Source organism: Andrographis paniculata, unplaced genomic scaffold, assembly GCF_009805555.1.
Source record: "Andrographis paniculata isolate CXL003 unplaced genomic scaffold, ASM980555v1 Contig77END, whole genome shotgun sequence".
Taxonomy (NCBI): Eukaryota; Viridiplantae; Streptophyta; class Magnoliopsida; order Lamiales; family Acanthaceae; genus Andrographis; species Andrographis paniculata.
In genome coordinates, this window is record NW_026137614.1 from 4,424,899 (window position 1) to 4,569,077 (window position 144,179).

The following is a 144,179-nucleotide window of genomic DNA, read 5'->3' on the forward strand; positions in this document are numbered from 1 at the left end:
GAATAATATAAAATTTAATTTTTAATTAACAAAAAAAATAAAAATAAAAATAAATTTAGCGGATAAAATATTAAATTAAACAAAAAAAAAAATTGTACTTGAAAACACATAAAGAACAAATCCATACTCTCATATTTGGTATTCATCCAACATCAATTTTTTTGTGTACTTATTATTGCAACAAATTTCTATTATTACAATTTATATCTTCAACAATATATTTGAACCAGCAATTACTTCATGCATTCTTCTACCTGCCAACACATTAAATTTAATTTGTTACAACTCATAGACAAAGATATTTACACAAAATCGAAAAAAAAAAAAAAAACTACAATACCCGTTGAAATTTGAATTTTACTCATAATTAAATCGTATTCTGTTTATGAGATTAGTTCAATAAAGTTCAACAATCGAAGATATAAATTCACAACAGTATTCATCCATACTTACAAAGAATTCTAAACTTCTTCTCCAATTCGAATATTTACTGTTTTGGATAACTTTTGGACCTTTTCTTTATCTCTGCAATGCAGCACTTGATGAAACATAGTTGACTTTTCCTACGCCTCCATATAAACATGCACTTTGCAGCGCATATGTTACCCACATGCATTGATACTTTTAGCTTCAGTAATTGCAAAAGAAAAAAATTTCTTCGTATATTTGGCAAATATATATGTGTATGTTTGATGTTGTTTATGTAGTGTTAATAAACCAAAGTTTAGGAGTTATTTATACTAAAAAATTACAATATAATTAATTTGATTGATTAACAAATTTTGTCAAGTACATATTACTGTTCATTTTTAGTAAGTATACTCAATTAATGATAATAATAATTTTATATACCTAATATTAAAATCTTAAATGTGCTAGATATAGAAAATTATTATTAACATTATTATATTATATTAATATTTATTGTGTGCATTATATATTTTTTTTTATTTTTTATATTTAAAAAATAATAATAATAAATCTACGTGGCGGACACGTGTCAGTCACATGGCGCTGACCTGGTCGACACGTGTCAGTCACATGGCGCTGACCTGGTCGACACGTGTCCATCAATATACCATGCAGATGCCACTTAGATATTGATGACTAAATTGCAAAAAAAAAAAAATTTACTTACTGGACTATTTTACGAGACTAAAATGATAAAAAAATTTAGTTACGAGAATAAAAAATCATTTAAATATATTTATCGAGAATATGATTACACATTAATAATTTCAGTGACACTCATATTCAATCAATCAAATATATAATCTCTAATATATAAATATTGAAAGTTGATTTATATGTAGTGTTTTATTAGTTCAGGCAATCTTTATAGTTAAATTTCTTTTATTTGTGTTTCTATTTTATATTTACACAGTAATTTGATGCTGTATTTGATGAGATAAAATATAGAATAATTCTCAAAGAATGTAGAGATTGCATAGCTACGAAATTTAATAAGTTGTTAAAAGAATAAAAACCTTATATTTACTTTCTATTGCTAACAAAAAAAAAATAAATTACATATTCAAAAATCAATTCCATTATTGTTTTTAAATGTATATTTTTAACAAATCTTGTGCAAAATATAAAAAATACAAAAAAAAAAAAAAAAAAAAGTATATCATCTAATAATAAGCATGGGTAAATATTAACATGGGATTGGTGACTAGTATTTTTTTAGTATAGGAAGAATATTATACTTAAAATATATATATATATATATCATTATAATACCATGTAAATTGAGTCAAAATCTAAAAGTCTCGTTTGAATTGGCTTCTGGCAAGAGCTTTTGGCTTTTGTTTCTAAAAGAAAAACAGTTTGCACCTGTTTGCATTGACTTCTGTCCAAAAGTAGAAGCATCTTAAAAAAAAATGCTTTTTTCATAAGCATATTGGAGTAGTTTTTGAAATAAGCAGAAATATTTTTCAGTTAAAATTACTTTTTTATCCTTAATAATAAATACAATAATATAATATAATATAAAAACAAATAACTTATATATTATATTTTAATACAAATTAAAAAAATATAATTAATTTATTATTTTTAATTTATATACTATATTTGGATTAAAATTTAAAATTTAAATACTGAAAGTAAATAGGAGTATATAAAAATTTTAATTATACTTAAATTACTAAAATATAATTTATAAAATTTTACAATAAATTATAAAATACAAATTATATAATATTATACTGTAATTTTATGTTTAATTAATATATTATCCTTAAATTAAAATTTTAAATTATAAATAATCAAAATTTAAAAGTACATTTTTTATATTTTAATTTAAAATCTTTAAATATAATTTATAAAATTTAAATTAAATTATAAAAGTGTTACAGAAAAATACTAGTATTATATTAACTGCATGTCCTTTTAATAATTTTAACAGTTTAAAAAGCACTTTCAACTATATTACATCCAAACAGTTTTTTTACGAAAAACTGCTTTTATAATGATTTATCCAAACACAAAATCGAACTGCTGCTTCTGCTTTTGGCTTCTACTTTTGCTTTTACTTTTGGCTTCTGCTTATTTTTCAAGTCAATCCAAACGGTCCTATAACTCGTTACAAATATGTAAAGATGAATATTTAAATCAATCAAAGTCTATTTTACTAGAAAGAATTAATTGATTTTTTTCTATGTAAAAATTTACATGTAAAAATTAATTAATTTCTTCTAGCAAATATATAATTAGGAAATATTCAGGATATAATTAAATGAGAAGATTAATACTCTCTCTGGCCCATAATAAACTATCCATTTTACCATTTTAGTCCGTTTCATAACAAAGTATCCATTTTTTTTTAGTAACGGTACTATCTGCGTAACATTACAAATACTCTTACAACTTACAATATATTATACAAATATCGTTACCTTTATATCACACAATACTAATAAGATTATTTTAGTCATTTCTACTTTGTTCCTACTACATCTCAATATAATACTAATATTTTTAAAACTCCGTGCAAAAAGCAAACGTTTGGACGGATACCTAGTTATCAAACGGGGGAACTACATATAGTTTAACCAGTAACACAATTTCTAACGAGTATTATTAAAAAATACAATATGATATATAATTATACACAACATATAAATATATACTATATTCACACACACACACAAAATCAACAATTCAACTTAAAAAACCACACTATATCTCAACGAGTGTATTTGCCTAAAAGAATTTGAAATACAACTATTGATTATATTAGACCCAATTTTAGATTTTAAAATCCATGTAGATCTTTTTTTCTTTTTCTTTTTTTTTTTTTTTTCTAACTTTTGTTGAAACTATTATGTAGATTTGAAAAGCCATTCGATAGAGATTTCAATTTCTTCCTTTGTTTTCTAATCTCTCTTCTTCATCCCTTCATTCTCCCATACACCTTTCACATAAGGCTTCGTATTGTTCGAAATCTCCATCTTCACCGCTGGCATCAGTCGCGATTTTTGTGTGAGTATGTAAGAATTAGCATGGTAGATGTGGTAGATTTGATTATATGTTTTTGAGTTACTAACAAAAAATAATAACCTATTTTCATATTTTCTTGAGCTTTAATTTGTTTAATTTATGTGTTTATATATATATATATATATCTGTTTGTTGTGAGTTCTTGCATGCACATCATATTGTCTCGAACGAACTATATAATTGAGTGCGGTGTACATGTTGTTATCACTCTCAATATATTGTAGATTTAAAGTAAAGAATATGACAATTTTTGGGGTACCAATCTAAGTGAAATTCACCGACCAAATATTTCTATCCATCAACTGAATTTCTCTTTTCAATTCAATCCAAATCTACTTAACGATCACTTGACCCAAGATTCACAAATACCATACAAAACTTGTGTTTCAATGGTTGTTTAGATTCGTTCCTCACAGAATCACCCCTCAATGCCTCAACACATGAATACTTATATTCGATCGACAAGTTTGATCTCCAATCTAGAAGTTTTGTTGAGTCTCCAAACATGTCAAATCCAATTGTCAAGTTCCTTCTCAAGAACAGTAAATAATTTATATAATATCACCTTCTTGATGAACTATATCTCACATCTAATTCTATGATTTGTAAATTTGAATTCTCTTCAACTCTAATTCTTTCAATCTGAATTTCTATCTTTTCATTTTGTCTAAAATATAATTAATCCGTCCACAAATTAACGTTCTATTTTCCTATTTATAATGTCTAAGAATTATTGTTCTCTTTTTATTTTTATATACAGAATATATTCTTTTGTCTTTACTTTATTTACTTTTTTTTTTCTATACATCATAAAAGGACAAATTTATCAATTATCAAAAAAAACTAAGGGTCTAAAAAAGTGATGTAAATATCAATTAGAACATTAAAAAATGGACTGAGGGAGTATATTTTTTAAAAATATTTCTAAAAATAAAATAGTACTCCCTCCGTCCCTTAACAATCTATCTATTTTTCTATTTTGGTCTGTCCCATAACAAAGTATCCGTTTCTTTTTTAGTAATTGTACTATCTACCTAACATTACAAATACGCTTCTAATTTACAATATATTACACAAATGTCATTACCTTTATATCATACAGTATTAATACTAATAGGATTAATTTAGTCTTTTTATCTTTATTTCTACTTTATTCCAATATAATACTAATATTCCTAAAATCCCGTGCATAAACAAAATGGAGAGATAGATTGGGGACGGAGGGAATATATTATTATTAAAAAAATGTGAGTATTGAGAATGATAAAAATTAGGAGCAAGTATAATGTATTTCAAATATATATGTGTACATATATATATATATTTGTAAACCCGTGAGTACCAAAATAGGTGTTTGTGTATTACCCAAATTTATATATATATATAATGTATATTTTAAAGCTATTATTCTTAAATCAACACTCAAATCTAAATAGTTCTATTCAGGCAGCCTAAAGTAATGTACAGGATTATAATAAAATCTGAAATATCATGAAGATAAACCAATAATCAATTTCATACATTCAAAACATTGAATGAAAATACATCCCTCTATATATATATATATATTGATATATAGATAATGATATGATATATGAAAAGGCAGAAACCTTACAGCAACGATTTACCTCAAATAAAAAAATAAATTAGTAGATACTCAAGGATATATATTGACATAAAAATTCAATGCACCTTACAGAATTGGAATACAACAAATATGATGAGGATAACTCAATAATAAAAAAGTTAAATACATCTCTATATGCACACACATTGATTTTTTATAAATTGATGATAGGTAATTACAAAATATTTAAAACAAGATGAATAATATATATATATATATAAGAATGTGAATTTATGAAAAATAATGGTTTGATATAATTATAGTTATTCTTTTTTACACTTGTTTTTGTTATTTGTTCTTGATTTCAATTTCAATTTTGATTTTTTATATTTGTTATTTCTGTTATATTAATTTATCTGTTACCCATATTTGCATTTATGAATTCCTTTTTTCCCTTTTGGTATTTAAGAGATAAGATCAAATCATGTTTTATAAATAAAGTAGTAACTAGCTAGATAGAGTGTTGCAATAGTTGAAACTATTCATATACATTACATGGTAGAGAGTTGTTTATATATCATTGCATTGGTTCCTTTTTTTATTGTTTTTAAATTTTTCTATTCACAGTGCATGCAGAGGTAAAAAAGAGATGGCTGGTGTTGAAATAAACTACGGTGCGGAGGAGGAGATAGAAGAAAACTCACAAGAATGTTTGGAAGAGACGGAGAAAATGTTCGAGAGCCAAGAAAAAGTTTTTCCGTGGCAACGACAACTCACCATTAGGGGAGTTGTCGCGAGCGCGGTCCTAAGTGTATTGTTCACCTTCATAGGAATGAAGTTGCATTTAACGGTGGGGATTGTCCCATCATTAAATGTCTCAGCAGGACTGCTCGGATTTTTCTCAGTGAAAATATGGGCTACATTGCTCGAAAAATGGGGTCTTCTAGAGCAGCCATTTACGCGCCAAGAGAACGCTGTTATTCAAACTTGCATTATTACATCGTCCGGCCTTGTCTTTAGCGGTTTGCATTGAATTTATTCGATTTCTTGATCTAGCTTCATTTTTTTTAATCCATTTTTAATCTATTTTTGAATCAAAATCTAACTTTTTGTTGTGATCATCATCAGGAGGGTTTGGAAGCTACCTTTTTGGCATGAGTAGTGTTGTTGCGAACCAATCGTCGGAGGCGAACAATCCTCTTGATGTTAAGAATCCAGCCTTGCCATGGATGATTCTTTTCCTCTTCATCATTAGCTTTATTGGGCTATTTTCAGCCATTCCCCTTCGCAAGGTTTTGCATCGATTTCGACATGGTTTTCTTACTACAACCTTAAAACATAAATCTTTCATTAATATTGATGTATGTATAACCTTTGGATGACTCAGATAATGATTGTCGATTTCAAATTACCTTATCCGAGTGGGACAGCAACAGCTCATCTTATCAACAGCTTCCACACTCCTCTTGGCGCTGAACTCGCAAAGTAATCCATCATCGATATATACATATATATATATATGTTCTTTCATTATATGAACATTTATGTCAGAATCATAATATTTCTTTTGTCTTAATTCAGGAAACAAGTAAAAACTTTAGGAAAATTCTTCTCCTTCAGCTTACTGTGGAGTTTCTTCCAATGGTTTTACACTGCCGGAAGCCATTGTGGTTTTGTGAATTTTCCTACCTTTGGCCTAAAAGCCTACGAACACAAGTAAGAAATTGGTTGCATTCAAATATTGCAAAAAAATTTCTCCTTTTATGTAATTTCTTTGTAAGATCTGATCAAGTTTACTTCATACAGGTTTTATTTCGATTTCTCGGCTACATACGTTGGTGTTGGTATGATCACTCCATTGATTACTAACGTATCTTTACTCTTCGGCGCGGTTTTGTCGTGGGGCTTAATATGGCCTCTCGTAGCCACCCGAAAGGGCCATTGGTATTCGGCTGAAATCGATGAAAAGAATCTTCGCGGCTTGGAAGGATACAAGGTAATGTTCTAATCGACTATAAAAGATTGATCGATATTGGTTGACTCCTGCTTGTATATTAATAAATAAATGATGCGTATCCTTAATAGCTTAAGCTTTTAGGTGAGACACTCATTTACATAATCTAACAGTCGATAATGTCTTACTTATGTTATGTTCATTTACAAGGTAATGTTCTAATTATCCGACCATAGAAGATTGATAGATGTTGGTTGACTCCCGCTTGTAGATTAATAAATCAATGATGCGTATACTAAATAACTTACGTTTTTAGGTGAAACAGTCATTTACATCATCTAACAGTCGATAATATTTTGATTATGTTTTGTTCATTTTCAAGGTCTTCATCGCTATCTCCATGATTCTCGGCGCTGGGCTCTACAACCTCTTGAAAATCTTATGCAAGATTTCGAGGGGGCTTTACAAAACATTTCGATGCATGAAACCGGTGGCGGCGCTCCCGGATGTGCCATCGATTTCTGAAACATCTTACGATGATGCGAGGCGAACTCAAATGTTCCTCAAGGATCAAATCCCAGCGTGGATTGCCGCTATTGGTTATATTGGCTTCGTCGCCGTGTCTACTATCTCTCTCCCGTATATCTTCAAACCCCTCCGGTGGTACTACATCGTCGTCATATACATGTTCGCGCCGGTCTTAGCCTTTTGCAACTCGTATGGTTGTGGAATTACTGATTTTAATTTGGCGTCGATGTATGCAAAGCTAGCCATATTCGTGATTAGCTCGTGGGCCGGAGCTAGCAACAACGGCGTCCTAGCTGGATTGGCGATGGGAGGAGTCATGATGAACATTGTCGCGGTGACTTCGAGCTTGATGCAAGACTGCAAGACCGGGTACATGACACTCGCATCGCCACGGTCGATGTTCATAAGCCAAATCATTGGGACCGCAATCGGTTGTGTACTATCGCCGTGCATATTTTGGCTTTTTCTCGAGGCGTTCGAGGATTTAGGGAAGCCGGATTCGCAATATGCTGTTCCATATGCTCTTATTTTTCGTAATGTCGCGATCCTCGGCGTCAACGGCTTCTCCTCTCTACCTCACCATTGTCTCACCTTTTGCTACGCCTTCTTTATCGTATCCATTACCATTACCGGCATTCGCGATTTTTTGAAGCCGAAATGGGCTCGTTTTGTTCCGATTCCCATGGCCATGGCGCTTCCGTTCTTCCTTGGCGCGAACTTCGCCGTTGACATGTGTGTCGGGAGCTTAATACTCGTCGTCTGGAAGAAGGTCGACAAGGCGGCCGCAAAGGCTTTCGGAACCGTTGTGGCTTCAGGGCTGATATGTGGAGATGGGATTTGGACATTGCCTAGCTCTATCTTGGCCATGGCTGGTGTGAAACCACCAATATGTATGAAGTTTGTGTCGAGATTGACCTAATTGGGGAAGACTTAGGGTTTGTCTATTTTGCTTGGTATGGTTCTTGGAACAAACTGGAAATTAATTCAGTATGAATTTGTAATCAATTTTTACTATTGAAATGTTTGTTTTCTTACTTATATTTTTGTTCTGCATTATATAATTTTATTTTTTATTTTTATATTATGTCTCAAAATTTAGATGCAAATATGTGCTTATATGATCAATGAGAGTTGAGAAAATATATGAAATATGACTATAATTAACCTTTTATATATATATATATATGCGAGCTAAGAGTATAGGATACTCTTGAAATGCAACTCATTATTGATATGGATAAATCATTGTAAATTTGTTTTGAGATAAAAATAGTTATCGAATATCATAGTTTGTACATAATAATAAAATAACAACTAATTAAATATAAATAGATATTTAATCAAATTATTCTTTTATATTTTAAATTATTACAAACAAAAAAATAAAGTTTATTTTAAATATATATAATAATATATTTTTAAATATGTAAGCATAAAAAGTATTCATTCTATCACCTAAATTTGTACCTTTTTTTTTGCTTTTTTATTTGTTAATCACCTAAAAATTTTCTTTTTTTTTTTTTTTTGTTAAATCAATACTTTACTTTTTTTTACTAATAACCGATGCAAGATAAACTGTAAACGCTAGTATTAATTTTATAATTGATGCAAACTAAACCATAAAAGCTAAACCGTAAACGCTAGTATTTTATAATCAATTCAAGCTAAACCGTAAATACTACTCCCTCCTTCAGATACCATGTCAACGTTGTCGTTTCTGTCCGTCCCATATATGTCACTTTCTTTTTTTGAAAATAATTACATACTTTAATCTCATTTTAAAATTTTTAATTTTTTTTAATTTTAATTAAATTAATTAGTTATTTTAATCTTAATCTTAATTTATAATTATTTATATTATAGGATAATTATTTTCACTAATGCATTCTTAATTATCTACTAATTACACCCTTCCTAAAATACCGTGTCTACAGTGTAGCAGACACGGTATCTGGGACGGAGGGAGTAGTATTTTACTATAATCAATTCAAGCTAAATCGTAAACACTAGTATTTTATAATCGATGCAATAATACATGCAAGCTAAACACCAAGAGCACTAGTATTTTGTAATCGATGCAAGCTAAACACCGTAAACGTTAGTATTTTGTAAACGAAACAAGCTAAACACCGTAAACGCTAATATTTTATAATCAATGCAAGCTAAACCGTAAACATTAGTATTTTGTAATCGATCAAGCTAAACAGCTAGTATTTTGGTATATAAACACACACTCACGTGACACTCTCTCCCTCACTTTCTTTCTCTTCACTCATTTCCCTTTCTCTCTAAATTCCATTACTCTACATTAATTGCTTCCTTCATATATATCTATATATATATATATATATATATACGTACACGACACCTTCTCAGTTTCTCTTTAATTCTCACATTTCCATGCACAAACAATTCACCCAATTAGGGTTCGTATCTATTTGATCTTGTACCGATCAATCCCAGATCAGAACTTACATCTTCATCAAGAGTTTCCTTAATTTTTTGCAAAAAATTAAGAAAATAAATAAATGGGTCCTATTGCAGTTGTAATGGAGTGGGGATTTGGTGACAAAATGGGGTTTTTGTGGGGTGCAATAATTAGGGTTTGGGTGGTGATTCCTATGCTGAGAATTGCTCTATACATTTGCTTCTTGTTTTCGTTCTTGTTGTTCTTGGAATGGATTCATATGATGTTTCTTGTTGTTCTTGGGAAGATCTTTCGAAGAAGGCCACAGCAGAAGTACAAATGGGAAGCATTCAAGAATGATGACGATTTGCAGAATAGTGGAAGCTGTGAGGGTCAGGATTTTCCTATGGTTCTTGTTCAAATCCCTATTTACAATGAGATTGAGGTTTGTGGATTTTGATATATGTTGTTCGAATTCAATAGAGAATTGAATGAATGATTGATTATAATTATAATTTAAATTAAATTAATTTAGGTATACAAGATTGCAATTGGAGCAGCCTGCAACTTGTCGTGGCCTGTGGATAGATTGATTGTTCAAGTATTGGATGATTCCTCTGATCTTCAAATTAAGGTATGCATGTCTTCTACGAATAGATAGTGATGCAATCTTGTAAATATATATATATATATATATATATTATTTTATTTAATTTGATCTCGTAGTAATGCTCAAATATTAAATTTGTTAAGAAAGGATCTGTGACTCGAATTTAAATTAATCTGTAATAAGTGAAGTTAATTTAACTTTATGAGCTAGGAAAATCCTAAATTTTTTTTTTTTTTTTTTGATATGGGATATACTCAACAAAATTAGACAGTTAGTACAGTTCATTTAAATAAATAAATAAACAATCATTAACATAATAAAAATATATATACAAAATTTGTTATTTTATATTTTATATAATTTCAATAAAACATTTTTTTAATAAAAATATTTTTTTCAAGTCTAAAAAAATAAATATAAATATTTTATAATATCTTTATAATTTTAATAATTAATAGCAGAAATTCTCAAAAAAAATTTTAAACCAAAATTAACAAAATTGAATGTTTTTAAATATAACATATAAATGGTTTCATTGTCATTTTACTTTAGCGTTATAAACAGCTAAGATTTTGTTTTACTATACACTTTAATACAAACACCTATTTGAATAAGCTAATCAAACTAATAAAAAAAAATGCATAATTAATTACTTAATATATTTGTTTCTTTAATAAAAATGTTTCAATACATTTTTCCTAAAAAAAAGAAATAATATATTACACATCCTCATTTAATTGAATCCCTAATAAAAAAAAAAAATGCTTAATTAATTACTTAATATATTTGTTTCTTTAATAAAAATGTTTCAATACATTTTTCCTAAAAAAAGAAATAATATATTACATATCCTCGTTATTTTAATATTAACTAGACAAAATATCTATAGCTCATATAAAAAAAAAATTTCATTCGAACCAAAATACAAAACAAACAAGCATAGTCTTCCAAAAAATTCTTATGTTACTTCGTTGCTGAGGTATCAAATTTTGCTTCGAGTTCAACCTTGTTGAGCTCGAACTATTCTTTCATGGTCGTCGCCTTCGATTGTCATTGAGTTGAACAAAAAATATTGCAGGATATGATCGGGAAAGAATGTGTAAGGTGGGCGAGCCAAGGTATCAACATTAAACATCAAACTAGAGAAACTAGGGTCGGCTACAAAGCCGGAGCACTTAAAAATGGCTTGATGTACAAGTATGTTAAAGAATGTGAGTATGTCGCCATCTTCGACACTGATTTTAGTCCGGAACCAGACTTTCTCCGGAAGGCCATCCCATATCTCATACACAATCCGGAAATTGGACTTATACAGGCTCGTTGGAGGTTTGGTAAGATGATCGATCCATCCTTCGCGCGAGTTAAGTGAAAATAGTTGTTGTCTGCAATATTTTAAATGAAAAATAAGTGTTGGATGTGATATGTTTGCTTTAGAGATAATAATAAAATATCTAAATGATATAAGGAATGTCGATTGATTTTTCAATGTGGCGACAATGGCTGAGGAATTATGTTATCCATGCGTATTGTCGAATAGTTTTTTTTTTTTTCAGTTAATGCAGATGAATGCTTCTTGACAAGGATGCAAGAAATTTCGCTCGACTTCCAGTTTATGATCGAGGAAGAAGGCGGATCATACATTCATTCCTTCTTCAATTTTAACGGTAATAGCCATTTCTATGAATTCTCAAAATACATAAACGACACTGTGTAAGTCTCAAATTTCCTTGATTTGTACATCAATTAATCGAAGAGAAACTCTAGGTTGTCATCTTGTTAGATGAAATTTTATAGCTTTGAAAAACTTTGGAAATATTAAAAAGTTACGTATTTGATGTGATACTTTGTGAGTGGAAAAAATATCTGATGGGATATTTTTTTTAAAAGTTAATGTTATAAAGTGTCAAAAGTTCAAAAAGTATACGTAAACAGAGTTTTTGGATGTTTAAATCCAGCGAAACAAATTCTCCGATGTGTTAGGAAGCGCCGGAATATGGAGAATTGCCGCAATCGATGATGCCGGAGGCTGGAATGATAGGACCACCGTCGAAGACATGGATCTCGCCGTTCGAGCTGGACTCATGGGGTGGAAGCTTGTCTACTTGGGAGATCTACAGGTGCCTTGATGCTTTTTGTTGAAAGATTATATAATATTTCATCCGTCTCAATTCAAAGTATTCCTTTTATCATTTTCGTCATGTCTCACTTCAAATATCTCTTTCCTTTTTTAATCAAAGTAATTCTACATTAATACCAAAATACCCCCGACTTTTATTTAAATTACAAATATATCATTACGTTATGTATGACATATACTTACTTTTTAAGGGCAAAAATATCAAAATCTCTTAGACACTTTCACTAACCAATAAAATACTATTATTTCTTGAGCATGTAATTAATTATATAATTTTTTATTCTCTTCAAACTTTTAAGTGAGATGATCGTTTCACATGGTATTAGAATGGGAGATCCTGTATTTGAGTCTAATCTCTCTTTGATGAGGTTTATATTTACAACAGGTGAAAAGCGAACTTCCGAGCACTTTCAAGGCGTACCGTTCGCAGCAACACCGATGGGTGTGTGGTCCTGCAAAATTTATTCCGGAAAATGGTCAAGGAAATCTTGAAGAACAAGGTATGTGCATAGTTTGTCGATGATTTGCCGCGAGAAGTTTAGAGCAATAACTAATCGAAATTTTTTTGTTTCAGGAATTATCGGCATGGAAAAAGTTCTACATGCTATATAACTTCTTCTTCATCCGTAAGATTGTCGGGTGGCCAACCACATTCTTGTCGCACTCCGTCGTGATACCATTGGCAAGTTTATTTCCAGAGGTTGATGTTCCAAAATGGGGACTTGTTGTTGGACCTTTTGTTATCGCCACAATAAACACAATTTTTACGACTCCAAGGTCTAGTTTTCGCGACATGTTACACTTGGCCATCGTTTTAGCGCGAATGCTCACAAATGTTTGATGCTCGAGTGTTTGGAAAATTCAGGTCGATTCATTTGGCGGTGCCGTGGGTAATTTTTGAGAACACAGTGTCATTTCACCGAACGAAAGCTTTACTTATCGGGCTTTTCGAAATGAAGAGGGCTAATGAATGGATTGTCACGGAAAAGCTCGGAGACACCCGCAAGAACAACACGAATTTGGGAGAAATCAAGACAAAGATGACAACTCGAATCGAGCGCTTAAGAGATAGGTGAGAATATGGAAATTTAACTATCTAGTTTATCCTTTTTCGAATTTGCGCTAACAACGAATGCGATTTCTTTATTAGGATACGGTTTCAAGAGCTGGGCTTCGCCGTGTTCCTTTTCGCTTGTGGATGCCACGGGATCTTCTATGGCGCAGACAAATATTATTTCTATCTCTTTCTTCAATCTATTTTCTTTACAATGGCGGGACTTGGATTGTTCGGCACTTTTGTCCCAACATCTGTTTTCTCACACAAACTCGACTAGATAGATCGAAGCCTCCATGGATATAAGCATGTAGCATGTATTACGCCTAAATAAGCACTGTGTTGTATTGTATTATAGTAACGTGCCTTGTATGGCAGGTAAGACTTAAAGACGTCAACTAGATAAAAACCTCCATGGATATATAGGCATGTAGCATGTATTAAGCTTAAATAAGCATTGTGTTGTATTGTACTATAGTAACATGCCTTGTATGGCAAGTAAGACGTAAAGACGTTGGAAATCTTTGCTTATTGGACAAGTTCATTGAAATCTTTGCTTATGGTTAAGGTTGCAAGTTTGTTGATTGTATGCTTGAAATTAAGTCCATTTTGTAGAACTCATTATTTGGTAGAAGCATATTTTGTTTTTAAATTGAAACAAATTGGAATATTAATTAGATATATGCATCTCTCTACATTAGGGATGTTAAAATTAAATCTAATTCCAAAATACAAAAACATTTGACTTGAAAATTTTTAAGTTTGGATTTGAACTATTCAAATTTAAGAAATCAAGTCGATCTAAATCCAAAAATAAAAATAATCAGATTAAATTACTGGATACACGAGAGTGATTTCTTTGGGATATGACTAATAGAAGAAGTACCAAAGGAACAACCATTTGTATCAATGATAGTCTTGTGTAGTAAACTCTCAAAAACAAAAAATCGTGGTTATGTCTATCATCATGTGAAGTTGAATTTATAACATCGAATTTATTATAAAATAATAAAATTATACTAATTTAATCAAAATATATAAATAAAATAATTATGTAAATTTTTTATTATTATATAAAATAATAAATATTTAAATATGGAAGAAATAAAAATTTTAAAAACCTTACCTAAAGTTGTACATAATTATGAGTACAAAAAAAGTAATAATAAATAGGTTCTTGCTAAGATTTAAACTAACATGGCATGAGATAGGGGTGTCAAAATTAAATCCAACCCGAAAAATCGAAACCGTTCGACCTGAGATTTTTTTCAGTTTCGGGTTTGGGCATTTCGGGTTTGCAAAAAATCGGGTCTACCTGAACTTGAAACAAAAAAAAATTCATCTCGGATCGTGTTTCGGGTTGACCTGATAACCCGAAATATAAAAATCAGATCGGGTTTTGGGTTTCGTGTTTCGGTTGACCTGAAATTATTTATTATTAATATTTCAATTTATAATATTTATATTATTTTAAATATAAAATATTATAAAAATTAAAATAAAAATGAATATCTTTTAGGTCAACCTGAACCCGACATAAAAGAATTTATATCGTGTTCGGGTCTAGGATTTCAAGTCAAATTTCGAGTTCGGATTGATATTTTTTTTGTTTACCCCATGGTTCAACCTGACACAAACACGATTGAAAAATACAAATGGACACCCCTACATGAGGCGAAGAGAGAAAATTCGAAGAATGTGAATTTCAATTGTAAGTACATCGGTTTGTTTAATTGAGAGTTTTTTTTTTTTTTTTTTTGTATTCTGAATAATAAAATCTAAAATTATGATATAAATAAGTGTTAGTAATATTTTAAATATAAGATTAATTTTTTATTTAATACAAAATAAAATAAAATATAAATATTTAATTTGTTAGTTTTTTAAAAAAAAAAGGATAAATAGTATAAAAATATTAAATTTTCCAAAACGATCATTGTTTATAATAATTGAAAGAGTTTAATTTAGGAACTATTGATAGGGTCGAGGATTGCCATATCATTATTATGTCGGAATGTTTTTCAACAGAATAAACTGTAATGACCCAACCTATCACGTTCTGCCACGTGGCCGTAATGCAAAATAACAGGCATCCACGTAGATAATTCATTACTCAACAGTCATTTAAGATATATTTCTTAAATCAAATTTTTTCAAATTTTATTATTTAAATTATTACAAAAATATCTTATCAAATATTATTTTAATATCGAATTCAAACCAATTTTTCCTATAACTCAACCAAAAGAAACATACACTTACTTTCGTAAATTCCCAGGATCTCTAGGAAGAATCGAAACCATTCATCTCACCAATTCCCCATTAATTAATTCCTTAATGAAAATCGATAACCCCTCCACATTGTTTTCATTTTAATATATACTGTTCAGTCATCCTCATGCTTTTAGCTGTCAGCTTTCTTACACCATCCTTAGTTTTTTTAAAATCCACAGCCATTATATTATTTATTATCCTGATTCGATCCAGAAATCAATTATAGATCTGAGAGACAAATTAAAAAGACAGACAAAGAAAGGGGGCTGTCGAACTATTGGGCTATCTTCATCAAGAGTTTTTTTTTTTCCTTAAATTTTGCAAAGAATTAAGAAAATTAAATATGGGTTGTATTGAAGTTGCAATGGAATTGGGATTTGGGGAGAAAATGGGGGTTTTGTGGGGTGTAATAATTAGGGTTTGGGTGGTGATTCCTGTGCTGAGAATTGGTCTATACATTTGCTTGTTGTTGTCTTTCTTGTTGTTCTTGGAATGGGTTCATATGATGTTTCTTGCTGTTCTTGGGAAGATCATCTTTCGAAGAAGCCCACAAAAGAGGTACAAATGGGAAGCATTCAAGAATTATGATGATGATGATTTGGAGATTGATGGGAGGTGTGTAGATTTGGATTTTCCTATGGTTCTTGTTCAAATCCCTATTTACAATGAGATTGAGGTTTGTGGATTTTGATGTTGTTCGAATTTAATTAGGTAATTGAATTATTGATTGATTATAATTATAATTTAAATTAAATTGATATAGGTATACAAGATTTCGATTGGAGCAGCCTGCAACCTGTCGTGGCCTGTGGATAGATTGGTTGTTCAAGTTTTGGATGATTCAACTGATCTTCTAATTAAGGTATGCATTTCTTCTACATAAATAGATAATGTAGCAATCTTGCCAATCTTTCTTTAGAGGACTTTTCTTTTTTTCCTTTTTTTTTTTTTTTTTTTTTTTTGAATTTTTTGTGTTGGTGCTTGAAATTAGATGATATTTGTATTGTTTATTCGAAAAGATCTAAAGAATTACAATTATTTTTATTTTGAGTCTATTTATTGATACATAGGATATTTGAAATGGTTTAGGGCCTCGAATTAGTACCTTTTTTTTCTACATTTCGGGTCCTATTTTGAAAAAAAAAACAAAAAAAAAAAATTACGATTATTTTTATTTTAAATCTATTTGTTTGAAACTTCTTTGTTTACACACCAATTTTCAATTATTTAGTACTATTTATTTTTGGAAAAGTATCGTATCAAATATACTTTTTTTCTCTCCCAAAATATCAAATTAAATATTAATTAAGTTTATGTCTAAATAGGAGTAGAATTTTCGATTCTATAAATGTTTAATTTTCATTTTGTACTCAAATTTCGATTCTATAAAATATTTTGATCTTTAATAGTCGATTTATCTCTTATTCGGCTATCTTGATACGTGCATCTCCATTCGATATATATATTTTCTAAATGTCGTATACCCACATTACTTCTTTGTATCGTAATCAATAATTTAAGTGCGATCGGAATTTACCATATAATACTAGTTAGGAAGTGTGAAATGCACACTAGTGTAAAGTCGAAACAATATTAAACCCGAATACCTTGTTAAACTTGAACTATTCTTACATGGCTATCGCCTTCGATTGTCATTGAGTCGAACAAAAAGATTGCAGGATATGATCCAAAAAGAATGTGTGAAGTGGGCAAGCCAAGGCATCAACATTAAGTATCAAATTAGAGAAACGAGGCTCGGCTACAAAGCCGGGGCACTTAAAAATGGCTTGGCGTATAACTATGTCGAAGAATGTGAGTATGTCGCCATCTTCGACGCTGACTTTAGACCCGAACCAGACTTTCTCCGGCAGGCCATTCCGTATCTTGTACACAACCCGGAAATTGGACTTATACAGGCTCGTTGGAGGTTTGGTAAGAAGATCGATTCATCCTTCGCTTGTTTGAGCGCGAGTCAACTGAAAATTGTTGTCTGTAATGTTTTAAATGAAAAATGAGCGTTCGATGCAATAATTTTTTAGAGAGATTGAGAAAATATCGATTGCTTTTGCAATGTGGCGATAGTTGTTGAGGAATAATGTTATCCGAGTGCATTGTCGAATAGTTTTTTTTTTTTTCTTTTTAGTTAATGCAGACGAATGCTTCTTGACGAGGATGCAAGAAATGTCGCTCGACTACCAGTTTATAGTCGAGGAAGAAGGCGGATCATCCATTCATTCTTTCTTCAGTTTTAACGGTAATGCCATTTCTACAAATTCTCGAAATATATAAACACTACAAGAAAATAGCATTTTTGTAACAAAATTTTTTCATTCTTAAACTCATTTTTTCCGTTACTAATGATATTAGAGACGAAATTCATAAATTTTATCCTAAAGTTCTTGTAGCTAATGTCATCGTCTCTAATTTCTGTTATAAATGTGTTATTTTTTTTGTAGTGAAATGACAGCCGCGTAACTCTCAAATTTCCTAATTTCCTTGATTTGTGCATCGAACGATCGAAAAGAAACTCTAGGTTGTCATCTCATTTAGATAGAAGTTTTAAAGTATTAAAAAAAAAATTGAAACACTAAAATGTTAGGATCTTATGTGATATTTTGTAAGAGAAAAAAAAAAATGCGATAATTTTTAAAAAAAAAAAAATTATTGTTGATGAATAGTATCAAAAGTTTCAAAAGTGTTTATGTAAACAGAGTTACGTACGGGAGCTTGAATCCAACGTGACAAACTCCCGATGTGTTAGGTAGCGGAGGAATATGGAGAATTGCGGCAATCAACGAGGCGGGAGGCTGGAACGATAGGACCACCGTCGAAGATATGGATCTCGCCGTTCGAGCTGGACTCAAGGGCTGGAAGTTCGTCTATTTAGGAGATCTCCAGGTGCCTTAATGTTTTCTATCTGAAGACTATATAATATGTAATTAATTATACATTTTCTTACGAATTCAAATTTTTAGGTGAAATAGTCATTTTAACATAGTATCGGAATAAGATTTCCCCTATTCGAATCTAATCCCCTTTGATGGAGTTTGCATTTTTGACAGGTGAAGAGCGAACTTCCGAGCACTTTCAAGGCGTACCTTTCTCAGCAACACCGATGGTCGTGTGGCCCGGCAAATTTATTCCGGAAAATGGCGAGGGAAATCTCGAAGAACAAGGTATGTATGTGCAATTTCTCGATGATTTGTTGCGAGAAGTTGAGAGCGAAGACTTATCAAACTTTTCGTTGTTTTAGGAAGTATCGGCGTGGAAAAAACTCTACATGATATATAACTTTTTCTTCATTCGTAAGATCGTCGGGACGATGTTCACCTTCGTGTTTTACTGCGTTGTGCTTCCATTGGTAAGTTTATTCCCCGAAGTCGATGTTCCCAAATGGGGAGCCATCGTCGCTACTTTCATTATCGCCACCGTAAACACGCTCGTTACGACTCCGAGGTCTAGTTTTCACTTTCGCTACATGTTACAAACTTGACCACAATTTTAGCGCGAAAGCACACAAGGTTTGATGGTCGAATGTTCGGAAAATTTAGGTCAATTCATTTGGCGGTGCCGTGGGTACTTTTCGAGAACGTAATGTCGTTTCATCGAATGAAAGCTTTGCTCATCGGGCTTTTCGAAACGAAGAGGGCTAACGAATGGGTCGTCACTGAAAAGCTCGGCGACACTCGCAAGAATTTGGAAGCGATCAAGACGGGGGCGTCGACACGAATCGACGGCTTAAAGGATAGGTGAGAATACGGAAATCTATCTTGTTTTATTAGTCGAATTTGCGCTAACAACAAATGCGGCTACTTTATTAGGATACGGTTTCAAGAGTTGGGAATCGCCGTGTTCCTTTTCGCTTGTGGATGCCACGGGATCTTCTATGGTGCGGACAGATACTATTTCTATCTCTTTCCTCAATCTGTTTTTTTTACGATGGCGGGATTTGGATTGTTCGGCACTGTTGTCCCGACTTCTTACAACCTTTGCTAGATAGAAGCCTCCATTGATGCAGACATCTTCTTGATTCTTAACGCAGCATTGCGTTGCATTGTATTTTATTACAGTAGCGAATGATATGTGATAGACAAAACCACAAAACCAAAGACAGTCACAAAATTTGAAATCTTTGGTTGGTTGATTGAATGATTGAAATTAAACCCAATTTGTAGAAATCATTATTTGATAGAAGCAAATTTTGTTTTTATATTGAATCAAAACTTGAATATTACCTACAAATTCATTCCTCTTGAAAATTTTCAAATTTGGATTTGAATATTTCAAAAAATCACTTTAATAGAACACCAAAACTCAAAACTACATAATAATTTAAAGCACGAAGAAGGAGAACAAATGCATCAAGTTCTGCAATAATTAAGTATCCTTTTTTCCATCAAAATCGAATCAGATTTATGTACTTTCTGATTCCACCACTTAAAAGCAGCAACAATCTTTAAACTCTTACCGTTTGAAGCTATCTCGAAAGCAGTAAAAATCAACCGTAATAATCGTTCATCTTCATTTGCCCCCGTGCTTCGCCTTGGTGTGAGATTCCAGAGCTTTCTCGGAAGCAAATGTCCTGAAGTAAAAATCCCGATTAGATAATGAAACGAGAATGTAATAATATTTATTTTTCGACAACATGGTCAGGGAAAAAGAAAACATCATGTGACATACTTGCTGCAGGATTTGCAAGACGGGCCTGCAGATTTTGGCGTCTGATCCTTCGGTTTGTTGCTGTTTGGAGTTTTTCCAGTGGCTTTGGAGGGGATAGGAGTCGCCTCATGTTCCTTTTTGTTACCTAGAAAAAAATTTTAAACAAATTGCAACTCAATTTTTATTTTTTTTTGAACGTATTGGCAAATCGCGACAAAATGGATAGTTTTGAAACCTGTCTTATTAGGAGTGGCGGCAGGCTTTGCTTTCTTGGCAGGAACTGGAGTTTCCGCAGCAGGCTCAGCTGATCGTTTCTTGGATTTCTGCACAATCGGGGAAATAAAAATTATCCTATGTGACGGACAATCTTAATTATGTGAGGCCGAAAGAAAGATGCTTATAGATCATGAGCCAAACAAAACCAAATTCGAAGTACTTAATTTTACGATATTTCAAAAACTAGAGTCGTTAATAATAAGTTACCTAGAGATATAGGTAAAAAAAAAAAAAAAATTCATCAAAGAGTTAATAGTTAAGTGCATTTTAACTAATACTCATATCAAGTTTGTTTGATAGTTATATTTGAATTTTAAATAATAAAATTTTATTTTTAAATAATTATTTGATATATTATAGCGAATGCTAAATTGATTTTTAATTTAATATAAAAATAAACAAATAATAAATAATTGATTTGATAATTTAGGAAGACAATTTGGTTTCTTCCCAAAAAAAATAAAAATTAATTATGAGTTATAGATAATAAAATTTTAAATTGTAATAATGATCTTATGTGATATAAATTAGTTATAGATATTTAAATATATGTATATATATTATTATTATATACAAAATTACCACAAAAATATATAAGAAATATATATAAATTAATCCCAAAATTATCATTCAAAACCAATAAAATATAAACAAAAAAATATATGATCATAATTGATAGATAGTTATATAAGCAAAAATAATTAGATCACTATTATTTGATAGATAAATATCGGATAAAGAATTTTCTTCCTCATTTTCTTCATCCTCATAGTTAACTCTTGCCTAAATATTCTTCCTCTTCTCCCTCGTCTTCTTCATTCGTATCCATTTCTTCTATTGCATGTTCGTCACCTTGCACCCTTTTCTAGAGCTACAAGTACCTATAATTTTCTTTCGTATTGATATTTTAGTATATTATAATATAATAGTAAGAAATATATACTTACCAAATAATAAATATAATCTTATCTTATAATTAATATTATTCAAGCCACTAAGAGCACCACTAATGCGGAATTACAGAGCGGCCGGCCGTAGCGTCAATATTGACAACTATGATTCAAACTAGGGGTGTCAAAGTCAGGCTGACCTGATAACCCGAAATGTAAAAATCAGGTTGGGTTTCATGTTTCGTATTGACCTGAAATTATTTATTATTATTAATTTAATTTATAACATTTATATTATTTTAAATATAAAAATTAAATAAAAATTAATTCTTTTTAAGTTAGGTTAATTTTTTTTAAGTTTTTTGTGTTCAAGAATTGACACCCTTAATTCAAACTCATTTAGCAACTCAAAATCCAAATCAAAATTTCCACACTTAAACACCGATCAATATCAATAAGGAAAGAGCAAAGAGCAATAGTACCTTCGACAAATCTATCTCTTCCTCGCTCGAAATATCATCATCCTCAGAATCCTGACATAACAAAATCGAGTCGAAACATGTCAATTACATAAGATACAATCTCAAGAACAAGAACATAATTAATCAGCATTGAATATATATATATACCTCATCAGAATCGTCGCCTTCGCCCATACTGTCATCCGAATCAGATTCGCTGTCATCTTCATCCAATCCAGGCTTAGAAGCGTCGATTTTACCCGGCTTCGCGCCATCGGCCTTAGCAATAACTCCACCTGAGAAATTTCACAAAAAACAAATCAACAATTGCAATTTTCAAACAAATTATCAATGAACAAACAAATGAAAGAAAACATAGAAATTACCATTCTCATGAGCTTCAATAGGCTCATCCTCAGATTCATCCTCGAAACCAGAGAAATCTTCGCCATCTAAACACAACACAACACAAATTTCAAATTTCCATATTTACAATTCTATAAAAACATCAAATCTCGAGCATTGTCGCGTAAATTAAATACCTGAAACAGGATCATCAGCCATGTACCCCATAAAATACACACTCCCGTTTTTCCAATCATGAGAAAGTTCAAAATCCCTTTCGAACACCAAATCGAACATTATCTGTGTTCTATCCTCGGCAGCGAGACTTCCAATGATGAATTTCTTATCATCAATTTTCAATCGAAGAGGCACGTTCTTAGCACCTTTAGCATCCTTCACTTCGCCCATAGCAGCCTGGATAATCCAAATCAGTCAGAAAAATCTGACACCATAAACACAATTGATTAAAAAGAGGTATAAACAACCTGTGAGATATGAATTAGTTTCCCAAGCTCAGGTTGGACCTTCAATGACTGCCCAGGCTTGACTTCAACTCCTGATTAAAAAAAAAAAAAACGAAAACGAAATAAGAACGTGGAAGAAAGCTTTGGGTGCAGAAACTGAAGCCCTAACAACAAAATTGAAACGAAAACGCATACAAACAGAGAGTATAACACAAAATAAGAAAAGAATCTTCGCGATAATAAATGAAACCGTCAAGCCGAACAATCGAATCGTATGAAGACGAAACACAAACAGGAAAGCAAAAGAAGGCTATATCCATATCCATTCAAACAGCAAAACGAGAACATACCCCAAAACTCCATGGCCTTTCCCTGGATTGATTGTTCCGAGCAAGAAAACAGAGACAGGTGGTGTTCGCGATTGTGCTTGGAAGAGGCGCGGGGGAAATAAGGGTTTTGGTAGGGTTTATATAGCCGAAACTAGGGTTTTGGTTGGTTCAAATTTAGGGATATGAGTATTTTGATTTGCAGCCGCGGCCGCTGCCATTAACGTTAATATGGAGACCCATTATTGGTCTCCACTCTCCTCGCCATTACCGTTCTTTTGGGCCTTTCTTGCTTCCTCGTATTGGGCTTAATTATGCAGTACGAATTTATGACTTTTTTTTTTTAATTAATTTTATTTTAACAAATAATAATAATTTTGTTATTATTTTACCTTTAAAAAATACAAAAACAATATTAAAATATTGTCTATTAATCTCTGTAAGTAAAAGTTGAGCATATTTTTCATGCACATATGAATTGACCCCATTTAGCTTGTATACATATAAATCAAACTAAACAAAAATAGCAATTATAAACCATCCTATCAATAATTATTCATGAAAAAAAAGAATTTGTCCATTAGGAAACTGATTATCATATTATGGTGTGTTTGTCTAAATAGTTATTTGATTAATATAAATATAAATTTATACGATATTTTGAATGTATGATAATGGTATTTTATTAATCAGTTTGAAGTATGTTTTGTCTATTGTTAAAAGTATTTTGGTATTAATGTGTGATTATTTTTACTAAAATAGAAAAGAAATACTTTGAAACAGCACGGACAAAAATGATAAAATTAGTACTTTGAGTTACGACGAAGGGAGTAATTATTTGATTTGATATTTTTGAAAAATAAAATAAAATCGCAATAGTAAAAATTTGTGGTAAAAAAAAATAAAAAATAAAAAAACACAATCTTTGAGATTATAATTAAATTTTCTATTGAATTAGTCACATAATTTTAAAAAAATGACAAAAATAATCTACAGACACCAAAGTTGCTGACATGACAATGAAGCCATGTAAGAAACAAGCATATACTTATTCCAAAATGGTTCTTCCAATAGAAAGAAAGAAATCGAAATAGTTATGTGACAACATAAAATTAATCCTCAGCTCATTTGAAACATCAACTTGACTCTCTCCATGTAGAGCAGATCATTCATTAAATCAAGACAAGAAGAAATTTGATGCCTCTCAAAAATTCGACAAAAATCAACAGAGACAAGAAAATGGTTGTGGCGATACCTGAGTATGCAACGACAATACATTGAAATTCCTCTCCAGATTCACGGCATCTGCTTCCACCTGCTTCGAATGCCTTCTCAAGCTCGGCTTGGAGATGTGCAGCGCTCTCGGTTTTTGCCCCACGCATCTGAGTTTCCTCAAGTTTTTGGTACCAGTGTAGGCGAAGCTCACCGTAGATGGATTCTTTTGTGGAAGATGATGGAATGTGTCGCAAAGAACAGGCGCAGGAGCAGTCTCTGAAGCTTGGTTTCGATGTTTTCCCTGTTTCCACCTTGAGAACGAATCCAGCAACTTCATGGGAGCCTATCAATCGATGAAACACAAAAAAAAAACATATGTAAATCCATCTGTAAACATGGAGGTTAAAGCAAAAAAATTTAACCATGGCTTACCAGAGAAATGAGATTAGAGGTAGCAAATGCGAGGGATGTCGATGCGAATGTTGATTTCCCCTGTTTACCGCTATTGTCATCATTTTTAGTCGATTTTGAATCTTCGACAGACCCAAAGCTCGAAGGAGTAACATCATCTTCTTCGTCTGCTTCTTCTTCTTCCTCATCTTCATCTTCGTTTTCCTTTTTGGGTTCAGCTTCAGGTGGAGTTTGCTGCACCTGCTTCGCTGGATCGGACGCTGAAACATCTTCGGTTTCAGTACTCTGTAAAGCTTTCTTTTCCTCTTCTTTCTCCATTAGCTTTAACTCCTCATCCATGTCTTCAATGGCTTCCTTCAGAGACAGCTCAGCTTCCGCCAACTCAAGTTCTGCCTTCAATAGCTCTTTCCTTTCCTCACTAGCTTTCTTCTTCTCATCTGCCCATTTCTGTAGACTGTCGAAAAACGGCTTGGTTTTATTATCAAAATATTTGACAAAGCGAATCATCAAGTTGTCTTTCGGCTCCTCTGTTTCTCGTCCATAGAATTCATCAAATCCCAGAGGCAGAAACTCAACTTTTTCCGGATCTATATCTTCGCCCTCCTTTAATGGAGGCTGCCAAAATAATCGTATTCCATGTTCCTCATCGTCTATATAATTAATGATTCTTCCAGTTGGAGTATGTACAATGAGGGGATCTTCTGTGTATATGAGCTGGTCGGGATTTTCAGGGTCAGGCTCTGGTTCTTTGTTCACAAGTACAAATTCCGGCTGTTTTTCTGATTGAAAGAAAAGCGACAGATCATTATCCTGTCATCGGATCTAAATGTTAATATACAATTATACACGTTCCAGGAGTCGAGTAAATACCATTAGCCCACCAATATTCAAGTTCAGACGGCATAGGCAGTCTTAGTGGAGCTTTATAGAACGAGTTCAACCACATCTCTCTTTCTTGGTCGACTTCATTTACGTACACTTTCCAATAGTCCGGAACCTGCAAAGAAAGAACGATTATTATTCGCATTCTTGCAATTATTTATGGACATAGAATCTTCATACTATAGGCAAGTTACTTCATAAAATTGATTTATAAAGCCTGGAGCCATCCACACATCCTCTTCCTCGTAAAAATACGGATGCTGAGGATCCGAATACGGACCAAAGTATTCTCTGACCACTGCAAGAACAAAAACAGACTTAAGAATCCACATCTTGTCAAGAAACATACAATTCACTGATACAGCATAAGTCTTGCAGATGAATTATTTCAAATTCCTAAAAGAAATGGGAATATTTCTCGATAATGCATAATTGATGCATATAAGTGAACACATACTTCCATCGGGCTTGTTGACAAACATACGTGCCTTTGCAGCTGCAACTTCTGCGATTCCTGCATGCATCTGAAGTGATGTGCTCCTAAGTTAACTCGACTCACAGCAAGTAAAAAAAGTTAAGAGGGAATGGTAAATAGTGTGTGATCAAGAGGGTTAAAAAAAGACACAAGAAATAAATTTTATTTACCCCCGATATGTCAGCATCACAACCGGCTAAGTCGTTCAAAAGTTCACCAAAGTAGAATCGTCCCTGCTCATACAAGTAGAATAATTTCATTGGCTCATGTGTAGCAAAATCGTTATTAGTATATAAATTATACTTTCCAATTCCAATCGGGAAAAACAGTATGCTACTCCTGTTAGTAGTCACTTGTTAAGTCGGACTGATCCTGGACAAAAGGTTATTTGCTTCAAATTGCTCATTTGGGAATGTCAAGTTAATCTGCATAATCTATTCAAGAATTATTTTGACAATTTTGAAACCTTCATTGACAAGAATCGTATTGATACATTTTAAGGAATAAAGATAATGACTAGCAGTGAGCACAACATGAGCCGTACTCAAGAATTCTACAAGGAGAAAAGTTTCAAACAAGAAGATAAGAACAAAAACCAAACTTTACACGAGCAATCAATTGTTAGTGTGATTCATTTTTTGCAAAAAAACAATATATGTGTTGAGAAGTTATGACAATTAGAACCACAGGACAAAAATGGAAAGCACTAGCACTGGTGTATTCTTACATATGTAATTCGCTCATTGACTTCATATACGCCACAACCATGCATTCTCCCATGTTTCCATTGACCAGCATATCGATACCGACCTTTTTCCCTGGCAGCATATTATGACCAGGAGTCACTTGAAAAACAAATATAAGATCTCTAGAGGCAGCATTATAATTAAAGGGTTTGAATAACCAGATTTTATAAATTCACAAGTTCAATATTAAAGTTGAAAACACAAAACAGACATCTAAGTGGATATTCTCGGCAGGCACTCCAATAAGCTCGGCTAGCATTTCTGTGGGTGAATAGATTTTTCACTTGTTTCTATTTTAAAGTTGATACAAGAAGTTGGACACTCATAAAGTTACTAAAATGCCATTGAACATTTCACCAATTCATGACCCAATATATTCTTAGCTTACCATAATTATTTGTAATTTGCACTAGCACTAATAAAAACACAACTATTTCAGATTTGCACATGTGAAGTGAAAAGTAATCAGACTATCAGGAAAATTTTCCATTTAAACTTACCAGCTACAAATTTAAACTAAACCAAGGGATGCTAAAACTGCAATCCAATTCGAGGGACTACCATCCCATACTCTAAAGAAACATTGGGCCCAGATGATCATTGATGCAATCAAAATGGTCAGCATCAAGCATGATAAATAGAAGTAGCGAATAGCAGACAAAGTGCGTGAAAGACGGGTAACCAGAATGATGGCTTGAATGTAAAACTTACGGCTTCTGTCCAAATTGTCTGACCCACTCTTCATTTTCATAATAGGGCACTTCAAACTCTCCATCAGCTAATTTCAAACTATCTTCAATATCCATCTCAAGCCACTCTCTATCTTCTGGCGTCATATAATCTCTAGATATTATATGCCCTTCAGCCCTCATCTTCGCTTCAAGCCTTAAAAAGTCATAAAAAAAAAATATATCAGAATACAAAATCTCTTAAAATGCTTCAGTTCCAAGAGCTGGTTTGTTAAAAGTATGTTGAAGGAAAGTATGAAACGGACTTGGAACCCGGAATAGGTTCCGGTTGGGGAATTTCAACTTCAACAACTCCATGACCTTCCATGTCGTTTTTGAGCCATTCTCCTTCATACCTACAAACAAAAATTAATCCTTAAGGTCGTGTAAATAGAAGCTGCATAAGTAGACTTCCAGAAGTTAAATATAAACCAATAAATTCGTGTAAAGAATCAACCAATAATCCATAGTTAACACACCCTAAATGCTCAACAAAAAAATAAAATGAACTTCAACACACCTCACCAGACCTTCTTCGGCAACAAAAACGCCTCTTCCATGAGCCAGATCATCCCAAACAGTGCCCTCATATCTGAAAAGATCAAAAATTGATCTATCATTAAAACACAATCATGAAGAGATAGCATTCTCACAAGAAATTGAACAAGAATCTAATTATCTACAATCAACATCCTAAACTGCAAAGTCATATTAAAAGACATAAATTTGGTACAATCAACCAAAGAAACACTATCAAGAACAACAAGACTATTCCAAATCTGCAAAACACACTAAATTAAGAACAATGTGACTTCCAAAACCGTTCCAGAAACACCTTCTATACACTTACGTGCTGCCATCGGGGAAGATGTAGCTAACCCAAGTCAGAAACTCCTCAATCCTATCCAGCTCCTCAATCACCTGCTTGGGAGTCGAAATATCATGATGGTTATCCGGAATCACAGGATAAGGCTTCCTGTACGGCACATAGAACGGGGCAATTGGAGGATCACGGCCATTAGCAATTTCATCATTGAGAATATCCACTTCATCATCATCCACATCATTCGGGTCCCAGCCCGGTTTCGTCATTGCCACCGGAGCATCCGCCCATAGCTCCTTCAAATCCTCCTCCCGCCAGTTCTCAGGGTCGGGCGGGAAATCAAAGAGCTCCTCGTAGTCCTCGGCCTCCTCCTCCTCCTCCTCCTCCGCCTTCAACAGGCGCTTCGAATTCAGCACTTTGTTGAACCGGCTAATGTTGGCCTCAGGAGTGTTCTCTTGGTCCGAATCGTAAGGAGAAACCGTACGAACGGAACCGTCAGGTCGGACATAGGAAATGGGCTCGTCGTCGGATTCGGACTCGCTGTCTGATTTTGAGTCGGAATCGGAATCAGAATCGGAAGAGGAAGAGGAGGAGGAGGAAGAAGGCAGCATATTCAACAATTCTGCTTCTGAATCTTCTTCCTTGGGCTTCAATTCAGGTTGTTCTTCAGCGTTAGGGTTCGCCATGGCTGGAGCTGCTTCAGTGTGTGTAGTGAGTGAGAATGCAGAGGGTAAGGCTATTGGGGAGAAGATAAGGCAGGCGAGTGAGAGTTCAGCCGGTTTTTTACGGTTCGGTGGGTTCGGTTCAACGTATTTCGAACCGTAATGCCGGTTCGAACCGGAGGTTCAGTGTCCGTGTGTTATATCAAAAAAAAATTTCAAATTTCTATTATCCAGTAAAAAGAAATTTCCAAAATATAAAATTAAATGTCTATTTTTTTATATATATTAAACTAAAAATTAAGTTTATGTTAAAAATATCAACTTAATTTATTTTATATAATACAAAATTAATTCACATTAAAAATTTATTATTTAAAACTAAGTCTAACTACCAAAAAAGACCCTAAAAAAATATGAATGCTACTAATTATAAAGGCAAAATTGCATAAACCTATGGTAATTTAGCAAAATTGCGTCTTTCTTATAATTTCAAATTGCATTAGACTATTTCATTTTGATAGTCTAACCTTTTACGGTTTTTATTTAACGATATTTGATCTTAAAGCTGTGAATGAGTTTTAAAATCTTTATTTTTAAACTCTAAAATTATAAATATATTTATTTATTTTACATTTGGCTTTAGAGAATATATACAAAAATTAGATAAACTAGAAAAATAGGAGCTGGATTATTTTGCACATATGTTTATCATTTTCCTATATTGTTTGCTCCGTTTAGATATTCATTTATTTGTTTTGTTCCTCGAGTGTCTCGACTTCTCCAATTTTTTTAGGAACAAGTTTCCTTCACTTTTCCTTTATCCAAATTGAATTTTTCTTTATCTAGACTTTTGGGCCGAATTGATATTGGGCTGTCTTATCCAAATTAGAGTGGTCTTGGACATTGGTTGGGCCGAGTTTAGGCTGTTAGGTCCGGCCCGTCCAATTCTCGGATTGGACTGCTAATATGTCCGGAGACCTAAAAAAATGTGTGAGAGTACCAACTATTTAAACCAAACTTGAACTCAAATACTCTATTTTTCAAATTGATTTAAAATAGTGTATTATTTGAATTTTCAGTTAAATATCATTTTGATGTAACGCATAAATAATATATTTTTATTGAAATTTATACGGATTAAATAATGTTGAATTCATTTTGAAAAAAAAAATAACTAATTGTATTAATAATAAAATGAAGGTCTATTTATGAGCATAGTCCGAAGCCCGATAAAAGCAAATAATAAAATAAACAATTATATGGGCAGAGAGATAAAAGTCAATTTTATATTCAAAATATTATGTTAATATTTATTTATATCATATCAAATAATTATTTACAGTCAAATTAAAAAATTTAAATCTAAAAATCTTTATCAGTAGAATTTTTACTATTCATAATATTTTTTAAAATATTAAATTAAATATTAATACAATTTATATATCAAAATTATTTTAATTCAAATTTTTATTACTCATTCAAAAAAAAAAAAAAAAAAAAAAAACTCAATTGTTATAAACACACTCCCATGTCTATCGATTTTTCGAAAAACGACAACAACGGTTACCCATTTTAATCTCCTTGACATGATGTGATGATTGATATGATATCTACAATCCCAAAGCGCCACCATTACCAATTCCTAATCAGTAAAAATTCTTAGACAGGAAAAATGAATCAAGGAGTAGATTTTTACCGGTTCGGTTAATAGAAAAATTACCATACAAGTAAATTAATAATTACCTAGATGTGCGTTTCGCCGCCGCGGTGGTGGCGGAGGATTTGCAGCTTCGGCTATGCCGGAGAAATTCCACCGCCGTGACGAAGACCGAGTCCTTGTACTTGTTCGGCATCGCCACAGCTCTACCTCTCGTCGATCGCACCACCACCTCCCCCGCCGTCTCCCAATCGTAGTTCCACTTTCCGGCGAAGCTATGGCGTTTCGGAGCAACGATTTTGCTCCGAGTCGTTATTCCTTTGTGCATCTCAGTGGCGATTTCTGCTCGGCGATTCGTTCTGCGCTTCCGATTCTGGAGTCGGAGCTGTTCGCTTGAAGAATTCGCCGCAGCAACTTCTAGAAGCGCGTTCCAACGATTGTTGCGCATCTCGTTTTCCTTCCTTCCTTCGATTGAATCGGCGCGGATTCTCAACATTCTGATTCGTTTCGCGTTCTGTTCTTCGTCGGCGGAGAATCCACCGACGGTTTTCCCACTCGACAAATGCGATTCATCTACGTTTCGGTTTTCACTGTAACATCGTTCACCAACAACACCAAAATCTACCTCATAATCACCACCGCAACCTACTTTCACCTCCGAATTATCGTCCACCGCTTCGCGTCGGATTCCTAATCCATTTCCCCCAACCTCACACTCCGAACCGTCTTCTTCAGGCGGAACAACATTCAAATCGATAGCCAGTAAATTCCTCTTCTCTCGCACAAAATTATTACATCTAAATTCCTGACCTAGGCAGAGATTGTGCTGCAGTTCAGATGAACTTCGTGCGGCGGCAGAGTCGGCGTCGGACTCGAGCGACGGCGGCGAGTAAATCTGCTTGAAATTGCTACCTCCAATCGACGCCATTGGCGACAGTCGTTTCAAAAAATCAATCAAACAGCCAGCAATGATCTTACCTCCTCCTCGTGAATCGATTGAACAAACAATCAATCGATTACTCCCTTGATTTTACGCAGATCGCGAGTGAATCGAAGAGATCATTATGAGTAAGAGAGAGAGAAATCTCTTTCAGTAGTATTCTCTATCTATTTTTCTTATTTATTTATTTATTTATATTTTAATTAATTATCGAGTTTGCTCATTTATTTTTAATAAATTAATTCTTTCATTTGGCGTGGCAATCGGGACTGGCGCGAGTGGCACACGTGGCACTATCTAATTGGACGGAGGGACTCCCGTGATACGACAAAAGTAGCCGATTTCGACCTGCTAGTATCTCTTCGCGTAAGCTAACTTTGTAAGTTAGGATAGTATATAAGGTTAGGCCGGACCGGTCCAGAACCGGCCCGTATCGGACCGGTTTAACAGGCTCTGGATCGAGTTTCGTATAATAAATTCAGGTCTGACTTTAATGTGGGCTCCATTTCGATTTTATTCATTAAAAATTAATTTATAAGTGTTCAGTCCAAAACTGTTTCGACCCGTTAATAAATATATTGTTTTTTTTTAAAAAAAATTCTTTTAATAAAATTCTGTAGTTACTAATCTATTCCATAGTCTGAGGTAGGCTAATTTATAAATATTTTGGCCCAATATGGGATCGGCCCAATATCACTTATATTTTATTAAAGCCCATTATGAATTGGGCCTGGATAACTTGAATAATATATATATTTATTGTGCGCAAAATGTGATGCTTACATTTTTATTTTTTATTTTTTTATAATATGTTATTAGTTGTTAGTTTTTTGTTTTAATTTTCAGGTTTTATTTTAAAGTGATTTGAATGTAATAATTTGCATAAGAAAATATTGTTTTTTTAATAAAAAAATCATATAAATTAAACTACAAGTAGTTAGAGCATTCAAGTTCTTCTTTTTACTATGAAATCTCATATTTTTTATAAAAAAATAAATAAATACTAGTATTTCATTAAATATCACGTACATGATACATCCAATATTTAAATGATAAAAATATAAAACAAGATACCAAAAAAAAAGAAAAAATCCTATCTTCTACTTTAGCCGCTTAACAAATTATTTATTTTTTTATTTTGATTTGTCTATAATAAAAATTTATTTTTATTTCTTTCTTTTAATTAAGGATCGGAAATAGTATAAGACTTAAGTGCTCTATTTACTTGTAGTAAAAAAAGGAAGTACTTTTTTACCTGCAAATTACATACATTTGATAGTATTTCTAGCAGCGTAAAGATAAAATGATTTTCGTTTTCGGTTTAACTAGCACCTAAATATAGGAAATTCTAACAAATAAGACTATAGCGAAAAATTAAGCTATGGAAGATTGTGATGCTACTTAAATGCTGCATGAGGAAAGCTGGTATGCTATAGAAGAACATACGAGATATTTTGAAGAAAAGAATTTCTTGTTTCGGTACGTAGAAATGAGAAAATGACATCTATATGTATAATTATATAGGACCCTTCTACTTTTAGAGAACGAGGTTATAAATGTCATATTAAAACTATATCATTGTATTCAAATTTTTATTTTTTTATAATACGAGAACCTGTAGTCGCTATTTTTTGAGTGCGCTCTGAGTAAATTCCTATTAAATCTAATAGCCTGTAAACTGTGCCAACACTAGGCCATCCTTTACGAGGTTGTTGCATTCATCATTTTTTTTTTCTTTTTTGTAATATGAAAATTTGCTGCTGTTATTCTTTAAGTGCGCTATGAGTAAATTCCGACTGAATTTAATAACATACAAACTAGGCTAGCACTAGGCCATCCCTTGCGCGTTATATTCAAAATATTATTTTATGACGTGGGAATCCGCAGTCGTTACTTTTAAGTGCGCTTTGAGTAAATTCTGACTAAGCCTAATAGTCTACAAATTAAGTTAGCACGAGGCGCATCCCTTATGAGGTCGTTGCATTCAACATTTTTTTTATGATATGAATATAAACAACCGTTACTCTTTAAGTGCGCTCTGAACAATTTTCGACCGAATCTAATAGCCTGCAAACTAGGCTAGCACTAAGTCATCCCTTGTGAGGCCGTTGTATTCAATATTTACTTATGACGTGAGAATCCATAGTAGTTACTCTTTAAGTGTACTGTAAGTAAATTTGGATTAAATCTAATAGCCTGCAAACTAAGAACGCTAAGCCACCCATTATGAGGTTGTTGCATTCAACATTTTTTTTGTTATAATGTATCCGCAACCAGCTACTCTTTAAATGCACTCCGAGTAAATTTTGACGGAATTTAATACTATGCAAAGTAGGCCAATACTAAGCCATCCCTTACAATAACATTCAATATTTTTTTTATATAATGTGATAATTCGCAACCGCTACTATTTGAGTACATTATAATTAAATTTCAACTGAACTTAATAGCTTCCAAACTAAACTAGCTCTAGTCACCCCGTATGGGTGTTGCGTTCAACCTTCAAATAAATGAATGAGCTAGCGTTATTCTGCCAAAGGGCGGAAGAGTTTCATTGAGATCGAAAAATATATATATTTTTATCATTATAAGTGGAATTGAGAAATAAAAATATATATTTCCACATATTAAAATAATATGAAAATTCTAACTTAATAAGTATTGATTGAATCCGACCAGACAAACAATCGATATAATTAACTATACAATCGATATAATGACATAGATAATGGCTATATAAGGCCATTTTCAACCCATCATCTCCATTTATTCAGTTTTAACTTTAAATATGCGGTTGCTATATAATTTTACTCCAACCATAACTCCATTTTTTTTACTTTTATTCTTCAAATATTCATTTTTTCATATTATTTTAAACAACTTTTTATTTTTATAATTTAAAATAAAATTTTAAAAAAATAAAAATTAAATTTATAATTTTAAAAAAATTAAATTTTTTTTTTTGAAAAAAAAAATAGCGTTTGCTACCGTGCAACACCAAAATTTGGTGCTGAGAATGGCGTTGGATTAGAGCAGCTCGGCGGCAAAAATGATGTTGGAACGCCAGATATGGAGCATGGTTGAAGATGCTCTAAATAAAACAAAATTCTGTCTCACTAAGTCAAATTCCAAACTTCAAATTTCAAGTTTAATTTAGCTCGACAGTTAATTAAATTCACAGGGTTAATTAAATATGAAGTCTCGAATAATTTATAAGTAATTCAATTAATTATTTTTTAAAAAATACTTCCTCCGTCTCGATGCAAGATTGCCGTTTACTTTTTACATATAAATTTTTTAATATTAATATTATAATGAGTTGTAGTGAAAAAGACAAAAAAAAAAAAAAAAAAAAAAACCCTGTTAGTATTGTGTAATATAAAAGTAATATCATTTGTGTAATATAATGTAAGTTGGAAGGGTATTTATTGCGTTAGGTAGATAGTATAATTACTAAATTAGAAAATGGTAATTTTGTTTTGAGACGGACAAAAATGAAAAATGACAACCTTTCAATGGGACGGAAGGAGTATTTATATTTCTTACGTACTCGCCAATTAATTAATTTTAATATATATATATATATACCTTTAACCATAAATTAAATTTCCAACAATCAATTTAATTACTAACTAATTAATTAAATTATCCTTTTTCTTTTAACTAATGAAATAAATTGGATTAACATAAATGTCTCAACACACACACCACTACTGGCAAATCCATAATTAATTTCATTCACCAAATTATTTATTACATAGAGTAGCGGTTGGCAGTTGGGCACATTAATTAATTTCCAAGAAAATTGAAATAAAAACAACAATAACAATGACAATAATATACTGCCACAGTCAAAGAGTATTCAATGTGTAAAAATAGTTATATTAAATGAAAAAAAAAATATACTCCCTCCGTCCCAGAAATAAGAATTCATTTGCTTTTTGCACTTAGTTTTAAAAATATTAATATTATATTGAGATATAATAAAAATAAAATAGAAATAACCAAAATAATCTTATTAGTACGTGTGATATAAAGGTAATGACATTTGTGTAATACATTGTAAGTTGTAAGTGTATTTGTAATGTTAGGTAGATAGTACAGTTACTAAAAGAGGAAATTGATACTTTGTTATGGAACGGACTAAAATGGAAAAATAGATACTTTGTTATGGGACGGAGGAAGTATATTTTTTTATTTTTCTTAAAAACATATTGAATAAAATACTATTATAAATAATATTCCCTCCATCTCACATATCATGTCCACGTTGCCGTTTCTATCCGTCTCACATACCATATTACTTTTATTTTTTGGAAAATAATTATACATTTTAATCTCATTTTAAACTTTTTAATTTTATTTTTTTAAAATTTTAATTAAACTAATTAGTTATCTTAATATTAATTTATAATTATTTATATTATAGGATAATTATTTTCACTAATACATTCTTAATTATCTACGAATTACACCCCTCTTAAAATACTATGTCTACAGTGCAACAAACACAGTATGTGGGACGGAGGTAGTATTAATTTGGTCATCGAAAATTGCGCCCACTTCCTTTGTACTTATTCGCTTCAGATATTTTATCCGTTTTGCTATAAATACGAGAATTTAAAAGGAATATAATTAGTAAAAATAATTATTATATAATAAAAATAATTATATATTAAAATTAATATAACTGATTAGTATAATTAAAATTTAAAAAATTATAAATTAATTTTTTAAAAATAAGATTAAAGTGTATAATTTTTTTTCAAAAAAAAAAGTGATAAAATAAGTGGGACGAACTAAAATGAAAAGGTGAATATGAGAAGCTGGACAGATGGACTATTTTCTAAAGAAAATGATCATATTTTTTGTTGACAAATAAAGTATTGAATCGAATATTATATACTCTATGAGATATTATTGATCATATTTATGCACAGCTTAATTCAATTGAATTATTTTCAGAAAATATCTATTTCAATTTAAATTATAAATTCTATTAAATACAACTTAATTTCTATTTCTCAAATTTATTTTTTAAAATAAAAAATAACTTTAAATTACTATATTGTATTAACAGAACCTCTCAAAAACTTAAATCAAGCATACAAACCTATACAAAAATATAAAAATTCGAATTCATTTTAAAGTTTAAATCTAATTGAAATCCAATTTTTCCGAACTTACATTATATTAATTGAGTAAAAATTAATTAACATAACCCAATCGAATTTACTTGATACTTAATTAATTGAAAAAATTACTTATAATTCATATGTGATTGTAAAACTACACATTATATTTCTCATAATTTAAAAATTGTACGAGAATTTCTCGTATTTTATAAATCATCAAACACAATCCCTTGTAAAAGAAATTTTGCACGATATTTTTAATTCACAATGATGCCTTATGTAATTTTTAAATGACAGGTTTTTTCAAATTACAAGTAGATTATTTTTCTTTCGTTGCAATTTAAAGCATTATTTTTACCATTTTCGTCTGTCTTACTTCAAAATATTTTTTTCCTATTTTAGAAAAAAGTAATCAATATCTAACTATCTTTAACTTTCACTTAAATTACAAACATATCATTACACATACACTTACTTTATATATAAAAAGACAAAATATCAGAAACTCTTAGGTTGTGTTCTTTTATGGGTTTTACTATTCAATTTTTTTTCCTCTAAGGGTGTGTTCGTTTGATGGATTTTGACAAAATCTCACTATTCATCCAAAAATTTCTCCAAAAAATATCAAATCAAACACCTATTTTTTTATTTTTTATATTATATTAAAAATCAATTTTATATTCAAAATATCACATCACCACCTATTTATATAACATCATACAACTATTCAAATTCAAAATTTTTATTATTCAAATCTCAACTCAAAATCCAAACCCCCAAACAAACACACTCTAGAAATATTAAATTAAACAACTATTTAAATTCAATTTTTTACTATTAAAAAATTCAAACCAAAAAATCCAAATCCACAAATTACGCACTTTCATTAACTAATAAAATATTATTATTATTTTTTTTAAAATTGAGTAAGTAATTTTGCTTAATTATTAATTAATTAGAGTATTGTGGTGATGTGTGTATATGTAGTCAAGGTGAAGGTGATCCATCTCTATCTCTTCTTCATCATCATTTCTTTCACCACGTGAAGATGATGATGATTCCAACTTCACATTGTTATTCTGCTGCTCCCATTTTTGTATTAACTCACTTCCCACAATCAGAAAAAAAAATAAAAATAAAAATAAAAATAAAAATAAAAGTTTACTATATATATATATATATATATAAGAATTATTAATTTAAGGGAAAGAAGTGATTTAAATATTTACATTGAAAGAATGAAGAGTAGTTTTCATTTTGGTAAAAGATTCTTTCTGTTGTATTTCTCCTGCTGGAAGAAAGGCTCAAGTAATAAATTATTGTAAAAAATATTCCCTCCGTCCCAAACAAGGTGCAACATTTATTTTTACATGGGTTTTTAGGTGGATAGTATTAAGTAGGATAATTTAGAAACTAGGTGATTTGATGAAGAGAAAAATATATATTTTATTTTTTTTATTTGGATGATGTGAGGGGATAAAGTGTGGGGCAGAAATTAAGTATAATTAATTATTTCCTATTTTGGAAATGTTGCAGGGTGTTTGAGACATAAAAAAAAAAAATGTTGTAGGGTGTTTGGGACGGAGAGAGTAATAATTAGGTTTAATTCATGTAATGTGTGTATTGTAAGAAGAAAAACAATATCAGAAAATTGGGCTATAGTTGCTATATAAAAAATAAATAAATAAAAAAATTACGATTTTAATACAAATTGATAATTTTTTATTAAAAAGTCACTGAAAAATTTACCTTAGTGATTGAGTGGTGCCATTGCCAAAATTGTTTTTGGAGTTGCAGAGATAACGAGGAAGCAACAGCGGGGATGGGAGAATTAGCAAGGGAATGAAAGCCGTAGCTGTGCTGCTTCAACTTTGAAAGAAAACTAAAGGCTCAATTTTACCGCTAACTGTTGACGAGATGTTTTGAATGTAAAATTATTTTTTATTATAATATAAAAAGTAAAAAATAAATATTTCGTTTAATATTTTTGATGAAAAAAGAAAAAATAAAAATTGATGAATAGTCAAATTTGAGAAAAATCCTCCAAACAAACACACTTTTAGGATGCCTATGATTTTGATTTAAAATTAATTTTACTATTATTCAGTACGAGATTTCGGCTTTAGAATTTAAAGATTCATATTAAGAAGGAATTTTAAACATGATTAATATGTTATACGGGTATAATTTTGATATCATATTAAGAAGGAATTCGAAACTTCAATTTAAAACTATTTCGATAAAATAAATAATTGGTTGAATTATTAACTAATTGGGCTGAATCAAATTGTGTAATTTAAATGAATTATTGGGCCAAGAATTAAGGTAAGATTTAGGATTATGATGGGCTTATAAATTAATTAGATTTTTTATTTGAATTTTAGATTGTCATCATTTTTTCTCACAAAATATCAAATAAAAAATTTAATTTTAATGCATTTTCTAATTTCCTTAGTATTTTTGTTATTCCATTCTTCATTTTTTTTTTCATTTTCAAACATTAAATGCAATATTAAATTCGGATGCTTTCTTAAGTAAGTCGGAAACTCCATCACGATACTATTTTTCTTATTAGTATTATTATTTTTTAAATAAATATATATATATATATTTTTTCATAATTTTGCTCTCGAATATAGTTGAAATGTCTATATATTTTTTAAGTTAAAATAGAGTTGAATTATGTAAAATACTTTTTATATAATATTTTAAATGTTTATGATGAATTACATAAAACAATAATTTACTTCAATAAATTATATCAATTAACAATATATTGTCATTATAAAATATGGATTTTGACTTATAAAATTGATCAGATTCTCTTTGCTAATTACTAATTTATTTAATTAAAATAATTTTATGACAACATCTTGTCTGCTTCCTGCCATGACTTGTCTTTTAATTTCCTATCAATCTTTCATTAGGATATTAAATATTTAGATTATTTATTATAATAAGCAAATTATTTTTTAAAGTTTGGTTACGTTATTTAATTTGATTTTTTTTTTTTCTCTTTTTAGTACTCCTTCCGTTCCATGTAATTTATGTGTGTTATTGTAGACACGAGAATTTATGTAAAATATAATTAGTAAGTAATTAAAAAGTATATTAGTAAAAATAATTATAAATTAATATTAAGATAACTAAATAGTTTAATTAAAATTAAAAAATTATAAAAATTTAAAATATGATTAAAATGTATAATTATATTGAAAAAAAAAATGATAAATTATGTGGAACAGACGAAAATAAAAAATATGAACAAATTAAGTGGGACCAATAGAATAGTAATTTGAAATTTGATTTCAATTTATATATATATATATATAAATTAATTATATTGTCTTACACTATCATATCAAATTACAATTCTGATAATAAATTAAAACAGAATTTTAACCTTTTATTTTTTCTTTTACTTTTTATAATCATTATTTTGAAGCTTATTTAGAAGGTCGAATATTTAGTGATTTGGTTTGATGTATATATATATATTTTTTTATATAAGGTATAAAAAATTATGTAATTAATATAAAAAATAATATTTTATGTTAAATGTTGATATTTTTTAGATGATAAAATAAATATATTATATAAATTGAAAATCGTATCGAGAAAAAATCGTGAAAGAATACACCCTAATTAAAAGATAATTTATATTTCACTTCATTTTATAAGAAAAATATTTATTTTTATATTAGGAATAACCTCATCTAAATTGTTACAAACACATTACATCTAATCAAATGCTTTATTTATTAGCATAATCGATCAACAAATCTTAGTTTACCAAAACTGTTCACAACGTAATTTTTGAAAATTTTGCAATTATATTGTCCAAACAACAATACTCGCTTTGTCGGCTCTAAAAGTCTTATTTATCTTTTGCGTTATTGCACTTAACATTAAAAATATCTTTATATTTGTATAATTTTTTCCACAAATGTCATCATGATATAGTATTATAACACACTAATATAAGTATTTTTTTTGTCACTTTTCCTTAATTTGTACTGCATTTTTATATAATATTCCCTCCGTCATTCAAATCTATACTCACTTTCCTTTTTGGATTGTTATAAAAAACTATTATCGTTTCTCTTTTAAGTAAAAAATTATTACATTTTTGTATTTTTTTACTATAAAAAAAATAACAATTATTACTCACTTTTATTAATTCATGTGTCCGGTCAAATGAACACAGATTTGCGTGACGGAGGGAGTAATTAATATTCAAATATCAACACGCAAAAAGTAAATGAGACCTTTAAAGTCGGACGACGAAATTAGTATTATATATCAGTTAAAATATTTTGCACATTTTAATAATATGTACTCCCTCCGTCCCATTGGAAGGGTGACATTTGTTTTTTGCAAGTAAATTTTTGAATATTAATATTATATTAGATTATAGTTAAAAAGACAAAACTACTTCTATTAGTATGGTGTAATATAAAAGTAATGACATTTGTGTAATATAACGTAAGTTGAAAGGGTATTTATTATGTTAGGTAGATAGTACAATTACTAAATTAGGAAATGATAACCTTGTTTTGGGACAGACGAAAATAGAAAATAGTAGTCTTTTAATGAGACGAAAGAAGTATATATTCACTATGAATATATTCGATTTAGAAAATATAAAAAATAAAAAATCTTTATTTCGATATAGTAAAATATTTTTACGGTGCTGACAATATATCGGATACTAAAAGGCAACATAAAATTTGAGTTAGCAGATCTAATGGGTCTGCCCTTTGAGTTTTTAAAATTATAAAATTATAATTTTTGATATGATAGTAATATACTTCTTCCTCCGTCCCTTAACAATCTATCCATTTTTTTATTTTGGTACTATCTACCTAACATTACAAATATCTTTCTAATTTACAATAAATTACACAAATGTTATTACCTTTATATCATACAATACTAATGGAGTTAATTTAGTTTTTTTACCTTTATTTCTACTTTATCCTAATATAATACTAATATTTCTAAAATTTGGTTTAAAAAGCAATTGAATATATAGATATGAGACAGGAGGGAGTATATTATTTTAAATGAAAATTAGATTTCTTACCATGTATTTCATTTGTTCTGAATATAATATTATATTTTTTATCCGTCTATTCCATACTTTATGTTATTTTTATTTTTTGACAAAATATTATATACTTTAGTTATATTTTAAAATTTTAAATTAATGACTTAGTGATACTAATTAATTATTTTAACTTTGATTCATAATTATTTTTATTATATTGTAATAATTTTTATTAATATATTTTTAATTATTTATTAATTATATTTTTAAAAATTAATTATTTTTATTATATTATAATAATTATTAATCATTGATTAATTATCTCTCTTGTGCGTATCTACAGTAACACCGTATCAGGCAGAAGTTGTATTTAATTAAAGAATATACTACTATATTTAATTTGATATATTTATTTATTATTATTATTATTTTTTAAAAGAAATATTCCAGGCGAGATCCAAATATTAAAGAAAGAAAGATATGACCGAATAAAAATAATAATAATAAAAAGACCGAATATTTTTTGTCGTGACGCCAACTATTGCATATGCCTCAACAGTGTTGCTTGGTTCACACTACACTTATATATATATATATATATATATTCTAATTAAATTAATTAATTAATTAACCCTAAGGAGAGTTCGGTGGGATTAATTTATAGGTGAGGATAAATTTTAAATATATGAATTATTTTAAAATTGAAATTATTGACAATTTAAGTTTATTATTGATTATTTATTTATTTTTAATCGCTACCACTGCTCCTCGAGTGTGCACCAAATAAAATCAACATGAGAGAAAATTATAAAACATATTGTTCATGCATATTTTATTATCACTTTTTTTTTTAATTTTTAAAATATATCATACATATTTGCAAAAGTTGTTTTTATGCCTTTTGACCGCAATAATTTTCACACAATGGTTATCCTTAGGGGTGGACACGGTTCGGATATTTACAAATATGCAGGTATTTGATATCCGAACCAAACTAAACAAATACCCGAAACCGTGAACCGTATTCGAACCAAAAATTTCGGTTAACTCGGTTAACCGAAAATATTTGCAATATTCACAAATAATTCGAACCGAAACCGAATCGAATATAATTATTAATATAAATTTTAAAATATAATAACATAAATATATAAATATATTCGGCTCAGTTAACCGAACCGAAAAAAATATCAAAAACCGAAACGAACCGAACAAATATCAAATATGCAGTATTTGTATTCGAACTGAATTTGCTCGATTAACCGAAAATTCGGTTCGATTCAGTTTGATTCAACGGTTCGACGATTCGGTTCGGTTTTTTTGGCCACCCCTAGTTATCCTATGTGTTTTAATTTTAAAATACTTCATAACATATAGTCTACATAAAAATTTTATTACATAATTCACCAACTATACAATTTAATATATACAAAATTTATTTTTTATGTATTTTTATTAATATATATATATAGATAGATGTAACGTACATATTGTCCCAATATATATATATATATATATATAATTTGGGTAAGGCATATTAAAATAAAAAGTCTTTAAATATTATGTATATTTATTTAATATATAAAGCAACATACTCTAGCCCATGAAGTAACAAAATTATTAATTAGTTTTTATACTTTGTCAAATTCTTGTTATGTTAATTTAATCAAATAATAAAATGGGCTGATAGAACCTTATGAACCAAACCAATGATATAAAATTTAATCAATATTATTGCTTTGAATTTTTATTTAAATATTTTTTTATATAATATATTTGTAAGAAAATAATAATATATTTTTATTAGAAATTGCTTTAAGTGAATAATATCGATTTGAGTTTAAAATGAGAAAAGAACAAACCGAATTGTGTAATTCTATTCTTAGCCAAAGTTTAATACTCTATTTGCCTATTAAATTTAATTTATTTGGGTTCAGCACGAAAATTAAGGAAAATAAATATTTTTATTGAAAAAGTGATAGGTAATTGAAGGTATTTTTGGAAATTTAGTTAAAAAGTAAATGAAATAAAGAAATATAATGTAATAAAATTAGTGGTATTTGTTGTAAATAAGTGTTAAATTGAGGTTAATAATTAAATGTTGATTTGTTGACTTTGTCAAAATTAGTAATAAGATAAATTTAATGGACGGACTAAAAATGAAAGTGAGAATAAATTTTGTGGACGAAATAAGTGTAATGTATGAATATATTTCTGTAAAGAGATCAATAACAATATATATTGTATAGATCATTGTCACTTGTTATAATTAATGCATATACTTTATTTGTATATATTAATATAAATATTGTATTGTTATGTGTTGTTAGTATATATTTTACATGTTGTCAACAACAGTACTGAATAGTACTCCCTCCGTCCCAAAAAGAAGTATCCATTTGTTTTTTTGCAAGTAGTTTTAAAAATATTAGCATTATATTGGGACATAGTAGGAATAAAGTAGAAATGAGTAAAATAACTTTGTTAGTATGTGTGATATAAAGGTAATGACATTTATGTAATATATAGTAAGTTGTAAAGGTATTTGTAATGTTAGGTAGATAGTACGGTTACTAAAAAAGGAAATAGATACTTTGTTATGGGACAGACTAAAATGAAAAAATGGATACTTTGTCATGAGACGGATGAAGTATTATTATTCAAAATCGTAACCGCCATCATATATTAGCATAGTGTGCCTTTATTTGTATTTATTTTCTGGATGTTTATATTATAGGAATGTTTTTTTTCATTTTTTAAGGTTTATGTTTTTATTGAAATAATAATTTGATGAAATATTTTATAAAAAAAAATTATTTATTTTTATTAAAAATTATGAAAACTAAATAGTAAAAAGAAAAATTCTAAAAAAACACACCTTTAATATATATATATATATATTTAATCTTCCGATAAGTAGGTGGCATAAATTGTCTAATAAAGTCTCGTTTGTCGCCCAAATTACTTTTCACAGTACTTTTACGGTAAATTTGAAAAGTTGGGAGTCGAAGAAACACACTTTAGTCTCTATGTTATATATATATAAACGTAGTCGCAATAAGTATGGCTAAATAAATTTATGACCGTGAAATCATCGGTTGATATTTACATTTATTCTTCGTAATAAACGACCAAAAAAATCTATTGTAATTTATTAGACATTAAATGCCCCAACATGGATATGGTTGGCCTCAACCCTTCACATAATATAATCAATCTACTACTCACAACTTTTATTTATTTTATTAATTTATTTATTGTTTTTTTTTAAAAAAAAATTGATAAAGTTTATTTATTTTTGAAATTATGTATTTCCTCTTCATTGAATAACCCCATCTCATCCAATAATAATAATAATAATAATAAAAATAATAATGCTACCCACCTTTTTCATTTATATAATTGAACCAAATATATTTTTATTTGAATTTAAAAATGGATTTTATCCAATAAAAATATATATATATATATATAAACACACATTTACAAAAGGTTATATAAGGTTTTTTATTCAAATAATTATAATTTCGTCAAATACATCTATCTATGTTTTCCTTTCATTTGTTCATAAAAAATAAAAAATAAAATTTATTTACAATAATTTTTTTTTTGTACATTATTTAATTATATCATTCAATTTTATATTTATTTCAAACATGCCACCATTATAATTATATCATTTATTCATTTTATTTATTTAAAAATTTTATCACCCCATTAACTCGTCCATTAACTTTCCTTTCTCACAGTATATTTATTTTACGTTACAATCAATTGATATAATATTATATTTTATTAAATATATGTCCAACTTCTATGAAGTCGAGGACAATATTATATACTCGTTCCGTCATTTAAATTTATATATATATTTTTTATGGGTTGTTATAAAAAATATTTTTGTTTTTCTTAGTAAAAAATTATTACACCTTTGTATTTTTTTTACTGTAGAAAAAAAAGTAACAATTATTATTTATTTTTATTAAAATTCATATCCGATTAACTGAATACACATTTGCATGATGAAGGAAAGTAGTATTTTGTCCGAAAATAATTCATTGGGGTTGTTGGAAGTGAGGATTCTAAATACACATTTTCTACATCTTCACGTTTTTAATTTAAACGGTGTATATTATTTATACATATATATATTCAGTAATTTTAATTTTGATATTTTTTAGAGTTGTTAAAGATCTAGGCTGAGCTGAATTTTAAGTGTTCATTAACGTTTGCGAACAAGGCTCGTGTTCGTTCGATAAGCTTTCGAACTCAGCTTGTTAAGAATTTTTGTTGTTTGAGCTCGTGTTCGTGTTCGACTCGTTAAACCTCATTCGAGCTCGTTTGTCTTATTTATTAAAATTATTTTATTTATATATTTTGAATTAATATTTTATTTATTTATAAATTATAATTTTATATGTATACATAATATTTATAATAAATATATTATTTAAATGAACGTTCGCGAACAAAGCTCAGGCTCGTCGTTAACCAAACGAGTCTGTTTATATTGTTCGGCTCGGCCGGTTAACGTTCGCGAACGAGCTTTAACCGAACCGAGTTCACGAACGGCTCCGTTCGTTTAACAACTTTAATATTTTTAAATTTAAATAATAGTTGAAATTGTTACTAATAATAATAGTAATAATAATAATATTTAATTATAAATCTATATAATTTAATTTAATTCCCATCCTATGGGCAATGGAGGCTGTAAAGAGACGTGAAGGGGGGCTCGGATTGTATGGAGACTTATCATAAGTCAATTATAATAAATAATTTATTTTTTTTTCTTCCCAACTACAACCACCCATAATAATTATTAGAAAATCATTAAAACTTTATATAATAGTTATATATTTTTTAAATTAAAATTATTTTCAATTATATAAATCAAGAAAATTATTTGACGAACAACACACAATTTTGTCCCACTTAAAGATCAATGATAATAGAGAACACTACATAGGTTTACTAAATACTTATCAACATTTTTTATTTAAATATTACGTGAAATTTATCCGTATTCTGACCCTAAAATTGTACTAAAAAATAAAAATAAAAATAAAAACATAATACAAGAGTTTAATTTAATATTTTTAAAGAATTTTTTTTATATATATAAATGATAAAAATTTGTGTAAAAACCAAACTACAAACTACCATAGTCTAGATTGTTTCAAAATTTCTTGCAGTAGAATAAAAATATGTAATAATAATAATAATAATAATAATAATAATAATAATAATACAAGTAAATTAATTAATTAATTAACCAAAGAAGATAAATAATTTGGTTGACGTAGTGTAAATTTGTTTGATTGTTGCTTGAAATTGATTTGAAATAAGATGATTGATTTAAATTTATAATTTAATTATATTTTGAATTAAAAATTGTGCCGAATAAATAATATTAATTTTAATTTAAAATAATCGAGCCGACATTAATATACTAAGTTGCGAGGTTCTTTTGACTACATCCACACCTCTAATTATTGCTACGCCCTTTCATTAAATGAGCATAAATTAAATGAAAAATCGATTAAAGTACGAGTAATATTTATTCATATAGACAAATTTTATTTTATTTTATTTAAAAAAATTGACGCTATTTATTCACAATATATATATTTTTATAAAAAAAAATCATATCAAATAATTAGTTTTATTCATAAAATAGCATATTAAATATTTAATATTTTTTTTTACTATTTTTAAAAAATTTCGAAATCTAATACTCTTTTCGTATCTTAACAAAGTATTAATTTATTTTTTTGCGTAATTGTACTTAATATTAAAAATATCTTTACATTCGAATAATATTTTGTACAAATATCATTACATTTATATCATAAAATATTAATAGAAGTATATTATTTTTTTCTCTTAATTTGTACAAATACATTAGAAGACCTGACACAAACTCAACCCGCTCAAATTCGACTCATGCAGGTATATTGAGAGGTTTGTTTATTTATATTTTTCCTACATATTTTTTTAAGAGAAAATTGCAAAAAATATTCTTTATGGATACTTAATTATCACTCTTATCATTTATTTATCTTACTGACAAAATATATTTTATATATTTTTAAAAGTCGTCATTTTTGTCGTTTAGCCGCGCGTGAGTCAACCATTGTGTGAGCATACGTATGACCAAATGATATTTATGTTAATGATATAATCTTTATCAACTCTCGACAAACTACTTTCACTAAATTTAAATTGCATACGAAGAAGAAGTTCGAAATGACGGATTTGGATTTGTTATGTTCCTTTCTTTACCTTGAAGATTGTCATTTTAATGGTTGAATTTTTATCTTATAGAGAAAGTATATCAAGAAACTTCTCATCATGTTATGAATGTTTATTTGCAAGTCAACGCATCGATGAATTTGAATAAGAAATTGTAATGTCGTGAAAATCAGGAAAACAAGAAAAATATACAAGAATATAAAATTTTGATTTATATTTTCCAGTTCGATCAAAATAATTTACGTTTAGGCGTATTATGTGTTTGTTTTTAAAATGAGTAAGTTCAACATATTTATTTGGTAGCATTGGTTCATATGTTTCAACTTTTTCTTCAACTGAAATCCATTAATTTAAAATTTATTAGCAAATTCAAAGCTATCAAAGCAAACTGGGCATTAACAAAGCTATTAGATAAATAATACTTCATCCGTCCCAATACAGTAAACTTATTTACTATTTTTGTCCGTCTCAAAACAATAGTCTTATATCCATAAATAACTATATCATCATAAAATTACTCATATTTTTTCATTTTCATTGCACAATTCTCTTACTTTTTACACTAATACACTCACAAGGGTAAAAAAGTCTTTTATCCATACTTTTTACCAACTACCAATATAATATGAATATTTCTTAAATCTCGTGACCAACTCAATTAAGACTATATTTCTGGGATGGAGCGAGTATTTTAGAAGAAGCTAGTAAAGAAATGAAGAATGTGAAAGGAATAAAGCAAATACCAAAAAAAAAATATATATATAATATAATATAATTTTTTTTTTTTTTTATAAAATATTATACTCCCTTGGTCCCAAAAGATTTGTCTTGTTCTTTTATTTTCGTCCGTCCCAAAACAATTGTCTTGTTTCCTTATTTAGTAGTCGTGGTTCCCACTTTATAACAAAATTATTCATACTTTTCTATACTACCCCTAATTATCACTCTAACACATTCTTTAAAATCCTTCAAAAAAGCAAGGGCATTTTAGTCATTTATATTCTACTTTATATTCACTCTCAATTAAATACTATTATTCTTTAATTTCTATGCCAACTCTCAATAAGACACTTCTTTTAGGATCGAGGGAGTATCATAGTATACCTATAACCAAAATAAACCAAATACAACTCAACTCAAACGTGTTGCTTTAAACAATTTGAAATCATCAAACTTGTGAAATGGTTAACCATTATATATATATATATACATATATAACTTGTAGGTTGATAAAGCGATTATTTTTTTCTATTGTTGTTGTTTTATATATTGGAAAAAAAATAATATAATTTATATGTATAGTAATTTGATTTTGACTTTATGTATTTAGAAGGGTTTTTTTTTTAAAAAAAAAACTATTTAATTAATGATTTCTTATAAAATATTATATTTAATAGTAATTTTCTTTTATTATATGTAATTAATGATTTCTTATAAAATATTATATCATACACAAAAGGTAAACAATTCATTATATGTTTTCTTTTATTTTTAATATGTGAACTATATTAAATTGTTTATTTAGTTAGATTTTAACTTTAGATGTTTTTTTTTTTTTACTCTATGAAATTTTTACGATTTCTTATAAAAACAAGATATTTCATCCCATAAAATGCATTGCATTTAAACTATTGCAAGAAATCGATCATTCCGATGATTTGCACTAGCTTAGCTCAAGTCGTTCAAATAGTTGGATTTTTAATCTTTATTTATTTATTTATTTTTTATAACTAGTTTATTTTTTATTTTATTTTTTTGATGACACGGAAACCCGAAGTCGCTACCCGAAAGTGCATTGAGTAACTGTTATTTTTTGTCTACACGTTCTTCTAGTAGTTTAGAGTCTCTTTCACCATTAGGCCAACGTGCCCTTGATGGTCTTTTTGTACACGACTTTTCGAATTCGCATTTGATAATTACAAATTCGAGATTCCGTCGAACTAAAATAACAACATTTAAACTACTACTCAAAACTAAATCTCAAGTAAAAAATAATCCCCTCTAAATTTTTATGATTGAAAATACATGTTTTTTTAAATTCATGGATGAATAAATTCTTATTATTATTAGACAAATTAGATTAATAAATTGTATGGATGTATTAAAAAGGAAAAGGGGAAATTAATTGAAGTGACCTTATAATAATTCCTTTGGTTTATAAAGAAATAATGACTATTGAGAAAAATAAAAAATAAAAAAAAGTTGGTAGATTTTAATTTTGTAGGGTTCATCTCAGTTCCCCACCGAAAAGGGCAATCAATTTTATTTACTTTCCTCCGTCTCAATACAATAGTTATATTTATCATTTTTTTTATCTCAAAATAATAGTCTTATTTTCATAAATAATCATATCACCATAAAACTATCTCTACTTTTTTATTTTTATTACACAATTGTCGCTACTTTTTACCCTAATACACTCACAAGGGCAAAAAAGTTTTTTACCTGTACTTTTTATCCACTACCAATATAATATAATATTACTTAAATTCCGTGTCGAACCTAACTCATACTATAGTTCTAGAACAAACTTATTTATTTTCATTATTTTTTTTAATCCGTCCGCTAAATTATCACATTACGAATTTTTTACCTGTACTTTTTATCCACTACCAATATAATATAATATTACTTAAATTCCGTGTCAAACCTAACTCATACTATAGTTCTAGAACAAACTTATTTATTTTCATTATTTTTTTTAATCCGTCCGCTAAATTATCACATTACGAATCAAAATATAATTATTATCCTTAATTCCATATTTATTTAGAACAAATATCATTAACTTTATTACATTTTCTTTCTTCGTTTACTTTAATTTATAACTAAATTTAAAAAAAAAATACCTTCAAGTATCTATATTTTTTTAATAAAATATTTATTTTTCTATGGAATCCTAATGAACTATTTTGAGTGACTAGATGAAGTAATACTTGTGGAGGTGAAAATTAATTATTAAAAATAAAATATTCATTAGAGTCACATGATCCCACCCCCAAATTGTTAAATTAAAATCTAAGAGAATTAATGACGGGGGAGAATCTTCATGTAATTATTAACTCCTCTTTAGTCAACCATAATAATAATAATAATAAAATCAATTAAACAAGAATTTGGCTTTGTTAAATGTATTAAATAGTACACACATGCATTATTATTTATTTTAAATTTCATTCTCTCTACATTTTACTTTCTTATTTTATTACACCAAACAGCTCAGTGTTTTTAATTAATTAATTAATTTATTTTTATTATGATATCTCAGATGAACTGTCAAGAATTAAATTAAGAAACCTCGAAAACTTCCTGTCTGAAAGTTGCCCTTTTTCCTCTCTTTTCTTGTCCGAAGCTTCCCCCAAATTATTTCTAGGGTTTCTGTTCGATTTCAATTTCAATTTCAATTTCTAATTTCAATTTCGATTTGAATTTGAATTTGAATTTGAGAATGAGAGATTTCGCGTCGTGTTTCAGTGATTATGCCGTTCAAGTCTCCGACACGTCGTGCTCGACGCAGTCGTCCAATTCCTGCATCTCGCCGGCGGTGTCGCCGTCGCCGTCGCCGCCGTCCGTACAGAATTCGGTGACGTGTCTGTACAAGACGGTGGTGTCGTCGACGCAGGAGCAGCTGTTAATTACCCTAACCTGGTGCAAGACCGCCGCCTTCCAGGGCCTCAACGTCGCCGTTGGCCGCGGCGGCGCCGCTCCCGTCGCCGCCGTCAAGCTCAGCACGAACTCCCGCCTATTCCGGAAGCTGAAAGGCACCAAATCTCTGCAACTCCAGGACCTGGAAATCGAGCTTTTCTGGGATCTCTCCACAGCCCGATTCGAATCAGGGCCCGAGCCCGTCGACGGCTATTTTATCTTAATCACCATTAATTCCGAGCCCGCCCTACTCCTCGGCGGCGACGGCGACACAGCCCGCGAATCCGCCGTTAAAAAGCTCAAACCCGCCGGCGCGGGAGCCGCCAAATTCTCGCTAATTTCCCGGCAGGAGCAGTTTTCCGGCAGCACACAGTACTCCACCAGAGCTCGATTCTCCGACGCCGGAAATTGCCACGACATCGTAATCCGCTGCGGCGGCGGCGGCGGTGGCGATTCCGATGGGGTAAAATCGCCGGCGATGTCTGTTTACATCGATAAAAAAACTGTGATTCGTGTGAAAAGGCTGCAATGGAATTTCCGTGGCAATCAGACAATTTTCCTCGACGGATTGCTCGTCGATCTGTTGTGGGACGTCCACAATTGGTTCTACAGTGACAATAATAACTGTAATAATTCGAATATTCCGGCGGCCGGATGTGCAGTGTTCATGTTCCGGACAAGGAGTGGAATGGACAGCAGATTGTGGCTAGAAGAAAAAATGGCGAACAGATCAGATGAAGACGACGAGGGGAAAATTGGGTTTTCACTGCTCATCCTTGCCTGTAAGAACATCATCCCAACAATGTAAGAACACTTTGGATTCAGGTTACTTTTTTTTTTTTTTTTTGAAATTGAAATTGAAGAATTGGCAAAAAGGGGGGATGTGAAAAACTCGTAAGAATGATTAATTTTCTTCAAATTTGTGTTTTTCGGAGTTGTGATTTTGTGCAATTGTAGATTGAATTGGAGCAAAGATTGGATCTTTAATTTTAATTTTAATTTTGCTGTAATAAAAACTCAGAATTGATTGAATTCATCTAGACATGGATATTTAATTTGTTTATTTATTTATTTATGGGAAATCTGAAAAGGAATCTGTTGAAATGATGATGATGATTAGGGAATTTGAAATGAAGATTTTCAAAGAAGATTGGATTGGGTGTGTCCCAATTTAATTTTATTTGGTTACTTTTTGGTGCTTTTTACAGCTTTCAAGAAAGGTTGTAATAAACCCGAAAAAGGTTGTCTTGCAACACAAAAAAGGGGAGAGAATCTCCAGAGAATAGGAATTTGAGATCAATCTCACTATTCATTAATATATTTTTTTAAAAACATTATTTACTTATGATAAATAAATATGTTTTCTTTGTTTTGTTAACAGTAAGAAAGTGAATAAGATTTTGTTATTGTATTTGTCACGAAAAAAAATAAAAATTGTTATAAATCATTTTAATATATCTATAAAATATGTCATCATATCATATCTAATAAAAAAAAATACGTATTCAGTTTCAAATATTGTGCAATAGCTCTGTAGGGAGTGTTATGAAAATTTAAGTGAATAATAACATTTTATTCGTCTTAATTCAAAATATTTTTTTTACTATTTTCGTTCATTTTATTTCACTATTTTAGAAAAAAGTAATTATATGCTTAATATCAAACTATTTTTTTAATTTTTAGTTAAATTATAAATATATCTTTACACTTTATGCGAAAAGTCAAATGGCAAAAGTGATCTTTTGCAAAAGGGACGGAAGGAGTATTGAATATGATAATTTGAAAACTAAATAATGTGATGAGAAAAATATGTATATTTATTTTTTATTTATGTGATGTAGTGAGATAAAATATGATGTAAAAAATAAATATGTTTAATTTTTTATTTTAAAAATATTGCAAATGTTTGAAATAATCCAGAAAAAATTATTGTATAATATTGAGAGGAAAGAAGCATCACTTTTTTTAAAAAAAAAAAATTATTTTTTCATCTATTCACTCAATTGTTATTAAAGATCTTATTTTTTACATTCATTTACTTTTAATTCAAAATTTATATTACTAGTTCTATAAAAATTCAATTTTATTCTTATGGAATATAATCTCTTCACCTCGTAACAAAAGTATTTTTTTTTTTTTAGTAATTGTATTATTTACCTAACATTATAAATACCTTTACAATTTATAATATATTACATAAATATCATTACATTTATATCACACAATATTAATAAGGTTGTTTTAGTTATTTCCACTTTATTCATATTATATTCCAATATAATACTAATATTTTTAAAATCTCATGCAAAAAACAAATGAATATATAATTACGGGACGGTGGGTGTATAAAATAATACTCCCTCCGTCCCACATACCGTGTCTGCTACACTGTAGACACGGTATTTTAGGAGAGGTGTAATTAGTAGATAATTAAGAATGTATGAGTGAAAATAATTATCCGATAATATAAATAATTATAAATTAAAATTATGATAACTAATTAGTTGAATTAAAATTTTAAAAAAGATAAAATTAAAAAATTTAAAATGAGATTAAAGTGCGTAATCATTTTTTAAAAATAAAAAATAATATGGTATATGAAACGGACAAAGACGACATTGCAGACATGATACTTGGGACGGAACGGAGGGAGTATTAATATAAAAATATTTTGAGCATTATTTTATAAAATTGTAGCCAAAAATGGATATCCAAAAATGAAGAAACAGCCAAAAGGAGTTGACAGATCTTATCAAACCCAAACCCAGTCAGTGCTATTATTCATGTCTGTCTCTCTGTCTGTCTGTCTGTCTCTCTCTCTCTCTCTCTCTTTCTCTCTCTCTCTAGATATATATATATATATATGTATGTAATATATCTGGACCACACACATTACATTTTTCATGACCCTTCCCTTTTATTTAAGGCGTACGTGTTAGGGGTGCGTGTTATTTTTATTTTTTACTTTTTATTTGAATAATAATTTTTGGGTGTGTTTGTTTGGAAGATTGGATTTAAATTTAATTATTCATCCAATTTTTCTCTTAAAAAAATATCAAATCAAATATTTATTTTTTATTTTTTATATTATATTAAAAATCAATTTTACATTCAAAACATCACATCAATACTTATTTATATCACATCATACAACTATTCAAATTCAAAATTTTTACTATTCAAAATCTCAATCCAAAATCCAAACCTCCAAACAAACACACTTAATATATTTACTAAAAAATAATACTCTTCTATCCTTAGTTTCTTAACAAATTATCAATTTTATTTTTTTCAGCGACGGCACTATTTAACTAATATTACAAATATCTTACAATTTATAATATATTAACAAATATAATTATTTTTATATCACACAGTATTAATAAAAAAATTTTAGTTATTTTTATTTTATTTATACTATATATCAATATAATATTATTATAAATAAAATTATATACAAAAAAATAAATAAATATCTAGTTACGAGACGAAACCGTTATATTGTTCATTTGAAAGAGGAAATGGGAAAATTAGGTTATGGTTCCATGTTGGGGCATGAGGGGTGTTTTTGTCCAAATGGCAAGTGCCAAATCAAGAAGGAAACTCACTATCAGCTTTTTCATGCAACTTGGCTTAAGCTTTTATTATCTTCATTTGGTTGGACGAATTTTAATAATCTCTCCGTCCCATAACAAAAGTATCTATTTTTTTATATTTTAGTTCGTTTCATAATAAAATATTAATATTTATTTCTCCTTTTTGTAATTATACTATTTACTTAACATTACAAATACTCTTACAACTTACAATATATTACACAAATGTCATTACCAAATATCACACATACTAATAAGGTTATTTTAGTTATTTTTACTTTATTCATACTGTATTCCAATATAAGACTAATATTTCTAAAACTACGTACAAAAAGCAAATGGATATTTACTTATGGGACAGAGGGAGTAAAAATAACTAATACTCTCTCACTCCCAAAAAACGTCTTGTTGGGAGTTGACACGAGAATTAAAAAATAATAGTATTTAATTGAAAATAAATATAAAATAGAATGTAAAAAATTAAAATACTCTTACTTTTTGTGAAGGATTTTAAAAAGTATTTTAGAGTAATAATTAGAGATAGTTTTGAAAAGTATAAATAATTTTGTTATAAAATGATAACTAAAATTACTAAATAAAAAAATAAGATAATCTTTTTGGGATGAACAAAAAAAAAAAAAACCAATACTTTGGGACGAAAAAAGTACTTTTTTCATAAATCAAATTTATTATTATTATTATTATTATTATTATTATCATTATTATTAATTTACTCTATTACTATTTCTAGAAAAAATGAAAAAAAGGTAATATTTAATTATTAGTTTTTATTAATATTTATTTACAATAAATGTGTTAATTTTATCGTATTCATTCTCTTTATTCATTTGAATTATAATTAAATTTTAAAAATATCTTAACTATCTTTACTTTTTTAAATAAAAGACCCAGTCTCTTTTGAAATACATTTTTCGAATTTTATAATAGATTAAAAAATAATATTATTTTATTGATTAATTCAAGTAAAATTTGATGTTTTTGTCTTTTAATTTTTTTGTGTAAAATAATTGTATGTTTAATGATATACTTATAATTTAAATAAAAAATTAATAATATTTAAATATTAATGTACGATGACTTTTACTTTAAAAAAATGATACATAAAATAATAAAAATGATATTTTGGATTAAAATAAAAAAAATATATTTTTATTCATGTGTCAAGCCCAAATAAATTAAATACTCCTATGACATACTGAGGAAGTAATAACTATTTTTTTAATAAGAAAAAGTATAAAAAATATTATTGCTTTTATTAAAAAAATATAGAATTATTTTTGTAACAGTGAAAAAACAAAAGTAAATACAGTACAAATTTAGATGACGTACTTTTTATTATTATTATTACTCCATACCTGGTAAAAGAAAGTGGTGAGAACTTTACATTAGGGAAATTAAAAATAAATAATATTTGATTTTTATTTTTATTTTTTATTTTTTAAATGTAAGGATAAAAATTTAATATCGGTTGGTAAATATATGATGTAAAAAATATAGAGAAGCCTAGACTGACTACTAAAAAAATACTATATGAAGTCCAACGGTAATATTATTTAAATAAATAAATGAATAATAAAAATTTATAGAACAATTGTGAGGGCGTGTTTGTTTTGTGGGATTTTGAATTGGATTTTATTATTTAAAAAAAAAAATTTAAAAATTACTATTTTCGTCCGAGCTAATTTGTCTATTTTTGTGACACAAAGTTTTGGTATGTACAAATTATTTTATCTTTTACGATGGGTGAAATTAATGTGTGGGTATTGCTATAAATAAGTGTAAAGGTTAGAGGTGGAAAAAAATAACGAAATAATGTACATATCGTATCGAAAATATCAAAAGTTTTAGTGTACTGAAATTTCGGTACGATAACGGTATGTAATACCAAAATTCGATATTTCAGTATATATACCGAAAATATTGTATATAATTTTGATATTTGATATATCAGTTATGTACAAAAAATTTTGATATACTAAATTATCAAAACGGTACGGTATGTATATCTATCGTACTGAATTTTCGGTATGATATCAGTATAAAAAAATATTATTCTAAAAATTTTGATACAATATATGGTATAAATTTCGGTATACCGTATCAATCACCCCTAGTAGGTGATAGTATCTGTAGTGTCTATTGGGATTCATCCATACTAAAAAAGCAAAATAGATATTTTATATTTAGATACTTAAAATGAAAATGTATATACTTACCAAATAGAAGAAAGACGTATATAAATTTTCACAACTCTGCTACACAGCGGCCATGCCCGACTTTGTTTAGATAAAAAAAGTTTTGGAAGTTTTGAAAATTTAAAATATTAAAAATTTAATATTTGATTTAATATTTTATAAAACAATATATATATATTTTATATAGTGTTTTTTAAAATGGAATAATGCCTGAAATCCAAACTTTGTTGTATTAACAAAATTCAATGTTTTCAAAATCACAACTGGCAAGCAAATGCATCTTCTCATTCACTTCGACTTGTAATTATAACAATATTTTCAAGACAAAATTTTTGAAAATAATAAAAATCTACTATCCGACAATATTAATTAATAGTACTAAAAATTTAAAAAATATTTATATTAATATAATTTAAATTTTAATAAAATTTTCGATCGTTAAAAAGAATGTCCCCAAACAATCAAATTAGGTTCGGCTTCATGTCTCGTATCAAGATGAGTGCTTCTTCGAGCAACCCGCCTCTACATAAAAGATCAATCGTGCAACCCTAGCGTTCGACATTGGAAAAGATGGAATAGCCGCGGATCATTTTCCGAAATCCTTGCTTGCCTTCTTCGACCATTCTCCTCCACCATTTTGTCTAGCATTGTCAGCCTTTTTTTTGCGCATCCATTGAATGCAAAGCAATAGAAAACTATGTTTTTCTCGGATAATTTGGAGAACACGGTTGCTCCAACCCTCCGCACTTGCGAGCATATATTAATCAACAGAGATCTGAGGTAAACACCGATGTGAAAATCTTGCTAGCGTTACAAACAAATGCATCGTAAAGTTTTAGAGTTTATATATGTTGATTGACTTTATAAAAAATACATAAATAATATGTACTAATTTATATTTATATTTTTATGTGAAATGATCATTTGAATTTTGATAGAAATCAGAATCGTAATGTTTCGTCATAGTAGGTAGTAGATGAGATCATAGCACACAAGTCAAACTTTTTAAAAAAAAAAAAAAAACTTATAACATGAATTGAACATTACATTACTCCCTTTAGTTCCAATACAACAGTCATCTTTATCATTTTTGTCAATCCCAAAACAATAGTCTCATTTTCATAAATAATTATATCATTATAAAACTACCGTTATTTTTTCATTATTATTATACAATCGCCACTACTTTTTACACTAATACACTCACAAGGGCAAAAAAGTCTTTTACTCGTACTTTTTTATCGATTATCAATATAATATCAATATTTCTTAAATCTCGTACCAAATACACCCAAACTATAGTTTTGGGACAGAGAAGTATTATTTTTGCACCATCAAATTATTTTTATACTATTATTTTTAATATACTACTATGATTAAAATATTATTATTTTTTAAATTTTATAAATTATTTATAACTTCCTTATAATTTCGAATTCAAAGTAATTTTTTTCAATTTTAAAAATTGTATATCATCCTTTATATTTTAAAAAAATAATTCATTCTTCCGTATTTCAAAACTCAATGTAAATTATCATTTTAAATTAAAAATTACATGAGACCCTCCTTATTTATAAATGTTATTTAAATAAATAAATAACGTTTAAACTTATTCAATAAAAATCACAATAATGTCCAATTATTTTTTAAAATTACCTCTCTGACTGAGAAAACTATTTCCATTTCCATTGTAAATTTAAAAGGAAGTGAAAAGTATAGGGATTATTAGATATATTATTTGTGAAGAATATTATTTTAGAAAATATAAATATATAAATAAATTACACTTAGGATGTGTTTGGCTTCGCGTCCTCTTCCAGGCTTCACCGCCGCCGCCTAATCGATTCTCCAATCTCGCCGGCCGGCGTTCACTGCTATAATCAGTTCTTCAGAAAAGTTCCGGCGGTATGGCAACCAACGCCATCGTCTGCACGCACAATCGACGATGGACTAGCAGCCATTCACTTCCCTCATTCCTGGCGGCTGAGACAGCCGACTACCACCATGGAAGCCGGCGGCTTCCCACACCTATCATATCCAACGACGACGGAGAACGGCGGGGATTCGGTCGAGCTCGGCCACGGTTATTGCTGTCTATACCTCACGGCACAGCGCCTCCGGCTAAGAATAGCCCAATCGGTCTGAGGTAATCAAACAAAGCTATCCTAAAATCGTTTGGAGATTGATTCGTAATTATGAGAAAATAGAAACTGCAATGCAGTCGGTAATTGAGGTTTCAATTAGGATTGAAGCTTTGGGGGTTTTTGACATTTTAATTTCACTAATTTAGGGAAGAAGGAAAAGATTGACGCTGAAAACTAGGGCTTAGAAGATGTCATTGTATAACATTTGAAGTAATTAGGAATCTACTATGGTGGAGTATTATTTGTTTTGTGAAATTATCAATTCTTGCGTTTGGGAATCATTGAATTATGAATTTGAATTGTGAATGAGGTCATGTGTATATCCAATATGGATATATGTTTTTTGTTGAATATTTTGAACTTGAATGGCAATTTGATGATTCAAACAGTCTGATAATTCTTGAAAGGGTAATTTCTGTCATAGTTGTCAATAGCACGCCATAGCTGTGTTGTGGAGCTGCTGTCCGCGGTTCCCCTGCCGCATTTGAGCAATAGTAGTTGTAGCACCGTTCAGCAGTCGTGTGGTGCAGAGCTTCAAAAGCTCTATGTTTGATCTTACATGTAAGATTATGTATATACGATTATATTTGAGTGCTAATCAATCCACTAATCATGTAATGTATTATTTATAAAAAAAAATTGTTTTTTGGGTATTTAGTTTAAATTGTATGATATAACATAATATTTATAGGTATTTTTAGCTCTAGATAGGGAAATGACATTGCACAGGTGACAAGCCTATAATGGAAGAAATGAATGAAGATGAAGAACTACCTCATGTAGGATAATTTTTCGAGTAGTAGTAATTAGGGTGAAAAAGTAAGGGAAAAAAATTATTTCTCATATTTCGAAATTTGATTAAGTTCGATTGCCTGTTTGTGAAAGTTGTAGTGATCTAATTGTTTTCCTTATATAACTTGTTATGAGAAAACGAGAAAGAAAGCAAATAAAGAACACAGAGGTTTTACGTGGTTTGGTGACGGTATGTCAACCTACGTCCACGGGCAGGAACCGGAGAGATTTTATTATACTGATTCAGAGATTTACAATGTGTCATCCGACTAAGAACCATAGTTGTCTATTTATAAGCACCCCAAAACACCTAAACCCTAAGCCCATTTGTTATTAATTAGGATCAGCCCAAAAGGAACTCAGCCAATTGAAACAGCCCTTTCGCTTTGGTTTAGGGTCGGGTAGACCGCTAAATCCAAGTCACGTTTCAACAATCTCCACCTTGACTTGGAGTTTCTCCAACCGCCAAAGGTTCGTCAGTATCTCTCAGTCGTCTCCTTCCTGCCAGATGCCCCGAGAAGGCTTTACCTCCTACGAATATTCACCAAGTTCAAGCAATGCTCAAACTTCTCCGTCGGTAGCGCCTTTGTTAACATATCAGCTGGATTGTATTCTGTAGCTATTTTCTGAATAGAAAACTTGTCTTCCTCCAGAACATCACGGATAAAATTCAACCTTACATCAATATGTTTGGTTCTCTCATGATACACTGGATTTTTAGCCAAACTCAAAGCACTTTGACTATCACAGAATAACACCGGTTTCTCCACCTTCAGACCCAAACTCTGCACCAGACCATGTAACCAGATACCCTCCTTAATACCTTCAGTCATTGACATGTATTCCGCCTCAGTCGTCGACAATGCAACCGTAGGTTGTAAAGTAGACTTCCAACTGACTGCACATCCAAACAAAGTGAAGATAAAACAAGTTAGTGATCTTCGTTTCACCAAGTCACCTCCGTAATCAGAGTCTGCATAGCCAACAAGACCATCACCATGGCCTTTATCATCATATACCAGACAAATATCAGACGCTCCTTTCAAATATCGCAAGATCCACTTTACAGCTCCCCAGTGAGCTTTACCTGGATTAGCCATAAACCTGCTCACCACACTAACCGCATAAGCGAGATCCGGTCTCGTACATACCATCGCATACATAAGACTTCCAACTGCACTTGAATATGGAACCGTCTTCATGTAACTAACCTCTTCATCTGTAGCCGGTATAGTGCTTCGATCAAGTTTAAAGTGTGCCGCCAAAGGGGTACTTACCGGTTTGGACTGATCAACAGAGAATGCCTGCAAAACTTTCTCAATATACTTTTCTTGAGAAACCCACAACCGTCTTGCTTCTCTATCACGCCAGATCTCCATACCAAGTATTTTCTTTGCCGCACCCAAATCCTTCATCTCAAACTCACCCTTTAGTAGAGCCTTCAAGTCATTAATTACAACCATGTTCTTAGCTGCAATTAACATATCATCCACATACAACAACAGATACACAAAGGAATCAGTAGAAACTTTCTTCGAGTAAACACAGTTATCAAACTGATTACGAGTATAACCATTAGACACTATGAATGAGTCAAATCTCTTGTACCATTGCCTCGGAGATTGCTTCAAGCCATACAGAGATTTCTTTAACAAGCATACCTGGTCCCCTTTGGAACTGTAGAACCCCTCCGGTTGAGACATGTAAATTTGTTCTTCTAGATTACCATGAAGGAATGCTGTTTTTACATCAAGCTGCTCCAGCTCCAGATCAAAAGCACCCACCATTGCCAAAAGAACCCGAATGGTTTTGTGTTTCACCACAGGAGAAAAGACTTCATGGTAATCGATTCCTTCCTTCTGTGAAAACCCTTTTGCCACCAGTCTCGCCTTGAACCTAGCAGGTTCAACACCAGGAATTCCCTCATTTCTTTTAAAGACCCACTTGCATCCCACTGGCTTCACCCCTTTTGGTAGTGCAACAAGATCCCAAGTCTTGTTCTTTTCAAGAGACTGCATCTCTTCATTCATTGCCATAATCCAGGTTTCTGCATCTTTACTCGCCACAGCTTCTTTATATGTCTTTGGCTCATCAGAGCCAAGATCATCACCAACCGCTAGTGCATAAGCAACAGAATCCATGTCACACGTATTGACACATCCTGCAAACCTAGCTGGTTTCTGAATATTTCTCTTTCCCTTTCTTGCTGCTATGGAATCTTCAACCCCAGTACCAGCGTCATCAGCTTCCCCCTCAACCGGTTTCCCTTGAGGTTTTGACTGATCTGGTTGATCGGATTGATCAATAGTATTATCCTGCTGCTTTTCCTCTAACACAAGTACACAACTCTGTCAGGAGTCTCAAACTCCACCCTCTGGTTAGCACCACAATCTTTTGTACCTGCAATACTTTCACAACCTCTACTCTGATCAAGCATAGCAGATTCATCAAAGGTTACATCTCTGCTAATAAGAAATTTACCAGGATTTTTACCTTCTGTACACCACAGTCGATAACCTTTTACTCCTGTTGCATACCCTAGAAATATGCATTTTACCGCCCTCGGCTCCAGCTTACCATCATTCACATGAGCGTATGCAGGGCATCCAAATATTCTTAGATTAGAGTAATCAGAGGGTTTACCGGACCATACCTCTTGAGGAGTCTTTAAGTCAATTGCAGTTGATGAAGATCTATTAACCAGATAGCTAGCAGTGTTTACTGCTTCAGCCCAGAATTGCTTAGACAAGCCAGCAAATATGCGCATACACCTAGCACGCGCCATGAGGGTTTGATTCATTCGCTCTGCAACTCCATTTTGTTGTGGTGTGTGTCGTACAGTGCGGTGCCTCACTATACCTTCTTTCTTGCAGAAATCATCAAATAGAGCGTTGCAGAACTCCAACCCATTATCAGTTCTTAGAGTCTTGACCTGTTTACCCGTCCGTTTTTCAACCATGGTCTTCCACTCTTTGAACTTCCCAAACACCTCATCTTTAGTTTTTAGAAAGTACAACCAGACTTTTCTCGAATAATCATCTATGAAAGTGACAAAGTAAGAACACCCGCCCTGCGATTTCACCGGAGAGGGACCCCATAGATCTGAATGAACATACTCCAGAATTTGTTTTGAAGTGTGATGACCGGTACTAAACCTCACCCTGCGTTGCTTTCCTTTGACACAAGTCTCACAGAATTGAATTTTACCTATCACATCTCCACCAAATAAACCCTGCTTGCTCAACACAGACAACCCTAACTCACTCATGTGACCTAATTGCCGGTGCCACAAATTTGTCCTATCATCATGTTTATCCAAGGATTGGGATACCGCCGCCGTTCCCATCACTGAACTGCCCTGTAGAAAATAAATTCCATGCTGCAGTTTTCCCTTCATCATTACCAGCGCACCTTTCAGGACTTTCACCCACTCACCTTCACCATGATATTTTAAACCATTCTTGGCTAAGGTGCCAAGAGAAATCAAATTCTTTCTGAGTTCAGTAACATACCAACAGTCAAATTTCCTGACAGTACCGTCATGCAATTTTATCTGCACTACCCCGCTCCCTTTTATGGCTAGAACCCCATCATCACCTAACTTCACTGTTCCATTCCACTCCTTAAAAGAAGTGAGTAGATCACGAGAGAACGTCATATGGTGAGAAGCACCGGTATCCATAATCCAGGAATCAGCAGTACTAGCACTACACGCTGTCAGAACTTCACCAAAGTCCCCATCATCAGAACTGTCTTGTACCACAGCAGCACTGCTGCCACTGTTACTAGAATCAACTTTTGTATTTCCCTTCTTTTGTGGACAATCCCTTTTAACGTGCCCTTTCTCCTTGCAAAGATAACACTTAACTTTGCTAGAGGATTTTGATTTTGAACGCGACCTCCCATTCCCGTTACCCCTCTCCTGTGGTCTTCCCCTACCTGCAAACAGACCTGAACCAGAACCCTCTTCCAGATAAACCTTTCTTTTCAATTCTTTGGACATAAGGGCATCTTTCACATCATTAACAGAAATTGTAGTTCTACCATATAGCATAGTATCTACAAAATTCTCGTATGAACCAGGTAGTGAACACAGTAAAATTAGGGCTTGATCTTCATCATCTACTTTAACCTCAACTCCTTGAAGATCAAGAATGATACGGTTAAAGGTATCAAGATGATCCTTTACCTGAGTACTTTCGGACATCCGGAGGGTGTAAAGACGTTGCTTCTGATATAGCCTGTTCGTGAGAGAGTTGTTTTGGTACTTCTCACACAGTTTATTCCATAACCCAAAAGCCGTTGTCTGATCTACAACCTCCCGTAACACCTTATCAGTAACTGACAGCAAGATCGCGGAATGAGCCCTTGCCAAAATCTCCTTATTTACCTCCTCCTTCGTGTCTTTAGGAAACTTGTCTTCTCCCTCCAACGCAGCCGCACATCCTTGTTGAACCAGAAGTGCCCTCATCTTGACCTTCCAGAGCGTGAAGTCATTCGACCCATTAAACTTCTCCAGATCAAATTTATACGAGGACATCTTCAATCAATGGGATATGGCTCTGATACCACTTGTTATGAGAAAACGAGAAAGAAAGCAAATAAAGAACACAGAGGTTTTACGTGGTTCGGTGACGGTATGTCAACCTACGTCCACGGGCAGGAACCGGAGAGATTTTATTATACTGATTCAGAGATTTACAATGTGTCATCCGACTAAGAACCATAGTTGTCTATTTATAAGCACCCCAAAACACCCTAAACCCTAAGCCCATTTGTTATTAATTAGGATAAGCCCAAAAGGAACCCTGCCAATTGAAACAGCCCTTTCGCTTTGGTTTAGGGTCGGGTAGACCGCTAAATCCAAGTCACGTTTCAACATAACTATCTATGAGTTATGATTATATATATTTTTTAGTTTATTGATTTAAATGATGATTATGAGATTAATTTATAAAATCTTCTTATGCATTTTTATTGTAATTTTGTGTATGTTATAATTTTATAGGTATATATTTAAGTTTTTAAACAACGGTCATCCGTATCCCGCTATAGCATTTTAGAGATTGGCCACTATGTAACGCTACCCGAGATTGCCAACTATGCTGTCAGTTGTAGTTGGGATATTGTGGACTTTAATAATGGTAAATATTAATAATGTAAATGCAATTCTTGAGTTGGACTATGATCCTCTGGAGTTTGATCATTGAAACTCAGTACTGTTTATTCACTAGTACTTTTTGGGTTTCGTATTCTGTGAAGATCCATTGAGGTTTCTTGATGAAGAGATTCTTTGACAGGGATTATTTCCAGTAGCTGCTATCATTTAATTTTGAGCAGGGGAACGAGATTTTTCTGACTGAAATCCTTTAAATCATATGTTTTTGTATCATCTTATCGATGAAAATTTAGAACTAAGTTTGGAGCAAACTTTATTTGAGCAAGGCTTGTTTGCTGCACCTACTTCAATGAATGTATTGTTTAGATCAGTTTGGCAATGCATACCTATTTAGAGGTTTTGAAATTATGATCATTAACAAATTGAATTGAAAAAAACCGGGTTGATGCACCTTGCCTTATTCTGAATCAGTGCGAATTACAAAGTTGTGTTAGAAATAGTGATTCAATGATAGATTTGTAGAAGTTGTTTCGAATTGGCATTTGTTTCTACAGCTTGAGGACGGAGAGATTATTGATAATAGGCATGCATCAGAACCATTTATCTGTTATTGCTATACTGCAAAAAGGCAGTTCGATAAAATCATTGATTCTCATTGTTTCTCTTGCCTTTCATTATCTTGTCAGTTCTTCATGCTCAATAATATTCAATCCACTTTGTCATCTGCTTCTCGCAGGATTGATGCAAGTATTCCTCGACAGACTTTCTTTTGTCGCGCTAAGCGTGGTAAGATATTAATATTGCATCTGCATTATGGATGTGACTACAATTGGGGATATGGAAGCCGTAAATCTGTTTCCCCGGCATCATACCTTTTCACAAAATAACATGGTTGGGTTGGATACTTTTTCATTGGAAGCTGAATCCGGCATAGATGGATCGTTAGTGCCTCCAACCTTGATAGCAGCCGAAAAGGAAGAAGCCAAGGCCATTTTGACATTATTTTTGAAGAAACAAGGATCAAGCAATGCAGCTGCTGCAAGGATCATCAACAAATCGGATGCTTTTATCGATCACCTTGTGTTGCGCCTTCACTCTGTTCATAAGTCTCGATACTTAGTAGGTTTGATCTCTCCTTACAATCATGCAAAAACCATATTGCCTGCTTCATTTAATTTCCTTTCTAACTTTATCCACATTCCTTTAATTTTCTGTTCTTGAAGGTCGAGAACTCACAACGCTCGAGATTAGAGATTCTCTTATCCCTTACCTTGAGACCCTCCTCGAGGAATACGGATCCATTTTGGTAGATGTTGTGGAGAACTTTCCAGAACCACCCGTCAAGAGAAAAACAGAAGAAAATGTTCAGAAACAAAACGCGATCGAAGTTCCTGCCCCATCAGTTTCTCCATCTATTCCAGCAGTGGACTCAAAGAAGTTAAAAGCTTTAGCTCGGGTGAGTGACATTACCCCAACTGGAAAGCTTCCATCTCATATCATCTACCTTGTCGAGCTCGGCATGGAACTTGAAGCAATTAAGGAAGTGATCCGCAAGTTCCCAGCTTTTGCATACTATAGTTTGGAGGGTAAGATTAAGCCGGTGGTCGAATTTCTGATCGATCTAGGCGTGCCAAAAACACACATCCCAACAATCCTCAGCAAAAGGCCTCAGCTCTGTGGAATCAGCCTCACCGAAAATCTGATCCCCACCATGGCATTTCTTGAGGAACTCGGCGTGGATAAGAAGCAATGGGCAAAAGTCATATATCGATTTCCTCCTCTCCTCACTTACAGCAAACAAAAGCTCATCACAACCGTAGATTTCCTGTACGAGATGGGGCTCTCGGCCGAGAATGTGAGCAAGGTCCTAACTCGCTGCCCGAACATTATAAGCTATAATGTGGAGGATAAACTACGACCGACTGCTGTTTATTTCCAGTCTCTGGGTGTCGACGTTGCAGTTCTTCTCCATCGAGCTCCTCAAACTTTTGGCCTCAGCATTGAGGCGAATTTGAAGCCGGTTACTGAATTCTTCTTGGAGAATGGATATAGCTTGGGTGAGATTGCAACTATGGTGTCGAGATACGGGGCTTTGTATACTTTCAGCTTGCCGGAGAATTTGAAGCCGAAATGGGAGTTTTTCTTGACCATGGTATACCCGAAATCTGAATTGGTTAAATTTCCACAGTACTTTGGGTACAGTTTGGAAGATAGGATCAAACCAAGGTATGAGATTGTGAGGAAATACGGAGTCGAGATGCTACTGAACCAGATGCTGTCTCTCTCGGAAGATGATTTCCGTAAACTTTTGGATAAAAGGGTGCAGAAAAAAGCTTCATGACAAATTGGTGTTGTTCGACAGAAGAAAAAATGTCGAATGAGTTACATAGAGCCAATACAGGTTTGGCTGATAATTGGAGTTTTGGTTAAAACAGTCGAATGAATTGTTCCACGACGAACCCTCTGCTCGACTGGTACGTCTAACTCCTAATGTTCATACACATCTTTTTGCATTAGTCGTAAATCCTACACCTCGACTTTAATGTGCTGTGGTTATGTTTTTGTTTATCGGGTGAAACTTTAAGTTCTCGGCGTCTTATAACTATCGTGGTAATTGTCGGGGCCATGAAATAATTGTGTTGTTTCTTAGTTACTTGAATTATGTTATGTTCATTCTTGTGAATGAATTCATGTGAAGCTATCTATGTAAGGATGATGAATACTATCATTTTAGAACATGGTATCTTATTTTCTGATATGAGATGGAAAAGATGAGTTGCTGCATTGAATTTTGTATTTTGAATGATGATTGTATCATAATAGAATTTAAGGTAAATTGCTTTTTTAATCTTTGTATCATATCATTTTATGACTCAGTAAGTAAAATATTTTTTGCTAAAATGATCCTTCGTCAAGTTAACTTATCGTTTCTGATGTAGCGTTGACATAGCTGACATATCACTACCACATAATGCCCCACTTCGGAGGATTATTTTAACAAAAAAATTTTATTTTGCATGACTATTTTCCGACAGAGTCTATTTAAAGTTCTAAAAATATAAACGAAGTATATACGGAACTAAAAAAATAATTTACCAAAATTTTTTGTAAAAGTAATAAAAAAAAAAAAATTCTACACGTCGCTGACATGGCATTTACATAGCAATGTTATGTCAATTGCATCAACGCCACGTTAGCAGCAGCGAACCACCAGGGTAAGTCCAGCACTAGAGGACTATTTTAACGAAAATTTTTACTTACGAGAGGACACGATCACTAAAGTTCTAAGACGATAAAAGAAGTCAAACAGGAGGGACTAAAAAAAGTTTGTCCTAAAATTAAAAATCAACGCTTCCCACAATTATAAGCAAAATATGTAATCTAGAGTTAACATAAACACAACCACAACATTCCTTCCAAATTCCAATTCAACAAAATTAAAAGTGATAGCATCTATAGCCATTTGAATAAATAAAACTTCTGTTGGTATTTCTTAGGGATACCTTTCAAAATGCAGCATCATTAATCAACATAGTCCCTCCAAAACTAACCATCGACGAAAACCCGATCACCGATTAACTCGTACATCGCCTCTTCTTCATCTGCATTCGCCCATCGACTTAATCCAAAACGACATAAGACACTGATATCATGTTCTTCGATTCAAAGATGCATATATCGACATGTTAGCTTGATCTAGGGGCAAATGTAACTTACTCTAATTGTGCCAGAGCTTCGACAAAGGCTTCCCTTTTTCGCACATCACTACGCACTCCATGGCCATGTCGCGCACTTTTTTCTCGATGTCTTCGACAGGAAGAGTTGCATCTACTATCTACAATGAATTGAAGACGGGAATGTAAAATGGGAAAATTTATGTTTACAATGTTAACAATTCTAAACTCGCTACCTTCCATGTCGAATCGCTAAGCATCTTATACGAATCAGCAACTTTTTTCTGAAACTCGAGCTGCTCGTACCTCTCAACTCCATAACCGCCCCTCTCGGCAGCTTTCTGAGAAAGACAAGTTCAAATATTATACGTCGCTAAATAGGAAACATTCTTGATGCAATAAAAGACACATCGACAGGTAACGTAGATCATATCACTTCATATAATAATCTACCTCTGGCGATATGTCGAGATATATAACTAGATCCGGAGCTAGCAATCCTGCCTCTGGAGCCTGCAGATACATGTATATTGTAACCGGTAAAACGATTTCTACAATGGTGATTATAGTGTCGATATATATATATATATATATAATTCTCTACCTTGCACCACTCGACGTCAAGTCCTTTGGCGGATGAAAAAGCGACCCCAGAAAAAGCATATCGATCAACAATGAGTGTGGTTCCGCTCCTCAGCTTAGACTCCATCAACGATCTAAAGCCAAGTGGTCGACGATACATTAAAATTGCATAACCATCAAATTTTTGACAAAATAATAATTTCAAGTTAGAATGATTTAAACAAGAAATGATATGTTTGCTCAACTATGAAGCAATCAGATTTCAAAATGTTATACTCACTCCGTCCCATAACAAGGTATCTATTTGTTTTTTGCGTCGTTATACTTTAACATTAAAAATATTTTTATATTTATAGTAATTCTTTATACAAATGTCATTATATTATAGTATTATAAGACACTAATAGAAATATTTTTGTCATTTTCTTTTGATTTGTAATATGTTTCGATATAATAATTAATATTCAAAGATCAACACGCAAACAGTAAATGTATACTTAGTTACGGAACGGAGAGAGTATAATTGTCCAAGACAATATTGAGATTAATGAAGTTAAAATTTATCGTTTTTCAGGCTAACATTAACAAAGATTAATGATTCACGACGAAAAAGCTTGCTGACCTCTTCTCCCACCGATTTGCACTGAAGAGCAAATGGATCGTGTGGTCGTCCAAATGTGTTTGGTTTGTTAGATACGAAGAAATCATCTGCCCAACACCTGTGTTTCTATCGGGATATCTCCATGATTCGACTGAACGTCCCGACTCTTTTATGTAAGAATGTAATCTCCCACATTGAGACGTCTTCCCACATCGATCCAGACCTTCTAGAACAATCAAAGCGCCTCTCAGGTCAATATGACTACTTCTTTCCATATGAATGTCCCTCGACGAGCACTTTGATAGGTATGCTATATTGCAATGAGATGTTCGGGAATGCTTCACAGCAACTGTTACCAAATTGTGGAAAAACTATATGTAAGCATAACTCAATAAAAATCGATTAACATATCATATGATTGAAGATAAATAAAACTCTCCCCTTCATCGATAAATTTTAACAGAATAGAAAAGATAAGATATGTTTATTTGAATGAGAGAGTAATGTCCATTTTAATTGAATTATATTCACATCATATAGACTGTTATGTGTTCATCATCCTCCCTAATAAAGGCATTTTATCGAGCACCTTCCAAGCATACATTCTTCCAATAAAAACGAATAAAATTGGTAAACTTACAAAGCCTTAACAATGGTGAAATGGCAGGCATTGTCATGTCCTAGCAAGTAATGACCTACACATGATTCCAAAACCAATTCAAGAACTACAAAATTGCACAACATTATAAATTCGATTTGCTCACCGGATATTAGTACATAGAAACTTTTAGAACTTTAGCTAGTGAGTATTTATCAACAACAGTAGTCTTTTGAAATCTATGGTATCAAATATCAAGTTTTTACTATTTCAAAAGTTTTTTGATTCTCTGAAACTTCTGTATAAAGGGAAAATATACAGAAATTTTACAAAATAAACCAAATTTGGCATAAAAATCAAATCAATAAACCCTTTTTCATATCAAAGATGAAGCTCTTAGATTACTTCATTACAATGCAACAACTATCCACAATAGATTATATGAATAATGAAAGAAACTTTCAATTGGCATCGACATACTGCAAACATGAAATTCTAGTCACAAAAAATCATATACTTATGACCTAATAAATCTAAAGAGTACAGAATGAGAATGTGACTTAGTCTCAAAAGATCATATTTATCATACATCAAGGATTACAGAAAAATCTAAAAAAATAAAAAAAAATCAAATCGCTGCAAATACTTTAAAGATTATCTGAAAAATAATAAAAAAAATAAGAGGCGAGAGAGAAAGTGAAGGATTGAACCTGCTGAGGGCCAGTTCCAGCCCAAGACAACGTCGATCCGGCCGAAGAAGGGAGAAACGACGGCCAAGGAGACCGCCGGCAGGAGCAGCAGACTGGACTGGTGCAGAAGAGGAAAAGGGAAGACCGCCGGCAGGAGCAGCAGACTGGACTGGTGCAGAAGAGGAAAAGGGAAGACGGGAAAGCGATGAAGAATAAAAAAGTGTTAAAACGACCGGCGGGAAGACTAAGAAGAAGAAGAAATGAAAAAGGAGAGAAAAAAATAAAGGAAAAATAAAAGGAATGAAAAAGAAGGTGAAGACTGAATAGGGAGGAGCGGCTGCAGCGGGGTAGGTTAAACTTTAAATATATTTATAATTCAAATTATTATAGTTTTATATATTCTCTGTATCTCACTCACACATTTTTATTTTTATAAAAATTATTAAATTAAAATATATTTAATAAATATAAATTAATTTAATTAACTACTTAATATACAATATTATAAATTAAATTCCCTTAAAATCCTTTTATTTCTACCTCTATTCAAAAAAAATAAATATATTTATCTATATTTAAAACTATACTATCTTTTATAAAATTGATTTAGGTTAATTATAAATAAACAAAAATAATTTTTTATTTACTTGTATTATAAAAGATTTTATTCTCTACAAAAATGATAGTCATATTGCATATTTTTTAATTGATATATAATTTTTAAATATTTAAACATATATTTTAAATTTTTTAATCATATATATTAAATTTACTTTAAAACTATAAATATTATTAATTATACAAAAAAAATAATATAATAATATCATAACTAATTATTATTAACTAATTAAACATCATCACCTGCGTGTCCCTAATCAAATCGTTCAATTCTGGTGGGAGGTTGGTAGTATTTAGATAGTTGGATTGTTTTCTTCATATTTTTTACTTTTCCATATGACTATTTTGTCCGTTTACTATAGTAACACCAATAAAAATATACTCTCTCCGTCCGATAAAATTAGAGCATTTTGAGCCGGCACGGAGATAAGTAAAATAAATATTTTATTAAAAAAGTAATAAAAAGTAAAAAAAAATTAATTTTTGGTATTTTTAAAAATTTAGTTAGAAAAAAAATAAAGAGAAAAAATGTAATAAAAGTAGTGGCATTTGTTGTAAATAAGTGTTGAATGAAGGATCATATTTAGATATTGATTTGTTGACTTTGCTAAATTAGTAATGGGGTAAATTTAGCGGACGAATTAAAAAGAAAAGTGAGAGTAAATTTGAACAACGGAGGAAGGGAGTATTAGTAAAAATAATTATTATATAATAAAAATAATTTTAGATTTAAAATTAAAATAATTAATTAGTTTAATTAAAATTTAAAAAATTACTACATGACTAAGGTGTATATATGTTTTTCAAAAAAAGAAGTGACAGAACAAGTAAATGGGCCAAAATGAAAATATGGTCAACATAAATGTGACGAGGGAGTATAATTTTCAATATATATATTTTGTCACTTCATAAAGTCAATATTCAAATATAAAATATTATTTTTATATTACACAATTTTCAATAAATATTTTATCATTTCATATAAATTAATATTCAACATAAACTTATTTATTAGAACATCTTTCAATTTTCGTTTATCTCACTTATTTTATAATTTTTATCTTTTAGAAAAAATTATATACTTCATATTTAAATTTTTTAAAATTATATATATTTTAATTAGATTAATTAATTATTTTAATTTTAATCTATAATTATTTTTATTATTTAATTATATTTACTAATACATTATTAATAATTTCCTGATCAATACATCTCTCAAATTTTTATGTCTACAATGAACATGATAGCCAGGGACGAAAAAATATTTTTTATATTACCGACATAATTATTTATAGTTTACATTGAAAGAGATTATTCACATCAAAATACTAACAAACAAATCCATTATTTGATAAAAAGAAAAAATAAAAAAATATTAAAATGGCAATTTATTTAAAAAATGGAAATTGTGATTTTATTTATTTTTATTAAAACAAGGGTTGTGTTTAGGCCTTTAGGGTGTATTTGGACGATAACAAAAAAAAATAAATAAATAATAAAATAAATTTAGAGAATATAAAAAATATAAAATTTCTCTTCGCTTCACGATCCATTCATCAAAAATCTTGCTTCAATGTTGCCCTTTCGACCCGCATAGACATACCTAAACTCTTTGACGTTTGTATGATCCAAAATCTTTACTATATAAATTATGAAAAATATATATATAAATAGGGTAAATTGTTTTTTAGTCCTGTAACTGGACCCCTGTAAGTGGAGCCTGTCGCAAACTAGTTCTATAAGTGAAAAATTTTCGTTGTTTTAGTCCTCCGGCGCCGGAGACGCCCGCGTGGCTCGCCAGAGGTGACGTGTCCGTCAGGCTAGTTTGCGACAGGCTCCACTTACGGGACTAAAATGATAAGGGGTTCAGTTACGGGACTAAAGAAACAGTTTTTCCATATAAATATATTACTCCCTCTGTCCCAATATAAATATAGCACAATTGAATATTTTATTATGAAACAGACCAAAATAAAAAAAAATTGATAAATAATTTAGGGACGATGAAGTATTATTTTATAATTTTTTACAATTATTTCATAATTTAGTAATTGTACTATCTACCTAAAATAATAAATACCCTTCCAATTTATACTATATTACACAAATATCATTATCTTTTATATTACACAATACTAGAAATATTTTCGTCATTTTCACTACAATCCATTATAATACTAATATTGAAAAATCGACGTTCAAAAAGAAGATGACAATCTTGTTCCGAAACGGAAGGAGTATTCAATTTTTAATATTTAAAAAATAATTGAAAAAATATAAGTTTTGTTGAATTATAAATATATATAAAAAATAATTTAAAAAAAAAATAATAATAATAAATATAACTTACCATGCTCAGTCCAATCAATCATTTTGTCACTAAAATTGATAAATTTTTATTTGATTAGACTAAACAGATAAAAAATATATATATACATAGTTTAACAAAGATAGATAATTATGATATTAAATGGTACCAAAAATATTTTTTGCTCAATAAAATGATACTATTGCACTGTCTCGTGTAATATCATAACATTTGTGTTACATGATGTTTCTTTTCTTTTTTCACCATAGAATCTATAATTTATTTATTCAATTCCAACTAAAAAACACAATTCTTCAACCCTATACAAAACATCAACCGTCGCCTATTTTTACTTGCTTGCCGGCCTAATTTGGAAGCTATTAAATTAAGCTAAAATTTTTTACCGAAAACGTACTCAAAGAATAGTGGACAAGTAGTTTGAGATAAACAGTGACTATAAAGTCATGGGTTCAAATATTTATGAATTGTCATAGGTTTAGATTCTCACGTAATAAGTTTAAAAAATTCATAAATATTTGAAAGGGAATAAATTTCTTGAAACCATTCAAAGATAGCAAAACACCCTCCAAAATAGATCATCATCTTCCAAAAATTTCCCAATAAACAAAAGCGTATCCATATCTCCGTCAAAAGAAAAAATGAAAAACTTACGAGGTTACGATGATGGTCGATCCACATCTGCAAATGTTTAGTCGAACAAACTGAAACCCATATCCTGCAACGGCAAACAATCAATGCACAAGTCAAGGTGAGGCTCACAACGAATAAAGATTCGTCTAAAGAACAATCTAAATGTACTCCCTCCGTCATCCAATTGTGTGCTCATTTGGCACGAATTTTTAAAAAAAAAATGTAAGAATAGAAATTTTTACTTTTTTAATAAAAAAACATGGTATTTTTTTACTAAAAAAGAAAACGAAAATAAATTTGGATGACAAAAAAAAAAAAAAAAAAAAAGTAAAGTGAGAATAGATTTGAATGACGGAGGGAGTAATATATTTCTGAAACTCACATCATCAGACTCTTCTTTCTCCTCTACTTTCTCCTCTTTCTTCGACTCGGCAGCAGCAGGAGCAGCGCTGCCGCCACCTGCACCACCACTTGGCGCAGCAGCCGCCACTGCACCACCACCAGCCGGTACTGAAGCCAATTTCTCCCTTCCGGCAGCAATTAGCTCGGTAATATCTTTGCCCTTAACTTGGGTTAGCAACAACTCAATCCTGTCTTTATCAGCCTCAGCCCCAACTGATCCACAAAGGGTTTTAATCATTTGCATCAAAAGGAAATTTGAAACAGAATCGAGCATTGACAAAATGGATAAATGCAAAAGTCCCAATCCAATCACAAGAAGATCAAACTTAATTTCTGCTTGCAGAAACCAAAGTAACAGTGTAAATGTGCAATAAATTTCCGATTTCAATCTCATTAGGCACATAATTTGGTGCAAAAATCCTCCCGAGATCAATTCGACCAATTCGCAAACAAATCAAGCAACAATATATCATACTACATTCTCTTCCTCTTCCCCCAATTTTAGTAAAAACAAATGCCTTCTAGAGTCGAATTACAAATTACGAACAGAATATAGCATTGACAAAATGGAGAAATGCAAAAGTCCCAATCCAATCAGAAGAAGATCAAACTTAATTTCTTCTTGCAGTAACCAAAGTAACGGCGTAAATGTGCAATAAATTTCCAGATAATCCATAACATCATAAACGATTTCAATATCATTAGGCACATTATTGGTGCAAAAATCCTCCCGAGTTCAATTCGACCATTCGCGAACAAATCAAGCAACAATTTATCATACTACATTCTCTTCCACTTCCCCAATTTTAGCAAAAACAAATGCCTTCTAGAGTCGAATTAAAAATTACGCTCTCTTATTCGAGCATCCAAACGATCATCCGTTGCAGAGATAGGTATACAAACCTGAGCCGAGGATTTCTTTTACATCGTTGGCTGAGGGGGAGGTGTTGCCGCCCAAAACCGCCAATAGGTACGCTGCTACAACCTTCATTCTCTGCTCAAAATGAAAAGGAAAAAAAAATGCAAAATCTCAATATTACACCAAGAAATTCAGGAATCAGTGGCACGACAGACTATGGCATCTACAGAATTACAGAATCAATCGATGATTCTCACGACGACGTACATTTTTGAATCGCTGATCGGACGGCGGCTGCTAGGGTTTTACGCTTATGAAGGCCAATTCCACTGTGTGAATTAAGGATTAGGGTTTTCTTTATATTATTAATAGTATTATATAAAGATTTAAGGTTATTTGGGGTTATCTATGAGCCCATTGGGCCCATATTAAGCCTATTAATTTATTTAATTTTATTTTTTCTCTTTTTTTTTTTTTATTGCTTTTGATAAATTATTCTTTATACCATTATACTACTATATATTTATAATTATTTTAATTTGCACTATGGAAACTAAAAAATATTAAAAGAATTATTGGTTTGGATCTAAAATGATTAATAATATATTTATGCAGATATTTATTATATATTTTTGAGAAATTTGAACAATTATACAAAAGTAATTTATCTCTTAATTTATTTTAAACAATTATACAATTTTAATTTAATTTTTAATATATTTTTATACATATAAATTATATAATATTAATACCTTTTAGAATAGAACAATTTAGAAATAATTGATTGTTGTATTTTTATGTTTAAAAATATTTATACTTGTATTTTATTTTTTGTTGTAATATTTGTATTAAATATAGTATGAATTTATTTTATATTATGCAATACTTTAATTAGATCTAATAATTAAAACTAAGTTTAATATTAGTATTTATTATTATATAAATTTATATTTAATTTGAAATGATAAATGAAGACTATTCTAACTTATAGATCCGACTTAAATTGTTAAAATTGTTGTTATCAAATACTTCATTCATAAAAATAATTATGAATTAAGATTAGGAATAGGATAACCAAACAGTGTAATTAACATTAAGAAATTATAAATAACATTCCCTCTGTTCAGCTATAAAGTATACATATTTCTATTTTGGAATGTTCAATTACAAAGTAAACATTTCATTAAATACCTCATTTTTTTTCACAAATATCCTTACTTTACATCATATCATTACTTTTACACCAAAAAGTAAGGACAAAAATATCATTTTACTACTTTTAACTACTCACTATAATTAAAATACTACTTCCTCCGTCCCGAAACTAAGTATCCATTTGTTTTTTGCACGTAATTTTAGAAATATTAGTATTATATTGGGATATAGTAGGGATAAAATAGAAATGACTAAAATAACCTTATTAGTATGTGTGATGTAAAGGTAATGATATTTGTGTAATATATTGTAAATTGTAAGGGTATTTGTAATGTTAGGTAGATACTTACCGTTACTGAAAAAGGAAATGAATACTTTGTTATGGGACGGACTAAAATGGAAAAATGGATACTTTGTTATGGGACGAAAGAAGTATTATTTTTTAAACACCGCGCCGAAAGTAAATGTTTACTTTGTGTGTGAAAAGAGAGAGTAAATTTTAAAATATGATTAAAATGTATAATTATATTTTCGAAAAAAAAAAACGACAAATTATGTGAAACAATAAACACTTATGTAAGACGAAAAAAAAGTGATAAAATACGAGATGTTATTGCAAACAACTTAAAAAGTACTTCTAAGAAAAATGTAATTCTACATCAATTACTACAATATATTTCCAGATCAATAAATCAATTTTAATTCCACGTCAGCACAACATGCATCACACGCTATTTTTTCTCTATCGTCGTCCTCGTACGACCAACCGTGTTTCCTCGTATGCTTATTACAACAGATCGGTTTGTCTTTCAAAATCCATATTTGTCTTAAAATATTATTTAATTTATTCCGACATAATTTTACCTTTTCATTTAAATTACTACATCTCTTCAATTTTCCCATTAATTCAATCCCTTTATGTTTTAACTGATCTTCCCCAATGAATATTATGACAAGGGCAGTAAAGTAAATTGCCCCAAAATGTCCCAATTTTAGAGCTTTATTTAAATTTACTGTGCATGAAACAATATCTGTTTCTTTGAAGTAAGCAACCTGGAAAAAAAAATTAATAATAAAAATTAAAAAATAATAATAATAATAAATAAATAAATAAATAAAATTAGAACAAATTGTAAATTAATACATTGAGACATACCACTGCTTTTCTGAACATGATTTCTGGATTTTTATATTTTTTACATTTACTCAAGAAAGCTTTTTGGCCATGACTCATTGGTTTCCAATTTGCTGTTGGAATTTTTTCTAAATTTGCTCTTTGATATATGTATCCATCTTCCCCAATCTGATTTAATATTTTGCAACTACAAAAAATAAAATAAAGAACAATTAGATAAATCCTTCTGTTCTCTCAACACTAATTTTTAATTGTGATTCACAAAAGTAATAATATAAAATATAAAATATTTTAATAAAAAAAAAAAAAAAAACCCTTAAGATACTCTGTTATAAAAAAATCAAAAATTCATTATAATTATTTTTTTTAAAAAAAAAAACAAATATTTAACCTAAAATAATATATTTTATATGAAAAACTCCTTTATATATATATATTTTTTCAATTTTTGATACAACTCACTGCTCCAATAATAATAATGTATGAAAGATATGAAAAAGAAATACAAAAAAAAGTTCAATTAAAAAAATAATAATAATAAAAAAAATAAACCGACCCCATAAAGGTGGCATGGCCAGGTTATATCCATTGTGTGATCTAAGACTCCTATATCTATGCAAATATTTTAGAAATTTCGATATTATTTATCAGTTGTGATTGTTTTAAAAAAATTCCAAACAAATATTTATTCTTACAAAATATCAAATCAAATACTAAGAGTTTGTTTCTTTTTATAAGTTTGAAAAAAATTTAGTTTGAATTTAGTATTAAAAATAATATATGATGAGATATTTTATGAAAAAAAAATAATTTTTTTTAAAAAAAAACAGAGTCAAAATAATAAAAACCTATGATTTTTTTGGTGTAAAATAACACATGTTAACTTCTTATTATTCTTAGCTCATATTTTTTAAAATTCCACAAATTTATGTATAAACAAGAGCCTTTACATAAACAATTTTAAAACTTTTATACTATCCTCGTCCACCGTTAATATATTCATTTACTTTTTTCATGTTAATATTTAAATATTAATTATTATATCAAAACGTAGTACAAATATAATGACATTCGTACAAAAAATTATATAAATATAAAGATATTTTTAATATTAAAAACAATAATGCCAAATACAAATGGATAAATTGGCTGTGGACGAAGGCAGTACTATTATTAACAAAAACTTTTTAAAAATATAATACCTTATTAAACATATTTTTCACGAGGATATGTTTCTTTTGATAAGTTTGATAAAATTTTGGTTTGAGTTTGGGTATAAAATAATGTTTGATAGGATGTTCTGTGAGAGAAAAAAGTTATTTTTTTTTCGAGAACCGCAGTGTCCAAATAATGAAATTTGGGAAATTTTGGATAAAGAAACATACATAAAATTCTTATATAACCAAAATTTAAAAATAGTAATCGCGAATTCTCATATTTTAAAAAAAAAAAAAAAAACCTCAATTTAGCATTGAAGAAATCAACAAGGGAAGATGCAGCTACACGTCCCAAAATATCAATGATCAATTCATCAGGAAGAGCGGCGAATTTTGTATATTTGAAAAGCATTCTTCTCATGATTTTAATTTTAAATTTTTTGAATAATAAAATTTTCGATATTTGAAGCCAAAATTTATCGTATAAATAAAGAAAGTTTTTATACTATAAAATTAATTTTGGGTCTTCAGAATATTTTTCCCGCCAGTCAAATCGTATCTTGTTTAACTTTCAGATATCATATCTATTTAATTTAATAAATAAATAAATAAATAATAAAACTAAAAGTGAGTTCCGAATCGTTGGCCCGTGTATGTCGCAGTCCCCCAGTCCCACCTATAGGGGGTTGACGTGTGGAGCTCTAATTTTCTTTTTTAAATTTAAAATAAACTTCTATATTGCATTTTAGTCCTTCAACCCTTCTTTTTCTGTCTTCGCGCCTTCCAGCTGCTTTTTTTTTTTTTTTGAATTTCGATATTTGTTTTCTTTATTTAGGTTTAAGTTTTGTTAGATTTAGATATTATAGGAATTGTTATCTGTGCTAAATTTGATATTTCGATTTGATACTTTTAGTTTTGGATATTTGAGATTTTGTTGGATATTTAATTTTTTAGTGTAAAAATATTACATATATATATAATTATGTTAATTTGTCCAATTTTGTCGCTTTCCTATATTAGAATGGATCATATGCTAAAATAAATATTTAAGTTTGATTATAATATCCTCCCTCACTTCCAAACAAGGTTCAACATTTAATTTTCGCACCAATTTTTAGATGATGTGATGAAGAGAGAAATATATATTTTATTTTTTTATTTGAATGATGTGAGAGAATAAAGTGTGGAGTGAAAGATTAAATATAATTAATTATTTCCTATTTTGAAAATGTTGCAGGATATTTGGGATATATAAAAAAAAAATGTTACAAGGTGTTTGGGATAGAGAGAGTAATTATTATAAAAGATAATACTACTTTGTCAAGTTATAAGGATCTCATTTAATATTTTTTGTCCTGATCTTTAAATATTAATTATTATATAAAAATATTAGTACAAAATAAAAAAAAATTGCAAAAATACTTCTATTGATATTTTGTGATACTAATAGAAAAATATTTTTTTAAAAAAATTATACAAACATAAACATATTTTTAATAAAAATATATCAACATTAGCTCCCAAAATTAAGAGGTTTGTTCCATAATTGGATATAACATACTTTAATTACCTTAATTTGTCTATATACCAAAATACAAAATATAATAAAATAATTATATATCAAAATTAAACAAAAATTATTATATTTATATTTAAAAATATAACAACATTGAACAGGTCATATTGAAGCACAACCAATCGAATCTAGCTAAAAAAAATGTAACCATAAAATTCAATATATCTGTGTTAATGTGAATATTTATATAAGACTTTAATTAATTCAGTATTGATATCTTCGCTTATTTGTTAGACAATATCACATGACTTATTTTTAATAATTACTGTTACTTTTATCGACAATAAAAATATAAACACCGAGACGCAACGGATTAGCTAGGCACGCCTATATTCGTCGCCACAATCACCTATAGATTTGATGAGATTCGCACCTTTCCGTGAAACTTGCAAAATACTGTTTTTATCATCTTCGTCGAGAGCAAGGGAGAAGATCGACTCGGTGTCTTTTATGTGCTCCGAGAGGCCGAGCCTAACACCGATCATTGATCCCGCCACAGCTTGCTGCACAGACAGGAGACTCATTAAAATTAATATATCGGAAAAATATAACGTGGCTTAAAAAGTTTCAAAAACATTAGACAATATATAAGGGATTTTGTCCTATACAATATTTTCAAAAATCATACGAGTTTCTTGTAATTTTTAGAAAGTTATATGCAATGTTCTCTAAATAAAACACAGTTTATAAATCAAGAGAGAGTAGAGGTGTCAAAATTAAACTCGATCCGAAAAACTGATTCATTCGACCTGAAAACTTTCAAGTTTGAATTTGGGTATTTCGGATTTGCAAAAAATCGAGTCGACCAAAACTGAAACGAAAAAAATTTGTGTAGTGTTCGGGTCGAGTTTCGGGTTGATATGATAATCCGAAATATAAAAATCAGGTCGGGTTTCAAGTTGACCTGAAATTATTATTATTATTAATTTAATTTATAATATTTATATTAGTTTAAATATAAAATAATGTAAAAAATTAAATAAAAATGAATTATTTTTAGGTTAATTTAATTTTTTTTTTAATTTTCGTGTCGGTTTTGTTCAAGTTTCGGGTGACCTGAAACTAAATCAGGTCAATCTGAATTCGACCTGAGAGAATTCATGTCGTGTTCGGGTTGAGGATTTCAGGTCAGATTTTGGGTTTTGGTCGGGTTCAGATTGATAGGTTTTTTATTACCCCATGGCTCAACCCGATACGAACATGACCTGAAAACAGGAATTGACACCCCGACAAGATAGTAGACTTTCTAAACTAATGTTGATTACAAGCAATTTTGCCAAAAAAAATTAACACAAGTGTATTTGATCGATGGAAACTAACCTGATCCAAAATGAATCTCACGGCAACTGTAGGGATAGAGACGCTATGTTTTGATGCTACCGACTTTAGTGTTCTCAACAATTCTTGGAAAAGACTCCATCCTCCCCAGGCATTGATCATCTGACATTTTTTTCATTTAAAACATCGCATTCAATGCTTATTAATTCAGAATACAAACAAACAAAGACTGTTTGGCAATCTGGGCACAATGTATGAAGAAAATTCAAGAATTATAGGATTGCACAGCTGGGAAGGTTACCCTTTTGTACTTCTGTAACGAAGGAGTGTTCATTGGAGGGCCGGCGAAAGGGACGGTTAAATTGACATCGAGGAACTTTTCAGACAGTAGTCCACCCATTACTGTACCATACCTGCAAACAATATGTAGTGATACGAACAATTATTAATGAACATGGTAAAACATGATATTTTTTCAAATTGTGCGCGAGATAGAGACGTTATAAGTTTAACTCCGGTGAGCTGACAAAGGTCAGCCATTCGCTGTTGAGGGCGCATGTCTACAATTGAGTGTTGTACCTGAAGAAATGGAAGTTTTGTGTCATACCAAAAGTTTTGAGAGGTAATGAGAAAGAAAATTCCCTTTTACCTGATTGCTGACAACTGGAATCCCATTCTCGAGGATCTTCTGCAATCTCTCAGTGTCGAAGTTAGTCAGCGCAATCGTCTTGATCTTACCTGCAGGACAGATTGCCAAAGTAGTCGAGCCTAAGCAAGAAATAGGATTTCAGCTATAATAAACTCGGAGAAAACTTAATGCAGACGGACCTTCTTCTTTCAAATCTGTAAGGTGTTTAAGTGCATCAAGGTATCCCAGATTTGAATAATCCCACCTGATCAATACATCGTGTAACAGAATTAAGTGAAATCAAAATAAAAAATATACATACAAAAGACAAGAATTTAATGATCCAGTTCGGCCGGAAGACAAACCAAGTATTTTCACTAGTATGTTTTAATCTTAGTGTAATGGAATGAAGTGAAATCAAAATAAAAAATGCACACAAAAAACGAGAATTTGGTAATCCAGTTTGGAGATTCAATATCTGGGAGACAAGCCAAGTATTTTCACTAGTATCTTTTAATTTTAATTTCACAAAAAGCACAACAAGTATATATAGGCAATAAAGTAAAACATCAGTAAGCCGCAACAAAAAACTGTATGGACAAGTTTAAAAAAAATTTCGGAGCAAACTTACCACCAAGATCGAATAGCAAAATAGAACTTGGATATGCGATATTTTTGTAGGCTTTAGCTTTTTGCTCATAAATAACAACCATAGCAGAAAAATTCGCTATAGAATTCCTCAAGGGGACAAAATACAAAACTACAGAGTAGAGTTGAGCTAACTTATACAGTCTTGTGTTACGCTTGCGACATAAACAATACATGCTTGTAAAATCAAATTTATCACCATTCCATCGTGATTAAATGTGTAAGGAAAGAGGAAACAAGTAATCGCATTACCAATGAAATTGCAGCATGTCCAAACAAGAAACATCCATTCTCTTCCTCGACACGTTGATGCTATCCCGAACAAAGCTACTGGTCATCTTGACAGGCGGCGGCACCCATTTAGTGAGGCTGCAATTGCGAAAAGAAATACCACACCAAATAAATTTCACGGACAGGGACTTCGTTGTGCCTAAAATATACCAAAATCAGAAGCATCTTAGTACTCTTTACCCCCTAACATCTTCCAAATACTCCGGGGGACGCTCTCTTCGTACTCTATTAATGAAAATACCATAAAGGTCTTCCGCAGGTCCATCTATTCAACAAATGAGGCCATAAGAAACACAACATAAACATCGAATACACAATCCTACATTAGCTTAAAACCAGTTCCAATTATCAGCAGCTGAAATTTAATCGAACACAAAACAATCAAACAATATGTATATAGATATATAGAAGTTTACATATATCAGCCATATCAAGTATCGAACAGAGTACACAATCCTACATTATCTCAAAACCAGTTCCAATTATCAGCAGCTGAAATTTAATCGAAGATGAAACAATCAAAGAATAGTATATAGATTACATATATCAGCCATATCAAAAGTGTTCAGTCCAGCATCAGCATATCGAAGCATGGCATCGACTGCATTATCCCTGTCGATCCTACCCCACCCGCCACTCGTCTGCCACATCCCATTCACCACTCTGCAAATATCCAGTGAATCCTTCTCATTCTTAAGCTCAATTCTCTGCTTATCGTCGGTTAACAAGCAAACAAATGATCTTCCCACCACTTTCCTTTTTCCAAATACACTTCTACACTTATCAGCCCTGCTTTTGGTTGAAATGAATGTAAACTGACAGTATGAGGTACAAATGTTAACCGCCATTAGCAGATTGGGGGTGGAAACCCTAATTTTCGGAATTGGATTTTATCAAATTTATCCTATCCGCTATCGCATTGCTCGTCGATGCTTTGTTCTCCGCCATAGGTTTCTCTACTCTTACGAAATGACAATTTTGCCCAAATTGATTTTGCACGAATATAACCATCTTCTTCTTCAAATAATTAGGGCAGATAAGCAAAGAAACACTTACAGTGATCCGCCATGTCGAAGGTTGAGAGGCCGGCGTCGGCGTACCGAATCATGGCCTCTACGGCGTCGTTTCGGTCGATTCTGCCCCATCCGCCGCTGGTCTGCCACATTCCGTTGAGCACTCTGCATATCTCCAGCGAATCGCTCCCATTCTTCACCACTGCCTTCTTCTTCTCTGCCAACTCAACCGCCGTCTCACAGCACCGGACCACTCCGTGGTTCGCCCTCGTCGACCACCGGAATCCGCCGGGCGGGGAAGAATGGGAGAAATTGTGCAGGAAGTGGTTCACTGCTAAAGCAGTAGCTGCCATTCCTTGGTTGAAAATTGAAATTGGGAGCGGAAATGGATATGATACGGATTAATAGTACTACTAAACAAACAATTCTTCGCTTATGTTTTTGGATTTGTGATTTTTTTTTTTTTTTTTTTCCTAAATAATTTGGGAATTTATTAGAATATTTTTTGATTGAATTTAATATTCTATCAACAAAACAAGTTAGAGTATGCTAACTATATAATATACTCTCTCTCAGCTTAATAAGTTTTATATTTATTTTTTTTTGTCTGTACTTAATATTAAAAATATCGTTATATTTATATAATTAAAAATCTATTTGTTAGTATCATAAGACATTAATACAAATATTTTTATCGATTTTTTTAATTTCTACTATATTTTAATATAATAATTAATATTTAAAAACCAACATATAACAAATATAAACCTTCAGAGTGGACAGAGAATATTGCTTATACCATAAGAACTTTGTCAATAGAATCTCATAACACTATAATATGACTTGCAAATGTATAGGCTATAGCTAGTGATGTGGGGATTTTCTATTTATCATATACTAAAGTCTATTTACCAAAAGTGCACATAGTGACTTTAGGCCAATACTACATATATTTAATCTAAATTTTATAGAATTCGATTGAATTCTTAAAAATTAAATATATCCAATTCACATTTATTCAATTTAAACTTTTTATAATCAACTAAATTAAATAGTGATTAAATCGCACATGATAATTATAAAAAGAAGAATCGAAGAGGAAGAAGGACATTGTGGTATTCAGTCTAACAAATTACAAAAAATTAACAAATTATAAATTCTCAAACAATTAAAAAGAAATTTAACAATACAATTGGTGGATTGATGATTTCGATTTACCGAAAAGTCAAACCAAAACCTAATCTTGTAAGTCACAATTTTGGTTTGTATTTGCTAATTTCGATTTTGATTCTCACGGTTCTGATTTAAAAACTTCCAATTTCGATTTTAGCTATTAATTTATATTTATTAATATTATAATTTTTTATTTTCTAATTTTTAAATTATAATTTGTTCAAAAACTGCAAATTTTGAATTTGATTTATTTAGCTAAAAATTCCGATCAAAAAATTATACTCCATAAAATATTTAACTAAAAAAAAGAATTACTATCAAACATAATTCTCATAAAAAATGATAAAAAATAATCAAATACTCATAAAATAAATTTTTAAGATACGTTGTTGTTGTTGTTTTTCTTTTTATATTTTTAAAAATATATCAATTTATATGTTATCTACACTACATAAATTTATATTTTAATTTATATAATGCGTTATTTTTTAAAATATATAATTTATATAATGTGTTAATTTTTAAAATATATCTCAAACAATTAAAATATATAATTTATATTTTTAATTTATATAATGTGTTATTTTAATTGTCTGAGAATTTATATTTTTAAGAATTTATATTTATCTAATAACATATATTTACAATAGAGGGGTCTAAGATAGCGGAATAAAATTTTCATGTAGTATATATTGATATAAATAATCTCACAGCATGTCACAATAATCCTAATGATCCCTCCTATATGCATGGAGTGACATGTGAAATTCTTATTACATATAAGTAATTTAAAATGTGTGTCATAATAGAATAAGTTGTGTAATGACCAAACAAAACCTCTACTTGAGTATATTTATAGGTTTGTACAATATGAATTCAATTGCTCTCCAATTTTCAAACTTTATTATTCCATTTTGATATTTTTCAATGCACGATTTCTCTCGGATTCTGAAACTTGATCGATTGAAAGTTTTAGAATTGCGAGTATTGATGTATGGGCATCAATGTCATACTCCTCCCCTGCGCGCGCACACACATATATAGTAGAGGTAATTGTGTTGATTATTGGTTATGAGAAATCAATATAGTGTTGATTTTTCGAGTCAACACATCATAAAAATGCATACAATACATTGTTTCAATTAAAAGAATACATGATGTATTAGTTGAAATTATGTGTTGATTGGTCTATATATATATATGATGTATTGTAAAAATATGAAATCAACGAGAGTATGTATTGTATTATTAATTATCATATGTTGTCGATTCATATGTTGCATTTATATTAGAATTAATATAAATAATGTAAAACTTTTTCTTTTTAAATCAAAGAGGTAACCGCAATATATCTTATATATGTACTATATAATAGTATTCCTTGCACTACTTTTCTTATTATGTTTCTTATTATATTTTTTCAACTTTTTTTATTATTGGACTTATTATCTATATTCAAAATATATAGGTTCTAAATAAAAAAAATATGCAATAAGTTATGATTATTCTTTTTGTAATATTGATGTTAAAATAACACATTAAACATATGAAAGATAGATGATATCTTTTTCAACTAATCATTCTCGCTTATATTTCTCTTAAGGTGAGAAAATCTTTTGTAACAAGTAATTTTTAGTTATATTTTCTTCAAAGTATTTCATTTGAAATGCTATACAGTGTATAGTGGAAATATACTCAATAATAATTTTAAAATATTAAAAAACATTTTAAGTCAATCGGGTTATATATTTGAGAAAGTAAAATATTTTAGATGCTCACATGGCCTCTTTAATTTGTACCACAATTCAAATTAATTTTTCAACATAAAAAATTCAGAATATGAGATAATATCTAAATAATAATTGATGAAATTTATAACTCTTATTGGATCTTGACTCTTATCACTGATAACAGTAGAACAAAATCTATAAATCATATTAAATAATAATTTCCAATGATTTTAAAATTCTAAAAAGTTATTTTGGTATATATATATTTTTTATAAATATAGAAAATAGAAATACTAAAAAAAAAATAAAAAAATCTTATAGGACAATATCTCTAGTGATTCACATTAATGCAATATAGGTAACAATTGTTGGAATTTATCATGCCTTAAAACCCTTAGTCAAAATCTATCATTTTGAAATAGTTGAGATGATGAAGCAAATAAAACTAATAGAATTCCATAATCGTAATAAAATTCGGATCTACGAAATGATTGAGGGTATTGTGTTCTTTAAACCTATAATGCAACACCTCCTGAAAAAACCTAATAAATTATGTCATTGATTCTGTATCTACTCACTGTATGTCGCTTGAAGAGAGCTTGTAGCCATCCATCGCAATTTATGATTTTTTTTTTTCTCACGATTAATAAGCTTGTTCTCTTTAACATAATCGTTGACAATGGTAGCCACGTCATGCTATGACAATTTCTCATCGGTATTTTTACCAATTGTTGTAAGGAACTTGAAAAGTGTTTTCAAAACCCATTCAACAAACTGTATTTTACATGATTTCGCAGCTGCTTTCGTAGCAATCCGATTCTCAAATTTAGTCCATTCTATGTTGTTTCTTCTCAAGCTCCGAATCATCATCATCCCCGTCATAGTTAGTTGCCACGGCTTCAACAGAGTAATCCGAAACATTTCCAGATCGACGATTCTTTTTTACCTTGACTCCGCTTGGTGCGGAATAAACATCATCTGCATCAAATCATTCTTCCGTTTTAACAATATCGTAATATTCCTTGTGTAGACCCTCGTATGTCTCCCGGTCACTGAAATCAACACTTTTCCCATCAGAGTCGACATCATGATTGTCTTCAATAAGAAAAACATGCCTTAAGCATAGAGTGCAAAATTCATATTTCCCTTTAACTTTCGAAAAATCTGAACAAGATGACAACAATGGCACATAGAATTTGAGCGGGTTTAACAATGAAAGGCAGCAGCTTAGCTGCACTTTGAGCAAGTATACAAATCGCATACCCAATGTTATTCACTTTCCAAAAATGGATCATCTTTACTCACACATTTTGGATGATAAGATTTTACACAATCCTTGTAATCACATATGCGAAGATCGCCGTCGTCTTTGAAAACAAAGCACCAATTTTCTATTTTTTCCTCGTTAATCATCACATTTTACTTCCCTTTTTTTTTCGCCGTTGTACCATAAACTTTGCCCTTCTTCTTTCTCACTCTTAATCTGAAAAATAAAAAATAAAAAAATCACATACACACAAACCTCTTTTTTTAGAAACACGAGTAAAATCAAGAGGGGATTCAAACTGAAACCCAATGGATGAATTGAACAATTTATTATCGAACAATGATTTTAAAATTGAGCACTACATAAATTTTTATTTTATATATTCATGTTCAGTGGATCAGTATTTTTTATTATTGTGACCTAAACCCTAATGGATGAATTAAATCTTATAAGCTTAAATTGACAATAAATACAAATAAAATTATACGGGTTAAGTTAAGTTGAAGAAATATACTAACGCAACAATAAAATCACATCGAAAAGAATGTTAGTGGCGTTTGTACATTTTAAGAAAGAAAAATATACTTTTCAAAACAAAAATTTGTACGTTTTCAAATAATTTTTTGTAGAACAATCACTGCCTTCACAATGTATTTAAAATATTTAATTTTTACCTTATACAAACTTTATTCGCTCGAGACTAATATTTTTTATAAATATTTGCATTTTGTTTCAAGGGTTCTTGTTATATTTTTAGAAGAATATTATTATTATTATTATTAGTATTAGTATTAGTATCAAATCATACTGTTTACAATCGAGCAATGATTTTAAGATTAAGCACTAAATAAATTTTCACTTTAAATATATTTATGTTTACTTGATCATGTCTTTTACTATGGTAACTTTAACGTCAATGGATAAATGAAACTTAATAAGTTTAAATCGACAATAAATGCAACTAAAATTACATGGGTTAGGTCGAGTTGAAAAGAATACACTAACACAACAATAAAATTGCGCCGAAAGAGGTTTTGGTGTCGTTGGTACTTTTTAAAAGAGAAAAATATACTTTACAAATATTTGTATTTTTTCAATTTATCTTTAACTAATTTTTTGTAGAGTAACAATTACCTTTACAAGGTGTTTGAAATACTTATTTTTTTGCTTTAAACAAATTTTGTTCGGTCGAGACTAATAACTTTTTATAAATATTCTGCATTTTGTTTCAAGGGTTGATAGTTGTTATTTTTTAAATTTTTTTTTTTTATATTATTATTGTATCGAATCAAACGATTTATTGTTGAGCGATTGTTTAATGATTAAGCATTACACAATTTTTTACTTCAAATATATTCATGTTTATTACATCATTATTTTTTGCTGTTGTAATCTAAACTCTAATTGATGAATTAAATCTTGTAAGCTTAAATCGACAATAAATGTAAATAAATTTACACAAATTGGGTTGAGTTGAAAAACGATACTAACACAACAATAAAATTACGTCGAAAGGAGTTTTGGTGTCATTTGTACTTTGCAAGGGATAAAAATATACTTTTTAAGACAAAGATTTATACATTTCTAATTCATCTTGTAGAAAAACAAGTACTTTTACATGATGTTTGTAAATTATATTTGAATTTTGAGTATTTTAATTTAAAAGAATATTTTAAGCATTCATGTAGAAAATTACGATACAATTTAATATACATATATATTATTTTTATTCTTATTATGTATGTCTTTTTTTTATTTGTTCAATCTTTTTTTAAAGTTCTCACAATATATGTATTTTTTTTCTAAAAGATTTGATTTTGAATATTATATTCTAATATATTTGTGTAGATTATATCCAAATTTTAAGTATTTTGATTTGAAAAAAAGTTTAAGAAATTCACACAAAAATTATATTTAATATATAAAATTTTTATTTTTGTAATTTTATTTTTATGTATTTTTAATTGATTATTATATTTTAATATTCAGTTTGTATGTTCATTTCTTATATAATTTATGAAGAAAATAAGCATGTTTTTTTGTGGATAGAATGAGTATTTATTTTTTTTCAACTTTGTAGACTATGTTAAAATTTTGTGTCTTTAGGAATATCTGAAAAATTTATATGTAAAATTAAAATAAGTTTTAATATATAAAAATTTATTTTTTATTTTAATATTTTTATTTTATTGTGTATATATATTTTTTAATTATCTATTGTAATATTCTTATTTTCTACTAATCAATTCTTATATATTTTCTTATTGATTTTTTTTTTAGCATTATATCCTAATTATTTTTTTTAAAACAATTCTGTACATTATGTTTAAATTATGAATATTTTGATATGAGAATATTTGAAAATTTATAAAGAAAAGTATAATAAATTTTAATATACATGAATATTTTATTTTTATTTTAATATATTCACTTTGATTGTGTATGTATTTTTAATTATTTATTTATTATATTATATTTTATTTTATTAATCACTTTTTTATTCTTATTGTATACGTACTTTTTCAAATTGATTTGATTTTTAGTATAATATTTAATACATTTTTTAATTTTATAGATTATGTTCGAATTTCGAATCTTTTGATTTAAAATTTCTTTTTGAAATTCATAAAAAATATTATGATAAATTGTAACGAATATTATGATAAATTGTAATATATAAAAACTTTATTTTTATTGCAGTAGTTTCATTCTTATTGTGTATGTTATTTTAATTATCTATTATGTTAATTTTATTTTTTCTACAAATTTTGTTTTTTAAAAATTTTTATTTTGTATTCTTTTTTTCAATTTGTTTTAATTCGAGTAATATATTATATATATATAAATTATAAGTTTTATTTATTAAAAAATATTAAATCAAGATATAATGTAACATATAAAAAACCGTATATAGTATGAGTTACATGCTATTATTAAATATATGTTAATAAATTTAATTGATCATATTTTAAGTTTAATTTGACTGATCGTTCAAGTAATTTACAATTAATCCATAATTAAAATTTTAATGCAACAACATTGAGCTCGGTTTGTTTAGAGAGGTTTGATTTGAATTATTTTGTAAATATTAAACATTTTATTGTAAAAGAGGTGTTTGAATGGAATTGTTTTAAATAAATCTTGAAAGTGATCGTTTTTGTAAAATATACTATTGAATAAAATAATTTTAATGAAATAGTTGTCCCAATTGCTGATAGAAAATTTAATTTAATTAATTTATATAAAAATAAAATTTAATAATATTTACACCGTTTATTGTTGACTTATAAGAGATGTTTGACGGTTTTTATTTTAAGAGTTTTTAGCTTATTAAACAGCTTTTAGTAATTAGTTTGGTAAATTAAATTTTTCTAATAACTTTTTGGATAAAAAAAACTAATTTCTAAAAAGCTAACATACCCAACATTTTGAAATAAATTTTTAATTTAAATTTTTTTATTTCTTATATGCCCTTAAATTTTTTCAATAAAAATATATTATTTTTTAAATCTAAATACAATAACAATAAATACTATTTTATAACATTTTTATAATTTTTAATAACTAATAACAAAAAATTTCAAATATTCTAAACTGAAAAGAATACAATCGAATATATTAAAAAAAAATAAAATAGAATCAAACAACTAAGATCAAACAGTTGTTTTATCAAACATTTTAATACAGGCACCTAATCGAATCAGCTAGTCAAACTAACTAATTGAATCAGTTAACAACTATCAGCTAATTAAAATAGCTAACAGCTATCAGCTAATTGCCACACGCTAACCACAGTGTGATTTGTTTTCTCAATCCACAGATTTTCCAAACGCTCCATACGCCAGTGTCATCAAATCAAATCCTGCCCACAATTCACCATTTAATCGAGACCGTACATTACGTTGAACCCATAAAATAAACGGCCTTGATTCAATCCGGATCGGGAGTTCGGGATCCATCATCATACGCGTTCACCTGTGCAATAACTAATCCTCTCTCTCTCGAACAACGACCGGCAAACCGCCACGAACCGTGGCGGTCAGACCGGGGACGAACCGCGGACCGCCCTGACTCGGCAGCGAACCCACCTCAAAATCGAACCGCCGGATTAATGACAGCGCGACGGCTTTTATCTCCACAATCGCCATTTCCTTCCCCAAACACACTCTCGGCCCCGCTTGAAACACCGGGTACCTGTACGGACACTCCTGCCGGAATATTCCATCCTTGATCCATCTCTCTGGCCGGAATTCCGTACAGTCCGGCCCCCATATCGCCGCCATCCTCCCCATCGCGTAGGGGTGGTACGTCACCCTCGTCCCGCCGGCGACCGGCGTCCCGTCGGGGAGGACGTCGCCGGACCGGCAGAATTTTGAGTCCAATTGAACCGGCGGGAATAATCGCATGCTCTCGTGGACCGCCGCTTGCAGGTAATGCATTTCTCTAAGCTGTCGGAAGTTCAAATTTTCCGATTGGCGGCCCCCGCCGTCGCCGATTACCTTGTCGGATTCTTCCCGGATTAATTTGGTGACACGTGGATTTTGGCTAAGCAGCCAGAAAAGGCTGGTGAGGGCGGCGGCCACCGTGTCGCGACCGGCGAGGAGGAAACTGACGACGATGTCGCGGAGGAAGACGTCGTCGGCGGTCGTCGACATGAACCGGGACAGGAGGTCTCCGTTGGATGCTGACGTGGCGCCGTCGCCGGCGCCGGCGAGGTTGTCTCTTCTATTTCTGATGACTCTTTCTGCTAGCTCGTGGACCGATCGGATTGCTCGCCGGAGATTCTTCTCCGATCCGACGTTAAGGAATCTTTTAACTTTCCAGACCACCGGGGACGTCACCACCGCCCTTTCCGCCGACAATTTGGAGGCGGCGTCGAAAGCGGCGGCAAATTCCGACACCGGGAGTGTCGGAGTCAGACAGCCTGGATCAAATCCGAAGGAGAATTTACAGATACTGTCGAACGAAAACCGCCTGAAAATATCCTGCAAATCGACAGTCCGGCCGGCGGCGGCGGCGGCTGACATTATAGGAACAAGCCTTGTCTGAATTTCAGATTCGACGACGTCGTAAGCGTAGGATCGAATCGAATTGCTGCCGAGTTCAAGACACGCCATTTTTCTCTGAAACTTCCAGAGGTCTCCGTCGACGTTGAAAATCCCAAACCCTAAAAGGTCACCCAAAATTGCAGAAAAGGGCTTACCTTTTGGGTAATTATTAAAATTGGTCCTCAGAATGTATTCAACGTTGTCTGGATTGGCGGTGATGACATTGCCGAGGACATGAACGTGGATTGTGCCGGTCGGCGATTGGGCGAGAAGGTGGGAGTACCAGTCGCATAGATTGTTGTACTTGAGGGCCCAGGAGGCGGTGAGGAAACCCTGGCAGACATGGCAGCCACACCATGGCTGAAACTTGAATTTTCTTACAAAGAGGAGAATGAGTGTCAGAGAGACAGTGAAGAAGATGAAGTGACTATACGGTATCAGCCATGTCGCAAAAGCTGAAATTGCCGCCATTGTTATTGGTTAATTTTTGCAGAGAAATTTTCAGACAGGTTTTGTTTGTGGATGAGGGAATTAACTTCGATATTGCGACATATATATATATATATAGTGTGTATATATAGGCACGTGTGGTTTTAATTAATGAGATATTATAGTGAACTGGAATTTAATCACGTGAGGCAATCAGGCTAAATGCGCAGATAAAACGCGTGCAAATATTTGTTATAGACGAAGATAGCTTAGCCAGATAATCACAATCAAGCGGGATTTGCTCGTGTCTAAAAACTGTATGTTGGGAAAATTTTATTATTTAATAATTTATAATTTAATTATTTATATATAATTAAAATAAATTTAAAACATATGTTTGTAAAAGAAAAAGTAAAAATATATATGTCATAATGTTTTATTACTCTCTCTTCCATAAGTAAATATTTATTTACTTTTTGCTTGATATTTGAATATTATTTATTAATCAAAATATATTTAAAAAAAAACACAAAAATACACTTGTATAAAAAATTATACAGAATATTTTTAATGTTAAATAAAATAATTCAAATAGCAAATAAATATATTTTTATGAGACGGATGGAGTATTATTATTATTATTATTAATACCGTGGAAACCTATATATACCATGAAGCCCACCAATATTTTTAATTTATATAAAACTTTAAAATAACAATATTTTTAATTTGACTAAAAGGCCAACCTTAATATTTGCAGGTATAATTTATTAAGTATGTGACCTCGTACTAGGAAGTAATAGATCGATATTCACATCAATATACTCTTCAATGATATTAACTATTCGTTTGGTTTTAGTTTCGAACCAAAATCACTACTTTTCAATCTACATCATTTTTAATAAAAATATACTCTCTCCGTCCCAATACAATAGTCCTGCTTACCATTTTTGTCCGTCTCAAAACAATAGTCTCATTTTTATAAATAATCATATCACTATAAAACTACCCTTACTTTTTCATTATTATTACACAATTGCCACTATTTTTTACACTAATACAGTCACAAGGGCAAAAAAGTCTTTTATCCGTACTTTTTACCAACTACCAAGATAATATCAATATTCCTTAAATCCTGTGTCAAACACAACCCAGACTATAGTTCTGGGACGAGGGGAGTATTAAATTTCATCCGTCCGCCTCGAAGGGCCACATTTACCTTTTACATTGTTATACTTAACATTAAAAATATCTTTATATTTGTATAAGTTTTTGTACAAATGTTCTCGTATTAATATTATAAGATACTAATGAAAGTATTTTTGCAATTTTTCTTAATGTGTACTAAGTTTTGATATAGTAATTAATATTTAAATATCAACACTCAAAAAGTAAATGAGACCTTAGAGCAGGATGAATATAGTATTTTTTATAAAAAAATATACATCAAAATAAAATTCAAATAAACCCTCATTGTCCCATAATTGTCATTTTAATCTAATCAAATTCCAAAAGCATTCAAAATCCAAAACCATATTCACAAGACAAAAGAAATTTATGGATATGTTTGTTTGTAGATTTGAAAGTTGAATCTAAATAGTAACCTTTTTCAAACCTGCTCTCGTTTCGAGTCAAGAGATAGATAAATAGACACATCCCATTGCACTGATCGGGGGCGTTCGTAGTGACTGAGGGGGTCGAAGACCAAGAAGTGAGTTATTTATACCAAACATTCTTCTTACGGCTAGATCCAATCTCCTGGTCCCTGCGGAAAGGAAAAAGAATTTCTCGCTCTTCCTTTCAGAAAGGGAGAAATCCTATTGATTGCATTTTTAAATTGAAAATATTATTTTTTGTGAGATAAATAAATAACGATGTGATATTTTAAATTTAAAATCAAAACATAGTTTAATATGAAATGGTCAAGAAATAAATATTTAATTTGATATTTTTAAATAAAATTTGTATGAATATTAAAAAATTTGTTTAGTTTTTGAATTTATACGATTATGTAGTTTGAGTTTATGTAACAATGATTTGAGAATGACATTTTATTAAAAAATAATGCTTATATATTTTTATTAAAACGGTCATATAAAATAAGTATTGAGAATATTCAATATTTTAAAAGTCACTTTTTATCCTTTGTGTTCCATTTTTAAAATTAAATAATAATAATAATAATAAATAAAATTATCCAATTAAAAAAAAAAGGCACTCCCAAAATATCATTTGTGTTCCATTTGGGTTGCAGCCGAAGTGAAAGCGTGTGGCAATTGTCTGATTGCGACATCTCTTATCTGGCAAAAGGGCAAGTGTTAAAAGCGTGTTTATTTGTTACGTCGACAGCCGTACAATGTTCAAATTGGAGGCGGATATGGTTTAATTATTTGCAAATATATATTACTTTCGGCTCTAAACGTCTCATTTATTTTTTTAAGTATTTTTTAAGTATTGATATTTAAATATTAATTATTACATCAAAAGATAGTACAAATTAAAAAAAAATTGTAAAAATACTTTCATTAGTGTTTTATAAAAATATTTTTAATGTTAAGTACAATGACGCAAAAGGTAAATGTGACCTTAGAGCCAGATGTAGGAAGTATATTGTTAAACGACTTGTTACATGAAATAAACTGTTAGGGTACGCATTATTTATTTATTTTCATACCATATTAAATGAAATAAAATATCATGTTACCTAAAAATTTAAACTGTTAGAATATGCATAATTTATTTATTTATCTACAAATATGAGTCAACCAATATGACTATTATGGTATCGAATTCGGAATGTCTCGTGTTCAAGTTATACCGTTTTCATTGGTTGCTGTTTACGTATAAAATCTGTCTATTATATTAAATGATCATTTCATTTGAAATGAATAAATGATTATACTTTTTCTTGATCATTTTTTTATTTAAATTTGTTAATCTCTAAATTATTTGATGAATGTTTTGAAGATTACCAAATAAATACAAAATTATTAAATTTCGTAAAAAAATAAATAAATCTATACTTATAAAATAGAGGGAGATAGTATATTTTTATTCATGAAAATGACATCTAATACACGTACAATTAGTATATATATGGCTGACAAAAAATAAATACAAATCAAAAATTAATTCAAACATAACACCAAAAATAAAAATTTGGGCCTAAAAATTAGACACCGAATTTTTTTTTGGTCTCGGCCAACCCAACACAATTGAAAAATCAGATTGTGTTTGGACTTGTATAAATCATATCGGGTTAGACTTGACCTGATTTACAATTGAAATATATATAATTTAGAATGTGATATTTTGTTTATAAAATAAATGTTTAATATAATCTTTTAAGTAAAAGTATATGCATTTGATGTAGTATTTTAAAATATATATTGTTGTCAAAAAAATTTAAAATTTTTACATAAACGGAACATAAATTTGAATTTAACATATATTACTATATATCTATACTTGTACTATTTATTTATAAATATATTATTTCATTCGTCTCATATATAATTAGACCTGTCAAAACGGGTTAATGGGGCGGATTGACCCACAACCCACCATAACTCGTAAATAGACGGGTTGTTTGTGGGCCAACCCGCGGCGAGGCGGATCAAAATTTCATTAATCCAACCCAACACATCGGCGGATGACGAGCTAAGCGGGCTAGCCCACAGGCTTTTTTAAAATAATAATATTATAAATATTTTTGTAATTAATATTTAAAAATATCTAAAAATAATTATATTATAGAATCTAAATAATAAATATTTTAAAATAAATAAAAAAATATAATTTTTTTTTTAATTCTAAATAGTAGTATTAGTTAGTGTGTTTAGAAAAATTAATAGTATTAAGAAATATTTTACAAACAAATCATAATTAATTTTATGAAATCGTAGATTCTAGAATAAAAAAATATTATAAAACAATAAAATGAAAGACGAACAAAACAAATGATAAAAAATAAAAATAAATAAAAGTGACATTGATAACAGAGTTAGAAAATAAAAGCAACGTGTAAATAATATTGATTAATTTATTTAAGTTAATTTTATTCTTCTTAACTAAAAATATTTCTTTTCAGTAGATTAAAAATAGTAATATATTATTTATTAAATAAAATGTACATGATGATTTTGATATATTTTTCTTTTTGTAAGTTATTTATAAATTAATTGTATTTATAATTGTATATTTGTAGTTTATATAAAATTAAAATATATTCTGATATTAATATTTGATTATTTTTATTATAATTTTTTAATATGACAGTAAAAAATAATTAAAAAAATATTTAGTTGATACGGGTGAATATTTACTTAGTCTGCGGGCTAACCCGCCCCATTGCGGGCTAACCCACTCTCAACCTACGGCCCACGTGGGTTGGTCCATTTAGGCTCGCATTTTAACGGGTTTACAAAATCACAACCCAACCCTCCTAAAAAGTAAGGCGGAACGGGCCAATCTGACGGGCTCGACCCATTTTGACAGCTTTACATATTATGTTATGGTTTCTATTGTTATCTATCTCATATTTTATGTTATATTTTTTTTTAGAAAAAAGATTACACACCCTGATTATATTTTAAACTTTTAAATTTATAATTTTTTAAAGTTTAATTATACTACTAAATTATTTTAATCTTAATTTATAATTATTTTTATTAATACAATATTAAATATTTATTGATTATATTATTCCTAAATTCTGTTATATTACCATTATCTTTTTCATAAATGTATGAATTGTTTTTATATACGTGAATACTACCGATTAATATTTAAATAATATTCTCTCTGTCTCAAACATTCTACAACATTGTTTTTGGGTATGTCCCAAACATCCTGTAATATTTCCAAAATAGGAAATAATTAATTATATTTAATCTCTACCCCATATTTTATCCCCTCACATCATCCAAATAAAAAAAAATATATATATTTCTCTCTCCATCACATAATTTAATTTTTAAATTATACTACTTAATACTACCCACCTAAAAACTCGTGCCAAAAGTAAATGTTGCACCTTATTTAGGATGGAGGGAGGGAATAATATTTTAAAATTTTCATGCCAAAAATGAACATCTATATTAGAGGTGGACAGAAAATAGTAATTTATTTATTTATTTCTAATATTTATACAATTGATTCTCTCTCTTCCACTTATATGTAATAAATTTAAAGAAGTAATAATACTATAACAATGAATATTATGAAAAAATCTAAAATACCATTGAATAAATAGTGTATTATCTGATCACATTTTGATAAATATTGATAAAAATAAAAGTGAATTGATAATTGAGTATGAACAATATAAATTATAAACAAAAATGAACTATTTAAATAGGATAATACATAATGACAAATAAAACAATATACGTGAGAGGACGAGAGTATTTACCATTTTTGTTCGTCTCAAAATAACAGTTTTATTTTTATAAATAATCATATCACCATAAAATTATCCCTATTTTTTTATTATTATTACACAATTGCCACTACTTTTTACACTAATATACTCATAAGGACAAAAAAATCGTTTATCCTTATTTTTTACCAACTATCAATATAATATCAATATTTCTTAAATCTCATATCCAAGAGAAGAAGACTATACTTTGGCACGGAGGGAGTATATTAGTTATAAATTTTATTATTTAATTAAAACATCTTATCGAAGTAATTATTACAGTATTTATTTAAAATATTATATTAGTAGCATTTTGTTTTGTTTTTATTAATTTTAAACAATTACAAAAAAGCTAATAAAAATCCTCAACAGTCAACTCAAACAAAGCATCGCTTAATTTGAGACACGTTTTAAATGAGAGCTGAATGGCGAATTTAAACAGTTTTGTGTTGAGCTGTTAATTTCAAATTTTCGATGTCGGCTTTTTATTTTAATGAAGTTAATTTACTTTTGGGTGCGTTCATTTATTTATTTATTTATTTTATTTTTTTATACGAGAAAATGTATTGATAATTTTAAAAATAACATTTATGTTTAATTATTAACTTTTTTAATGAATAATAATATATTCTCTTCCTCCCCTACTTATCTATTCATTTATTTTTTTTAACAAAATTTTAGAAATATTAGTATTATATTGAGTTGTAGTAGAAATAAAAGTAAAAAGATTAAACTATCATTATTAGTATTGTATGATATAAAGATAATGACATTTGTATAATATATCGTAAGTTGCAAGGGTGTAATGTTAGGCAGATAGTACAATTATTTTATAAAAAAAATGAATATTTTTTTATGAGACTGACCAAAATAAAAAAAATGAATAAATTGATAAGGAAGAGAGGGATTATATATTATATTAATATGTATATATATATATTATATTTTTATAATATTTATGAAAATTATATCACCCAATGTTTTGCTATTTTTATCTATTATTAAATAAAAGTATGTATTTTTTAAAAAAAATTAAGTGTAGACTCCATTATAATATAGTAAAAATTCTATTGTTTTTTTTTTTACACATCTTTAAAAAAAAAAGAAAAAAAAGACTAATATACTACACATATTTATTATTTTTATATTTTCTACACAATAATCTATACCTAACATAAAAAAAAAAAAAAAAATTCTATCCAACAATCTCCCAAAACAAGCATACTTATTTGTTTCAATATAATAACATCAAATTAAATTTAAGAACAAAATATTTTATTTGTAAAATGCACCCACTAAATAATAATATTTCTTAAATTACATATAAAAATTAAATGTGTATATTTCTAGTGGATTGATAGAGTTTAATAGTAAGATATACTCCTTCCTTCCGTCTATCATAAAAATATCCCTCTTATTATATATATGAAAATTTAAAAAAATTATAATTCTTAAATAATTAAATTTAAAAATATATTAGTAAAATAATACTACTCTGTCCGGTCAGAAAGAAAACATATGTTTTTGGACATTATATTTAACATTAAAAATATTTTTATATTTGTATAGTTTACTCCAAAAATATAATTGTATTTATATAATAAGAGACTAATAGATGTATTTTTATCATTTTTTCTTTATCTATATTACGCTTTGGTATAATAATTAATATTCAAAAGATTAACACAAAAAATCCCTGTATACTTTGTGGTTGGACGGAGGTAGTATTATAGTATAATATAAATAATTATAAATTAGATTAAGATAAGATAATTAAACAATTTAATTAAGTTAAAAAAATTATAATTTATAAAATTTAATATATTATTAAAGTGTATAATCATTTTTTTTATATAAAAAATAAATAAATCAAATGAGACCAATCAAAATATAAATTTAAATAAAAAGTTGTGTTAGCAAAAAATTATAAGATGAACGAACCAATAATTTTGTACGTGGTTTTCAAACATGTGATATATATGGTCGAATTGGTATAATGTAAAAAAAAAACCTCAATAAGAATATAAAGACAACACATGTTAAAACAATTATTGTCGTCGAAAGAAAAAAAAAAAAAAAAACATCAAATGACTTACAAATGTCAAAGAGATCGATGAAGCCAAGAAAGCTAAAGAAAGACGGGAAGAAATTAAATATCCGAATTCTACAAGTCCACATAATAGTTTCATAGTCGATCCCATCGACTAAAATACTTCTCTACAAGCCTTGGCCATAATATAAATTGTATCGAACGATTATTTATTTATTTTCAAATATGTTTTCAATCTATCGTTTGAAAGCATATTTGACAACTCCGGCAATGTGAGTATACATGAAATAATCATCCCAATCGATGCTTTTTGGATCGAAGTAGAACATTTCTGTTGTCTCGATATTACAACACTTCTCCATTGCAATCCTCAATCTTTCTGTGTTGGTGTCATCGAATCTGCATCAAAGAGGACAATCATCGATACATATATATACATATATGTGTGTGTGTTCATATATAATTCAACGAAAAATAATGTAGTAAAAGATACAATGCATAAAATATTTATTCGAGAAAGTTACTCACACTCCCTTGAAGAAGATGTAGGGACTAAACAAGTCTACGAGCCTTATCAAGAACTTGACCTTTCTAGAAAGATCGAGATATGTTCCTTGAAGATGTCGGCAACTCGCAAAGTTTAACATACTAAGAACCTGTAAAATTAAATATTATTATCGGAATCCCAAAATCAATTTTTTTAAATAATTAGTACCCTAAATTCAAATATCTTTTATAGTTTATGTTATGGTGCTAGGGGCTAATCAACAGTATACTTATACATTAGCCCTAATAGTATGTGAAAATATAACAAACAGTACATAAAAAATAGAATAGACAATACGTAGATATAAAATGTTAGTATATCATTTTTGCTATTTTTGTAAATCTCATTTTAAAGTATTTATTTTTTATTTTAATAAAAGTAAATATATTCTAATACCAAAATACTCTTAATTTTTACCTAAATTATGAATATATCATTACACATACAATTACTTTATACATAAAGTCAAAAGACAAAAATGTCAAAACTACTTACACATTTTCATAAACCAATAAAATATTACTCTCTCTCTCCGTTCGCCTCTAAGGGTCACATTTACCTTTTGCATAATTGTACTTAACATTAAAAATATCCTTATATTTATATCATTTTTTGTACAAATATCCTTCTATTAGTATTATAAGACACTAATTGAAGTATTTTGCAATTTTTTTTCTTAATTTGTATTACGTTTTGATATAATAATTAATATTTAAAGATCGACACGCAAAAAGTAAATGAGACCATTAGAACCGGACGAACATAGTATTATTTTTTAATCCGAAAGGACAAATGAGGAGGGAGTATTATTTATGTTGTCGGTATTGTGCTTGATTAAAGTTTATAACAACATTCTTTATATATATATATATATATAAATAGCACAATATATATCATATAACTATTTTTAATATCAAATTAAAAATTAACTTTAATTTAAAATTATATTGAACATATATTTATATCATAGTAAACAATTATTTTAGTTCAAATTAATGAATGATACCATCGTAAACAAACTAACCTTGAGAGGAATCAAGTAATGAAAGTTGATGTATCTTCGGACTGCATCGACGGTGGCCAATTCTTTGCCCTTACAAACCACGACGGGGTTCCCGTCCTTGTCCATCCATGGGTGCTCGGTGAAGAATCGCCAGCCGTACAACTGAAGCTGGCGATACTTCACCGGATTCGACATAGACGATCCCACGTGGTAGATCGTCGTCATGTCCGAAGCTTCCCTCGCCATTGCTACAATCATGGCATTCACAACCATGTCGACCGGAATCTGCAAAATTAAAAATTAGTACATTTAATATATTGGGTGAAATATAATATAGGCAAAATTGTTCATAATTTTCCAGTAGTTTTGAAACTCAACGTAAATCCTCGTGTACTTTAAGAATTGTATAACGCCCTCTTATACTTTAAAAAATATTGCAGGAAATTTTTTTTATATTTTTTATGTGTTAAAAAGATGATTTTCTATCTATATTTTGCATAGTAAGGGGTTTTATGTAGCATTTTTAAAAATATATTGAGTGTCATATAATTTTTAAATTATAGAAAGAATTTACACTAAATTTCAAAACCACGTGGAGTTATGAGCAATTTTGCTTATAAATATATAATGTAATAATTAATACTTTTTTTGTCCACAAACTAATATTCTATTTTTCTATTTAGGATATTCTTTTTAAATACAAATTTTACTTTTTTACTCTTTATTTATTTACCACTTTTAATCTCTACCTTACTATAAAGAATAAATTAATCAATTCATAACAGAAAAATAATTACCAAAATAATTATACAAATATACTTTAAAACAATAAAAATTAGACAAAGGTAGTATTAGAAGTCTCACCAAGTCTATTACACTTTCAGGATCTCCCATGAAGCATTTCATTTTGCCCTTCCCATACCCAACCACAAAGCTGTCGATATTTCTGAATATATATATATATATATATTTGTACATTAGATATTATTATTATTATTATTAGGCAAATTAAAATTGTACAAAATCCACTTGTGATTTCACTAAATTGCGCCAACTCTCCCATATTTTCAAAATTGCGTCAATTTTTTTCATAGTTTTACAAACTCTGCGTCTAACTCTTTAGCCATCCTTATTAAACCGGGTTTAACATGTACGCGTCCAAACTGCGAATAAATTTCAAAATATTCATTTCGAAATCTTTAAAATTACAAATATACTAATTATTTTTAGATTTAACTTAAAAAACAACAAATCTACTCAAAAATAATTATTTTTCTCTAGTTATAAGAGTTTTTTTTTATTATTATTTTTTTAGGTTAAATATAAAAAATAATGAATATATTTGTAATTTTAGGGGTGTAAAAATGAAATTTTTAAAATTCATTCATAGTTTGAGCGCGTATAGTAAATACGGTCAAGAGAATTAGAAACAAAATTTATGAAACAATAAAAAATTGACGCAATTTTATGAAACCTGAATTTTGTGAAATTTAGTTTATTATTATTGTTGTTGTTATTGTTGTTAGGAATGATTGATCGAGTAGAGTGAGAGAGTACCTTACGCCTTGAAGCCAACCAGGGAATGGGTCCTTAAAGGTGCTTGTAATGATAGTTGGCCTTAGGATGACAACACGGCCGTGTTGATGATCAGACAAGAGCATCTCTCCCATTGCCTTTGAGAAAGAATAAGTGTTGGGCCAGCCGTATAGGGCAGCTCTTTTTTGCCCCAAAGCTTTCATTACAGTCTCCTCGTCGTCTTCCTCATGATGATTTCTTTTCTGAAGCTTTTTTAGGGTTTCCTCGACAATGAGCTTTTCCTTCTCAATGTCCAAATCACTTCTGCCATTAAGACTCTCCCCCAGCTTCAATGGCTTCTCCACAATTATTCCTTCTTTCTCCCCACACACATATGCTGTACTTGCACTTGCACTACCACTCAATTAATTTTCCATTCAATTTATATATATACATATATATATATAATCTTAATTAAAATATTTAAAATTATTTTTTTTTGAAAAAATAAAAATAAAAATTGAAACTTATAACATCGATTATATTTATAAATATTAGAAACAATACTTGACGAAAATATATACATAATAGAAATTGCATTTTGTTTTCTTAGAGGATGTTGGATTTTTTCTTTTTTTTTAAAAAAAAAAAAGAAAAAGAAAAAAACGAAGAAAATAGTACAAAGTTTTGATACAATATTTTACGAGAAAAAATAATTATTTGATCATTTGATGTAATGTTCTATTATTTTAAAAAAAATGCGGTAGAGAAATAGTATAAAAAATAAATTGAAAAGTTATGTAAATGGAGCCAATGTTTTGTTTTACTTGTATTTTTTATTATTCAATTTCTCAATTTTACTTTAACAATATTATATTTGAAACAATTAATATATTTAATCACTATCTTACATTAAAAAAAAAAAAGTAATATATATATATATATTTATATAGTATAAAAATAAAATAAAATAAAATAAAAGAGAAACAAGTAAATAAAGATAGAGAAAACTGACCAGTTGATACATGGAGAAACACTTTGAGTTTAGTGCATTTTTCTGAGAATTTAAAAACATTTGCAGCTCCAATTGTATTGATTCCAAGGGCAACATCGTATCTGTGATTTACATTTTTTATTTAAAAAATAATATATATATATATAGGAAAATTTGATATATATATATATATATTTTATGTGAAGTATGAGAAATTGCGTAGGTAATATAAAAATAAAGAGCGTGTAATATATAATATTTTTTGAAAAATATGTTGACTTTTTTTCGTTAAAAGAACAAAGCCGAAAATTAAAAATGAATTCTACTTTGAAAATTTTGAAAAGTATTTGAGTCGAAAAAAGTTGGGAACGTAGTGTAGATGATTTTTTTAAGATTTTATTTCTGATTTTTATTTGAACAGTAATTCAGATATAATATTTTTTTAGAGTAAATAACATATATTTATAAAAAAATTAATTGAATGATAAAACAATAATAAAAAAAAAAGTGTTATATATATATATATATATACCGAACCTCTCGTCGAAATTGGTGGTGGCGGCCAAATTGATGACAATGTCGAGCTGCTCGAAAAGTTCGTCCAAAACAAAGGATGGTAAGCCGAGGCCATCGCCATTTCTTACATCGCCGGCGATCACCCGAATTTTTTCGGCTAAAATTGAATCCAATTCATTTCCATATTTTTCTTTTACTACGCGAAACAATTCTGCTCCCAATACCTTCATAAAAATTCAGTTTATTATTTTCAATTTTTTTCATAATTATATATATATATATATAAATGAATTGTTACAAAATTTAGTTATGTATTTACTATATATATAAATAAAATGTGACATTAAAGTAAAAAGGGGTTATGAATACGACAGAAGGGTCTCGTGGGTCAGTTCAATAATTTTGTCCCTTAGCTTCTATACATAGCATGCATTGTCCATTTATTATTACACATTACATATGTTAAATTTTATTTATTGAAATTATAATTTGGCTGAATATTGATATGATACTATTAAAAAATTGTTGCATGTGAATTAAAAAGTAACTCTAAAATATATGAAAATAAAATAATCTACTTTTTTGGTACTTTATATTATTTTATTTTTATCATTTACTTATTTACTATTTTAGGAATAAAAAAAAAATTTAATCTCATTTTTGTAGCTATTATTGTCTTGCATATGCACTTTCTAATCTTTCTCTTACACTCTTTTAAGATACACTTTTCATACTATTTAAAAAATAAAAAATATTCTTCTCTGTCGTTCAAATCTATGCTCACTTTTCTTTTTGGGTTGTCATCGAAAATTATTCTCGTTTCCCTTTTAAGCAAAAGATTATTACATTTTTGTATTTTTTCTACTATAAAAAAATTAATAATTATTACTCACTTTTATTAATTCTCGTGTCTGGTCAAATGAACACAGATTTGCATAACGGAGGGAGTATATTATATTTAAAATGTTATATACGAATTTATATTCGTTTCAGTTAAAACAATGCATTTATATCTATTTATATGACATTAGATTATTTCCTATTTAATTTACTATAATTTTTAAATCATCAAGTGTTTCTTTTGGAGTTCAATCTTTTCTTTTCTTTTTATACAATATTTTATTAGAAAAAATAGTATATATATATATATATATTTAAATAATTGTGATTGTTATATAGTAAAAAATTAAAATCAAATTTTAAAAGAAGAAAATATTTAGAGTTGTTCTCTTTAAACTTTTCCCCTCAATGTTTTTATTATGTAAATGGTGTGCTTGGTAGATGTGTTTAATGTGATATTAATTTCAATAAATATTATTTTTTTTTTGGTGTAAAATAAAAAAGAAAGTATTTAAATTGATTTTTTTATGAGAAACATACAAATTAAATAAACAAATTAACTTTATGATTTCCCTATAAAAAGAAATATTTTTTCTTACAAAAATGATGTTAGAATATTACTTAAACTAAGTTATTGAATCAAAACACAAAATCAAACTCAAACTACGTTATTTGAATGTTAATTAGATTGTTTGCTGCTAATTTAGAAATATAAACAGAAAAAAGAACTAGAGGGAGAGAAGCTAACAATGGTTAATAAAAATAATAACTATAAAAATATATATATTATATTTGTAACGAAATTTCGTCCATAAAATTCATGTTTAATTTTATCCCTTATTCTATTTTTAAAGTTATTAATAACAAAAAAAAAAAAAATGAACTCAAAGAACAAAAAATTTTGTACAAAAGTGTTTTTTTTTTCTTCGGTGTAATAACAATAACAATAATAATAATAATAAAAAATAAAATAAAATAGATACATATAGTCATATACATATATATACCTCAGTGTTGAATCGATGGAGGGCTGAGATGGAATCAGCAGCTCTGAGGAGAAGATAAAGCTTCTTCACATTGGGCCCTGCGACTCTTATGATCTTCTCTATCAACACTGTATGTACACAGATTCATTATAATATACACTCATATATATATATATAGAGAGAGAGAGAGAGAGGAGAGAGAGAGAGAGACCCTTTGCAAGAAAGCCAGTAGCACCAGTGATAAGAATGCTTTTGTTGTGAAGGAACTCAATAATGGAAGAAGATGAAGATGCAGAAGAAGAAGAAGATGATGATGATGAAGAAGAAGATGAAGAAGCCATTCCAATTCCAATTTGCAATGCTTCCATTCACTTAATATATATTATGAAAAATGGACTTTAACCGACAATCATATGATATATATATATATATATTTTTTATGGGTTTGAGTTTAATATTTCATCCATCCCATAATTAAATATCCATTTATTTTTTCACATAATTTTAAAAATATTAATATTATATTAAAATATAGTATGAATAAAGTAAAAATAACTAAAATAACTTTATTAGTACGTGTAATATAAAAGTAATGACATTTGTGTAATATATTGTAAGTTGTAAAGGTATCTGTAATGTTAAGTAGATAGTACAACTACTAAAAAAGAATATGAATACTTTGTTATTGGACGGACTAAAATGAAAAAAATGATACTTTGTTATAAAACGGATGGAGTATAATAATAATGTAGAATAGAATATTTTGTAAGAATAAACTCTCTCCGTCCCAAAATTACAATATTATTATGTTGGACACGAAATTTAAAAAATATTGATATTATATTGATAGTTGGTAAAAAGTATGATAAATGACTTTTTTGCCCTTGTGAGTATATTAGTGTAAAAAGTAATGGCAATTGTGTAATAATAATGAAAAAAAATATAGATAGTTTTAATTATAGTGATATGATTATTTATGAAAATGAGACTATTGTTTTGGGACGGACAAAAATAGTAAATAAGACTATTGTATTGGGACGGAGGGAGTATATATATACTATTTTCGTTTACTTTGACATTTATTTTTTGCATCTTGATCTTTAAATATTAATTATTATATCTAAACGTGGTACAAATAAAGAGAAAATGACAAAAATACTTCTATTAGTGTCTTATATTACAAATATAATGATATTTATATAAATATATATATAAATCTAAGAATATTTTTAATATTAAGTATAATAACGCAAAAATTAAATATAAACTTATTAAATTGATGAAAAAAGTATTACCTCCATTGAAGAGTAACATTTACTTTTTTTCAAATAGATTTTTTAATATTAGTATTATATTGGTTTATAGTAAAAATGATAAAAATACCTCTACTACATTTGTGTAATATTTTGAAAGTTGTAAATGTATTAATTATGTTAGGTAGATAGTACAATTACTTAAATAAGAAAATGATATCCTTATTTTGGGATTTAAAAAAATGAAAAATTGTATCCGTTCATGTGAGACTGAAAAAAATTCAGAATTCAAATAGTAGAACAGGAGCCATGAGGTTTGATGACAAAAGAAACAAATCCATAATAAGTAAAGTTTGTAAAGTTGCGTTCTTTTGTGAGTTTTAGTAGAAATTTTTACTATTCATATAATTTTTTTTCATAAAAACATATCAAATCAAACAATTACTTTTCTTTTGTTATATTATACTACAAATTTAATTTACATTCAAAATATCACATCAACCTCTATTTATACCACACATCAAACAACTATTTAAAAATTCAAACCCACAAACAAACTACTCATCCCGCCTCAATATAATAGTCTTTGTTTACTATTTTTTTTCCGTCCCAAAACAATAGTCTCATTTCCATAAATAATCATATCATCATAAAACTATCTCTAATTTTTCATTATTATTACACAATTGTCACTGCTTTTTACATTAATACATTCACAAGAGCAAAAAAATCTTTTACCCATATTTTTTTCATACTACTAATATAATATCAATATTTCTTTAATCTCGTGTCAAATATAACCAAACTATAGTAATACGACATAGTGACTATTTAAAAGGAAATTTTGGAACTGTGCAGGTGCAGCGTAAGGTCTATTTGGTAATGTGATTTGGGTGGTGGACCCCATTGAGGCTGACCCCACATCAGATATTAAATAATAATAATAATAATAATAATAAAAACAAAAAATCTGAAAAATTTTATGGCCGCGGTGTTGCACCGCATTCAGCTGCAGCACCTTAATTTGGGAATGTTTGACATGTGTACATCTTTTGGCATCTGTTCCAATTAAAATACAACAATCGGCAAAAGAATTTTATATTTTATTTTATTTTATTTATTTTGTTAGTTTTTTTTTTTTTTTTTCATGTATTTTATTTTAATTATATACTATCTCCTCGAATTCCATTTATTTTTTACTTATTGATATTTTAATATTAATTATTATATAAAAATATATTATTTTATCCGTTTCAATACAATAATTTTATTTATCATTTTTTTCCGTACTAAAATAATAATCTCATTTTCATAAATAATTATATTATCATAAAACTAGCAATATTTTTTCATTATTATTATACAGTTTTTACTACTTTTTACACTAATATACTTACAAGAGCAAAAAAAAATTATTTATCTATACTTTTTACCAACCACCAATATAATATCAATTTTTTTAAATCTCATGTCCAACACAATAATACTGTAATTTTGGGACGGATGGGGTATAAATTAAGAAAAAGAATAAAAATATTTGTTTTAGTGTTTTATAATACTACTAGAAGAATATTTGTACAAAAATTATACATAATATTTTTAATATTAAATACAATGACGCAAAAAGTAAATGAGACCCTTAAAATTGGACCGAGAGAATATATTTATTATATTTTTATATTTTATAAAAAAAATTATAAAATGATACAAATAAGAAATATATTCTACTCCATCCGTTTTGGGTAAAAGACTATTTTGCCCTTGTGAGTCTTTTATAAAAAATAGTAATACTTGTGTAATAATAATGAAAAAAGCAAGAGTATTTTTATAGCGATTTGATTATTTGTAAAAACAAGACTATTATTTTATGACAGACAAAAATAGTAAATAAGCGTATTAAATTGGAACAAATGGAGTATTAATTTGTAGTTTATTATTGTTATTATTATTATTATTATTATATATATATATATTTTCGTATTTATGACATTATTGTTAGAAAATACTCACGAGTCTCGAGACAAATACACAACAGTGTTTGAACACGATTGTTGAATGCACTCTTGTGTTTTTCTTGTTGCACTCATAGATATTATATTCCTCGGGTTATCGTGTATTATTATGATATTTTTATAAAAATAAAATAATATTTTTTTTATAAAATATTATATTTAAATATTATTTATATAGTAAGTAAAAAAAAAAAAAAAACTCCAAAACAACTGTCCATGAACTTTTCTTTTTTTTTTTTTTTTTCTATGAAAAACAAATGATTACATATTTAAGTTATACTGATTTACATTTATCTTTCCGTTTAATTTTTATACAGAGTTTTAAAAATATTAGTATTATATTGGAATATAATATAGGTAAAAGTAGAAAAACTAAACTAATTTTTATTAGTATTCTATAATATAAAGGTAATAACATATATTTGTAATATAAATGTATTATATTGTAATATAAATAAAAAGATTATTTGTAATATTAGATAAATATTACAGTTATGAGAGAGACTTTATTTTCACTATACATTTACATTAAATCTTAAAAATAATTAAATAAATATTACATCATATATTAACTTTTTATTTTGATATATTATATAGTACTATAAATTATACTGCATCCGTCCAGTTAGAAAGTATACATATTTCTATTTTGGGACGTTTAATTACAAAGTAACCATTTTATTAAATACCCCATTTTTTCCACAAATACCCCTACTTTACATCACATAGTTACTTTTATACCAAAAAAAGTAAGGGCAAAATTATTATTTTATTACTTTTACCTACCCACTATAATTAAAATACTATTATCCCTTAATCTCCGCGCCAAAAATAATTGTATATTTTTAGCTTGGACTGAAGGAATATTTTTCATTTAAAATATTACACTAGCTAACTGTTTACTATCACAATTCACATCAAACAAATTTATAATTCAAAACTACCATAAAATAATAATAATAATAATAATATCCATTACATCAAATATTTAATTTTATTAAAAAAATTAGTTTTAACAATTATTTAAACAAAAACACTAATATGAACACTAATATATACGGATTGAAACACACAATATCACAATGATTAACCCCAGGGTGAACATTGGTCAGTTTAAACTGAAAAAAAAAAAAATTTTTTATTAAGAAGGTTCGAATTGATCTAAAATCGAATTTATAAATTTTAATTTTGATTTAATTATGATTTTCAATTTTTAATTTTTGTGAACCTAAAAAGCCGAAAGTTTTAAAAATAATGAAAACTTATACATTAATAAATAATACATCTTATAATATCGAATATTTGTATTTAATTGTATATGTAAAATATATATTAATAAACAAAATTCGATTCCTTTGGTTTTGGTTATGTTGATTTGATTTTAAAAAACTTTAATTCGATTTCGATATCAGTTTTATAAATCGAAAACTTATCAAAATTGAAAGTTCGATTCGATTCGAACCGAATCGACCGCAATGCACACCTCTAATTAACCCTAATTCAGCACCCTAACCATTCTCGACAGATACATCAAGACAACAAACAAATAAACAAGAAATCAATGCTTTACAAGCCTACTTAGGAGAGAGAGAGATCCAAAGCTTCAATTATACATCAACAAGAGCAAGGCTGCCTTCGTATTTATACAAGACACAAACAAACTACAAAGAAGACTACAGACAAGTATCCTCTAAAAAAGCCCCGAATCCCGACTCACAAAACACCTCGTTACGCATCCGAATCCGAATTCGCGCCTTTTCTAGGAACACAACAAACAAACAAACACATCGATCAATCACACTAGTAACACTCAAAGATCCTAACTATGCAACTAAGAACTACGAACAATTATCATGTTATAAGTTTTTCCGTCCAAATGCAAAAAGGATATATCAGCAACATACAGTTAGGATCAGATCAAATATCTTTTTCTTTCAACTGATCTGTGGCAAGAGGTTCAAAATTCATTTGCCTGGAGGCGCGATCTGCTTCGGATACCACTGGTTTTACGGCTGAATCAAGATTAGGTTTATCGACTGCAGAATGATTTTTGTTCATTTTGTCAGTGACAGGCGACGGATTCTTAGGATTACTGCTAGTTTCAGTAGGCTCGTATTCTGACAGAAGATCCATGAACTCGTTCAGGAGCCGTTGCACTTTCCTGTTTGACGCCATTGCCGGAAGAATGTCTTCTCTAAGAAGCTTATGCTTACTCATACCCTGTCAAAGTCAAAAATTATTTTTGCGACCATATAGAAAATAAAATTTTCATCAGTAATAAATTGAGTTTAGTAATTACAAGTACTATAGGGTCCCATGCCGCGGTTTTTGGGTCTGATCCGGATTCAACCATGCCAACGGGAGGTCCTAGAAAGTTCTCGCACACTTCCTGTAATCGGGCTTCATCCGCCTCCCTACAATTTATATTTACATATTCAATTCATTTAAAAATGATGAAGTGCTTCGCAACATTGACTGATAAATTATCCATTGGGATATTGTCGAATCAACAAGAATCAAGAGACTAATTTTATATGGACATAATAATATAGGGTGTGTTTACTTGTGGGATTTTATTTTCAGTTTTACAATTCTAATTCTTTTTCTCCTTAAAAAACATCAAATCAAACACCTATATTTTATTTATTATATTACACTAAAATTAAATTTTACATTCAAACCATCGCATATGTATATCACATCAAATAATTATTTTAATTTAAAATTTTACTATTCAAAACCAAAATCCAAACTATAATCTTACAAATAAACACACCAATGGTAGGAAGTGCCGTGTGGTTAAGTAAAGTGTATACAGAAACATATAAATGCTTTTAGGGTGTGTTCTCTTATCAAACTTCACCTAATTTTTACAATTTATCAAAAAAAATTTCCCCAAAAATATTAAATCAAACCTCTGCTTTCTATTTTTAATATTATAATAAAAATCAATTTTACATTCAAAATATCACGTCAACACTTATTTATATCACATCATACAATTGTTCCAATTCAAAAATTTTACTATTCAAATTCCAAACCAAAATCCAAACCCCAAAACAAACACACCCTTTACAGGTAACAAGAATCGACTTTAAAGCACATGTTAAGGGCTCGATAGAGTGGATCAAACCTTGCAAGAAACCGAACATAGGATAAAAGACATTGGCGATATTCATTTGGGGAATTCAAAGCCAGTGCAGACGCCATCTGGGCTTCCAAATGAGCACGGGTCTGCAAACCGTCATCGGTTACTCTGCGCACATAAATAAAAGTTCAAGAATGTATTACGAGTAAATCATGATAAAGATAAAGAGCAAATTATGCGGCTAATGTTGGTAAAATTAATCAAAAAGATTCAATTGAATACAATTTAAAATGTAAGTGATATATCATTTGTGCAAGAACTTTTATGTAAGACCAAAATTGCTCGAAACCTTCTATATAAAGCAATATCAGACATTTTTATCATCATAAACGCATACGAACCTGCTCCACCCTGGTTTCCGCGCCAGATATTTTCTGACATCAACTTGCAGTGCCGCAAGCTCCCCACCATGGGTCGAACCCAAGGTCCAAGAGCTAGCGAAATTTGACGCTGGAAAACAGTCGTCTGCCACTCTCAGCCAACACATAAGACTTGTGTCAAAGAGATAGGCATGTCGTGTAGCCAATACAACGAGAGGTGAACCAGCTTTTGATAATTTTGCAGATATTACTTTGATTGCGCCTGTGAAAATAGCAGGGATTCGAAAAGATTAAAAACAATAATGTAACCGAATTGAAATTTGGAAAGTTGGGGTTTTTTTTTTTATACGGCTACGAAATAAATAAACTGAATTAGTAGATTCCAACTACCTTTTGCATGTGGCTTCGAGTCGGTAGTTACTAGCGAAGCCAAAGAATCATGAAGCAGACATTTTTTGCTGTAAAGATCCCAAACATAGACTGATCCATTTCTTGTGACAAGTAACAATTTCCAAAGTTCATCACAATCGATAAATACTGCTGCTGATCCCATCATCATGGTTGGCATGGCACGTCTCCCGCATCTTGTATAAACCTTTTTAGTGATAATATTTACAATCAATAGATGGAAATGTTAAAAACAGCCAACGTGTTATGACATTTGAAATTTACAACCAAACCATAGTTGTTTTCCAGAGGCGAAACAATATATGTATATGATATAAAATTAATCTAAAAAAACATGTTATTGATTATCTATATGCATTTGAAATACTTCATTTCGAAAAAGGGAAAACACAAGAAATTTGTTAATGTTCGTGTAAAGTTTCAATAAATTCCAATCTTCGATGAAAGTTTGGTGGCAGTTCTGCAAAATTTCAATAATATATAGTGAATTTCATTTATAATGTAAGATAAAAACATAAACAAAATAGCAGTGCAGAATTTATTTAAGGCAAAATTATCCGTAACTCCCCACTAGTTTCGAAACTCAGCATAAATCTTTCTGTATTTTAAAAATTGTATTACGCCCTCTTATACTTTTAAAAAATGTTGCATGAAATCCCTGCCATGCAAAAAATGTAGATGAAAAGTTATTTTCTCATCACACAAAAAATATTAAAAGGAATTTCTTGCAACATGTATAAGTTGGTATCATGCAATAGTACAGAAGCTGAGTTTCAAAGAGGAGTTATGGAAAATTTTACCTTTTTAAAAAAAAAAATCAATTAATGTCATACTAACCTGAAGTGATCCATCCTCACAACCAACAGCCCAAAAATTCGAATTCCCAGCCAAGACAGTCACCTTGCCAGAGATCCTATCAAACCATAGAGTCTGCGACCCTTTGGTGCAAGACACTTCCGTTTCTTTAATTGTAAAAGTATTCCCTGCTCCTACAATGTCACTAACAGCATGCTCTCGAGGACGAGCTTCCAAGCAGATAGGCATTGCATCTTCCCCGTGCTTCTTATCAAAAACTTTAATCGAAAGAGAACTAGCAGTAGCAGGCAGACCAATCTGCTCGACATTATTTATTACTTCTTTGCTTTCACTTGACGAAACCTTCTCAATGACCAAGCTCTCACTAACAGTTGCTCTTGCAGTGCCGCTCGACCGCTCTTTCAGATCAGCAGAACCACCTACAGGTTTCATCATCGTCCCTGCCCCACTGTCATTCTTGTTTTCTTCCGAGGATCTTAATAACATGTCAGATCGATCAGAAATAGTTCTTTCCTGATGTACAGTCGCCCCAACAGCTTCTGGTATTATCCTCTTTCTACCATCCGGCCGTCTATATTCTTTTTGCTTTACAGGGCTTGACATCCGAGCAGGGGCGGGAACTTTATTGATGCTATCACCGGTCGGATCTTGGGGTTTCTTTCCAGCATCGGTAATAGTTTTAGGAACTTTTCTTGGAGCCACTAAAGCGGCAGAGGATTTTAGCAACGTTTGATTCTCTGAGGCTACTGCCTTTTTATGCGGAGTTTGTTTTGCAGATGCGGCTTCAAGCAACAGCTGTGCTGGACTCTCGGCTAAGGTTCCCTGGCGACTTCTTACATCCCCATAGCGACTTTTTTTCAGATCGTCTAGTTCAGCATCAGTTAACTTCTGCCCAATTTCATTCACATCAAAGTGAAATGTTGCTGTTGATCCATCCAAAGAGCAAGCAAATAATGAATACCCATCTGGACTCCTGCAATCAGCCAAATTTTGACGACTTAGTAAATATACACAGGCGATTAAGTTGAAAAAAAAAAAAAACAAGAATATTATTACCAAGTTAGATCCACGACACTTTGAGAAAAGAAATGTTTAGCCACAAAAAGAGGACGAGGGCTCGCTGTAGTCCATACAGTTATGGTCCGGTCCTGACTTCCTATGGCAATGACATTATATGCTTGTAAATCTTTTCCTTCAGTTTTTGACGAACCATTGCTCCAACCAACAGACACATTTTTTGAGTCCTGGGAATTGGACAAATTCTTCCTGAACATCGAATGATTGAACTTAACAACAATAACCGGCGCATTGTGCCCCAAAAAGTCAAATGTCGCAGACCACTCCCCTCTCTCAAGAACGGGTGCAGAATGCCTAGGCTTTTGGAAACCATGAGTTGTCGTTATAAAATGGCCACAAGGCGACCAGTCAAGCCGCCTAAAGAAAGTGGAGCCAAGCTGAAAATACAAAATTTCAAATTAAGACGTAAGCAAAAACATGAAAAAAAATCCGAAAAACTGGAAAATTGTTAACTCACCGATTTAGCCCAGTGACCATCAGTTCTGTGAATGAGACTCCAATCACTTGTCCGCCAAATTATAACGGTCTTGTCATCGGATTGACTAGCTATAAAGGAACCAATTGGATCCCACGCGACACCCTTGACCAGACTGGCGTGTCCCCGGAGAATAGCAGTGCAAATTCCATTAGTCATGTCCCAAACATGAATCGTATTATCAAGACTTCCACTGGCTAATGCTGAATCATCCGGAGACCAATTAAGATCCACCTACTTTAAGCATAGAGAAAAGTAATTCTTTGATTAGAGCATGAGTTAATAAATTCACATAAGACAACGTAAACTAAACATTATTTGTAATTCATATTTATCTATGAGGATCTGCAGTTACCACATCAGCAGTATGCCCTCTCAACGTCATAGCAACTTTCCAATTCTCGACATCTGGTGGCTCACCACTACCAAACTCTGTTGTGCCGGAACCGGGCTTTCTCTCATGAATAAGAATAACTTGATCATCTGATCCAGATGCAATGTATCGACCATGTTTAGCCCACCTCACACAGTTAACAGACCCAAAATGATCCCGTAATGTTGCGAGAAGTTTCGCTGTTGTTTCGTCAGATGGAAGTTCCCTTGCAACACATTTCATATTCCAAATGCGCACCTGGACGGATAACAAAAACTATGTAGTTACTTGACGAAAAGGAAAACTCTATAGGATCTTCTAAAGTGACATATATGATGATTTGCATCTATTACATAGCAGCTATAGATACAAATCCACTGTGTGAAATGGCATTTTCAGAATCCTTTCAACGAATTTGATGAAAAGAATCGGCAGCGTTCAATCAAAAAAGAGGCACAAAAAATCCATACAACAACACGCGGAGGACCAAGCGACATGTTTTCAGCATGTCAGAATCCCAAATCACAATGCATGATTACGTTAGAGCAACGAATAGATTCAATCAAATAAAGTCAAACCCATTATATGCGAACATGGCTCGATTTGGTTGCAAAAAAAATGTGATACCAATACACATCCGAAGGTGATCAATATAAAGTTATAGATCCCTTATGGCTAATGTCAGTGACAGCAGCATGACCCATTACATCTGTGTATCATAACAAATTTAGGAATTAGGGTTTTATGTAGGTCAATTTCACAGTTTCCACAACGATCGGATGCTTAGTTCATTGGTTGAAGAAAAAGAAAGAAATCTATTTCCCACATCATGTTGTCAAAAGGAACAAACAGCATTGGCTGGGTAGGGTAGCTTACCAATCATTTTGATTTCATTATATAAACAAATAACAGTCGAAGAACACCCCTAGTTTTCATAGGGTATTAAAATATCTATGTTTATTAATCAAAATTTCTACTATCACTACATGCAAAGTCTCCGAACAAGAAAGAAGCAAAAGGGACTTTCCAAGAAACAACTGGATCTTGCTCATGTTTTAAGATAAATTTAAAGACCATATCAAAACATCAGTTTCGGCCTTCGCCAACACAGTCAGGCATGATTCTTGAAAGAGGAGTGCAGCAATTACCAGGACATGATCCATAAAAGAGAAGTTGAAATGTTTATCTTATATGTATAGAATCAGACATGCCCCATCAGTCATTCTATAATATTTTACTCGGAAACAATACACCTTATCATTTGCCACAAGCCCGCAACTACACTGACTCACTTTTATTGTCCCCAAGCCATTATCAGTTTATTACATTATAAACAATACACCACCAACTAAATCTTGCCTTGTAAATTACAAATTTACAACCAACAAGAATCCCCATATAACCATGAAGTGCACCTCAACTCATGACATGAATTACGAAATTCGACAACATAAATAACCTCTAGGTACCCAATATATCAATAAATTCCTCAAGAAAACACATTACAATTCTCAAGAAGAAGCTGCATACACAGCAATTAAGCTTTCCCAGAAAGTAAAACCAAAATGTGCATTCCTTAAACCAAAATGTGAATCCCATCTAACCATGAAGTGCACCTCAACTCATTACATGAATTAAGAAATTTGACAACATAAATAAGCTCTAGGTACCAATTTATCAATAAATTCTTCAAGAAAACAGATTTCAATTCTCAAGAAGAAGATGCAAACACAGAAATCAAACCTTCCCATAAAGTAAAACTAAAATGTGCATTCCTCCAGACACCAAATGAATGATTTCCAGAGTAGACATATACATAACTACAAAAGCTATCAAGAAATTCTAAAGCAAAAGAATCGAATTAGAAATGAAAAAAAAAAAACAAGAAAAGAATACCTTATGGTCGCCACCGCCAGTGGCAAACCTGAGGCCACCAGGCTGAATATCAATGGAGAAAATCTGTGTACCCTCATGCCTAACCCAACTAGGTTTCTCTGCAATCATCTTCCTCAGTCGCGACCTAAATCCCAGAAAACTACAATTAACCAAGAACAAAAAACAGAATACAACAGCCCCCTTACACTAAATCCCAAAAAACCTAAACTCAATTTCCAGCAAGACCGAAAATTCCTGAAAAATTCAATTAATACCCAGAACGCAAATCCAAGAAATCAAACCCACGTCGAAATTAGTAGGAATTGGCAGAAATCGCAATTGGGTAAATTTCAAAATGATTTGGAACTCGTCGGCACGGTAAAAAAAAATTGCAAAATGAAATGAAAGAAGTCGAGAAAAAGCTCCTAGTAATTAAAAATTCAAGAAATTGATAGAAAAACAATTTGAAAACCCCAGCCCTACCAGTGGCTTTAGTGAGACAGACAGAGGTAGAATTTTGGGCGAGCAGCGAAGACAAAAAAAAACCCTAGGGCGAGCTCATGTCGGTAAATTTTGGATTTTTTGTTTTCGGAATAAAATCAAGAAAGAGAAATTATTGCAAAAGCAAATCTGGATCAGTAAAATAAAAAAATCGGTTCTTTTTATGTACATTTGTTTCATCAACGGTCAAATTCAAAGGGAAGATTGAAACTGATGCAAAGATAAGGCAAGTGAGGATTATCGAACAAAATTGTACATTGTTGCTTCATTTTGACAAAAGATTTTTGAAAACTTTAAAATTTTTAATATATAAAAAATAAATAATTAATTTAATATATATTAATTGCTATTTATTTGAAATTTTGAATAGCAGCAAAGTTTTTAAAATTATTATAATAGTAGTATTAGAAAACATTTTCATAAAATATATATATTCCCTCACTCCTAATACACTAGTTATGTTTATCATTTTTGTCTATAGACTTGAAAGGACAAAAAAGTCTTTTACATGTATTTTTTACTCATTACCAATATAATATCAATATTTTTTAAATCACGTGTTAAACACAATTAGACTATAATTTTGAGACAGGAGAAATATATTAATTGCTATATATTTGAAAATTTGAATACCAACAAAAATTCTAAAACTATTATAATAGTATTAGAAAACATCTATAGAATGTGATTAATAATAACAATTCAAAATAATTTTGGGTAAAGCTTTTAAAAGTGCATTGTTGTTAGTTATTAACTGATTTCATTAGTTGATTATATTAATTATTTATATTAAAATATTTGATAAAATATCCGTTCAAATGTTAATTGTTTATATATGAAATGACAATTAAAATATTTGAATTTTTTTTTATTAATTAGTCATAAGTCTATTCCATATCATTTGATCATCTTTCACTTTTTAAAATGAAATTTTTTATAATATAAATAAATAAAAATATATTTATTTATTTATTATTATTATTTTTATAAATTAATTTTATAAACAAAATAAAAAATTTTAAATATAGACAAAAAGATTTCTTGATTTAAAAAATATATAAATAATAAAATTTTGAGTGAATCCTGCCGACCAAAAAATTATAAATTTAATTAAAATTTATATTTATTAAATATATTTCAAACTTATAAATTAATAAAAATAGAAAATAATTTAATTTTTGTGAAATTAATTAAAAGAAAATTATTTGTCTTTAAGATAGAAGAATATTTATTTAATAAATATAAATTTAATTTAATTAGTGCTATGACCACTCCAAAGTCCTCTATATCTTTATCTCTAATGTGCGGTTGTTTTGAGTTGAGATTTGAATATTAAAATTTTTGAATTAGAATAGTGATATGATGTGATATTTTGAATATAAAATTAATTTGTAGTATAATACAAGAAAGAGTAAACTGTTTTTTAGTCTCGTAACTATACCCTTATCATTTTAATCCCGTAAGTGGAGCCTGTCACAGACTAGTATCATAAGTAAAAAATTTTCGTTGTTTCAGTCCTTCAGCGCTAGAGACGCCGCCAGGTCAGCGACACCTGGCTGACAACGTGGATTTTATTTTTTTTTTCATTTTTTAAATTTTTATTAAAAAATTATTTAAATTTATTTTAAATTTTGATTGTCTTTTTCAATTTTTTTATTTGGTAAAATAAAAATGAAAAAATGAAAAAAAAATTAAAATCCACGTGATCTGGCGGGACACCTGGCGGACACGCAGCTTCCGGCGAGCCACCTGCGTCCCGGCGCAGGAGGACTAAATCAACGAAAATTTTCCACTTATGGGACTAGTTTGCGACAAGCTCCATTTACAGGACTAAAAAACAGTTTACCCTATCAAAAATAAAAAATAAGTATTTGATTTAATATTTTTTAGAAAAAAATTTGGTGAATAGTAAAAATTGGGAAAAAAATCCGCCAAACAAACTCACCCCTAGTATACGTCATAAAATTTGTATTTTTTTATGACGTGGAAATTCGCACCCGCTATTCGAAAGTACGCACAGGTAAACCCTCGGCCGAACTTAATACCCTGCAAACTAGGTCCGACAAGGCAAATCACACCCAATCTTAGAATTTAGACACATATATTTGTATGTATTATAGTACTCCATCCATCTGATTCTAAGGTTCTCATTTATTTTTGCGTTATTGTACTTAACATTAAAAATATTCTTATATTGCTATAATTTTTTGCACAAACGTTATTATAATAGTGTTATAAGACACTAAACAAAATATTTTTGTTATTTTCTCATAATTTAGACTATATTTTCATATAATAATTAATATTCAGACATCAACATCCAAAAATAAATGGAATCTTAGAGTCGGATGGATATAGTAGTAAATTTTATTCCAGAGACAAATTCGAGCATCGGCAGTTCTTTTGAAAGAAACTTTAGACCAACCGAGACAGGTATGTGAATTTATGTAATAGCTTCTTTTTTCTTTTTTTTTTTTTTCTTTTTTTTCTTTTTAATTTGATGGAAATTATGTAAAAGCTTTTGTTTCCACAATTGTTTGCTGATGGTGCAATTTTCGTTTTCTTCTTGTTCCAAAGGAGCCAGATGACTCTGATGATTAAATTTTATTTCAATTTTTTTTTTCATATAATTCATACAATTTTTAATAAAATACATCTTTTTTCGTAGAACATTATTTCCAATCCAAAATTTAGTATGTTTCGGATGCTAAATGACTGTTTCACCTAAAAGCTCGAACTGTTAAAAAAACATACTCATTAATCATATATCTGTAAGCTAGAGCTCCCAACACGCTCCCTCAAATGCAAGTGGGGTCTGCGAAATTTGCACATGCATATGCGCACAAACAGGGACAGTGGGACAATATGAAAAAAAAAAAAAAAAAAAAAAAACTATAGTAATAAACATAACCAAAACATAAATCTACAAAATTATAAAATATAGAAACATGTATCTTACTTTTAGGACAAGTAATTATATAACATTCTAAGGTAAAAATAATAATTATATATTGTTGATGCAAATTTTTAACAATAAAAATAAAATTCGAAAATAGGAAATTATCTTCGAATTTGATATAATTAGTGCCTGAGATTAGGAATCTCTGTAGGATACATAAATAAAAAAGGAAAATAAAACTACAGACTTGGAAAATAAAGTGGTGATCCTAAAGGCAATTCTTTTGAATTTGATGTCGATTGAAGATGATTTGTCATAACAGACCCGATTCCTTAAATAAACCCTTAAAAAAACGGTTTGAACCGCCGTCTCATCGGTTACAGCAACTGCTCTCAAACGCCCACCAGGTCTTCCTCTGTTGACACGTGTCTTTAACCGTCTCGCCAACCGCATAACCCAACCGACCAATCCAGAGACTAACTGATCGCTAGATCAAACGAATCATTGGCCGCCCCACCAAGCGACCACCATCTGGTCTCTTATCCGACCTCGTATCGTCCGTCTCATTCTTCTTCGCCCGACCTCACTTGGACCGACCGCCGTACCAGCCGTCCTTCTTCGCCCGACTTCCTCTTTCGACCGACCTCCGTATCAGCCGTCCTCCGTCCGACCTCAGTTGGTCCGACCGAAGGCCAACCGACTATGGACCATCCGACCGGCCCAACCGACTGCGAACCATCCGACAGCGAACCCACCGACCGGCTCTGTTTGCCTTATCTCCTTAGATGGACAACTGGTTCAACAGACTATCCTCTTGACAGACATCCACGTTTGCCAATACTTCTTCTTTACCCGACCTTCGTCTTGACAGACCTCCGCGTCTGCCGATACTTCTTTGCCCGACTTTCGTCTTGACAGACCTTCGCGTCTGCCGATACTTCTGCTTTGCCCGATCTTATCACGTCCGATCTCCGTGCCCGACCTTATCCTGTCCGACCTCCGTGTCTGACCTTGTTACGTCCGATCTTCCGTACCCGACCTTGTCCTGTCCGACCTCCGTATCGGCCGATCGTCCTTCTTTAATATACTGCTACCATTATTATTATTATTTTTTGTGTTCAACATATATATTATCAAAATCATACACTTTCGAGAGGCGCACGCATGAATTCAACCAATTATTTGTTGAATTAATCCATAAATTGAATGATTGATTTTGGTTTTTTTTTTTTCTTTTTTTTCTAATTGATATGGGTTCGTTTAAAATATTAATAACTAATTAGTGTTTGTTAATTGTAAAATAAAAGTCATTTGAGGAAGAAGATTGACAATGCAGTAACTGTTGATAATATATTTTCCATAAAATGTAATAGTTTTGCCTATTATACATACATACATACATATATTTACTTTTTCACATTCAACATCGCACCAGGTTCGATCGATCTTCTTCTCCATCCTGTCTTCTTCATCATTCTCATTCTTCTTTCCTTTCTAAAGCATGGGATCATCTTTGTTCGGATTCGATGACGGTGCATTCAAGTTACAAAAAGTAACAGTACTTCTAATCGTCTTTGCGCCTTCTTTATAATCGCCGTAATTATCAGCTTCTACAGGCGTTGGAGACGCCGTTTCAGGGCCCCAAATCCGCCGGCACCTGCCGTCAATTTTCCGCCGGAGCCGAAAAGAGGACTCGAACTCGCGGAGATCGAAAGTATTCCGGCAATTTTGGGGTTGGGTCGTGCCCATGAAATATACATGTATTAATTCATGAATGAATGAATTTGAGGTTTTCTTCTAATAAATATGAGTTTGTTTAATATATTAATTGTTAATTAGAAATATAAAGCCGTAAAGTAAAAATCATTTGAGAAAGAAGTTTGGCCATGCAAACAACGTAGTCGTTGATATAATTTTTTCATTAAATGTAATAATTTTACCTATAAATAATATATTATATATATATGCACCGGGCAGATTCATAAGCTAGACGAGATGCAGAATTTTGGGATTCTTTAGAAGAAAAACAAATCATGTCGTATCGAAAAATTAAATATATTATATAATATAATATATATGTATATATATATTGGATGAGAGTGGGAGACATTGAGAATTTTGTAATAAAATTTTATGAAAATAACAAATGTGAAAATTAATTATTCACACAGTGTATCATAAATTTTAAATATGTATATATGAGATATATAAATATATATTGTAGTGCGTAATATATATATATAGAGAGAGAGAGAGGTGGGGGGGGGGGGGGGGGGGAGGAGAGAGAGAGATTGGGAAATTAACGTGTAATATGCAAGTAATTTTGATTACAAATGATGCCATATTTATAGGTAAAGAAAGTCTAACATGTACGGATATGCAACACTTCATCTATGAAGATGAGACATAGGAAAAGTAGTAATAATATTGATATATTATTATTATTATTATTATTTTATGACGTGAGAATTCGCAATTGCTACTCGAAAGTGCGCAGGATAAACCCACGGCCGAACCTAATACCTGCAAATCAAGCCCGACGAAAAAGTCAAACTACGCGAATCAGGTGTGAGAGTATATTATTTTTAATTTTTGTATGTAATTATTGTGGGTGCAGAGTGTAAATTCTATCCAATAATGGGTGTGTTTGGTTGGATTGTTTTTTTTTTTTTTTTTTGCAAATTTTTTATTATTTATTATTTTTTTTAAAAATATATATCAAATTAAATTCTTAATAATTTTTAATTGTTTTATAAAAAAAATAATAATAATTTAGATTCAAAAATTCCGAACACTATTTATTTATATTAAATAAAATAATAATTATACTATTTCATTATTTAATATTAAAAATCAAAATTCAAATCCACACCTAGAAACACTAGAGTGAGCTTCTTTAGGCCGTGAGCTATTTTTTATTTTTTGAAAACTAAAGGAGTATTTGACAAATAATTGTTAGTTTTTAATTTAATGGCTTATTCGATTGACTAATTGAATATATCAAATATATAATTATATTTTTCTAAAAAAAAATTAATAAATTATATGCGACGAACGGAAAAAAAAAATATATACTTTATGTGAAATGGAGAGAGTGTTTTGGTTAGTATTTTCTTCAAAACTTTTATTATTATTTATTAATTTATGTTTACAAAAATATTGAATTAAATTTTTATATTTTATACTTATTTTATATTTTCCCAGCTTTAGATGTGTTCCTTTTGATTATTTTTTTTCTTCAAATTTTTACCATTTGAAATTTGCATTCTATAAAATCATTTATAATTTTAAAAATAATACTTACATTTTTGTAGTGATACTGAAACCTGCAACGACTCCCTCGGTCGTCTCTAGGGTTTCATTTCACTTTTGTGTCATTGTATTTAACATTAAAAATATTCTTATATTTGTATAATTTTTTTTTTATCAATGTTCTTCTATTAGTATTATAAAACACTAATGAAAGTATTTTTGCAATTTTTTCTTAATTTGTTCTATATTTTGATATAATAATTAATATTTAAAAATTAACACGCAAAAAGTAAATAAAACCCTTAGAGTGCGACCGAGATAATATTATTTTTCCAATGTACATGAGATAAATTCTGAGCGAATGGAATAGACTGCAAATTAGGCCATGAAAATATTATTATTATATATGACTAATAAATATATATTGAATATAATTAACTAATTAATGTGGCTAATTAATAAAAAAGTTATATAATCAATTAATAGTTAATTATTGTTCGATGGAATATGACAAAATAAATAAAGTTCTTGTCTTATTATTTATTCAAGTGTTTTGCGTTTTGACACAAACCTAAAAAAAATTACTTGTCCTGTTGTCCACATCAGTTTTGCAAATTATTACACACTAATAATGAGTATTTTAACCTACCATTAAATTTTAACCTACCATTTACAATGTTTACATATTTCTATTTTGGAACGTCTAATTACAAAGTTAACATTTCGTTAAATACCTTACTTTTTTCCACAAATACCATTACTTTCACATCATTACTTTTACACAAAAAAAAGCAAGGACAAATATATCATTATACTACTTTTAACTACTCACTATAATTAAAATATTATTATTTCTTAAATACCACCTCAAAAGTAAATATCAGCCTTCTAAGTGGACGGAGGGAGTAATATTTGTAACCTAATTAATTGACCCAGCCATCTGTACATTAGTGCTGCCAGCTTTCTTTTGTTTTTTTGTGTAACAAACTCCTACAAATTACATACAGTCATATTCCTTATATAATATATATATATCGTTGCTATAAATGTGTGAAATTTACTATGTACAAAGTATGCATTTATTTTTTTGCGCGTTTAAAAAATAATAGTATTTTAATTATAATGGATAGTTAAAAGTAATGTAATAATAATCCCAAAATAGAAGAAAAAAACTACCCAAGTATCACACATATTGTAAGATACCAGGGGTTTAAACCCATGAGCTCATGGTCACAGATTCATTCCCTATATGCAATAATTATTGGATTGTGTTTTTGTAGCATTAGTTAATTGCATGAACATGTGAGACTATTTGCTTTTATTGACTTTCGTACAATTCCATATTGCATGCACGTACCAACAATTCCTATCCTATTATTTATTTATTTATTGTTATATTTTACGCCATTCGTTTCAATACAATAGTCTTGTTTATCATTTTTGTCCGTCATATAACAATAGTCTTATTTTCATAAATAACCATATCACCATAAAACTACTCTTACTTTTTCATTTTTATTACACAATTGTCACTACTTTTTACACTAATATACTCACAAGGATAAAAAAAATCTTTTATCCATATTTTTTACCAGCTACTAATATAATATCAATATTCCTTAAATCTCGTGTTCAATCCAATTAAGACTATATTTATGAGACATAGGGATGAGTATTATTTAGTTGTGTTTTCACACTTAAACACAAACGAATATTAGATATTTTGTGAAATAATTTGAAAAAAATTTACTATTACTTTTTTAATATTAGATAAAGAATTGTAATTAATATAAAAATAATAAATATGCTTAATATATTAAAAAAAAATTAGATAAAATTCTTTTGAAAAAAGAACACATCTTCCTATTTTTAAAATTTTCTATTCTCTTTGTTCCAACAAATAAGAAGGCGACATGTGAAAAAAGAGACAATAAAAGTAAAACTTAAGATTTATGCTTATTTTTTAACTTTATCTATATTACTTATTAATTTTATTTTATTTTTAAAATAAGAAAATAGAACTTATATTCAAGATTAATTGATATTCAAGTATTTTCTTTTATATAATAGTATATATAATAGTTATATTTAAATGTAATCTGATATTTTTTAAAAAGAATTATTTAATTTTATAAAAATAACTTAATTAATACAGTATATTGTTTCTCTCTTCCTTTTCTTTCATATGTCACTTTCTTATTTCTTGAAATTGGGAAAGAAAGAATTTGGAAATAAGAGATTTGAAGGCTAACACAAGCATGGTACAAAAATTGTTACTTGTCTATATCATAATTTTATAAATTATTTCATATTAATAATGAGTCTTTTTAACTTAACATGAATCGTATATATAATTTACCAACCAGAGTTCTTTTTTTTTTTTTTTTTTTCTTCTAAAGTTTTTTTTTTTTGAAAAAAATTAATAATAATAAAATGGATCCCATATTATGAATATAATATATAGAGAGAGAAAGTGAAAGTTAGTGAGCGGGAAAGAAGCCACATAAAAATAAAATAAAATAAGAGTGTAATTTTTTTTGCTTATGTTTTTTACGGGTTTTTTTTTTTTTATTTTTGTGTGTGTGGTGTATTTGGTTTTGATTAAAATTAAAATTACTATTATTTAATTAAAAATTTTTAACAAAAATTATTATAATTATTATTGCAAAATAGCATATTAAAGTATTATTTAAATTAAAATTAAAATTTAAAAAATTCAAACATAAATTAAACAATCCTTCATTTTGCTTTAAGCTTATAGTTTGTTTGTCTGTCAACAAATAATATATATTTTATCCTAAATTTTTGGATTTGGGATTCTTTCTATTTATATTTTTAAGTAGTCTCTCCTTCCCATGTTGGGTGTCTTCGTAATTGTAGACATAAGAATTTATGATAAGTATAATTAGTAGATAATTAAGAATGTATTAGTGAAAATAATATATAAATTATTATAGATTAAGATTAAAATAACTAATTAATTTAATTAAAATTTAAAAAAATTAAATTAGAAAATTTAAAATAAAATTAAGAAGGGTAATCATTTTCCAAAAAACAAAAATGACATGAGATGTAAAACGAATACAAACGGTAACATGGACATTGTAACTAGGACGGAGGGAATATTTTTTTATAATAACAAATAATTGATCCTTTTTTTGGGCTAATTGATATATTTTCCATAATTCATAGTGAATAACTAATAACCTCTTTTTTTTTTTCTTTTTTTTTCTTGCACAATTGTTACCATTATAAATAAAATAAATTATTTTTTATAAACTATCATATTAAAGTAACTAATAGACTAATAGCATGTATTGTCCCTTATGTTATTTATAGTATTTTCATGAGCTGATTAATCAATGATGATAAATCTTCAATCAACCTCCTAATTGAATACACATGAAAATAAAAAATAAATGAAAAATATCAATAAAATCGGATAGTTTTCGTGTTGATTGAGCCAAGTCAGTTCCACCGTGTTGATTTGGCTCAATCAACACATTTAAGTATGATAAATAACATATATTCTAACAACACATGATAATATAATATATATAATAATATATCATCGATTTCAACACAATAAATATATTTATACAACATTGTACAATGTATAAAATGTACGTAAATATGTGTTGTTTGCTTTGCAATTATGTGCTGCCAAAAGACTAGCATTATGCTGATTTCACCCATCAACACCGTAATCGTCACCCAATAATATGTATGGATATTACTATTATTAGTGTATCTTTTATATATTGTTATTTGGGGTTCACATATATATGCTTATATATATGCACTCTCTTTTTAGGTTAAAATATAATTTCTATTTTCCGCAAATATTCAAACATGGTATTAGAGCCTATTTTTCTTATGGGATAGACATAGTCACTAATCCTCATTGCTTTCGCCGCCAACGCGGCGTGTGGCAGCCGCAGTCTGATTTTCTGCATAATTCTTTTGCGCGCTCTATACTATTTTTTATTTTCTCACTTCATAGTATGTCTCTTAATATGGATCGTGTAAACACTTCCACGAATATTATTATTCTTTCTGGTGATAATTATGATTTGTAGGCTGAATCCATGAAAACTTTCTTGATTGGTAAAAGATTATGGCGCTATGTTACTGGCGACTTTTCTGTATCGGTTGCTCCTGTTGTCACTTTTACGGCGCCCCTCAACAATAAGGATCTCACGGACTATCGGAATGCCTTGGATGAGTGGGATAGTAAGAACCACATTATTCTTACTTGGATTCGGAATACCTCTTCCAAGTCCATTCAGATTCAACTTCGTCGCATTGACACTGCCAAGAAAGCTTGAGATTATTTGCAGCATCGATATCAGGCCACTGAAGGCATGCATTATTATCATCTTATAGGGTCATTGAATGCACTGACACATGACTCGCGCCAAGATATGAATGAGTTCCTCTCTACTATACAGTCTATGTGGGATCGCATTGATGAGGCCGACATACAGATTGAGCACTTTCGGTTGATTCAGCTCTTGATGAAGCTTGGTCCAGAATATGAGTCTGTGCGTGCTTCCTTGCTTCATCGTCATCCCTTGTCTTCCTTGGAGACAGCGATGAATGAGATTTTGTTTGAGGACACCCACCTCAAGATGCTCAAGGCTCCTACTCTTGATTCGGCCTTGGCAGTTCCCTCTTCTACTCCTCATTGCAGAGATAATTGCAAGGATACCCGACCACCGCATTATGATAAAAGTCGCAGTTACCCGAATGTTGATCATCTTTATATCTATTGCCCTAAGGTTGAGTGTCACTACTGTCGTCAGAAAGGCCACATCCGTCCGCATTGTCCCAAGAATCCCAAGGCTGGTTAGTCCTCTTTCGGCTCTTCCTCTGCCATTGTTGCTGCCACTAGCGTATCACAGTCGCCTCAACCGCCTCCCACTCTTGAGGACCTACGTCACATGCTCACTCAGATTTTATCAATTCATCTTTCATTAGCCTCGACATCAGGTAACAACACATGGTATATTGATTCTGTCTGTTGTAACCATATGACACCTTACCCTCGCCTTTTACATTCCTCCCAACCCGTCACCTCATCCCCTCGTTTACGGTCACGAGGGCGAGCCCACCAACATAACCAACGTCCAATGCCACCCAATCCACTTCACCATCGAACCGGACTTTGATACCACTGTTGGGACTGTCTGATGTTGATCATTCCCCACCAGTTGACCCTCATGCGCCTCTTGAGCCTGTGCTCGACCCTCCGGAAATTTTAGTTCCTGCCGCCACTGATCGGCGACCCACCCGTGTAAGTTGTCCTCCATCTCATCTACTTGATTATCATTGTTTTTCTGCCATTTGATCTCATCATGAACCCAGGATCTTTCGTGAGGCGAACTGTGATCCCTTGTAGCACGATGCTATGTCTGATGAATTGCAGGCTCTTGAGAAAACCGACACGTGGGATATCGTCGATCTCTCTCATGGCAAGAAACCTATTAGCTGCACGTGGGTGTACAAAATCAAAACTCACTCTGTGGTTCTGTTGAGCGCTACAAAGCTCGTCTTGTAGCCAGAGGTTTTTCACAGGAGTATGGTATTGATTATGAGAAGACATTTGCACCAGTTGCTCATTTGACATCTGTCCGTTGTCTCCTTGTTGTTGCCTTTGTTCAACATTGGAAATTATTACAGTTGGATGTGAAGAATGCGTTTCTTCATGGAGATTTTTCTGAGGAAGTCTACATGACCCCTTCACCTGGCTCAGATTTTTCAGGGAAGGTATGTCAGCTGCGCCGTGCCCTTTATGGACTGAAGCAGGCGCCCCGAGCTTGGTTCACCAAGTTTAGTGCCGTGCTCATTCGGTATGGCTTTTCTGCATCTCCCTATGACTCTATTCTCTTTATTCGTCGTTCTCCTACCGAGATCATTATTCTCTTGTTGTATGTGGATGACATGGTTATTACCAGCGATGATACTTCTAGTATATCCGATCTACAGACTTACCTTCATCGACACTTGACATGAAGAGTCTTGGTCAGCTCCGTTATTTTCTCGGATCTGAGATTTCTGACGCTCTAAATGACATATATTTATCTCAGGTGAAATATGCATCTGATCTCATATCTCGTTCAGGTCTGACTGATAGCCAGATTGCATCTACCTTTCTCGAGGGGAACTGCCGACTTGCTCTTTTCGACGGCACTCCACTAGAGGACCCCTGGTATACTTGACGGTCACTCGCCCTGACATAGCTCATGCGGTTTATGTTTTTGCTCAGTTCATGACTAATCCCCGGACAGTTCACTATGCTGCTGTGTTGCGTATTCTTTGTTACGTCAAGGGAACAATCTTACACGGTCTTCATTTTTCTGCTGACTCTCCATTAGTTCTTGCAGGTTTCTCTGATGCTGATTGGGCAGGTGATCTGACTGATCATCGCTCTATCACAGGTTATTGTTTTTTTCTTGGGAGTTCCCTTGTTTCTTGGCGCAACAAGAAACAAACTCTCGTTTCTCGCTCCAGTGCAGAATCTGAGTATCGTGCTCTTGCGGATTCGACTTCAGAGCTCCTTTGGCTTCGTCGGCTTCTTTCTGATCTTGGGGTTCCTCAGCTTTCTTCCACTTCCCTCCACTGTGATAGCACAAACGCAATTCAGATCTCCCATAATGATGTCTTTCACGAGCGCACCAAACATATTGAGATTGATTGTCACTTTATTCGTCAGCATATTCGTGCATGCACTGTTCATCTATATTTTGTCTTTTCCGAGGATCAGTCTGCGAATATCTTCACCAAGTTTCTCTTCCCAGGCCGGTTCTCTACATTGTTGAGCAAACTCAAGTTGATTTCTACTTTACCACATTGAGTTTAAGGGGGAGGGGGGGGGGGGGGGGCGTGTTAGCGTTTTTTTTTTTTTTTTATATATTGTTATTTGAGACCTACATATATATATGCCTATATATATGTACTCTCTTTTTAGGTTAAAATATAATTTGTATTTTCCACAAATATTCAAATAACTATAAAACTTATTTAATAAGTTGAATTAAATATTTATTACTTCATCCGTCCCAATACAATATTTTCGTTTACCATTTTTGTCCGTCCAAAAACAATAGTCTTATTTCCATAAATAACCATATCACCATAAAATTATCCCTACTTTTTCATTTTTATTACACAATTGCCACTATTTTTTTACTCTAATACACTCACAAGGGCAAAAAAATTTTTTTATCCATACTTTTTATTAACTACTAATATAATATCAATATTTTTTAAATTCCGTATTCAATCTAATTAAGATTATATTTATAAGACGAAGGGAGTATTAAATTATCAATTAACACTATAAATAAATATGTAATATATGTTGTAGTCAATTTGTTTAAAGTTTTCAGACATAACCAAATTCTAATAAATATTCATTGGGTGAACATTTCATAGTAAAGAAATAAGAAGAAAAAAAAAAAAAAAAAAGAACAAGTTGTTTTGAAGTTATTATTTTTTGTTTAAATTTTTTGTTTTGATAGTATTAGTTTTGATTTAATATATTGTAGAAAAACAGAATATATTTTAATAAAAAATATACAATAATTATATAATAAAAATTGAAATCAAGGTTTGTTTGTTCAATTTATTTTCTACCACACAATTCTCAATATATATATTAGTATATTCTTTTACAAAAATTAATATTATATTATTTATCAATACAACTTTTTATATTTCAAATAAAAAAAAAAATATTGTACACTTAAACACAATTACATCCTTAAAAATAAATAAATACACTTGCATTTAGTATGAGTTTTCATTATTTTCTATACATATCTTTATCCACAAGTTTCATAAAAATTTCTTCACACGAAACATTTCAATAAACTTATACTACATCACACAAATTAAAACCAATTATAAATACTCAAATCAATAAAATACATAGGGTATGTTTGTTCATTGGTTTTGGAATTAGTTTGGACTTTGAAATAATAAAATATTAAATTAACATAACTATTTAATCTATTTTAAATATATATATATATTGATCTGATATTTTAAGGGTGTGTTTGTTCGGGGGTTTGGATTTTGAGTTGGGATTTGAATAGTAAAAATTTTGAATTTGAATAGTTGTATGATGTGATATAAATAGGGTTTGATGTGATGTTTTGAATGTAAAATTGATTTTTAGTATAATATAAAAAATGAAAAATAGGTGTTTGATTTGATATTTTTGGGGGGAAAAAATTGGATGAATAGTGAAAATCTACCAAAATCCTTCAAACAAACACACCCTAAATATAATTATTGTAAATTTTGGCCGTTTGAAAATATATTCTTTTAGCCACAGTTCAGCCGCATTGTTGCCGGAGGAAAATTGGCCGTTGTCGCTCACCGATTAAAACGTTGAAGTCGCCGGTTGAATTCTGACGAGTAATTGGAAAATGGCAAACCATATTAGAAATCTACTCTCTTCGTTCCAGATAAAATATTTATATTACTTTAATAATTAATAAATATATTAATAAAATATAATTATAAATTAAAATAACTAAATATTTTAATTAAAATTAAAAAATTATAAATTATGAAAATTAAAATATAACTAAAGTATATAATCATATTTTTAAAAAATAAATATTTTTTTCTCTCGACGCAATTTGAAACAAGAAGTGGATTTTAATATTTTGATGTTGTTAACATTGGTTTGAGTTCAATTGAATTTTGGTTCCACTAATTAAATCGTATATTGTAAAACTCAACAATGCGAGATATAAATTTACAACCATAACATTAATTTTTGCTATGATATAAAAAATATTAAGAAATTTTTATTTGGTATTTTTTGAAAAAAAAATAATTATTCTTTCCATCTACTCTCAATCCATCCAACATAAATTAATATATCTTTTTTAATAATTTTGTTTTTTTTACGTAAATAAAATATATTTTTATAATCTCTCCATCCCATTTTAAACGGGTGCTTTGGAGTTTTACCGTAGATGAAGAAATAATAATATTTAATTTATTGGATAGTAGAAGTGTGCAAGAAGTTTTGATATTTTTGTTCATTTGACTTTATAAATAAATTAATTGTATGTGTAATAATATATTTGTAATTTAGGTAAAAATTAATTGTATTTTAGTATTAGTATATAATTATTTTGACTAAAATAAAAAATAAATACTTTTAAATAAGATAGACAAAAATAATAAAAAAAAAATACTTTAAAATTGAAACGAAAAAATTACTTTATATAAAATTGCAAAGAATATCATTAAGGAAATGAATGAAAAAATATATATATACAAAGTGAAAAAATTTACCTGGTCTCGCAGGTAAATTTAAAAATATATATTCCCTCTCCCTCTTAACAATTTGACCCGTCTCATAATTTATTTTGTTAGTAATTATACTATTTATTTAATATTACAAATATTATTTTAATTTATAATATATTATATAAATGTAATTATCTTTATATTATACAATACTGATAAAATTAGTTTAATTTTTTTTATTTTTACTATATTTTAATATAATATTAATATTTTAAAATTCTATTGAAAAAAAAAAAGAAAAATAGATAAATATGAAACGGAAGGTAGTATAAGACAACCGAATTAAGATAGCTAGAATAACATGTGCAATGTGATTATATTTTAAATATGATTATATTCAAAATTGCCCATTGTACCGGTTTGGCCCGGGCATGAACCGGACCAGCCCGGGACCAGGATTGGTTCAAAAAACAGGTCTCGAGCCTACTCCTGGATCATTGTATAGGTTTCTTTTTAATTAGTACTTTTAGAATCGAAGACGAGACCTATATAATTTTTTTTTAAAATTTATATTTTGAATTTTTTTAATTATATATATATTTTTTAAATATCAATAATAGTATCCACATAAAAAAAATTATACTACTCCCTCCTTTTCAAAACTATGGTCTTATTTGAGTTGGGTACGAAATTTAAAGAATATTGATATTATATTGATAATTAGTAAAAAATATGAGTAAAAAACTTTTTTGCCTCTGTAGGTGTATTAGTGTAAAAGGTAGTGACATTTGTGTAATATTATTGAAAATGTAGGGATAATTTTATGGTGAGATATTTATGGAAATGAGACTATTGTTTTAGCACAAATAAAAATGATAAATAAGACTATTGTATTATGACCGAGAAAATATAACCTATTATCATTCATTTACTAAACTTGCATCATCAAACAGACTGTAATATATAGTACTTCATTCGTCCCATCTAATTTGTTCGCATTAGTTGGGATACATAGATTTAGAAATTGTATAATTAGTAAGTAATTAAAAAGTGTATTAGTAAAAATAATTACGATCTAATAAAAATAATTATAAATTAGGAATTTGAAAATGTGATTAAAGTGTTATAATTATATGGTAAAATTGCTTATAACTTCCCTATGGTTTCAAAATTCAGCGTAAAAATCCTGTACTTTAAAAATTGCATGGTACCCCTTTATATTTTAAAAAACGTTGCATGAAACCCCACTACCATGAAACTTTCCTCGTGTGATAAGAAGATGATTTCCTATCTATATATTTTGCATGACAGAGGGGTTTTATACAATATTTTTTAAAGTATAAGTGAGCGTCATGCAATTTTTTAAAGTAAAATGGAGATTTATCCTAAGTTTCGAAACAACAAAGTGATTTCATGCAACATTTTTTAAAGTATAAGGGGACGTTACGCAATTTTTAAAGTAGAGGGAGAATTTACGTTAAGTTTCGAAACCACAAGGAAATTACGAACGATTTTGCCTAATTATATTTAAGAAAAGAAAGGATAAATTATCGTGCAACAGAAATAGAAATAGTGACAAATTAAATAGAGCGAAAATATAATATGTTTGATGACGTCAATAATAGGACTAAAATTTCTAAAATATTAAGCAAATGTAGCTTTGTTTTTCGTTGGTCATCAAAATTCATTACCTCAACCATCATTCATTCTCTGTTTCCGCTAGTAACTATTGGTTGAACTCTTATTCCTAGATACTAATTTACATAGTACATATATATATATATATTAGTAAAATTCTTTCCAGGGACAAATTCGAGCACAAACTGCGATGGTTGTCGGCAGTTCTTTTGCAAGAAACTTAAGTCTTCGATCCAATTTTCCAAAACAATTTCAAAGGCTTCATTTATTCCACTCCCTCAGGGCTGCCGTCGACGACGAATGGCGCGAAAGTTCAAATTTTCAGAGTGCAGACAACCTGTTCGACGAATGTCCTGGGAGGGATGATAATGGCGTTTCTTATTACAACCACTTGCTCTTCGAATGTTCACGCAATGGTCTGAATCAGAAAGCACTAGAAGTCTACTCTTTCGCCAGCAGGACAGGTATTTTAATGGATTCTTATAGCATTTCTTGTGTAATGAAGGCTGCTTCGAGCTCGTGCAATTACATATTTGGTCGCCAATTACATTGCCAATCTGTTAAAAATGGTTTCTTCGAGAATGTCAGCGTCGGGACATCACTTGTCGATATGTATATCAAGAACGAGAATTTCGACGATGGGAAGAAAGTTTTCGACGAAATGGGGAATAAAAATGTTGTAACTTGGACAGCGATGATCGCCGGTTATGCCAAAAAGGGTATGATTGAAAATGTTATAGAAGCCTTCAGTTCGATGAAAGATGAGGGGGTCAACCCGAGCCCGTACACGTACGCGACGATTATCGGAGCATTAGCCGACGAGCGAGCTGCGTCGGCAGGAGCTCAATTGCATTGTACGATGGTAAAAAATGGGTTTGATTCGATTCGGGTCGTGGCGAACTCGTTGGTCAGTCTTTATTCGAAATCGCGGATGATCAGAGAGGCGAGCATTGTGTTTGATTTTACGGAGTTTAAGGACGCGGTTTCTTGGAACGGAATGATTTCTGGTCTTGTCGCAAATGGGTTCGTCTCCGACGCGCTCGATCTTTTCAATAGGATGAGTTTTTTGGGTGTAAATTTCACCGAAACGACTTTCGTGACCATTGCGAAGCTATGCGCCGATCTTAAAGGATTGAGTCTCGCTCGGCAGATGCATTGCCGGATTGTCAAGAGCGGGTTGGAATGTTTCGAGAATGTAAGAACGAGTCTTATGGTGTGCTACACGAAATGCGGCGAAATCGATTCGTCGAACAAGATGTTCCCGGGTTCGGACACGGCTCGGAGCGTCGTTTCATGGACAGCGACTATTGGGGGATACTTAAAAAGCGGTAAAACTGTAGAATCGATCGATACGTTTCTCCAAATGCGACGAGCAAACGTAAGACCGAACGATTTCACTTATTCGACGATCCTTTCATCTCTCCCGGAGGCTGCTCTGTTTCAGGTCCATTCGGAAATAATCAAATCGAACTACGACAAAGTTCCGTCGGTAGGAACCGCGCTGCTCGACGCATATATCAAGATCAGAAAGATCGAAGAAGCTGAAAAGGTCTTCGAACATATCGAAAAAAAAGATATCGTCGCGTGGTCTGCGATGTTAGTTGGATACGCTCAAGAAGACGACATCGAAGGTGCAGCGAAACTTTTCCGTCGATTGAGCAAGGAAACCGTAGTCCCGAACGAGTTTACTTTCTCGGGTATAATCAACGCGTGCGCGACGTCGTCCGCAACTACTGATCAGGGGAAACAGTTCCACACGAGCTCGATCAAGTTCGGTCACAACAACGCGTTGATGGTAAGCAGCGCGCTCGTGACAATGTACGCGAAGAAAGGTGATATCGACGCGGCCGATAAAGTCTTCACGAGGCAGCGCGAACGGGACTCAGTTTCTTGGAACTCGATGATCACCGGCTACGCGCAGCACGGCTACGGCGAAAAGGCGTTGAACGTGTTCAACGAAATGCGACGAAAAAAGTTGGAGATGGACGAGATTACGTTCATCGGCGTCATCTCCGCGTGCACGCATTCGGGGCTGGTGAAAGACGGCGAACGTTATTTCGACATGATGGCGAACAGCCTTCGGATTTCTCCGACGATGGAGATCTATTCGTGCATGGTCGATCTATACGGCCGGGCCGGGATGCTCGATAAAGCGGTGGGTCTAATCGACCGGATGCCGTTCCCCGCCGGTGCGACGATTTGGCGAACACTTTTAGCTGCGTCGCGGGTTCATCGAAACATCGAGACGGGGAAACTCGCAGCCGAGAAGCTCATTTCGTGCGAGCCACGCGACTCGTCGGGGTACGTATTGTTGGCGAATTTGTACGCGGCATCGGGGCGTTGGCAAGATCGGACGAGAGTTCGGCGATTGATGGACGAGAGGAAGGTGAGGAAGGCGACGGGATACAGTTGGATCGAAGTGAAGAACAAGACGTACGCATTCGTCGCCGGCGACGTTTCACTTCCCCGTCGTTTATCGGACGAGGTTTACGCGAAGCTCGGGGAATTGAGCGGGCGGGTGAGGGATGCCGGGTATCAGGCGGACACGAACGACGTGCTGCACGACATAGAGGAGGAGCAGAAAGAAGGCATCCTTTGGCGGCACAGCGAGCGGCTGGCGATCGCGTTCGGGCTGATTTCGACGACGGCGCGGGAGATTCCAATTCGGGTGATAAAGAACCTTCGGGTTTGCGGGGACTGCCATGGCGTGATCAAGCTTATATCGAAACTTGAAGGGAGGGAGATTGTGGTGAGGGACTCTAATCGGTTTCATCATTTTAAGGATGGTTTGTGTTCTTGTAGGGATTTCTGGTGAAGTTTTGTAAGATCGAAGTAATTTTGTAAAAATTAAAAGAGTATTTTGATATTTATATATTAATTATTTTTATTATAATATAATATATATACCGAAGAAAAATGATATATTATGTTAGGACAGGGAGAGTACTACAAAAACTACAAAATTGCTATAGTGTTGATCGGGCAAAATCAGCGTCAAGTCAGCACATCTAAAGGTGTGTTTGTTTTCATGAGTTTGGAAAAATTTTGGTTTAAATTTGATATTAAAATAATGCATGATGGGATATTTTGTGAAAAAAAAAAATTATATTTTTATTGAAAAACGCAGAGTGTAAATAGTAAAAATCGGAGATTTTGAATAAAAGAAATAGTCAGACATTTTTATTAAATACAATATGATAAAGAAAACATACGTGCTATACTAATATATTTCTCATTTGATCTGGTAGGAATTTTCGAAAAATAGATAAAAATGAAAGCTTTTACTTTTTAGCATAAAGAAAAAGTAAAAATGTGATTTTTTTACTTAAAAAAATGAAAAGAGAAAATAAATTTAGATGAAAAAAAAAAGAAAAAAAAAATCGAGAATAAATACGAATGACAATGAAATATGTATTATATAATCAATTATGGTGTCATTAGTTCCAATTGAAACCATGTATTAGAGAAACTTGCAAAAAATTTTACAACTAGCTAAAAACTGTGCATCACTTAGATCAGCAAAATCGTTTTCATCGAATTAAAGAAACTAGTCAGATGGCTGTAAGAGTAACTGAATATTGAACAATTCGAATTACCAGATTTTTGTCGGCGGCTGATTCAAAAACGGGATGTAAGGATGGCATCGGGCAGTGACTAAACGACTCCAACAATGTAAGCATTCCAAGAATCTTGCTGCGGGAAGCTCGTTGCCTCTTCATATTTCATGTCTCGGCCAACAGAAGTTCCATAGACGCACCTGATTTGATCGGTGTCCGGCATGCTGCAAATCCAGAAGTGAACGGAGCGAAATCCAGCTTCCTCCAAACAATCTTTAACCTCAGGCAAAGACCAGCTGCGACGCAAAATTTAAAGTAAAATGACAATGACTATTTCAGGCAGGAACCAAATATTTGCTTAAATAGCTAAATAATGAGAAAATTGCATTTTGGAAACAATATATATATATATATATATAAATACGTGTGAACTTACAGTCGCCACTCGTAGCTAAATGCATGCCGAAGCTTTCTTTGCTGCTTGTGAAGATTGAAGTGGAGACTGATTCTCGTTTTCCTCTTAATGATGTCAAAATCATCTTGCTCCCAAACATACTGAAGGGTGAGGAGAATTTGACATTTTAGTTGCAAATTAATAAAGATTACAAAACTATGGAAAACAAAGACAAACAAATCACAAATTGTTCAAATGAGCGTACTATGGCATCTCAATGCATGTGCGTTCGTTTACAAGATTTTCCCCAAATTTACTATTCATTAAAAAGAAATTCCCAAAAAACATCAAATCAAATGCCTATTTTTTATTTTTTATATTATTTTACTAGACATCACGTCAACACCTATTTATATTAAATCATACAACTATTCTAATTCAAAATTTTTACTATTCAAATTCCAATTCAAAATACAAACCTCCAAACAAACACACCCTTTGTATTTATATCACGTCACGTCAACACCTATTTATATTAAATTATACAACTATTATAATTCAAAATTTTTACTATTTAAATCTCAATTCAAAATCCAAACCTCCAAACAAACACACCCTTAATATTTTTACATTGGTAAGTACTTTGCCAATTAAACAATAAATGGGAAGTCAAGCAAATCGAGCTCGAATAAGTATAAATTGCTTGCCATAGTTGTCAACCAGCAAATGGCATCAAATACTGTAGACACAAAATCGAACAGCACAGATAACACAATAAACCAAATGCAATGATACGCCATCAAAGATTCAATATCATACCGTGAAATTGGGAAATCGTCTCTTTAGCTTTACTACACCCTCCGAAGAAGTGCCTCCATACAGATCCATCACGAATAGGCCGCCGTTCCTGCTTAGAGCATTAATGACATGTTTGAAGTACAAAACGAGCTCTTTCCGAGTTTGAAGACAGCAGCAGCTGTAGTTAAAGGCGCACACTATATCTCTGGCCGGTAATATAAAGTCCTTCAAGCACTTTGTGTTTTGAACAGCATTCAAGCTTTCTTGCAGTGTAGAATCTGAATCGCTTTCATGATCCTGCAATGTCATATACTGCATAGTTTCTGATTCGTCAAAGCTAACAATTTCAGATTCGAGTGGTTGCAGGACATTTCCATGGAACAAGGAGATTCTGGAGCCGACATCTGTCCCGATTCTGTTGACATTGTTCTGTATACACCAGGTCAATGCTTCAGCATCTAAATCTAAACCCACAGCTGTTCGCCTAGCATCACCTCGGAGCCACTCCACACTGATAAATTCAGAAGGATCGATAATCACATTCTTGGAATGACAATACACATAGAATGTATACCCGATTATGTGCACATATCATGAACAGAATCAGCACAAAATTTACAAATGTCTAAGGAAACTCCCAACCAAACATTTTAGATGCATCCAAACAATCAAACAATGATCTGTTCTCAATAGCCGACGACATTCAACAGCCCCTACGCGTCTAATGATTTCAGAACATTCCTAAATTACTTTTGTGCAATATATATTGGTAAAACT

The 144,179-nt window shown here is 30.2% G+C and overlaps 15 protein-coding genes and 1 pseudogene across 22 annotated transcripts in view; 6 read left to right on the top strand and 10 right to left on the bottom strand.

Annotated features, from left to right (window-relative positions):
* The first annotated feature begins 5,903 nt into the window (after positions 1–5,903).
* Positions 5,904–8,472, top strand: LOC127239377 (probable metal-nicotianamine transporter YSL7). Its single transcript, XM_051257489.1, has 5 exons — positions 5,904–6,093; positions 6,200–6,363; positions 6,459–6,556; positions 6,878–7,067; positions 7,408–8,472. The coding sequence occupies exons 1-5, from the start codon at positions 5,904–5,906 to the stop codon at positions 8,470–8,472; spliced, it is 1,707 nt and encodes a 568-aa protein (XP_051113446.1).
* Positions 8,473–10,126: 1,654 nt separating this feature from the next.
* On the top strand, positions 10,127–14,041 carry LOC127239271 (glucomannan 4-beta-mannosyltransferase 2-like; annotated as a pseudogene).
* A 2,123-nt stretch (positions 14,042–16,164) lies between these two features.
* On the top strand, positions 16,165–20,279 carry LOC127239287 (glucomannan 4-beta-mannosyltransferase 2-like). Of its 2 annotated transcripts, none has more exons than XM_051257365.1 (9): positions 16,165–16,711; positions 16,799–16,897; positions 17,715–17,967; positions 18,179–18,289; positions 18,797–18,933; positions 19,098–19,211; positions 19,289–19,491; positions 19,587–19,784; positions 19,857–20,279. In XM_051257365.1, the coding sequence occupies exons 1-9, from the start codon at positions 16,379–16,381 to the stop codon at positions 20,029–20,031; spliced, it is 1,623 nt and encodes a 540-aa protein (XP_051113322.1). In that variant the 5' UTR covers positions 16,165–16,378; the 3' UTR covers positions 20,032–20,279. The 2 variants fall into 2 exon arrangements, with proteins under 2 accessions (XP_051113322.1, XP_051113324.1); XM_051257367.1 differs by having other exon boundaries at positions 16,542–16,650; positions 17,708–17,967; positions 19,857–20,277.
* A 104-nt stretch (positions 20,280–20,383) lies between these two features.
* LOC127239288 (histone deacetylase HDT1-like) lies at positions 20,384–23,655 on the bottom strand. 2 transcript variants are annotated; one of them, XM_051257368.1, is made up of 10 exons: positions 23,481–23,655; positions 23,152–23,222; positions 22,864–23,080; positions 22,708–22,773; positions 22,490–22,617; positions 22,343–22,393; positions 22,061–22,111; positions 20,930–21,017; positions 20,716–20,839; positions 20,384–20,617 (listed from the first exon to the last, which is right to left on the bottom strand). In XM_051257368.1, exons 1-10 carry the CDS (start codon positions 23,491–23,493, stop codon positions 20,557–20,559), a joined length of 870 nt encoding a protein of 289 aa, XP_051113325.1. In that variant the 5' UTR covers positions 23,494–23,655; the 3' UTR covers positions 20,384–20,556. The 2 variants fall into 2 exon arrangements, with proteins under 2 accessions (XP_051113325.1, XP_051113326.1); XM_051257369.1 differs by lacking the exon at positions 22,061–22,111 and having other exon boundaries at positions 23,481–23,651.
* An 846-nt stretch (positions 23,656–24,501) lies between these two features.
* LOC127239232 (protein TIC 100) lies at positions 24,502–31,252 on the bottom strand. Its single transcript, XM_051257288.1, has 12 exons — positions 31,142–31,252; positions 28,764–29,430; positions 28,434–28,505; positions 28,180–28,269; positions 27,897–28,070; positions 27,167–27,257; positions 26,610–26,672; positions 26,422–26,488; positions 26,159–26,262; positions 25,953–26,079; positions 25,104–25,861; positions 24,502–25,014 (listed from the first exon to the last, which is right to left on the bottom strand). Exons 2-12 carry the CDS (start codon positions 29,420–29,422, stop codon positions 24,679–24,681), a joined length of 2,541 nt encoding a protein of 846 aa, XP_051113245.1. The 5' UTR covers positions 29,423–29,430; positions 31,142–31,252; the 3' UTR covers positions 24,502–24,678.
* Positions 31,253–51,684: 20,432 nt separating this feature from the next.
* Positions 51,685–53,324, top strand: LOC127239309 (uncharacterized; the record flags this gene model as incomplete). Its single annotated transcript, XM_051257400.1, has 2 exons — positions 51,685–51,809; positions 51,910–53,324. Coding segments are annotated over 2 exons (1,104 nt in total), but the record flags the coding sequence as incomplete, so codon positions are not given.
* A 6,349-nt stretch (positions 53,325–59,673) lies between these two features.
* Positions 59,674–68,759, top strand: LOC127239383 (transcription termination factor MTERF5, chloroplastic). The gene is made up of 4 exons (XM_051257495.1): positions 59,674–60,038; positions 66,684–66,733; positions 66,867–67,070; positions 67,171–68,759. Exons 1-4 carry the CDS (start codon positions 59,800–59,802, stop codon positions 68,286–68,288), a joined length of 1,611 nt encoding a protein of 536 aa, XP_051113452.1. The 5' UTR covers positions 59,674–59,799; the 3' UTR covers positions 68,289–68,759.
* A 444-nt stretch (positions 68,760–69,203) lies between these two features.
* On the bottom strand, positions 69,204–72,423 carry LOC127266703 (thymidylate kinase). 3 transcript variants are annotated; one of them, XM_051297059.1, is made up of 8 exons: positions 72,113–72,423; positions 71,445–71,499; positions 70,826–71,153; positions 70,226–70,337; positions 70,075–70,134; positions 69,858–69,962; positions 69,665–69,782; positions 69,204–69,549 (listed from the first exon to the last, which is right to left on the bottom strand). In XM_051297059.1, exons 2-7 carry the CDS (start codon positions 71,479–71,481, stop codon positions 69,666–69,668), a joined length of 759 nt encoding a protein of 252 aa, XP_051153016.1. In that variant the 5' UTR covers positions 71,482–71,499; positions 72,113–72,423; the 3' UTR covers positions 69,204–69,549; position 69,665. The 3 variants fall into 3 exon arrangements, with proteins under 3 accessions (XP_051153016.1, XP_051153015.1, XP_051153018.1); XM_051297058.1 differs by having other exon boundaries at positions 69,207–69,566; XM_051297061.1 differs by lacking the exon at positions 71,445–71,499 and having other exon boundaries at positions 69,212–69,566.
* A 3,130-nt stretch (positions 72,424–75,553) lies between these two features.
* On the bottom strand, positions 75,554–77,294 carry LOC127239303 (60S acidic ribosomal protein P2B-like). The gene is made up of 4 exons (XM_051257390.1): positions 77,200–77,294; positions 76,977–77,067; positions 76,054–76,286; positions 75,554–75,756 (listed from the first exon to the last, which is right to left on the bottom strand). Exons 2-4 carry the CDS (start codon positions 77,062–77,064, stop codon positions 75,730–75,732), a joined length of 348 nt encoding a protein of 115 aa, XP_051113347.1. The 5' UTR covers positions 77,065–77,067; positions 77,200–77,294; the 3' UTR covers positions 75,554–75,729.
* Positions 77,147–80,800, bottom strand: LOC127239272 (putative F-box protein At1g67623). Its single transcript, XM_051257347.1, has 4 exons — positions 80,682–80,800; positions 79,244–79,409; positions 78,952–79,140; positions 77,147–77,155 (listed from the first exon to the last, which is right to left on the bottom strand). Exons 1-4 carry the CDS (start codon positions 80,798–80,800, stop codon positions 77,147–77,149), a joined length of 483 nt encoding a protein of 160 aa, XP_051113304.1.
* A 1,319-nt stretch (positions 80,801–82,119) lies between these two features.
* On the bottom strand, positions 82,120–86,223 carry LOC127239470 (flagellar radial spoke protein 5). Of its 2 annotated transcripts, none has more exons than XM_051257639.1 (9): positions 85,857–86,223; positions 84,981–85,065; positions 84,762–84,878; positions 84,062–84,126; positions 83,883–83,971; positions 83,733–83,812; positions 83,535–83,646; positions 83,276–83,395; positions 82,120–82,458 (listed from the first exon to the last, which is right to left on the bottom strand). In XM_051257639.1, exons 1-9 carry the CDS (start codon positions 86,164–86,166, stop codon positions 82,273–82,275), a joined length of 1,164 nt encoding a protein of 387 aa, XP_051113596.1. In that variant the 5' UTR covers positions 86,167–86,223; the 3' UTR covers positions 82,120–82,272. The 2 variants fall into 2 exon arrangements, with proteins under 2 accessions (XP_051113596.1, XP_051113597.1); XM_051257640.1 differs by lacking the exon at positions 85,857–86,223 and adding an exon at positions 85,342–85,722.
* Positions 86,224–93,578: 7,355 nt separating this feature from the next.
* LOC127239469 (cytochrome P450 94C1) lies at positions 93,579–95,565 on the bottom strand. Its single transcript, XM_051257638.1, has one exon. It carries the CDS (start codon positions 95,500–95,502, stop codon positions 93,970–93,972), a length of 1,533 nt encoding a protein of 510 aa, XP_051113595.1. The 5' UTR covers positions 95,503–95,565; the 3' UTR covers positions 93,579–93,969.
* Positions 95,566–102,965: 7,400 nt separating this feature from the next.
* Positions 102,966–109,695, bottom strand: LOC127239468 (fatty acyl-CoA reductase 3-like). The gene is made up of 9 exons (XM_051257637.1): positions 109,545–109,695; positions 109,355–109,461; positions 107,529–107,731; positions 107,013–107,113; positions 106,040–106,394; positions 105,347–105,428; positions 104,504–104,767; positions 103,461–103,588; positions 102,966–103,331 (listed from the first exon to the last, which is right to left on the bottom strand). Exons 1-9 carry the CDS (start codon positions 109,672–109,674, stop codon positions 103,169–103,171), a joined length of 1,533 nt encoding a protein of 510 aa, XP_051113594.1. The 5' UTR covers positions 109,675–109,695; the 3' UTR covers positions 102,966–103,168.
* A 4,450-nt stretch (positions 109,696–114,145) lies between these two features.
* LOC127239308 (protein HIRA) lies at positions 114,146–121,704 on the bottom strand. Of its 3 annotated transcripts, none has more exons than XM_051257396.1 (11): positions 121,574–121,704; positions 121,112–121,235; positions 119,198–119,473; positions 118,825–119,076; positions 118,347–118,744; positions 117,312–118,263; positions 116,457–116,661; positions 116,088–116,328; positions 115,732–115,854; positions 114,898–115,012; positions 114,146–114,818 (listed from the first exon to the last, which is right to left on the bottom strand). In XM_051257396.1, exons 2-11 carry the CDS (start codon positions 121,217–121,219, stop codon positions 114,516–114,518), a joined length of 2,973 nt encoding a protein of 990 aa, XP_051113353.1. In that variant the 5' UTR covers positions 121,220–121,235; positions 121,574–121,704; the 3' UTR covers positions 114,146–114,515. The 3 variants fall into 3 exon arrangements, with proteins under 3 accessions (XP_051113353.1, XP_051113354.1, XP_051113355.1); XM_051257397.1 differs by lacking the exon at positions 121,574–121,704 and having other exon boundaries at positions 114,146–114,357; positions 114,503–114,818; positions 121,112–121,559; XM_051257398.1 differs by lacking the exons at positions 121,112–121,235; positions 121,574–121,704 and having other exon boundaries at positions 118,825–119,079; positions 119,198–119,345.
* A 17,009-nt stretch (positions 121,705–138,713) lies between these two features.
* Positions 138,714–141,499, top strand: LOC127239319 (pentatricopeptide repeat-containing protein At2g27610). The gene has a single exon (XM_051257413.1). The coding sequence runs from the start codon at positions 138,844–138,846 to the stop codon at positions 141,466–141,468; it is 2,625 nt and encodes an 874-aa protein (XP_051113370.1). The 5' UTR covers positions 138,714–138,843; the 3' UTR covers positions 141,469–141,499.
* Positions 141,500–142,053: 554 nt separating this feature from the next.
* The window catches only part of LOC127266704 (uncharacterized), a 2,984-nt gene continuing 858 nt past the window's right edge, over positions 142,054–144,179 (bottom strand). The window contains exons 3-5 of the mRNA XM_051297062.1: positions 143,424–143,913; positions 142,647–142,765; positions 142,054–142,506 (exon numbers count right to left, since the gene is read on the bottom strand). Of these exons, the coding sequence (XP_051153019.1) occupies positions 142,308–142,506; positions 142,647–142,765; positions 143,424–143,913 (808 nt within the window). The 3' untranslated portion in view covers positions 142,054–142,307. The remainder of the gene's footprint in view (positions 142,507–142,646; positions 142,766–143,423; positions 143,914–144,179) is intronic.

Excerpts from the sequence above, each read along its gene's own strand:
- LOC127239377 (XM_051257489.1), top strand. The coding sequence starts at position 5,904 with ATGAAGTTGCATTTAACGGTGGGGATTGTCCCATCATTAAATGTCTCA. Across the intron at positions 6,094-6,199 it reads GTCCGGCCTTGTCTTTAGCG|GAGGGTTTGGAAGCTACCTT; the intron begins GTTTGCATTGAA and ends GATCATCATCAG. Across the intron at positions 6,557-6,877 it reads CTTGGCGCTGAACTCGCAAA|GTTTTATTTCGATTTCTCGG; the intron begins GTAATCCATCAT and ends TACTTCATACAG.
- LOC127239287 (XM_051257365.1), top strand. The coding sequence starts at position 16,379 with ATGGGTTGTATTGAAGTTGCAATGGAATTGGGATTTGGGGAGAAAATG. Across the intron at positions 16,898-17,714 it reads CAACTGATCTTCTAATTAAG|GATATGATCCAAAAAGAATG; the intron begins GTATGCATTTCT and ends AAAAGATTGCAG. Across the intron at positions 17,968-18,178 it reads ACAGGCTCGTTGGAGGTTTG|TTAATGCAGACGAATGCTTC; the intron begins GTAAGAAGATCG and ends TTTTCTTTTTAG.
- LOC127239288 (XM_051257368.1), bottom strand. Across the intron at positions 23,081-23,151 it reads AACTAATTCATATCTCACAG|GCTGCTATGGGCGAAGTGAA; the intron begins GTTGTTTATACC and ends TGGATTATCCAG. Across the intron at positions 22,774-22,863 it reads GGCTGATGATCCTGTTTCAG|ATGGCGAAGATTTCTCTGGT; the intron begins GTATTTAATTTA and ends TGTTGTGTTTAG.
- LOC127239232 (XM_051257288.1), bottom strand. The coding sequence starts at position 29,422 with ATGGCGAACCCTAACGCTGAAGAACAACCTGAATTGAAGCCCAAGGAA. Across the intron at positions 26,080-26,158 it reads TTATAAATCAATTTTATGAA|GTTCCGGACTATTGGAAAGT; the intron begins GTAACTTGCCTA and ends CTTTCTTTGCAG. Across the intron at positions 25,862-25,952 it reads TGAATATTGGTGGGCTAATG|AAAAACAGCCGGAATTTGTA; the intron begins GTATTTACTCGA and ends TCTTTCAATCAG.
- LOC127239383 (XM_051257495.1), top strand. The coding sequence starts at position 59,800 with ATGGCAACCAACGCCATCGTCTGCACGCACAATCGACGATGGACTAGC. Across the intron at positions 60,039-66,683 it reads AATAGCCCAATCGGTCTGAG|GATTGATGCAAGTATTCCTC; the intron begins GTAATCAAACAA and ends TGCTTCTCGCAG. Across the intron at positions 66,734-66,866 it reads CTTTTGTCGCGCTAAGCGTG|CTGAATCCGGCATAGATGGA; the intron begins GTAAGATATTAA and ends TTTCATTGGAAG.
- LOC127266703 (XM_051297059.1), bottom strand. The coding sequence starts at position 71,481 with ATGACAATGCCTGCCATTTCACCATTGTTAAGGCTTT. Across the intron at positions 71,154-71,444 it reads TTCACCATTGTTAAGGCTTT|TTGCTGTGAAGCATTCCCGA; the intron begins GTAAGTTTACCA and ends ATTTGGTAACAG. Across the intron at positions 70,338-70,825 it reads GCAAATCGGTGGGAGAAGAG|ATCGTTGATGGAGTCTAAGC; the intron begins GTCAGCAAGCTT and ends ACTTGGCTTTAG.
- LOC127239303 (XM_051257390.1), bottom strand. The coding sequence starts at position 77,064 with ATGAAGGTTGTAGCAGCGTACCTATTGGCGGTTTTGGGCGGCAACACC. Across the intron at positions 76,287-76,976 it reads AAAAGAAATCCTCGGCTCAG|TTGGGGCTGAGGCTGATAAA; the intron begins GTTTGTATACCT and ends TTTGTGGATCAG. Across the intron at positions 75,757-76,053 it reads AGAAAGAAGAGTCTGATGAT|GATATGGGTTTCAGTTTGTT; the intron begins GTGAGTTTCAGA and ends TTGCCGTTGCAG.
- LOC127239272 (XM_051257347.1), bottom strand. The coding sequence starts at position 80,800 with ATGAGAAGAATGCTTTTCAAATATACAAAATTCGCCGCTCTTCCTGAT. Across the intron at positions 79,410-80,681 it reads TTCTTCAATGCTAAATTGAG|TTGCAAAATATTAAATCAGA; the intron begins GTTTTTTTTTTT and ends TATTTTTTGTAG. Across the intron at positions 79,141-79,243 it reads TCATGTTCAGAAAAGCAGTG|GTTGCTTACTTCAAAGAAAC; the intron begins GTATGTCTCAAT and ends TTTTTTTTCCAG.
- LOC127239470 (XM_051257639.1), bottom strand. The coding sequence starts at position 86,166 with ATGGCAGCTACTGCTTTAGCAGTGAACCACTTCCTGCACAATTTCTCC. Across the intron at positions 84,879-84,980 it reads TATTTGGAAGATGTTAGGGG|CCTCACTAAATGGGTGCCGC; the intron begins GTAAAGAGTACT and ends TCGCAATTGCAG. Across the intron at positions 83,813-83,882 it reads TTCCAGTTGTCAGCAATCAG|GTACAACACTCAATTGTAGA; the intron begins GTAAAAGGGAAT and ends CCATTTCTTCAG.
- LOC127239469 (XM_051257638.1), bottom strand. The coding sequence starts at position 95,502 with ATGGCGGCAATTTCAGCTTTTGCGACATGGCTGATACCGTATAGTCAC.
- LOC127239468 (XM_051257637.1), bottom strand. The coding sequence starts at position 109,674 with ATGGCTTCTTCATCTTCTTCTTCATCATCATCATCTTCTTCTTCTTCT. Across the intron at positions 109,462-109,544 it reads TACTGGCTTTCTTGCAAAGG|TGTTGATAGAGAAGATCATA; the intron begins GTCTCTCTCTCT and ends GTGTACATACAG. Across the intron at positions 103,589-104,503 it reads ATTACTTGATTCCTCTCAAG|GTTCTTAGTATGTTAAACTT; the intron begins GTTAGTTTGTTT and ends TTAATTTTACAG.
- LOC127239308 (XM_051257396.1), bottom strand. The coding sequence starts at position 121,219 with ATGATTGCAGAGAAACCTAGTTGGGTTAGGCATGAGGGTACACAGATT. Across the intron at positions 115,855-116,087 it reads CGGAAACCAGGGTGGAGCAG|AGTAACCGATGACGGTTTGC; the intron begins GTTCGTATGCGT and ends TTATGTGCGCAG. Across the intron at positions 114,819-114,897 it reads CATGGGACCCTATAGTACTT|GGTATGAGTAAGCATAAGCT; the intron begins GTAATTACTAAA and ends TGACTTTGACAG.
- LOC127239319 (XM_051257413.1), top strand. The coding sequence starts at position 138,844 with ATGGTTGTCGGCAGTTCTTTTGCAAGAAACTTAAGTCTTCGATCCAAT.